Raw genomic sequence first — 144,179 nt, 5'->3', positions numbered from 1 at the left:
GTACATAAGTCGGCATTGTGCCTTTTGTATTAAATTCGGATGCAATTTCTGTTTTCCATCGTCAATAAGAAGGTGCAAGGTATACAGTAAACCTGAAGTGAAGCATCGGAATCTAAAACTGGACTCACAGGAGAGGTTCAAATCATAGAAAGTGAGAGTGTCAGTCCTCTTGTACTTAAGTCGGCATTGTGCCTTTTGTATTAAATTCCGATGCAATTTCTGTGTTTCATCGTCAATAAGCAGGTGCAAGGTATACAGTAAACCTGAAGTGAAGCATCGGAATCTAAAACTGGAATCACAGGAGAGGATCAAATCACAGAAAGTGAAAGTGTCAGTCCTCTTTTACTTAAGTCGGCATTGTGCCTTTTGTGTTAAATTCGGATGCAATTTCTGTGTTTCATCGTCAATAACATGGCCCAAGGGATACAGTAAACCCGAAGTGAAGCATCGGAATCTAAAACTGGAATCACAGGAGAGGTCCAAATCATAGAGAGTTAGAGTGTCAGTCCTCTTGTACTTAAGTCGACATTGTGCCTTTTGATTTTAATTCCGATGCAATTTTTATGTTTCATCGTCAATAATAAGGTGCAAGGTATACAGTAAACCTGAAGTGAAGCATCGGAATCTAAAACTGGACCCACAGGAGAGGTTCAAATCATAGAAAGGGAAAGTGTCAGTCCTCTTGTACTTAAGTCGGCATTGTGCCTTTTGTATTAAATTCGGATGCAATTTCTGTGTTTCATCGCCAATAAGAAGGTGCAAGGTATACAGTAAACCTGAAGTGAAGCATCGGAATCGAAAACTGGACTAACAGGAGAGGTTAAAATCATAGAAAGAGAGAGTGACAGTCCTCTTTTACTTATGTCGGCATTGTGCCTTTTGTATTAAATTCCGTTGAAATTTCTGTGTTTCATCGTCAATAAGAAGGCGCAAGGTATACAATAAACCTGAAGTGAAGCATCGGAATCTAAAACTGGACTCACAGGAGAGGTTCAAATCATAGAAAGGGAAAGTGTCAGTCCTCTTGTTCTTAAGTCGGCATTGTGCATTTTGTATCAAATTCGGATGCAATTTCTGTGTTTCATCGTCAATAAGAAGGTGCAAGGTATACAGTAAACCTAAAGTGAAGCATCGGAATCCAAAACTGGACTCACAGGAGAGGTTAAAATCATAGAAAGAGAGAGTGACAGTCCTCTATTACTTACGTCGGCATTGTGCCTTTTGTATTAAATTCCGATGCAATTTCTGTGTTTCATCGTCAATAAGAAGGTGCAAGGTATACAGTAAACCTGAAATGAAGCATCAGATTCTAAAACTGGACTCACAGGAGAGGTTCAAATCATAGAAGGTGAGAGTGTCAGTCCACTTGTACTTAAGTCGGCATTGTGCCTTTTGTATTAAATTCTGATGTTATTTCTGTGTTTCATCGTCAATAAGAAGGTGCAAGGTATACAGTAAACCTGAAGTGAAGCATCGGAATCTAAAACTGGAATCACAGGAGAGGTACAAATCATAGAAGGAGAGTGTGACAGTCCTCTTTTACTTAAGACTGCATTGTGCCTTTTGTATTAAATTCCGATGAAACTTCAGTGTTTCATCGTCAATAAGAAGGTGCAAGGTATACAGTAAACCTGAAGTGAAGCATCGGAATCTAAAACTGGACTCACAGGAGAGGTTCAAATCATAGAAGGTGAGAGTGTCAGTCCTCTTGTACTTAAGTCGGCATTGTGCCTTTTCTATTAAATTCCGATGCAATTTCTGTGTTTTATCGTCAATAAGCAGGTGCAAGGTATACAGTAAACCTGAAGTGAAGCATCGGAATCTAAAACTGGAATCACAGGAGAGGATCAAATCACAGAAAGTGAAAGTGTCAGTCCTCTTTTACTTAAGTCGGCATTGTGCCTTTTGTGTTAAATTCGGATGCAATTTCTGTGTTTCATCGTCAATAGAAGGTCCAAGGGATACAGTAAACCCGAAGTGAAGCATCGGAATCTGAAACTGGAATCACAGGAGAGGTCAAAATCATAGAAAATTAGAGTGTCAATCCTCTTGTACTTAAGTCGACATTGTGCCTTTTGATTTTAATTCCGATGCAATTTTTGTGTTTCATCGTCAATAAGAAGGTGCAAGGTATACAGTAAACCTGAAGTGTAGCATCGGAATCTAAAACTGGAATCACAGGAGAGTTTGAAATCATAGAAAGTGAGAGTGTCTGTCCTTTTGTATTTAAGTCGTCATTGTGCCGTTTGTATTAAATTCCGATGCTACTTCTGTGTTTCATCGTCAATAAGAAGGTGCAAGGTGTACAGTGAACCTGAAGTGAAGAATCGGAATCGAAAACTGGACTCACAGGAGAGGTTAAAATCATAGAAAGAGAGAGTGACAGTCCTCTTTTATTTAAGTCGGCATTGTGCATATTGTATTAAATTCCGTTGAAATTTCTGTGTTTCATCGTCAATAAGAAGGTGCAAGGTATACAGTAAACCTGAAGTGAAGCGTCGGAATCTAAAACTGGACTCACAGGAGAGGTTCAAATCATAGAAAGGGAAAGTGTCAGTCCTCTTGTACTTAAGTCGGCATTGTGCCTTTTGTATTAAATTCGGATGCAGTTTCTGTGTTTCATCGTCAATAAGAGGGTGCAAGGTATACAGTAAACCTGAAGAGAAGCATCGGCATCGAAAACTGGACACACAGGAGAGGTTAAAATCATAGAAAGAGAGAGTGACAGTCCTCTTTTACTTAAGTCGGCATTGTGCCTTTTGTATTAAATTCCGTTTAAATTTCTGTGTTTCATCGTCAATAAGAAGGCGCAAGGTATACAGTAAACCTGAAGTGAAGCATCGGAATCCAAAACTGGAATCACAGGAGAGGTTCAAATCATAGAAAGTGAGAGTGTCAGTCCTCTTTTACTTAAGTCGGCATTGTGCCGTTTGTATTAAATTCCGATGCAATTTCTGTGTTTCATCGTCAATAAGAAGGTGCAAGGTATACAGTAAACCTGAAGTGAATCATCGGAATCTAAAACTGGAATCACAGGAGAGGTTCAAATCATAGAAAGTGAGAGTGTCAGTCCTCTTGCACATAAGTCGGCATTGTGCCTTTTGTATTAAATTCGGATGCAATTTCTGTTTTCCATCGTCAATAAGAAGGTCCAAAGGATACAGTAAACCTAAAGTGAAGCATCGGAATCTAAAACTGGACTAACAGGAGAGGATCAAATCACAGAAAGTGAAAGTGTCAGTCCTCTTTTACTTAAGTCGGCATTGCGCCTTTTGTGTTAAATTCGGATGCAATTTCAGTGTTTCATCGTCAATAAGAAGGTGCAAGGTATACAGTAAACCTGAAGTGAAGCATCGGAATCCAAAACTGCACTCACAGGAGAGGTTAAAATCATAGAAAGAGAGAGTGACAGTCCTCTATTACTTAAGTCGGCATTGTGCCTTTTGTATTAAATTCCGATGCAATTTCTGTGTTTCATCGTCAATAAGAAGGTGCAAGGTATACAGTAAACCTGAAATGAAGCATCAGATTCTAAAACTGGACTCACAGGAGAGGTTCAAATCATAGAAGGTGAGAGTGTCAGTCCACTTGTACTTAAGTCGGCATTGTGCCTTTTGTATTAAATTCTTATGTTATTTCTGTGTTTCATCGTCAATAAGAAGGTGCAAGGTATACAGTAAACCTGAAGTGAAGCATCGGAATCTAAAACTGGACTCACAGGAGAGGTTCAAATCATAGAAAGTGAGAGTGTCAGTCCTCTTGTACTTAAGTCGGCATTGTGCCTTTTGTATTAAATTCCGATGCAATTTCTGTGTTTCATCGTCAATAAGCAGGTGCAAGGTATACAGTAAACCTGAAGTGAAGCATCGGAATCTAAAACTGGAATCACAGGAGAGGATCAAATCACAGAAAGTGAAAGTGTCAGTCCTCTTTTACTTAAGTCGGCATTGTGCCTTTTGTGTTAAATTCGGATGCAATTTCTGTGTTTCATCGTCAATAACAAGGTCCAAGGGATACAGTAAACCCGAAGTGAAGCATCGGAATCTGAAACTGGAATCACAGGAGAGGTCAAAATCATAGAAAGTTAGAGTGTCAATCCTCTTGTACTTAAGTCGACATTGTGCCTTTTGATTTTAATTCCGATGCAATTTTTGTGTTTCATCGCCAATAAGAAGGTGCAAGGTATACAGTAAACCTGAAGTTTAGCATTGGAATCTAAAACTGGAATCACAGGAGAGTTTGAAATCATAGAAAGTGAGAGTGTCTGTCCTTTTGTATTTAAGTCGTCATTGTGCCGTTTGTATTAAATTCCGGTGCTATTTCTGTGTTTCATCGTCAATAAGAAGGTGCAAGGTATACAGTAAACCAGGAGTGAAGCATCGGAATCTAAAACTGGACTCACAGGAGAGGTTAAAATTATAGAAAGAGAGAGTGACAGTCCTCTTTTACTTAAGTCGGCATTGTGCCTTTTGTATTAAATTCCGTTTAAATTTCTGTGTTTCATCGTCAATAAGAAGGCGCAAGGTGTACAGTAAACCTGAAGTGAAGCATCGGAATCCAAAACTGGATTCAGAGGAGAGGTTCAAATCATAGAAAGGGAAAGTGTCAGTCCTCTTGTTCTTAAGTCGGCATTGTGCATTTTGTATCAAATTCGGATGCAATTTCTGTGTTTCATCGTCATTAAGAAGGTGCAAGGTATACAGTAAACCTGAAGTGAAGCATCGGAATCCAAAACTGGACTCACAGGAGAGGTTAAAATCATAGAAAGAGAGAGTGACAGTCCTCTTTTACTTAAGTCGGCATTGTGCCTTTTGTATTAAATTCCGATGCAATTTCTGTGTTTCATCGTCAATACGACGGTGCAAGGTATACAGTAAACCTGAAGTGAAGCATCAGATTCTAAAACTGGACTCACAGGAGAGGTTCAAATCATAGAAGGTGAGAGTGTCAGTCAACTTGTACCTAAGTCGGCATTGTGCCTTTTGTATTAAATTCTGATGTTATTTCTGTGTTTCATCGTCAATAAGAAGGTGCAAGGTATACAGTAAACCTGAAGTGAAGCATCGGAATCTAAAACTGGAATCACAGGAGAGGTACAAATGATAGGAAGAGAGAGTGACAGTCCTCTTTTACTTAAGACTGCATTGTGCCTTTTGTATTAATTTCCGATGAAATTTCAGTGTTTCATCGTCAATAAGAAGGTGCAAGGTATACAGTAAACCTGAAGTGAAGCATCGGAATCTAAAACTGGACTCACAGGAGAGGTTGAAATCATAGAAAGTGAGAGTGTCAGTCCTCTTGTACTTAAGTCGGCATTGTGCCTTTTGTATTAAATTCCGATGCAATTTCTGTGTTTCATCGTCAATAAGAAGGTGCTAGGTATACAGTAAACCTGAAGTGAAGCATCGGAATCTAAAACTGGAATCACAGGAGAGGATCAAATCACAGAAAGTGAAAGTGTCAGTCCTCTTTTACTTAAGTCGGCATTGTGCCTTTTGTGTTAAATTCGGATGCAATTTCTGTGTTTCATCGTCAATAACAAGGTCCAAGGGATGCAGTAAACCCGAAGTGAAGCATCGGAATCTAAAACTGGAATCACAGGAGAGGTCCAAATCATAGAAAGTTAGAGTGTCAATCCTCTTGTACGTAAGTCAACATTGTGCCTTTTGATTTTAATTCCGATGCAATTTTTGTTTTTCATCGTCAATAAGAAGGTGCAGGTATACAGTAAACCTGAAGTGAAGCATCGGAATCTAAAACTGGACTCACAGGAGAGGATCAAATCACAGAAAGTGAAAGTGTCAGTCCTCTTTTACTTAAGTCGGCATTGTGCCTTTTGTGTTAAATTCGGATGCAATTTCTGTGTTTCATCGTCAATAACAAGGTCCAAGGGATGCAGTAAACCCGAAGTGAAGCATCGGAATCTAAAACTGGAATCACAGGAGAGGTCCAAATCATAGAAAGTTAGAGTGTCAATCCTCTTGTACGTAAGTCAACATTGTGCCTTTTGATTTTAATTCCGATGCAATTTTTGTTTTTCATCGTCAATAAGAAGGTGCAAGGTATACAGTAAACCTGAAGTGAAGCATCGGAATCTAAAACTGGAATCACAGGAGAGTTTGAAATCATAGAAAGTGAGAGTGTCTCTCCTTCTGTATTTAAGTCGTCATTGTGCCGTTTGTATTAAATTCCGATGCTATTTCTGTGTTTCATCGTCAACAAGAATGTGCAAGGTATACAGTAAACCAGGAGTGAAGCATCGGAATCTAAAACTGGACTCACAGGAGAGGATCAAATTATAGAAAGAGAGAGTGACAGTCCTCTTTTACTTAAGTCGGCATTGTGCCTTTTGTATTAAATTCCGATGAAATTTCTGTGTTTCATCGTCAATAAGAAGGCCCTAGGGATACAGTACACCTGAAGTGAAGCATCGGAATCTAACACTGGACTCACAGGAGAGGTTCAAATCATAGAAAGGGAAAGTGTCAGTCCTCTTGTACTTAAGTCGGCATTGTGCCTTTTGTATTAAATTCGGGTGCAATTTCTGTGTTTCATCGTCAATAAGAAGGTGCAAGGTATACAGTAAACCTGAAGTGAAGCATCGGAATCCAAAACTGGACTCACAGGAGACGTTAAAATCATAGAAAGAGAGAGTGACAGTCCTCTTTTACTTAAGTCGGCATGGTGCATATTGTATTAAATTCCGTTGAAATTTCTGTGTTTCATCGTCAATAAGAAGGTGCAAGGTATACAGTAAACCTGAAGTGAAGCATCGGAATTTAAAACTGGACTCACAGGAGAGGTTCAAATCATAGAAAGGGAAAGTGTCAGTCCACTTGTTCTTAAGTCGGCATTGTGCATTTTGTATCAAATTCGGATGCAATTTCTGTGTTTCATCGTCAATAAGAAGGTGCAAGGTATACAGTAAACCTGAAGTGAAGCATCGGAATCCAAAACTGGACTCACAGGAGAGGTTAAAATCATAGAAAGAGATAGGGACAGTCCTCTTTTACTTAAGTCGGCATTGTGCCTTTTGTATTAAATTCCGATGCAATTTCTGTGTTTCATCGTCAATAAGAAGGTGCAAGGTATACAGTAAACCTGAAACGAAGCATCAGATTCTAAAACTGGACTCACAGGAGAGGTTCAAATCATAGAAGGTGAGAGTGTCAGTCCACTTGTACTTAAGTCGCCATTGTGCCTTTTGTATTAAATTCTGATGTTATTTCTGTATTTCATCGTCAATAAGAAGGTGCAAGGTATACAGTAAACCTGAAGTGAAGCATCGGAATCTAAAACTGGTCTCACAGGAGAGGTTCAAATCATAGAAAGGGAAAGTGTCAGTCCTCTTGTACTTAAGTCGGCATTGTGCCTTTTGTATTAAATTCGGATGCAGTTTCTGTGTTTCATCGTCAATAAGAAGGTGCAAGGTATACAGTAAACCTGAAGTGAAGCATCGGCATCGAAAACTGGACTCACAGGAGAGGTTAAAATCATAGAAAGAGAGAGTGACAGTCCTCTTTTACTTAAGTCGGCATTGTGCCTTTTGTATTAAATTCCGTTTAAATTTCTGTGTTTCATCGTCAATAAGAAGGCGCAAGGAATACAGTAAACCTGAAGTGAAGCATCGGAATCCAAAACTGGACTCACAGGAGAGGTTCAAATCATAGAAAGGGAAAGTGTCAGTCCTCTTGTTCTTAAGTCGGCATTGTGCATTTTGTATCAAATTCGGATGCAATTTCTGTGTTTCATCGTCAATAAGAAGGTGCAAGGTATACAGTAAACCTGAAGTGAAGCATCAGATTCTAAAACTGGACTCACAGGAGAGGTTCAAATCATAGAAGGTGAGAGTGTCAGTCAACTTGTACTTAAGTCGGCATTGTGCCTTTTGTATTAAATTCTGATGTTATTTCTGTGTTTCGTCGTCAATAAGAAGGTGCAAGGTATACAGTAAACCTGAAGTGAAGCATCGGAATCTAAAACTGGAATCACAGGAGAGGTACAAATCATAGAAAGAGAGAGTGACAGTCCTCTTTTACTTAAGACTGCATTGTGCCTTTTGTATTAAATTCCGATGAAATTTCAGTGTTTCATCGTCAATAAGAAGGTGCAAGGTATACAGTAAACCTGAAGTGAAGCATCGGAATCTAAAACTGGACTCACAGGAGAGGTGGATATCATAGAAAGTGAGAGTGTCAGTCCTCTTGTACTTAAGTCGGCATTGTGCGTTTTGTATTAAATTCCGATGCAACTTCTGTGTTTCATCGTCAATAAGAAGGTACAAGGTATACAGTAAACCTGAAGTGAAGCATCGGAATCTAAAACTGGAATCACAGGAGTGGATCAAATCACAGAAAGTGAAAGTGTCAGTCCTCTTTTACTTAAGTCGGCATTGTGCCTTTTGTGTTAAATTCGGATGCAATTTCTGTGTTTCATCGTCAATAACAAGGTCCAAGGGATGCAGTAAACCCGAAGTGAAGCATCGGAATCTAAAACTGGAATCACAGGAGAGGTCCAAATCATAGAAAGTTAGAGTGTCAATCCTCTTGTACGTAAGTCAACATTGTGCCTTTTGATTGTAATTCCGATGCAATTTTTGTGTTTCATCGTCAATAAGAAGGTGCAAGGTATACAGTAAACCTGAAGTGAAGCATCGGAATCTAAAACTGGAATCACAGGAGAGTTTGAAATCATAGAAAGTGAGGGTGTCTGTCCTTCTGTATTTAAGTCGTCATTGTGCCGTTTGTATTAAATTCCGATGCTATTTCTGTGTTTCATCGTCAATAAGAAGGTGCAAGGTATACAGTAAACCAGGAGTGAAGCATCGGATCTAAAACTGGACTCACAGAAGAGGTTCAAATTATAGAAAGAGAGAGTGACAGTCCTCTTTTACTTAAGTCGGCATTGTGCCTTTTGTATTAAAATCCGATGAAATTTCTGTGTTTCATCGTCAATAAGAAGGCCCTAGGGATACAGTAAACCTGAAGTGAAGCATCGGTATCTAAAACTGGACTCACAGGAGAGGTTCAAATCATGGAAAGGGAAAGTGTCAGTCCTCTTGTACTTAAGAAGTCGGCATTGTGCCTTTTGTATTAAATTCGGGTGCAATTTCTGTGTTTCATCGTCAATAAGAAGGTGCAAGGTATACAGTAAACCTGAAGCGAAGCATCGGACACGAAAACTGGACTCAAAGGAGAGGTTAAAATCATAGAAAGAGAGAGTGGCAGTCCTCTTTTACTTAAGTCGGCATTGTGCATATTGTATTAAATTCCGTTGAAATTTCTGTGTTTCATCGTCAATAAGAAGGTGCAAGGTATACAGTAAACCTGAAGTGAAGCATCGGAATCTAAAACTGGACTCACAGGAGGGGTTCAAATCATAGAAAGGGAAAGTGTCAGTCCTCTTGTACTTAAGTCGGCATTGTGCCTTTTGTATTAAATTCGGATGCAGTTTTTGTGTTTCATCGTCAATAAGAAGGTGCAAGGTATACAGTAAACCTGAAGTGAAGCATCGGCATCGAAAACTGGACTCACAGGAGAGGTTAAAATCATAGAAAGAGAGAGTGACAGTCCTTTTTTTACTTAAGTCGGCATTGTGCCTTTGTATTAAATTCCGTTGAAATTTCTGTGTTTCATCGTCAATAAGAAGGCGCAAGGTATACAGTAAACCTGAAATGAAGCATCGGAATCCAAAACTGGACTCACAGGAGAGGTTAAAATCATAGAAAGAGAGAGTGACAGTCCTCTTTTACTTAAGTCGGCATTGTGCCTTTTGTATTAAATTCCGATGCAATTTCTGTGTTTCATCGTCAATAAGAAGGTGCAAGGTATACAGTAAACCTGAAATGAAGCATCACATTCTAAAACTGGACCCACAGGAGAGGTTCAAATCATAGAAGGTGAGAGTGTCAGTCCGCTTGTACTCAAGTCGGCATTGTGCCTTTTGTATTAAATTCTGATGTTATTTCTGTATTTCATCGTCAATAAGAAGGTGCAAGGTATACAGTAAACCTGAAGTGAAGCATCGGAATCTAAAACTGGAATCACAGGAGAGGTACAAATCATAGAAAGAGAGAGTGACAGTCCTCTTTTACTTAAGACTGCATTGTGCCTTTTGTATTAAATTCCGATGAAATTTCAGTGTTTCGTCGTCAATAAGAAGGTGCAAGGTATACAGTAAACCTGAAGTGAAGCATCGGAATCTAAAACTGGACTAACAGGAGAGGTTCAAATCATGGAAAGGGAAAGTGTCAGTCCTCTTGTACTGATGTCGGCATTGTGCTTTTTTGCATTAAATTCGGATGCAGTTTCTGTGTATCATAGTCAATAAGAAGGTGCAAGGTATACAGTAAACCTGAAGTGAAGCATCGGCATCGAAAACTGGACTCACAGGAGAGGTTAAAATCATAGAAAGAGAGAGTGACAGTCCTCTTTTACTTAAGTCGGCATTGTGCCTTTTGTATTAAATTCCGTTGAAATTTCTGTGTTTCATCGTCAATAAGAAGGTGCAAGGTATACAGTAAACCTGAAGTGAAGCATCGGAATCTAAAACTGGACTCACAGGAGAGGTTCAAATCATAGAAAGGGAAAGTGTCAGTCCTCTTGTACTTAAGTCGGCATTGTGCCTTTTGTATGAAATTCGGGTGCAATTTCTGTGTTTCATCGTCAATTAGAAGGTGCAAGGTATACAGTAAACCTGAAGTGAAGCATCGGACACGAAAGCTGGACTCACAGGAGAGGTTAAAATCATAGAAAGAGAGAGTGACAGTCCTCTTTTACTTAAGTCGGCATTGTGCATATTGTATTAAATTCCGTTGAAATTTCTGTGTTTCATCGTCAATAAGAAGGTGCAAGGTATACAGTAAGCCTGAAGTGAAGCATCGGAATCTAAAACTGGACTCACAGGAGGGGTTCAAATCATAGAAAGGGAAAGTGTCAGTCCTCTTGTACTTAAGTCGGCATTGTGCCTTTTGTATTAAATTCGGATGCAGTTTCTGTGTTTCATCGTCAATAAGAAGGTGCAAGGTATACAGTAAACCTGAAGTGAAGCATCGGCATCGAAAACTGGACTCACAGGAGAGGTTAAAATCATAGAAAGAGAGAGTGACAGTCCTCTTTTACTTAAGTCGGCATTGTGCCTTTGTATTAAATTCCGTTGAAATTTCTGTGGTTCATCGTCAATAAGAAGGCGCAAGGTATACAGTAAACCTGAAGTGAAGCATCGGAATCTAGAACTGGACTCACAGGAGAGGTTCAAATCATAGAAAGGGAAAGTGTCAGTCCTCTTGTTCTTAAGTCGGCATTGTGCATTTTGTATCAAATTCGGATGCAATTTCTGTGTTTCATCGTCAATAAGAAGGTGCAAGGTATACAGTAAACCTGAAGTGAAGCATCGGAATCAAAAACTGGACTCACAGGAGAGGTTAAAATCATAGAAAGAGATAGTGACAGTCCTCTTTTACTTAAGTCGGCATTGTGCCTTTTGTATTAAATTCCGTTGCAATTTCTGTGTTTCATCGTCAATAAGAAGGTGCAAGGTATACAGTAAACCTGAAACGAAGCATCAGATTCTAAAACTGGACTCACAGGAGAGGTTCAAATCATAGAAGGTGAGAGTGTCAGTCCACTTGTACTTAAGTCGCCATTGTGCCTTTTGTATTAAATTCTGATGTTATTTCTGTATTTCATCGTCAATAAGAAGGTGCAAGGTATACAGTAAACCTGAAGTGAAGCATCGGAATCTAAAACTGGAATCACAGGAGAGGTACAAATCATAGAAAGAGAGAGTGACAGTCCTCTTTTACTTAAGACTGCATTGTGCCTTTTGTATTAAATTCCGATGAAATTTCAGTGTTTCGTCGTCAATAAGAAGGTGCAAGGTATACAGTAAACCTGAAGTGAAGCATCGGAATCTAAAACTGGACTCACAGGAGAGGTTCAAATCATAGAAAGTGAGAGTGTCAGTCCTCTTGTACTTAAGTCGGCATTGTGCCTTTTGTATTAAATTCCGATGCAATATCTGTGTTTCATCGTCAATAAGAAGGTGCAAGGTATACAGTAAACCTGAAGTGAAGCATCGGAATCTAATACTGGAATCACAGGAGAGGATCAAATCACAGAAAGTGAAAGTGTCAGTTCCCTTTTACTTAAGTCGGCATTGTGCCTTTTGTGTTAAATTCGGAATGCAGTTTCTGTGTTTCGTCGTCAATAACAAGGTCCAAGGGATACAGTAAACTCGAAGTGAAGCATCGGAATCTAAAACTGGAATCACAGGAGAGGTCCAAATCATAGAAAGTTAGAGTGTCAATCCTCTTGTACTTAAGTCGACATTGTGCCTTTTGATTTTAATTCCGATGCAATTATTGTGTTTCATCGTCTATAAGAAGGTGCAAGGTATACAGTAAACCTGAAATGAAGCATCGGAATCTAAAACTGGAATCACAGTACAGTTCGAAATCATAGAGAGTGAGAGTGTCTGTCCTATTGTATTTAAGTCGTCATTGTGCCGTTTGTATTAAATTCCGATGCTATTTCTGTCTTTCATCGTCAATAAGAAGGTGCAAGGTATACAGTAAACCTGAAGTGAAGCATCGGAATCTAAAACTGGACTCACAGGAGAGGTTCAAATCATAGAAAGGGAAAGTGTCAGTCCTCTTGTACTGAAGTCGGCATTGTGCCTTTTGCATTAAATTCGGATGCAGTTTCTGTGTATCATCGTCAATAAGAAGGTGCAAGGTATACAGTAAACCTGAAGTGAAGCATCGGCATCGAAAACTGGACTCACAGGAGAGGTTAAAATCATAGAAAGAGAGAGTGACAGTCCTCTTTTACTTAAGTCGGCATTGTGCCTTTTGTATTAAATTCCGTTGAAATTTCTGTGTTTCATCGTCAATAAGAAGGTGCAAGGTATACAGTAAACCTGAAGTGAAGCATCGGAATCTAAAACTGGACTCACAGGAGAGGTTCAAATCATAGAAAGGGAAAGTGTCAGTCCTCTTGTTCTTAAGTCGGCATTGTGCATTTTGTATCAAATTTGGATGCAATTTCTGTGTTTCATCGTCCATAAGAAGGTGCAAGGTATACAGTAAACCTGAAGTGAAGCATCGGAATCAAAAACTGGACTCACAGGAGAGGTTAAAATCATAGAAAGAGAGAGTAACAGTCCTCTTTTACTTAAGTCGGCATTGTGCCTTTTGTATTAAATTCCAATGCAATTTCTGTGTTTCATCGTCAATAAGAAGGTGCAAGGTATACAGTAAACCTGAAGTGAACCATCGGAATCTAAAACTGGGCTAACGGGAGAGGTTCAAATCACAGAAAGTGAGAGTGTCAGTCCTCTTTTACTTAAGTCGGCATTCTGCCTTTTGTGTTAAATTCGGATGCAATTTCTGTGTTTCATCGTCAATATGAAGGTCCAAGGGATACAGTAAACCTGAAGTGAAGCATCGGAATCTAAAACTGGAATCACAGGAGAGGTTCAAATGATAGAAAAGTAGAGTGTCAGTCCTCTTGTACTTAAGTCGACATTGTGCCTTTGGTTTTTTAATACCGATGCAATTTTTGTGTTTCATCGTCAATAAGAAGGTGCAAGGTATACAGTAAACCTGGAGTGAAGCATCGGAATCTAAAGCAGGAATCACAGGAGAGGTTCAAATCATAGGAAGTGAGAGTGTCAGTCCTTTTGTACTTAAGTCGGCATTGTGCCTTTGTGTTAAATTCCGATGCAATTTCTGTGTTTCATCGTCAATAGAAAGGTGCAAGGTATACAGTAAACCTGAAGTGAAGAATCGGAATCTAAAACTCGACTCACAGGAGAGGTTCAAATCATACAAAGAGAGAGTGACAGTCATCTTTTACTTAAGTCGGCATTGTGCCTTTTGTATTAAATTCCAATGACATTTCTGTGTTTCATCGTCAATAAGAAGGTCCAAGAGATACAGTAAACCTGAAGTGAAGCATCGGAATCTAAAACTGGACTCACAGAAGAGGTTCAAATCATAGAAAGGCAGAGGGTCAGTCCTCTTGTACTTAAGCCGGAATTGTGCCTTTTGTATTAAATTCGGATGCAATTTCTGTGTTTCATCGTCAATAAGAAGGTGCAAGGTATACAGTAAACCTGAAGTGAAGCATCGGAAACGAAAACTGGACTCACAGGAGAGGTTAAAATCATAGAAAGAGAGAGTGACAGTCTTCTTTTACTTAAGTCGCCATTGTGCATATTGTATTAAATTCCGTTGAAATTTCTGTGTTTCATCGTCAGTAAGAAGGTGCAAGGTATACAGTGACCCTGAAGTGAAGTATCGGAATCTAAAACTGGACTCACAGGAGAGGTTCAAATCATAGAAAGGGAATGTGTCAGTCCTCTTGTACTTAAGTCGGCATTGTGCCTTTTGTATTAACTCCGGATGCAATTTCTGTGTTTCATCGCCAATAAGAAGCTGCAAGGTATACAGTACACCTGAAGTGAAGCATCGGAATCCAAAACTGGACTCACAGGAGAGGTTAAAATCATAGAAAGAGAGAGTGACAGTCTTCTTTTACTTAAGTCGCCATTGTGCATATTGTATTAAATTCCGTTGAAATTTCTGTGTTTCATCGTCAATCAGAAGGTGCAAGGTATACAGTAAACCTGACGTGAAGCATCGGAATCTAAAACTGGACTCACAGGAGAGGTTCAAATCATAGAAAGAGAAAGTGCCAGTCCTCTTGTACTTAAGTCGGCATTGTGCATTTTGTATCAAATTCGGATGCAATTTCTGTGTTTCATCGTCAATAAGAAGGTGCAAGGTATACAGTAAACCTGAAGTGAAGCATCGGAATCCAAAACTGGACTCACAGCAGAGGTTAATATCATAGAAAGAGAGAGTGACAGTTCTCTTTTACTTAAGTCGGCATTGTGCCTTTTGTATTAAATTCCGATGCAGTTTCTGTGTTTCATCGTCATTAAGAAGGTGCAAGGTATACAGTAAACCTGAAGTGAAGCATCGGAATCTAAAACTGGACTCACAGGAGAGGTTCAAATCATAGAAAGTGAGAGTGTCAGTCCTCTTGTACTTAAGTCGGCATTGTGCCTTTTGTATTAAATTCGGATGCAATTTCTGTTTTCCATCGTCAATAAGAAGGTCCAAAGGATACAGTAAACCTGAAGTGAAGCATCGGAATCTAAAACTGGACTAACGGGAGAGGTTCAAATCACAGAAAATGAGAGTGACAGTCCTCTTTTACTATAGTCAGCATTGTGCCTTTTGTATTAAATTCCAATGAAATTTCTGTGTTTCATCGTCAAGAAGAAGGTGCAAGGTATACAGTAAACCTGAAGTGAAGCATCGGAATCTAAAACTGGACTCACAGGAGAGGTCCAAATCATAGAAAGTTAGAGTGTCAGTCCTCTTGTACTTAAGTCGACAATGTGCCTTTTGATTGTAATTCCGATGCAATTTTTGTGTTCCATCGTCAATAAGATGGTGCAAGGTATACAGTAAACCTGAAGTGAAGCATCGGAATCTAAAACTGGAATCACAGGAGCGTTTGAAATCATAGAAAGTGAGAATGTCTGTCCTTTTGTATTTAAGTCGTCATTGTGCCGTTTGTACTAAATTCCGATGCTATTTCTGTGTTTCATCGTCAATAAGAAGGTGCAAGGTGTACAGTAAACCTGGAGTGAAGCATCGGAATCTAAAACTGGACTCACAGGAGAGGTTCAAATTATAGAAAGAGAGAGTGACAGTCCTCTTTTACTTAAGTCGGCATTGTGCCTTTTGTATTAAATTCCGATGAAATTTCTGTGTTTCATCGTCAATAAGAAGGCCCTAGGGATACAGTAAACCTGAAGTGAAGCATCGGAATCTAAAACTGGACTCACAGGAGAGGTTAAAATCATAGAAAGAGAGAGTGAGAGTCCTCTTTTACTTAAGTCGGCATTGTGCATATTGTATTAAATTCCGTTGAAATTTCTGTTTTTCATCGTCAATAAGATGGTGCAAGGTATACAGTAAACCTGAAGTGAAGTATCGGAATCTAAAACTGGACTCACAGGAGAGGTTCAAATCATAGAAAGGGAAAGTGTCAGTCCTCTTGTACTTGAGTCGGCATTGTGCATTTTGTTCAAATTCGGATGCAATTTCTGTGTTTCATCGTCAATAAGAAGGTGCAACGTATACAGTAAACCTGAAGTGAAGCATCGGAATCCAAAACTGGACTCACAGGAGAGGTTAAATTCATAGGTAGAGAGAGTGACAGTCCTCTTTTACTTAAGTCGGCATTGTGCCTTTTGTATTAAATTCCGATGCAATTTCTGTGTTTCATCGTCAATAAGAAGGTGCATGGTATACAGTAAACCTGAAGTGAAGCATCGGAATCTAAAACTGGACTCACCGGAGAGGTTCAAATCATAGAAAGCCAGAGTGTCAGTCCTCTTGTACTTAAGTCGGCATTGTGCCTTTTGTATTAAATTCCGATGCAATTTATGTGTTTCATCGTCAATAAGACGGTGCAAGGTATACAGTAAACCTGAAGTGAAGCATCGGAATCTAAAACTGGAATCTCAGGAGAGGTTCAAATCATAGAAAGTGAGAGTGTCAGTCCTCTTGTCCTTACGTCGGCATTGTGCCTTTTGTATTAAATTCGGATGCAATTTCTGTGTTTCATCGTCAACAAGACTGTTCTAGGTATACAGTAAACCTGAAATGAAGCATCAGATTCTAAAACTGGACTCACAGGAGAGGTTCAAATCATAGAAGGTGAGAGTGCCAGTCCTCTTGTACTTAAGTCGGCATTGTGCCTTTTGTATTAAATTCTGATGTTATTTCTGTGTTTCATCGTCAATGAGAAGGTGCAAGGTATACAGTAAACCTGAAGTGAAGCATCGGAATCTAAAACTGGAATCACAGGAGAGGTACAAATCATAGACAGAGAGAGTGACAGTCCTCTTTTACTTAAGGCTGCATTGTGCCTTTTGTATCAAATTCCGATGAAATTTCTGTGTTTCATCGTCAATAAGAAGGTGCAAGGTATACATTAAACCTGAAGTGAAGCATCGGAATCTAAAACTGGACTCACAGGAGAGGTTCAAATCATAGAAAGTGAGAGTGTCAGTCCTCTTGTACTTAAGTCGGCATTGTGCCTTTTGTATTAAATTCCGATGCAATTTCTGTGTTTCATCGTCAATAAGAAGGTGCAAGGTATACAGTAAACCTGAAGTGAAGCATCGGAATCTAAAACTGGAATCACAGGAGAGGTTCAAATCATAGAAAGTGAGAGTGTCAGTCCTCTTGTACTTAAATCGACATTGTGCCTTTTGTATTAAATTCGGATGCAATTTCTTTTTTCCATCGTCATTAAGAAGGTCCAAAGGATACAGTAAACCTAAAGTGAAGCATCGGAATCTAAAACTGGACTAACAGGAGAGGATCAAATCACAGAAAGTGAAAGTGTCAGTCCTCTTTTACTTAAGTCGGCATTGTGCCTTTTGTGTTAAATTCGGATGCAAATTCTGTGTTTCATCGTCAATAACAAGGTCCAAGGGATACAGTAAACCCGAAGTGAAGCATCGGAATCTAAAACTGGAATCACAGGAGAGGTCCAAATCATAGAAAGTGAAAGTGTCAGTCCTCTTGTACTTAAGTCGACATTGTACCTTTTGATTTTAATTCCGATGCAATTTTTGTGTTTCATCGTCAATAAGAAGGTGCAAGGTATACAGTAAACCTGAAGTGAAGCATCGGAATCTAAAACTGGAATCACAGGAGTGGTACAAATCATAGACAGAGAGAGTGACAGTCCTCTTTTACTTAAGGCTGCATTGTGCCTTTTGTATCAAATTCCGATGAAATTTCTGTGTTTCATCGTCAATAAGAAGGTGCAAGGTATACATTAAACCTGAAGTGAAGCATCGGAATCTAAAACTGGACTCACAGGAGAGGTTCAAATCATAGAAAGTGAGAGTGTCAGTCCTCTTGTACTTAAGTCGGCATTGTGCCTTTTGTATTAAATTCCGATGCAATTTCTGTGTTTCATCGTCAATAAGAAGGTGCAAGGTATACAGTAAACCTGAAGTGAAGCATCGGAATCTAAAACTGGAATCACAGGAGAGGTTCAAATCATAGAAAGTGAGAGTGTCAGTCCTCTTGTACTTAAGTCGACATTGTGCCTTTTGTATTAAATTCGGATGCAATTTCTTTTTTCCATCGTCATTAAGAAGGTCCAAAGGATACAGTAAACCTAAAGTGAAGCATCGGAATCTAAAACTGGACTAACAGGAGAGGATCAAATCACAGAAAGTGAAAGTGTCAGTCCTCTTGTACTTAAGTCGGCATTGTGCCTTTTGTATTAAATTCGGATGCAATTTCTGTTTTCCATCGTCAATAAGAAGGTCCAAAGGATACAGTAAACCTGAAGTGAAGCATCGGAATCTAAAACTGGACTAACGGGAGAGGTTCAAATCACAGAAAATGAGAGTGTCAGTCCTCTTTTACTATAGTCAGCATTGTGCCTTTTGTATTAAATTCCAATGAAATTTCTGTGTTTCATCGTCAAGAAGAAGGTGCAAGGTATACAGTAAACCTGAAGTGAAGCATCGGAATCTAAAACTGGACTCACAGGAGAGGTCCAAATCATAGAAAGTTAGAGTGTCAGTCCTCTTGTACTTAAGTCGACAATGTGCCTTTTGATTGTAATTCCGATGCAATTTTTGTGTTCCATCGTCAATAAGATGGTGCAAGGTATACAGTAAACCTGAAGTGAAGCATCGGAATCTAAAACTGGAATCACAGGAGCGTTTGAAATCATAGAAAGTGAGAATGTCTGTCCTTTTGTATTTAAGTCGTCATTGTGCCGTTTGTACTAAATTCCGATGCTATTTCTGTGTTTCATCGTCAATAAGAAGGTGCAAGGTGTACAGTAAACCTGGAGTGAAGCATCGGAATCTAAAACTGGACTCACAGGAGAGGTTCAAATTATAGAAAGAGAGAGTGACAGTCCTCTTTTACTTAAGTCGGCATTGTGCCTTTTGTATTAAATTCCGATGAAATTTCTGTGTTTCATCGTCAATAAGAAGGCCCTAGGGATACAGTAAACCTGAAGTGAAGCATCGGAATCTAAAACTGGACTCACAGGAGAGGTTCAAATCATAGGACGGGAAAGTGTCAGTCCTCTTGTACTTAAGTCGGCAATGTGCCTTTTGTATTAAATTCGGATGCAATTTCTGTGTTTCATCGTCAATAAGAAGGTGCAAGGTATACATTAAACCTGAAGTGAAGCATCGGAATCGAAAACTGGACTCACAGGAGAGGTTAAAATCATAGAAAGAGAGAGTGAGAGTCCTCTTTTACTTAAGTCGGCATTGTGCATATTGTATTAAATTCCGTTGAAATTTCTGTTTTTCATCGTCAATAAGATGGTGCAAGGTATACAGTAAACCTGAAGTGAAGTATCGGAATCTAAAACTGGACTCACAGGAGAGGTTCAAATCATAGAAAGGGAAAGTGTCAGTCCTCTTGTACTTTAGTCGGCATTGTGCATTTTGTTCAAATTCGGATGCAATTTCTGTGTTTCATCGTCAATAAGAAGGTGCAACGTATGCAGTAAACCTGAAGTGAAGCATCGGAATCCAAAACTGGACTCACAGGAGAGGTTAAATTCATAGGTAGAGAGAGTGACAGTCCTCTTTTACTTAAGTCGGCATTGTGCCTTTTGTATTAAATTCCGATGCAATTTCTGTGTTTCATCGTCAATAAGAAGGTGCATGGTATACAGTAAACCTGAAGTGAAGCATCGGAATCTAAAACTGGACTCACCGGAGAGGTTCAAATCATAGAAAGCGAGAGTGTCAGTCCTCTTGTACTTAAGTCGGCATTGTGCCTTTTGTATTAAATTCCGATGCAATTTATGTGTTTCATCGTCAATAAGACGGTGCAAGGTATACAGTAAACCTGAAGTGAAGCATCGGAATCTAAAACTGGAATCTCAGGAGAGGTTCAAATCATAGAAAGTGAGAGTGTCAGTCCTCTTGTCCTTACGTCGGCATTGTGCCTTTTGTATTAAATTCGGATGCAATTTCTGTGTTTCATCGTCAACAAGACTGTTCTAGGTATACAGTAAACCTGAAATGAAGCATCAGATTCTAAAACTGGACTCACAGGAGAGGTTCAAATCATAGAAGGTGAGAGTGCCAGTCCTCTTGTACTTAAGTCGGCATTGTGCCTTTTGTATTAAATTCTGATGTTATTTCTGTGTTTCATCGTCAATGAGAAGGTGCAAGGTATACAGTAAACCTGAAGTGAAGCATCGGAATCTAAAACTGGAATCACAGGAGAGGTACAAATCATAGACAGAGAGAGTGACAGTCCTCTTTTACTTAAGGCTGCATTGTGCCTTTTGTATCAAATTCCGATGAAATTTCTGTGTTTCATCGTCAATAAGAAGGTGCAAGGTATACATTAAACCTGAAGTGAAGCATCGGAATCTAAAACTGGACTCACAGAAGAGGTTCAAATCATAGAAAGTGAGAGTGTCAGTCCTCTTGTACTTAAGTCGGCATTGTGCCTTTTGTATTAAATTCCGATGCAATTTCTGTGTTTCATCGTCAATAAGAAGGTGCAAGGTATACAGTAAACCTGAAGTGAAGCATCGGAATCTAAAACTGGAATCACAGGAGAGGTTCAAATCATAGAAAGTGAGAGTGTCAGTCCTCTTGTACTTAAGTCGACATTGTGCCTTTTGTATTAAATTCGGATGCAATTTCTTTTTTCCATCGTCATTAAGAAGGTCCAAAGGATACAGTAAACCTAAAGTGAAGCATCGGAATCTAAAACTGGACTAACAGGAGAGGATCAAATCACAGAAAGTGAAAGTGTCAGTCCTCTTTTACTTAAGTCGGCATTGTGCCTTTTGTGTTAAATTCGGATGCAAATTCTGTGTTTCATCGACAATAACAAGGTCCAAGGGATACAGTAAACCCGAAGTGAAGCATCGGAATCTAAAACTGGAATCACAGGAGAGGTCCAAATCATAGAAAGTGAAAGTGTCAGTCCTCTTGTACTTAAGTCGACATTGTGCCTTTTGATTTTAATTCCGATGCAATTTTTGTGTTTTATCGTCAATAAGAAGGTGCAAGGTATACAGTAAACCTGAAGTGAAGCAACGGAATCTAAAACTGGAATCACAGGAGAGTTAGAAATCATAGAAAGTGAGAGTGTCTGTCCTTTTGTATTTAAGTCGTCATTGTGCCGTTTGTATTAAATTCCGATGCTATTTCTGTGTTTCATCGTCAATAAAAAGGTGCAAGGTATACAGTAAACCTGGAGTGAGGCATCGGAATCTAAAACTGGACTCACAGGTGAGGTTCAAATTATAGAAAGCGAGAGTGACAGTCTTCTTTTACTTAAGTCGGCATTGTGCCTCTTGTATTATATTCCGATGAAATTTCTGTGTTTCATCGTCAATAAGAAGGCCCTAGGGATACAGTAAACCTGAAGTGAAGCATCGGAATCTAAACCTGGACTCACAGGAGAGGTTCAAATCATAGAAAGGGAAAGTGTCAGTCCTCTTGTACTTAAGTCGGCATTGTGCCTTTTGTATTAAATTCGGGTGCAATTTCTGTGCTTCATCGTGAATAAGAAGGTGCAAGGTATACAGTAAACCTGAAGTGAAGCATCGGAATCGAAAACTGGACTCGCAGGAGAGGTTAAAATCAAACAAAGAGAGAGTGACAGTCCTCTTTTACTTAAGTCGGCATTGTGCATATTGTATTAAATTCCGTTGAAATTTCTGTGTTTCATCGTCGATAAGAAGGTGCAAGGTATACAGTAAACCTGAAGTGAAGCATCGGAATCTAAAACTGGACTCACAGGAGAGGTTCAAATCATAGAAAGGGAAAGTGTCAATCCCCTTGTACTTAAGTCGGCATTCTGAATTTTGTATAAAATTCGGATGCAATGTCTGTGTTTCATCGTCAATAAGAAGGTGCAAGGTATACAGTAAACCTGAAGTGAAGCATCGGAATCGAAAACTGGACTCACAGGAGAGGTGAAAATCATAGAAAGAGAGAGTGACAGTCCTCTTTTACTTAAGTCGGCGTTGTGCCTTTTGTATTAAATTCGGATGCAATTTCTGTGTTTCATCGTCAATAAGAAGGTGCAAGGTATACAGTAAACCTGAAGTGAAGCATCGGAAACGAAAACTGGACTCACAGGAGAGGTTAAAATCATAGAAAGAGAGAGTGACAGTCCTCTTTTACCTAAGTCGCCATTGTGCATATTGTATTAAATTCCGTTGAAATTTCTGTGTTTCATCGTCAATAAGAAGGTGCAAGGTATACAGTGAACCTGAAGTGAAGTATCGGTTTCTAAAACTGGACTCACAGGAGAGGTTCAAATCATAGAAAGGGAATGTATCAGTCCTCTTGTACTTAAGTCGGCATTGTGCCTTTTGTATTAAATCCGGATGCAATTTCTCTGTTTCATCGTCAATAAGAAGCTGCAAGGTATACCGTAAACCTGAAGTGAAGCATCGGAATTGAAAACTGGACTCACAGGAGAGGTTAAAATCATAGAAAGAGAGAGTGCCAGTCCGCTTTTACTTAAGTCGGCACTGTGCCTTTTGTATTAAATTCCGTTGAAATATCTGTGTTTCATCGTCAATAAGAAGGTGCAAGGTATACAGTAAACCTGAAGTGAAGCATCGGAATCTAAGACTGGACTCACAGGAGAGGTTCAAATCATAGAAAGGGAAAGTGTCAGTCCTCTTGTACTTAAGTCGGCATTGTGCATTTTGTATTAAATTCCAATGAAATTTCTGTGTTTCATAGTCAATAAGACGGTGCAAGGTATACAGTAAACCTGAAGTGAAGCATCGGAATCTAAAACTGGACTCACAGGAGAGGTAAAAATCATAGAAAGTTAGAGTGTCAGTCCTCTTGTACTTAAGTCGACAATGTGCCTTTTGATTTTAATTCCGATGCAATTTTTGTGTTCCATCGTCAATAAGAAGGTGCAAGGTATACAGTGAACCTGAAGTGAAGCATCGGAATCTAAAACTGAAATCACAGGAGAGTTTGAAATCATAGAAAGTGAGAGTGTCTGTCCTTTTGTATTTAAGTCGTCATTGTGCCGTTTGTATTAAATTCCGATGCTATTTCTGTGTTTCATCGTCAATAAGAAGGTGCAAGGTATACAGTAAACCTGGAGTGAAGCATCGGAATCTAAAACTGGACTCACAGGAAAGGTTCAAATTATAGAAAGAGAGAGTGACAGTCCTCTTTTACTTAAGTCGGCACTGTGCCTTTTGTATTAAATTCCGATGAAATTTCTGTGTTTCATCGTCAATAAGAAGGCCCTAGGGATACAGTAAACCTGAAGTGAAGCATCGGAATCTAAAACCGGACTCACAGGAGAGGTTCAAATCATAGGACTGGAATGTGTCAGTCCTCTTGTACTTAAGTCGGCATTGTGCATTTTGTATTAAATTCGGATGCAATTTCTGTGTTTCATCGTCAATAAGAAGGTGCAAGGTATACAGTAAACCTGAAGTGAAGCATCGGAATCGAAAACTGGACTCACAGGAGAGGTTAAAATCATAGAAAGAGTGAGTGACAGTCCTCTTTTACTTAAGTCGGCATTGTGCATATTGTATTAAATTCCGTTGAAATTTCTGTGTTTCATCGTCAATAAGAAGGTGCAAGGTATACAGTAAACCTGAAGTGAAGTATCGGAATCTAAAACTGGACTCACAGGAGAGGTTCAAATCATAGAAAGGGAAAGTGTCAGTCCTCTTGTACTTGAGTCGGCATTGTGCATTTTGTTCAAATTCGGATGCAATTTCTGTGTTTCATCGTCAATAAGAAGGTGCAAGGTATACAGTAAACCTGAAGTGAAGCATCGGAATCCAAAACTGGACTCACAGGAGAGGTTAAATTCATAGGAAGAGAGAGTGACAGTCCTCTTTTATTTAAGACTGCATTGTGCTTTGTGTATAAAATTCCGATGAAATTTCTGTGTTTCATCGTCAATAAGAAGGTGCAAGGTATACAGTAAACCTGAAGTGAAGCATCGGAATCTAAAACTGGACTCACAGGAGAGGTTCAAATCATAGAAAGTGAGAGTGTCAGTCCTGTTGTACTTAAGTCGGCATTGTGCCTTTTGTATTAAATTCCGATGCAATTTCTGTGTTTCATCGTAAATAAGAAGGTGCAAGGTATACAGTAAACCTGAAGTGAAGCATCGGAATCCAAAACTGGAATCACAGGAGAGGTTCAAATCATTGAAAGTGAGAGTGTCAGTCCTCTTGTACTTAAGTCGGCATTGTGCCTTTTGTTTTAAATTCGGATGCAATTTCTGTTCTCCACCGTCATTAAGAAGGTCCAAACGATACAGTAAACCTAAAGTGAAGCATCGGAATCTAAAACTGGACTAACAGGAGAGGATCAAATCACAGAAAGTGAAAGTGTCAGTCCTCTTTTACTTAAGTCGGCATTGTGCCTTTTGTGTTAAATTCGGATGCAATTTCTGTGTTTCATCGTCAATAACAAGGTCCAAGGGATACAGTAAACCCGAAGTGAAGCATCGGAATCTAAAACTGGAATCACAGGAGAGGTCCAAATCATAGAAAGTTGGAGTGTCAGTCCTCTTTTACTTAAGTCGGCATTGTGCCTTTTGTATTATATTCCGATGAAATTTCTGTGTTTCATCGTCAATAAGAAGGCCCTAGGGATACAGTAAACCTAAAGTGAAGCATCGGAATCTAAAACTGGACTCACAGGAGAGGTTCAAATCATAGAAAGGGAAAGTGTCAGTCCTCTTGTACTTAAGTCGGCATTGTGCCTTATGTATTAAATTCGGGTGCAATTTCTGTGTTTCATCGTCAATAAGAAGGTGCAAGGTATACAGTAAACCTGAAGTGCAGCATCGGAATCGAAAACTGGACTCGCAGGAGAGATTAAAATCAAAGAAAGTGAGAGTGACAGTCCTCTTTTACTTAAGTCAGCATTGTGCATATTGTATTAAATTCCGTTGAAATTTCTGTGTTTCATCGTCGATAAGAAGGTGCACGGTATACAGTAAACCTGAAGTGAAGCATCGGAATCTAAAACTGGACTCACAGGAGAGGTTCAAATCATAGAAAGGGAAAGTGTCAGTCCCCTTGTACTTAAGTCGGCATTGTGAATTTTGTATTAAATTCGGATGCAATTTCTGTGTTTCATCGTCAATAAGAAGGTGCAAGGTATACAGTAAACCTGAAGTGAAGCATCAGAATCTAAAACTGGACTCACAGGAGAGGTTCAAATCATAGAAAGTGAGAGTGTCAGTCCTCTTGTACTTAAGTCGTCATTGTGCCTTTTGTATTAAATTCGGATGCAATTTCTGTTTTCCATCGTCAATAAGAAGGTCCAAAGGATACAGTAAACCTGAAGTGAAGCATCGGAATCTAAAACTGGACTCACAGGAGAGGTTCAAATCACAGAAAGTGAGAGTGTCAGTCCTCTTTTACTTAAGTCGGCATTCTGCCTTTTGTGTTAAATTCGGATGCAATTTCTGTGTTTCATCGTCAATAAGAAGGTCCAAGGGATACAGTAAACCTGAAGTGAAGCATCGGAATCTAAAAGTGGAATCACAGGAGAGGTTCAAATGATAGAAAGGTAGAGTGTCAGTCCTCTTGTACTTAAGTCGACATTGTGCCTTTTGATTTTAATTCCGATGCAATTTTTGTGTTTCAACGTCAATAAGAAGGTGCATGGTATACAGTAAACCTGGAGTGAAGCATCGGAATCTAAAACTGGAATCACAGGAGAGGTTCAAATCATAGGAAGTGAGAGTGTCAGTCCTCTTGTACTTTAGTCGGCATTGTGCCTTTTGTATTAAATTCCGATGCAATTTCTGTGTTTCATCGTCAATAAGGAGGTGCAAGGTATACAGTAAACCAGAAGTGAAGCATCGAAATCTAAAACTCGACTCACAGGAGAGGTTCAAATCACACAAAGAGAGTGACAGTCCTCTTTTACTTAAGTCGGCATTGTGCCTTTTGTATTAAATTCCAATGAAATTTCTGTATTTCATCGTCAATAAGCCGGTGCAAGGTATACAGTAAACCTGAAGTGAAGCATCGGAATCCAAAACTGGACTCACAGGAGAGGTTCAAATCATAGGAAGTGAGAGTGTCAGTCCTCTTGTACTTAAGTCGGCATTGTGCCTTTTGTATTAAATTCCGATGCAATTTCTGTGTTTCATCGTCAATAAGAAGGTATAAGGTATACAGTAAACCTGAAGTGAAGCATCGGAATCTAAAACTGGACTCACAGGAGAGGTTCAAATCATAGAAAGGGAAAGTGTCAGTCCTCTTGTTCTTAAGTCGGCATTGTGCACTTTGTATCAAATTCGGATGCAATTTCTGTGTTTCATCGTCAGTAAGAAGGTACAAGGTATACAGTAAACCTGAAGTGAAACAACGGAATCCAAAACTGGACTCACAGGAGAGGTTAAAATCATAGAAAGAGAGAGTGACAGTCCTCTTTTACTTAAGTCGGCGTTGTGCCTTTTGAATTAAATTCCGATGCAACTTCTGTGTTTCATCGTCAATAAGAAGGTGCAAGGTATACAGTAAACCTGAAGTGAAGCATCGGAATCTAAAACTGGACTCACAGGAGAGGTTCAAATCATAGAAGGTGAGAGTGTCAGTCCTCTTGTACTTAAGTCGTCATTGTGCCTTTTGTATTAAATTCGGACGCAATTTCTGTTTTCCATCGTCAATAAGAAGGTCCTGAGGATACAGTAATCCTGAAGTGAAGCATCGGAATCTAAAACTGGACTAACGGGAGAGGTTCAAATCACAGAAAGTGAGAGTGTCAGTCCTCTTTTACTTAAGTCGGCATTCTGCCTTTTGTGTTAAATTCGGATGCAATTTCTGTGTTTCATCGTCAATAAGATGGTCCAAGGGATACAGTAAACCTGAAGTGAAGCATCGGAATCTAAAACCGGAATCACAGGAGAGGTTAAAATGATAGAAAGGTAGAGTGTCAGTCCTCTTGTACTTAAGTCGACATTGTGCCTTTTGATTTTAATTCCGATGCAATTTTTGTGTTTCAACGTCAATAAGAAGGTGCAAGGTATACAGTAAACCTGAAGTGAAGCATCGGAATCTAAAACTGGACTCACAGGAGAGGTTCAAATCATAGAAAATGAAAGTGTCAGTCCTCTTGTACTTAAGTCGGCATTGTGCATTTTGTATGAAATTCGGATGCAATTTCTGTGTTTCATCGTCAATAAGAAGGTGCAAGGTATACAGTGAGCCTGAAGTGAAGCATCGGAATCCAAAACTGGACTCACAGGAGAGGTTAAAATCATAGAAAGGGAGAGTGACAGTCCTCTTTTACTTAAGTCGGCATTGTGCCTTTTGTATTAAATTCCGATGCAGTTTCTGTGTTTCATCGTCATTAAGAAGGTGCAAGGTATACAGTAAACCTGAAGTGAAGCATCGGAATCTAAAACTGGACTCACAGGAGAGGTTCAAATCATAGAAAGTGAGAGTGTCAGTCCTCTTGTACTTCAGTCGGCATTGTGCCTTTTGTATTAAATTCGGATGCAATTTCTGTTTTCCATCGTCAATAAGAAGGTCCAAAGGATACAGTAAACCTGAAGTGAAGCATCGGAATCTAAAACTGGACTAACGGGAGAGGTTCAAATCACAGAAAGTGAGAGTGTCAGTCCTCTTTTACTTAAGTCAGCATTGTGCCTTTTGTATTAAATTCCAATGAAATTTCTGTGTTTCATCGTCAATAAGAAGGTGCAAGGTATACAGTAAACCTGAAGTGAAGCATCGGAATCTAAAACTGGACTCACAGGAGAGGTAAAAATCATAGAAAGTTAGAGTGTCAGTCCTCTTGTACTTAAGTCGACAATGTGCCTTTTGATTTTAATTCCGATGCAATTTTTGTGTTCCATCGTCAATAAGAATGTGCAAGGTATACAGTAAACCTGAAGTGAAGCATCGGAATCTAAAACTGAAATCACAGGAGAGTTTGAAATCATAGAAAGTGAGAGTGTCTGTCCTTTTGTATTTAAGTCGTCATTGTGCCGTTTGTATTAAATTCCGATGCTATTTCTGTGTTTCATCGTCAGTAAGAAGGTGCAAGGTATACAGTAAACCTGGAGTGAAGCATCGGAATCTAAAACTGGACTCACAGGAGAGGTTCAAATTATAGAAAGAGAGAGTGACAGTCCTCTTTTACTTAAGTCGGCATTGTGCCTTTTGTATTAAATTCCGATGAAATTTCTGTGTTTCATTGTCAATAAGAAGGCCCTAGGGATACAGTAAACCTGAAGTGAAGCATCGTAATCTAAAACCGAACTCACAGGAGAGGTTCAAATCATAGGACTGGAATGTGTCAGTCCTCTTGTACTTAAGTCGGCATTGTGCATTTTGTATTAAATTCGGATGCAATTTCTGTGTTTCATCGTCAATAAGAAGGTGCAAGGTGTACAGTAAACCTGAAGTGAAGCATCGGAATCCAAAACTGGTCTCACAGGAGAGGTTAAAATCATAGAAAGAGAGAGTGACAGTCCTCTTTTACTTAAGTCGGCATTGTGCATATTGTATTAAATTCCGTTGAAATTTCTGTGTTTCATAGTCAATAAGAAGGTGCAAGGTATATAGTAAACCTGAAGTGAAGTATCGGAATCTAAAACTGGACTCACAGGAGAGGTTCAAATCATAGACAGGGAAAGTGTCAGTCCTCTTGTACTTGAGTCGGCATTCTGCATTTTGTTCAAATTCGGATGCAATTTCTGTGTTTCATCGTCAATAAGAAGGTGCAAGGTATACAGTAAACCTTAAGTGAAGCATCGGAATCCAAAACTGGACTTACAGGAGAGGTTAAATTCATAGGAAGAGAGTGTGACAGTCCTCTTTTATTTAAGACTGCATTGTGCTTTGTGTATAAAATTCCGATGAAATTTCTGTGTTTCATCGTCAATAAGAAGGTGCAAGGTATACAGTAAACCTGAAGTGAAGCATCGGAATCTAAAACTGGACTCACAGGAGAGGTTCAAATCATAGAAAGTGAGAGTGTCAGTCCTCTTGTACTTAAGTCGGCATTGTGCCTTTTGTATTAAATTCCGATGCAATTTCTGTCTTTCATCGTAAATAAGAAGGTGTAAGGTATACAGTAAACCTGAAGTGAAGCATCGGAATCCAAAACTGGAATCACAGGAGAGGTTCAAATCATTGAAAGTGAGAGTGTCAGTCCTCTTGTACTTAAGTCGGCATTGTGCCTTTTGTTTTAAATTCGGATGCAATTACTGTTCTCCATCGTCATTAAGAAGGTCCAAACGATACAGTAAACCTAAAGTGAAGCATCGGAATCTAAAACTGGACTATCAGGAGAGGATCAAATCACAGAAAGTGAAAGTGTCAGTCCTCTTTTATTTAAGTCGGCATTGTGCCTTTTGTGTTAAATTCGGATGCAATTTCTGTGTTTCATCGTCAATAACAAGGTTGAAGGGATACAGTAAACCCGAAGTGAAGCATCGGAATCTAAAACTGGAATCACAGGAGAGGTCCAAATCATAGAAAGTTGGAGTGTCAGTCCTCTATTACTTAAGTCGGCATTGTGCCTTTTGTATTATATTCCGATGAAATTTCTGTGTTTCATCGTCAATAAGAAGGCCCTAGGGATACAGTAAACCTAAAGTGAAGCATCGGAATCTAAAACTGGACTCACAGGAGAGGTTCAAATCATAGAAAGGGAAAGTGTCAGTCCTCTTGTACTTAAGTCGGCATTGTGCCTTATGTATTAAATTCGGGTGCAATTTCTGTGTTTCATCGTCAATAAGAAGGTGCAAGGTATACAGTAAACCTGAAGTGAAGCATCGGAATCGAAAACTGGACTCGCAGGAGAGATTAAAATCAAAGAAAGTGAGAGTGACAGTCCTCTTTTACTTAAGTCAGCATTGTGCATATTGTATTAAATTCCGTTGAAATTTCTGTGTTTCATCGTCGATAAGAAGGTGCACGGTATACAGTAAACCTGAAGTGAAGCATCGGAATCTAAAACTGGACTCACAGGAGAGGTTCAAATCATAGAAAGGGAAAGTGTCAGTCCCCTTGTACTTAAGTCGGCATTGTGAATTTTGTATTAAATTCGGATGCAGTTTCTGTGTTTCATCGACAATAAGAAGGTGCAAGGTATACAGTAAACCTGAAGTGAAGCATCGGAATCCAAAACTGGACTCACAGGAGAGGTTAAAATCATAGAAAGAGAGAGTGACAGTCCTCTTTTACTGAAGTCGGCATTGTGCCTTTTGTATTAAATTCCGAAGCAACTTCTGTGTTTCATCGTCAATAAGAAGGTGCAAGGTATACAGTAAACCTGAAGTGAAGCATCGGAATCTAAAACTGGACTCACAGGAGAGGTTCAAATCATAGAAAGTGAGAGTGTCATTCCTCTTGTATTTAAGTCGTCATTGTGCCTTTTGTATTAAATTCGGATGCAATTTCTGTTTTCCATCGTCAATAAGAAGGTCCAAAGGATACAGTAAACCTGAAGTGAAGCATCGGAATCTAAAACTGGACTAACGGGAGAGGTTCAAATCACAGAAAGTGAGAGTGTCAGTCCTCTTTTACTTATGTCGGCATTCTGCCTTTTGTGTTAAATTCGGATGCAATTTCTGTGTTTCATCGTCAATAAGAAGGTCCAAGGGATACAGTAAACCTGAAGTGAAGCATCGGAATCTAAAAGTGGAATCACAGGAGAGGTTCAAATGATAGAAAGGTAGAGTGTCAGTCCTCTTGTATTTAAGTCGACATTGTGCCTTTTGATTTTAATTCCGATGCAATTTTTGTGTTTCAACGTCAATAAGAAGGTGCATGGTATACAGTAAACCTGGAGTGAAGCATCGGAATCTAAAACTGGAATCACAGGAGAGGTTCAAATCATAGGAAGTGAGAGTGTCAGTCCTCTTGTACTTAAGTCGGCATTGTGCCTTTTGTATTAAATTCCGATGCAATTTCTGTGTTTCATCGTCAATAAGAAGGTGCAAGGTATACAGTAAACCTGAAGTGAAGCATCGATATCTAAAACTCGACTCACAGGAGAGGTTCAAATCACACAAAGAGAGAGTGACAGTCCTCTTTTACTTAAGTCGGCATTGTGCCTTTTGTATTAAATTCCAATGAAATTTCTGGATTTCATCGTCAATAAGCCGGTGCAAGGTATACAGTAAACCTGAAGTGAAGCATCGGAATCCAAAACTGGACTCACAGGAGAGGTTCAAATCATAGGAAGTGAGAGTGTCAGTCCTCTTGTACTTAAGTCGGCATTGTGCCTTTTGTATTAAATTCCGATGCAATTTCTGTGTTTCATCGTCAATAAGAAGGTATAAGGTATACAGTAAACCTGAAGTGAAGCATCGGAATCTAAAACTGGACTCACAGGAGAGGTTCAAATCATAGAAAGGGAAAGTGTCAGTCCTCTTGTTCTTAAGTCGGCATTGTGCATTTTGTATCAAATTCGGATGCAATTTCTGTGTTTCATCGTCAATAAGAAGGTACAAGGTATACAGTAAACCTGAAGTGAAACAACGGAATCCAAAACTGGCCTCACAGGAGAGGTTAAAATCATAGAAAGAGAGAGTGACAGTCCTCTTTTACTTAAGTCGGCGTTGTGCCTTTTGTATTAAATTCCGATGCAACTTCTGTGTTTCATCGTCAATAAGAAGGTGCAAGGTATACAGTAAACCTGAAGTGAAGCATCGGAATCTAAAACTGGACTCACAGGAGAGGTTCAAATCATAGATAGTGAGAGTGTCAGTCCTCTTGTACTTAAGTCGTCATTGTGCCTTTTGTATTAAATTCGGATGCAATTTCTGTTTTCCATCGTCAATAAGAAGGTCCAGAGGATACAGTAATCCTGAAGTGAAGCATCGGAATCTAAAACTGGACTAACGGGAGAGGTTCAAATCACAGAAAGTGAGAGTGTCTGTCCTCTTTTACTTAAGTCGGCATTCTGCCTTTTGTGTTAAATTCGGATGCAATTTCTGTGTTTCATCGTCAATAAGAAGGTCCAAGGGATACAGTAAACCTGAAGTGAAGCATCGGAATCCAAAACTGGAATCACAGGAGAGGTTCAAATGATAGAAAGGTAGAGTGTCAGTCCTCTTGTACTTAAGTCGACATTGTGCCTTTTGATTTTAATTCCGATGCAATTTTTGTGTTTCAACGTCAATAAGAAGGTGCAAGGTATACAGTAAACCTGGAGTGAAGCATCGGAATCTAAAACTGGAATCACAGGAGAGGTTCAAATCATAGGAAGTGAGAGTGTCAGTCCTCTTGTACTTAAGTCGGCATTGTGCCTTTTGTATTAAATTCTGATGCAATTTCTGTGTTTCATCGTCAATAAGAAGGTGCAGGGTATACAGTAAACCTGAAGTGAAGCATCGGAATCTAAAACTCGACTTACAGGAGAGGTTCAAATCATACAAAGAGAGAGTGACAGTCCTCTTTTACTTAAGTCGGCATTGTGCCTTTTGTATTAAATTCCAATGAAATTTCTGTGTTTCATCGTCAATAAGAAGGTCCAAGGGATACAGTCACCCTGAAATGAAGCATCGGAATCTAAAACTGGACTCACAGAAGAGATTCAAATCATAGAAAGGGAGAGGGTCAGTCCTCTTGTACTTAAGTCGGAATTGTGCCTTATGTATTAAATTCGGATGCAATTTCTGTGTTTCATCGTCAATAAGAAGGTCCAAGGTATACAGTAAACCTGAAGTGAAGCATCAGAATCGAAAACTGGACTCACAGGAGAGGTTAAAATCATAGAAAGAGAGAGTGACAGTCTTCTTTTACTTAAGTCGGCATTGTGCATATTGTATTAAATTCCGATGCAATTTCTGTGTTTCATCGTCAATAAGAAGGTGCATGGTATACAGTAAACCTGAAGTGAAGCATCGGAATCTAAAACTGGTCTCACTGGAGTGGTTCAAATCATAGAAAGTGAGAGTGTCAGTCCTCTTGTACTTAAGTCGGCATTGTGCCTTTTGTATTAAATTCCGATGCTATTTATGTGTTTCATCGTCAATAAGACGGTGCAAGGTATACAGTAAACCTGAAGTGAAACATCGGAATCTAAAACTGGAATCTCAGGAGAGGTTCAAATCATAGGAAGTGAGAGTGTCAGTCCTCTTGTACTTAAGTCGGCATTGTGCCTTTTGTATTAAATTCAGATGCAATTTCTGTGTTTCATCGTCAACAAGAAGGTTCAAGGTATACAGTAAACCTGAAATGAAGCATCAGATTCTAAAACTGGACTCACAGGAGAGGTTCAAATCATAGATGGTGAGAGTGCCATTCCACTTGTACTTAAGTCGGCATTGTGCCTTTTGTATTAAATTCTGATGTTATTTCTGTGTTTCATTGTCAATAAGAAGGTGCAAGGTACACAGTAAACCTGAAGTGAAGCATCGGAATCTCAAACTGGAATCACAGGAGAGGTACAAATCATAGAAAGGGAGAGCGACAGTCCTCTTTTACTTAAGACTGCATTGTGCCTTTTGTATCAAATTCCGATGAAATTTCTGTGTTTCCTCGTCAATAAGAAGGTGCAAGGTATACAGTAAACCTGAAGTGAAGCATCGGAATCTAAAACTGGACTCACAGGAGAGGTTCAAATCATAGAAAGTGAGAGTGTCAATCCTCTTGTACTTAAGTCGGCATTGTGCCTTTTGTATTAAATTCGGATGCAAGTTCTGTTTTCCATCGTCATTAAGAAGGTCCAAAGGATACAGTAAACCTAAAGTGAAGCATCGGAATCTAAAACTGGACTCACAGGAGAGGTTCAAATCATAGAAAGTGAGAGTGTCAGTCCTCTTTTACTTAAGTCGGCATTGTGCCTTTTGTGTTAAATTCGGATGCAATTTCTGTGTTTCATCGTCAATAACAAGGTCCAAGGGATACAGTAAACCCGAAGTGAAGCATCGGAATCTAAAACTGGAATCACAGGAGAGGTCCAAATCATAGAAAGTTAGAGTGTCAGTCCACTTGTACTTAAGTCTATATTGTGCCTTTTGATTTTAATTCCGATGCAATTTTTGTGTTTCATCGTGAATAAGAAGGTGCAAGGTATACAGTAAACCTGAAGTGAAGCATCGGAATCTAAAACTGGAATCACAGGAGAGTTTGAAATCATAGAAAGTGAGAGTGTCTGTCCTTTTGTATTTAAGTCGTCATTGTGCCGTTTGTATTAAATTCCGATGCAACTTCTGTGTTTCATCGTCAATAAGAAGGTGCAAGGTATACAGTAAACCTGAAGTGAAGCATCGGAATCCAAAACCGGACTCACAGGAGAGGTTCAAATCATAGAAAGTGAGAGTGTCAGTCCTCTTGTACTTAAGTCGGCATTGTGCACTTTGTATTAAATTCGGATGCAATTTCTGTTTTCCATCGTCATTACGAAGGTCCAAAGGATACAGTAAACCTAAAGTGAAGCATCGGAATCTAAAACTGGACTCACAGGAGAGGTTCAAATCATAGAAAGTGAGAGTGTCAGTCCTCTATTACTTAAGTCGGCATTGTGCCTTTTGTGTTAAATTCGGATGCCATTTCTGTGTTTCATCGTCAATAAGAAGGTCCAAGGGATACAGTAAACCTGAAGTGAAGCGTCGGATTCTAAAAGTGGAATCACAGGAGAGGTTCAAATGATAGAAAGGTAGAGTGTCAGTCCTCTTGTACTTAAGTCGACATTGTGCCTTTTGATTTTAATTCCGATGCAATTTTTGTGTTTCAACGTCAATAAGAAGGTGCAGGGTATACAGTAAACCTGGAGTGAAGCATCGGCATCTAAAACTGGAATCACAGGAGAGGTTCAAATCATAGGAAGTGAGAGTGTCAGTCCTCTTGTACTTAAGTCGGCATTGTGCCTTTTGTATTAAATTCCGATGCAATTTCTGTGTTTCATCGTCAATAAGAAGGTATAAGGTATACAGTAAACCTGAAGTGAAGCATCGGAATCTAAAACTGGAATCGCAGGAGAGGTTCAAATCATAGGAAATGAGAGTGTCAGTCCTTTTGTACTTAAGTCGGCATTGTGCCTTTTGTATTAAATTCCGATGCAATTTCTGTGTTTCATCGTCAATAAGAAGGTGCAAGGTATACAGTAAACCTGAAGTGAAGCATCGGAATCTAAAACTCGACTCACAGGAGATGTTCAAATCATACAAAGAGAGAGTGACAGTCCTCTTTTACTTAAGTCGGCATTGTGCCTTTTGTATTAAATTCCGATGCTATTTATGTGTTTCATCGTCAATAAGACGGTGCAAGGTATACAGTAAACCTGAAGTGAAGCATCGGAATCTAAAACTGGAATCTCAGGAGAGGTTCAAATCATAGAAAGTGAGAGTGTCAGTCCTCTTGTACTTAAGTCGGCATTGTGCCTTTTGTATTAAATTCGGATGCAATTTCTGTGTTTCATCGTCAACAAGAAGGTTCAAGGTATACAGTAAACCTGAAATGAAGCATCTGATTCTAAAACTGGACTCACAGGAGAGGTTCAAATCATAGATGGTGAGAGTGCCATTCCACTTGTACTTAAGTCGGCATTGTGCCTCTTGTATTAAATTCTGATGTTATTTCTGTGTTTCATCGACAATAAGAAGGTGCAAGGTATACAGTAAACCTGAAGTGAAGCATCGGAATCTAAAACTGGAATCACAGGAGAGTTTGAAATCATAGAAAGTGAGAGTGTCTGTCCTTTTGTATTTAAGTCGTCATTGTGCCGTTTGTATTAAATTCCGATGCAACTTCTGTGTTTCATCGTCAATAAGAAGGTGCAAGGTATACAGTAAACCTGAAGTGAAGCATCGGAATCTAAAACTGGTCTCACAGGAGAGGTTAAAATCATAGAAAGAGAGAGTTACAGTCCTCTTTTACTTAAGTCGGCATTGTGCCTTTTGTATTAAATTCCGATGCAACTTCTGTGTTTCATCGTCAATAAGAAGGTGCAAGGTATACAGTAAACCTGAAGTGAAGCATCGGAATCTAAAACTGGACTCACAGGAGAGGTTCAAATCATAGAAAGTGAGAGTGTCAGTCCTCTTGTACTTAAGTCGTCATTGTGCCTTTTGTATTAAATTCGGATGCAATTTCTGTTTTCCATCGTCAATAAGAAGGTCCAAAGGATACAGTAAACCTGAAGTGAAGCATCGGAATCTAAAACTGGACTAACGGGAGAGGTTCAAATCACAGAAAGTGAGAGTGTCAGTCCTCTTTTACTTAAGTCGGCATTCTGCCTTTTGTGTTAAATTCGGATGCAATTTCTGTGTTTCATCGTCAATAAGAAGGTCCAAGGGATACAGTAAACCTGTAGTGAAGCATCGGATTCTAAAAGTGGAATCACAGGAGAGGTTCAAATGATAGAAAGGTAGAGTGTCAGTCCTCTTGTACATAAGTCGACATTGTGCCTTTTGATTTTAATTCCGATGCAATTTTTGTGTTTCAACGTCAATAAGAAGGTGCAGGGTATACAGTAAACCTGGAGTGAAGCATCGGCATCTAAAACTGGAATCACAGGAGAGGTTCAAATCATAGGAAGTGAGAGTGTCAGTCCTCTTGTACTTAAGTCGGCATTGTGCCTTTTGTATTAAATTCCGATGCAGTTTCTGTGTTTCATCGTCAATAAGAGGGTGCAAGGTATGCAGTAAACCTGAAGTGAAGCATCGAAATCTAAAACTCGACTCACAGGAGAGGTTCAAATCACACAAAGAGAGAGTGACAGTCCACTTTAACTTAAGTCGGCATTGTGCCTTTTGTATTAAATTCCAATGAAATTTCTGTATTTCATCGTCAATAAGCCGGTGCAAGGTATACAGTAAACCTGAAGTGAAGCATCGGAATCCAAAACTGGACTCACAGAAGAGGTTCAAATCATAGGAAGTGAGAGTGTCAGTCCTCTTGTACTTAAGTCGGCATTGTGCCTTTTGTATTAAATTCCGATGCAATTTCTGTGTTTCATCGTCAATAAGAAGGTATAAGGTATACAGTAAACCTGAAGTGAAGCATCGGAATCTAAAACTGGAATCGCAGGAGAGGTTCAAAACATAGGAAGTGAGAGTTTCAGTCCTCTTGTACTTAAGTCGGCATTGTGCCTTTTGTATTAAATTCCGATGCAATTTCTGTGTTTCATCGTCAATAAGAAGGTGCAAGGTATACAGTAAACCTGGAGTGAAGCATCGGAATCTAAAACTCGACTCACAGGAGAGGTTCAAATCATACAAAGAGAGAGTGACAGTCCTCTTTTACTTAAGTCGGCATTGTGCCTTTTGTATTAAATTCCGATGCTATTTATGTGTTTCATCGTCAATAAGACGGTGCAAGGTATACAGTAAACCTGAAGTGAAGCATCGGAATCTAAAACTGGAATCTCAGGAGAGGTTCAAATCATAGAAAGTGAGAGTGTCAGTCCTCTTGTACTTAAGTCGGCATTGTGCCTTTTGTATTAAATTCGGATGCAATTTCTGTGTTTCATCGTCAACAAGAAGGTTCAAGGTATACCGTAAACCTGAATCGAAGCATCAGATTCTAAAACTGGACTCACAGGAGAGGTTCAAATCATAGATGGTGAGAGTGCCATTCCACTTGTACTTAAGTCGGCATTGTGCGTTTTGGATTAAATTCTGATGTTATTTCTGTGTTTCATCGACAATAAGAAGGTGCAAGGTATACAGTAAACCTGAAGTGAAGCATCGGAATCTAAAACTGGAATCACAGGAGAGGCACAAATCATAGAAAGAGAGAGTGACAGTCCTCTTTTACTTAAGACTGCATTGTGCCTTTTGTATCAAATTCCGATGAAATTTCTGTGTTTCATCGTCAATAAGAAGGTGCAAGGTATACAGTAAACCTGAAGTGAAGCATCGGAATCTAAAACTGGACTCACAGGAGAGGTTCAAATCATAGAAAGTGAGAGTGTCTCTCCTTTTGTATTTAAGTCGTCATTGTGCCGTTTGTATTAAATTCCGATGCTATTTCTGTGTGTCATCGTCAATAAGAAGGTGCAAGGTATACAGTAAACCTGGAGTGAAGCATCGGAATCTAAAACTGGACTCACAGGAGAGGATCAAATTATAGAAAGAGAGAGTGACAGTCCTCTTTTACTTAAGTCGGCATTGTGCATATTGTATTAAATTCCGATGCAACTTCTGTGTTTCATCGTCAATAAGAAGGTGCAAGGTATACAGTAATCCTGAAGTGAAGCATCGGAATCTAAAACTGGACTCACAGGAGAGGTACAAATCATAGAAAGTGAGAGTGTCAGTCCTCTTGTACTTAAGTCGTCATTGTGCCTTTTGTATTAAATTCGGATGCAATTTCTGTTTTCCATCTTCAATAAGAAGGTCCAAAGGATACAGTAAACCTGAAGTGAAGCATCGGAATCTAAAACTGGACTAACGGGAGAGGTTCAAATCACAGAAAGTGAGAGTGTCAGTCCTCTTTTACTTAAGTCGGCATTGTGCCTTTTGTGTTAAATTCGGATGCAATTTCTGTGTTTCATCGTCAATAAGAAGGTCCAAGGGATACAGTAAACCTGAAGTGAAGCATCGGAATCTAAAACTGGAATCACAGGAGAGGTTCAAATGATAGAAAGGTAGAGTGTCAGTCCTCTTGTACTTAAGTCGACATTGTGCCTTTTGATTTTAATTCCGATGCAATTTTTGTGTTTCAACGTCAATAAGAAGGTGCAAGGTTTACAGCAAAACCTGGAGTGAAGCATCGGAATCTAAAACTGGAATCACAGAAGAGGTTCAAATCATAGGAAGTGAGAGTGTCAGTCCTCTTGTACTTAAGTCGGCATTGTGCCTTTTGTATTAAATTCCGATGCAATTTCTGTGTTTCATCGTCAATAAGAAGGTGCAAGGTATACAGTAAACCTGAAGTGAAGCATCGGAATCTAAAACTGGACTCACAGGAGAGGTTCAAATCATAGAAAGTGAGAGTGTCTCTCCTTTTGTATTTAAGTCGTCATTGTGCCGTTTGTATTAAATTCCGATGCTATTTCTGTGTGTCATCGTCAATAAGAAGGTGCAAGGTATACAGTAAACCTGGAGTGAAGCATCGGAATCTAAAACTGGACTCACAGGAGAGGATCAAATTATAGAAAGAGAGAGTGACAGTCCTCTTTTACTTAAGTCGGCATTGTGCCTTTTGTATTATATTCCGATTAAATTTCTGTGTTTCATCGTCAATAAGAAGGCCCTAGGGATACAGTAAACCTGAAGTGAAGCATCGGAATCTAAAACTGGACTCACAGGAGCGGTTCAAATCGTAGAAAGGGAAAGTGTCAGTCCTCTTGTACTTAAGTCGGCATTGTGCCTTTTGTATTAAATTCGGGTGCAATTTGTGTGTTTCATCGTCAATAAGAAGGTGTAAGGTATACAGTAAACCTGAAGTGAAGCATCGGAATCGAAAACTGGACTCGCAGGAGAGGTTAAAATCAAAGAAAGAGAGAGTGACAGTCCTCTTTTACTTAAGTCGGCATTGTGCATATTGTATTAAATTCCGTTGAAATTTCTGTGTTTCATATTCGATAAGAAGGTGCAAGGTATACAGTAAACCTGAAGTGAAGCATCGGAATCTAAAACTGGACTCACAGGAGAGGTTCAAATCATAGAAAGGGAAAGTGTCAGTCCCCTTGTACTTAATTCGGCATTGTGAATTTTGTATTAAATTCGGATGCAATTTGTGTGTTTCATCGTCAATAAGAAGGTGCAAGGTATACAGTAAACCTGAAGTGAAGCATCGGAATCGAAAACTGGACTCACAGGAGAGGTGAAAATCATAGAAAGAGAGAGTGACAGTCCTCTTTTACTTAAGTCGGCGTTGTGCCTTTTGTATTAAATTCGGATGCAATTTCTGTGTTTCATCGTCAATAAGAAGGTGCATGGTATACAGTAAACCTGAAGTGAAGCATCGGAATCTAAAACTGGACTCACAGGAGAGGTTCAAATCATAGAAAGGGAAAGTGTCAGTCCTCTTGTTCTTAAGTGGGCATTGTGCATTTTGTATCAAATTCGGATGCAATTTCTGTGTTTCATCGTCAATAAGAAGGTGCAAGGTATACAGTAAACCTGAAGTGAAGCATCGGAATCCAAAACTGGACTCACAGGAGAGGTTAAAATCATAGAAAGTGAGAGTGACAGTCCTCTTTTACTTAAGTCGGCATTGTGCCTTTTGTATTAAATTCCGATGCAACTTCTGTGTTTCATCGTCAATAAGAAGGTGCAAGGTATACAGTAATCCTGAAGTGAAGCATCGGAATCTAAAACTGGACTCACAGGAGAGGTACAAATCATAGAAAGTGAGAGTGTCAGTCCTCTTGTACTTAAGTCGTCATTGTGCCTTTTGTATTAAATTCGGATGCAATTTCTGTTTTCCATCTTCAATAAGAAGGTCCAAATGATACAGTAAACCTGAAGTGAAGCATCGGAATCTAAAACTGGACTAACGGGAGAGGTTCAAATCACAGAAAGTGAGAGTGTCAGTCCTCTTTTACTTAAGTCGGCATTGTGCCTTTTGTGTTAAATTCGGATGCAATTTCTGTGTTTCATCGTCAATAAGAAGGTCCAAGGGATACAGTAAACCTGAAGTGAAGCATCGGAATCTAAAACTGGAATCACAGGAGAGGTTCAAATGATAGAAAGGTAGAGTGTCAGTCCTCTTGTACTTAAGTCGACATTGTGCCTTTTGATTTTAATTCCGATGCAATTTTTGTGTTTCAACGTCAATAAGAAGGTGCAAGGTTTACAGTAAACCTGGAGTGAAGCATCGGAATCTAAAACTGGAATCACAGAAGAGGTTCAAATCATAGGAAGTGAGAGTGTCAGTCCTCTTGTACTTAAGTCGGCATTGTGCCTTTTGTATTAAATTCCAATGAAATTTCTGTGTTTCATCGTCAATAAGAAGGTCCAAGGGATACAGTAAACCTGAAGTGAAGCATCGGAATCTAAAACTGGACTCACAGAAGAGGTTCAAATCATAGAAAGGGAGAGGGTCAGTCCACTTGTACTTAAGTCGGAATTGTGCATATTGTATTAAATTCCGTTGAAATTTCTGTGTTTCATCGTCAATAAGAAGGTGCAAGGTATACAGTGAACCTGAAGTGAAGTATCGGAATCTAAAACTGGACTCACAGGAGAGGTTCAAATCATAGAAAGGGAAAGTGTCAGTCCTCTTGTAGTTAAGTCGGCATTGTGCTTTTTGTATTAAATCCGGATGCAATTTCTTGTTTCATCGTCAATAAGAAGCTGCAAGGTATACAGTAAACCTGAAGTGAAGCATCGGAATCGAAAACTGGACTCACAGGAGAGGTTAAAATCATAGAAAGGGAAAGTGTCAGTCCTCTTTTACTTTAGTCAGCATTGTGCCTTTTGTATTAAATTCCAATGAAATTTCTGTGTTTCATCGTCAATAAGAAGATCCAAGGGATACAGAAAACCTGAAGTGAAGCATCGGAATCTAAACCTGGACTCACAGAAGAGGTTCAAATCATAGAAAGGGAGAGGGTCAGTCCTCTTGTACTTAAGTCGACATTGTGCCTTTTGTATTAAATTCGGATGCAATCTCTGTGCTTTATCGTCAATAAGAAGGTGCAAGGTATACAGTAAACCTGAAGTTAAGCATCGGAATCTCATACTGGACTCACAGGAGAGGTTCAAATCATAGATAGTGAGATTGTCAGTCCTCTTGTACTTAAGTCGGCATTGTGAATTTTGTATTAAATTCCGATGCAATTTCTGTGTTTCATCGTCAATAAGAAGGTGCAAGGCATTCAGTACACCTGAAGTGAAACATCGGAATCTAAAACTGGAATCACAGGAGAGTTTCAAATCATAGAAAGTGAGAGTGTCGGTCCTTTTGTCTTTAAGTCGGCATTGTGTCTTTTGTATTAAATTCCGATGCTATATCTGTGTCTCATCGTCAATAAGAAGGTGCAAGGTATACAGTAAACCTGGAGTGAAGCATCGGAATCTAAAACTGGACTCACAGGAGAGGTTCAAATCATAGAAAGACAGAGGGACAATCCTGTTTTACTTTAGTCGGCATTGTGCCTTTTGTATTAAATTTCTGTGTTTCATCGTCAATAAGAAGGACCTAGGGATACAGTAAACCTAAAGTGAAGCATCGGAATCTAAAACTGGACTCACAGGAGAGGTTCAATTCATAGAAAGGGAAAGAGTCAGTCCTCTTGTACTTATGTCGGCATTGTGCCTTTTGTATTAAATTCGGATGCAATTTCTGTGTTTCATCGTCAATAAGAAGGTGCAAGGTATACAGTAAACCTGAACTGAAGCATCGGAATCTAAAACTGGAATCACAGGAGAGGTTCAAATCATAGAAAGTGAGAGTGTCAGTCCTCTTGTACTTAAGTCGGCATTGTGCAATTTGAATTAAATTCGGATGCTATTTCTGTGTTTCATCGTCAATACGAAGGTGCAAGGTATACAGTAAACCTGAAGTGAAGCATCGGAATCTAAAACTGGACTCACAGGAGAGGTTCAAATCATAGAAAGAGAGAGTAACAGTCCTCCTTTACTTAAGTCGACATTGTGCCTTTTGTATTAAATTCCGATGAAATTTCTGTGTTTCATCGTCAATAAGAAGATGCAAGGTATACAGTAAACCTGAAGTAAAGCATCGGAATCTAAAACTGGACTCACAGGAGGGGTTCAAATCATAGAAAGTGAGAGTGTCAGTCCTCTTGTACTTAAGTCGGCATTGTGCCTTTGTATTAAATTCGCATGCAATATCTGTGATCCTTCGTCAATAAGAAGGTGCAAGGTATACAGTAAACCTGAAGTAAAGCATCGGAATCTAAAACTGGACTCACAGGAGAGGTTCAAATCATAGAAAGTGAGAGTGTCAGTCCTCTTGTACTTAAGTCGGCATTGTGACTTTTGTATTAAATTCGGATGCAATTTCTGTTTTCCATCGTCAATAAGAAGGTCCAAAGGATACAGTAAACCGGAAGTGAAGCATCGGAATCCAAAACAGGACTAACGGGAGAGGTTCAAATCACAGAAAGTGAGAGTGTCAGTCCTCTTTTACTTAAGTCAGCATTGTGCCTTTTGTATTAAATTCCAATGAAATTTCTGTGTTTCATCGTCAATAAGAAGGTCCAAGGGATACAGTAAACCTGAAGTGAAGCATCGGAATCTGAAACTGGACTCACAGAAGAGGTTCAAACCATAGAAAGGGAGAGGGTCAGTCCTCTTGTACTTAAGTCGACATTGTGCCTTTTGTATTAAATTCGGATGCAATTTCTGTGCTTCATCGTCAATAAGAAGGTGCAAGGTATATAGTAAACCTGAAGTGAAGCATCGGAATCTAATACTGGACTCACAGGAGAGGTTCAAATCATAGATAGTGAGAGTGTCAGTCCTCTTGTACTTAAGTCGGCATTGTGAATTTTGTATTAAATTCCTATGCAATTTCTGTGTTTCATCGTCAATAAGAAGGTGCAAGGTATTCAGTAAACCTGAAGTGAAACATCGGAATCTAAATCTGGAATCAAAGGAGAGTTTCAAATCGTAGAAAGTGAGAGTGTCAGTCCTTTTGTATTTAAGTCGGCATTGTGCCTTTTGTATTAAATTCCGATGCTATATCTGTGTCTCATCGTCAATAAGAAGGTGCAAGGTATACAGTAAACCTGGAGTGAAGCAGCGGAATCTAGAACTGGACTCACAGGAGAGGTTCAAATCATAGAAGGCCGAGGGGACGTCCTCTTTTACTTAAGTCGGCATTGGGCCTTTTGTATTAAATTCCGATGCAATTTCTGTGTTTCATCGACAATAAGAAGGAGCTAGGGATATAGTAAACCTAAAGTGAAGCATCGGAATCTAAAACTGGACTCACAGGAGAGGTTCATTTCATAGAAAGGGAAAGTGTCAGTCCTCTTGTACTTAAGTCGGCATTGTGCCTTTTGTATTAAATTCGGATGCAATTTCTGTGTTTCATCGTCAATAAGAAGGTGCAAGGTATACAGTAAACATGAAGTGAAGCATTGGAATCTAAAACTGGACTCTCATGAGAGGTTCAAATCATAGAAAGTGAGAGTGTCAGTCCTCTTGTACTTAAGTCGGCATTGTGCCTTTTGTATTAAATTCGGATGCTATTTCTGTGTTTCATCGTCAATACGAAGGTGCAAGGTATACAGTAAACCTGAAGTGAAGCATCGGAATCTAAAACTGGACTCACAGGAGAGGTTCAAATCATAGAAAGAGAGGGTGACAGTCCTCTTTTACTTAAGTCGACATTGTGCCTTTTGTATTAAATTCCGATGAAATTTCTGTGTTTCATCGTCAATAAGAAGGTGCAAGGTATACAGTAAACATGAAGTGAAGCATCGGAATCTAAAACTGGACTCACAGGAGGGGTTCAAATCATAGAAAGTCAGAGTGTCAGTCCTCTTGTACTTAAGTCGGCATTGTCCCTTTTGTATTAAATTAGGATGCAATTTCTGTGATCCTTCGTCAATAAGAAGGTGCAAGGTATACAGTAAACCTGAAGTGAAGCATCGGAATCTAAAACTGGACTTACAGGAGAGGTTCAAATCATAGAAAGTGAGAGTGTCAGTCCTCTTGTACTTAAGTCGGCATTGTGCCTCTGTATTAAATTCGGATGCAATTTCTGTATTTCATCGTCAATAGGAAGGTGCAAGGTATACAGTAAACCTGAAGTGAAGCATCGGCATCTAAAACTGGACTCACAGAAGAGGTTCAAATCATAGGAAGTGAGAGTGTCAGTCCTCTTGTACTTAAGTCGGCATTGTGCCTTTTGTATTAAATTCCGATGCAATTTCTGTGTTTCATCATCAATAAGAAGGTGCAAGGTATACAGTAAACCTGAAGTGAAGCATCGGAATCTAATACTGGACTCACAGGAGAGGTTCAAATCATAGATAGTGAGAGTGACAGTCCTCTTTACTTAAGTCGGCATCGTGCCTTTTGTATTAAATTCCAATGAAATTTCTCAGTTTCATCGTCAATAAGAAGGTCCAAGGGATACAGTAAACCTGAAGTGAAGCATCAGAATCTAAAACTGGACTCACAGGAGGGGTTCAAATCATAGAAAGGGAGAGTGTCAGTCCTCTTGTACTTAAGTCTGCATTGTGCCTTTTGTATAAAATTCGGAAGCAATTTCTGTGTTTCATCGTCAATAAGAAGGGGCAAGGTATACAGTAAAACTGAAGTGAAGCATCGGAATCTAAAACTGGACTTACAGGAGAGGTTCGAATCATAGAAAGGGAGAGTTACAGTCCTCTTTTACTTAGGTCGGCATTGTGGCTTTTGTATTAAATTCCGATGCAATTTCTGTGTTTCATCGTGAATAAGAAGGTGCAAGGTATACATTAAATCTGAAGTGAAGCATCGGAATCTAAAACTGGACTCACAGGAGAGGTTCAAATCATAGAAAGTTAGAGTGTCAGTCCTCTTGTACTTAAGTCGACATTGTGCCTTTTGTATTAAATTCGGATGCAATTTCTGTGTTTCATCGTCAATAGGAAGGTGCAAGGTATACAGTAAACCTGAAGTGAAGGATCGGAATCGAAAACTGGACTCACAGGAGAGGTTCAAATCATAGAAAGAGAGAGTGACAGTGCTCTTCTACTTAAATCGGCATTGTGCCTTTTCTATTCAATTCCGATGAAATTTCTGTGTTTCATCGTCAATAACAAGGTGCAAGGTATACAGTAAACCTGAAGTGAAGCATCGGAATCTAAAACCGGACTCACAGGAGAGGTTCAAATCATAGAAAGTGAGAGTGTCAGTCCTCTTGTACTCAAGTCGGCATTGTGCCATTTGTATTAAATTCGGATGCAATTTCTGTGTTTCATCGTCAATAAGAAGGGGCAAGGTATACAGTAAACCTGATGTGAGGCATCGCAATCTAAAACTGGACTCACAGGAGAGGTTCAAATCATAGAAAGTGAGAGTGTCAGTCCTCTTGTACTTAAGTCGGCATTGTGCCTTTCGTATTAAATCCCGATGCAATTTCTGTGTTTCATAGTCAAAAGGAAGGTGCAAGGTATACAGTAAACCTGAAGAGAAGCATCGGAATCTAAAACTGGAATCACAGTAGAGGTTCAAATCATAGAAAGTGAGAGTGTCAGTCCTCTTGTACTTAAGCTGGCATTGTGCCTTTTGTATTAAATTCCGATGCAATTTCTGTGTTTCATCGTCAATAAGAAGGTGCAAGGTATACAGTAAACCTGAAGTGGAGCATCGGAATCCAAAACTGGACTCACAGGAGAGGTTCAAATCATAGAAAAAGAGAGTGACAGTGCTCTTTTACTTAAATCGGCATTGTTCCTTTTCTATTCAATTCCGATGAAGTTTCTGTGTTTCATCGTCAATAACAAGGTGCAAGGTATACAGTAAACCTGAAGTGAAGCATCGGAATTTAAAGCTGGACACACAGGAGAGGTTCAAATCATAGATAGTGAGAGTGTCAGTCCTCTTGTACTTAAGTCGGCATTGTGCCTCTTGTATTAAATTCGGATGCAAATTCTGTGTGTCATCGTCAATAAGAAGGTGCAAGGTATACAGTAAACCTGAAGTGAAGCATCGGAATCTAAATCTGGACTCACAGGAGAGGTTCAAATCATAGAAAGTGAGAGTGTCAGTCCTGTCGTACTTAAGTCGCAATTGTGCCTTTTGAATTTATTTCCGATGCAGTTTCTGTGTGTCATCGTCAATAAGAGCGTCCAAGGGATACAGTAGACCTGAAGTGAAGCATCGGAATCTAAAACTGGACTCACAGGAGAGGTTCAAATCATAGAAATGGAAAGTGTCAGTCCTCTTGTTCTTAAGTCCACATTGTGCCTTTTGTATTGAATTCGGATGCAATTTCTGTGTTTCATCGTCAATAAGAAGGTGCAAGGATTACAGTAAACCTGAAGTGAAGCATCGGAATCTAAAACTGGACTCACCGGAGAGGTTCAAATCATAGAAAGGGAGAGTGTCAGTCCTCTTGTTCTAAGGCGACATTGTGACTTTTGTATTGGATTCGGATGCAATTTCTGTGTTTGATCGTCAATAAGAAGGTGCAAGGAATACAGTAAACGTGAAGTGAAGCATCGGAATCTAAAACTGGAATCACAGGAGAGGTTCAAATCATAGAAAGAGAGAGTGTCAGTCCTGATTTACTTAAGTCGGCATTGTGCCTTTTGTGTTAAATTCGGATGCAATTTCTGTGTTTCATCGTCAATAAGAAGGTAGAAGGGATACAGTAAATCTGAAATGAAGCATCGGAATCTAAAACTGGACTCACAGGGGAGGTTCAAATCATAGGAAGTTAGAGTGTCAGTCCTCTTGTACTTAAGCCGAGATTGTGCCTTTTGATTTTAATTCCGATGCAATTTTTGTGTTTCATCGTCAATAAGACGGTGCAAGGTATACAGTAAACCTGAAGTGAAGCATCGGAATCTGAAACTGTACTAACATGAGAGCTTCAAATCACAGAAAGTGAAAGTGTCAGTCCTCTTTTACTTAAGTCGGTATTGTGCCTGTTGTATTAAATTCGGATGCAATTTCTGTGTTTCATCGTCAATAAGAAGGTGCAAGGTATACAGTAAACCTGAAGTGAAGCATCTGAATCTAAAACTGGACTCACAGTAGAGGTTCAAGTCGCAGATAGTGAGAGTGTCAGTCCGCTTGTACTTAAGTCGACATTGTGCCTTTTGTATTAATTCCGATGCAATTTCTGTGTTTCATCGTCAATAAGAAGGTACTAGGAATACAGTAAACCTGAAGTGAAGCAACGGAATCTAAAACTGGATACACAGGAGAGATTCAAATCATAGAAAGTGAGAGTGTCAGTCATCTTGTATTTAAGTCGGCATTGTGCCTTTTGTATTAAATTCCGATGCAATTTCTGTGTTTCATCGTCAACAAGAAGGTGCAAGGTATACAGTAAACCTGAAGTGAAGCATCGGAATCTAAAACTGGACTTACAGTAGAGGTTCGAATCATAGAAAGGGAGAGCGACAGTCCTCTTTTACTTAGGTCGGCATTGTGGCTTTTGTATTAAATTCCGATGCAATTTCTGTGTTTCATCGCGAATAAGAAGGTGCAAGGTATACATTAAATCTGAAGTGAAGCATCGGAATCTAAAACTGGACTCACAGGAGGGGTTCAAATCATAGAAAGGGAGAGTGTCAGTCCTCTTGTACTTAAGTCGGCATTGTGCCTTTTGTATTAAATTCGGATGCAATTTCTGTGTTTCATCGTCAATAAGAAGGGGCAAGGTATACAGTAAACCTGAAGTGAACCATCGGAATCTGAAACTGGACTCACAGGAGACGTTCAAATCATAGAAAGTGATAGTGTCAGTCCTTATGAACTTAAGTCGGCATTGTGCGTTTTGAATTTAATTCCGATGCAATTTCTGTGTTTCATCGTCAATAAGAACGTCCAAGGGATACAGTAGACCTGAAGTGAAGCATCGGAATCTAAAACTGGACTCACAGGAGAGGTTCAAATCATAGAAATGGAGAGTGTCAGTCCTCTTGCACTTTAGTCGGCATTGTGCCTTTTGTGTTAAGTTCGAATGCAATTTCTGTGTTTCATCGTCAATAAGAAGGTGCAAGGTATACAGTAAACCTGAAGTGAAGCATCGGAATCTAAAACTGGACTCACAGGAGAGGTTCAAATCATAGAAAGTGAGAGTGTCAGTCCTCTTGTACTTAAGTCGGCATTGTGCCTTTTGTATTAAATTCGGATGCTATTTCTGAGTTTCATCGTCAATACGAGGGTGCAAGGTATACAGTAAACCTGAAGTGAAGCATCGGAATCTAAAACTGGACTCACAGGAGAGGTTCAAATCATAGAAAGAGAGGGTGACAGTCCTCTTTTACTTAAGTCGACATTGTGCCTTTTGTATTAAATTCCGATGATATTTCTGTGTTTCATCGTCAATAAGAAGGTGCAAGGTATACAGTAAACCTGAAGTGAAGCATCGGAATCTAAAACTGGACTCACAGGAGGGGTTCAAATCATAGAAAGTGAGAGTGTCAGTCCTCTTGTACTTAAGTCGGCATTGTCCCTTTTGTATTAAATTAGGATGCAATTTCTGTGATCCTTCGTCAATAAGAAGGTGCAAGGTATACAGTAAACCTGAAGTGAAGCATCGGAATCTAAAACTGGACTCACAGGAGAGGTTCAAATCATAGAAAGTGAGAGTGTCAGGCCTCCTGTACTTAAGTCAGCATTGTGCCTCCGTATTAAATTCGGATGCAATTTCTGTATTTCATCGTCAATAGGAAGGTGCAAGGTATTCAGTAAACCTGAAGTGAAGCATCGGAATCTAATACTGGACTCACAGGAGAGGTTCAAATCATAGATAGTGAGAGTGACAGTCCTCTTTACTTAAGTCGGCATTGTGCCTTTTGTATTAAATTCCAATGAAATTTCTGTGTTTCATCGTCAATAAGAAGGTCCAAGGGATACAGTAAACCTGAAGTGAAGCATCAGAATCTAAAACTGGACTCACAGGAGGGGTTCAAATCATTGAAAGGGAGAGTGTCAGTCCTCTTGTACTTAAGTCTGCATTGTGCCTTTTGTATTAAATTCGGAAGCAATTTCTATGTTTCATCGTCAATAAGAAGGGGCAAGGTATACAGTAAACCTGAAGTGAAGCATCGGAATCTAAAACTGGACTTACAGGAGAGGTTCGAATCATAGAAAGGGAGAGCGACAGTCCTCTTTTACTTAGGTCGGCATTGTGGCTTTTGTATTAAATTCCGATGCAATTTCTGTGTTTCATCGCGAATAAGAAGGTGCAAGGTATACATTAAATCTGAAGTGAAGCATCGGAATCTAAAACTGGACTCACAGGAGAGGTTCAAATCATAGAAAGTTAGAGTGTCAGTCCTCTTGTACTTAAGTCGACATTGTGCCTTTTGTATTAAATTCGGATGCAATTTCTGTGTTTCATCGTCAATAAGAAGGTGCAAGGTATACAGTAAACCTGAAGTGAAGGATCGGAATCGAAAACTGGACTCACAGGAGAGGTTAAATCATAGAAAGAGAGAGTGACAGTGCTCTTTTACTTAAATCGGCATTGTGCCTTTTCTATTCAATTCCGATGAAATTTCTGTGTTTCATCGTCAATAACAAGGTGCAAGGTATACAGTAAACCTGAAGTGAAGCATCGGAATCTAAAACTGGACTCACAGGAGAGGTTCAAATCATAGAAACTGAGAGTGTCAGTCCTCTTGTACTTAAGTCGGCATTGTGCCTCTTGTTTAAAATTCGGATGCAATTTCTGTGTGACATCGTCAATAAGAGGGTGCAAGGTATACAGTAAACCTGAAGTGAAGGATCGGAATCGAAAACTGGACTCACAGGAGAGGTTAAATCATAGAAAGAGAGAGTGACAGTGCTCTTTTACTTAAATCGGCATTGTGCCTTTTCTATTCAATTCCGATGAAATTTCTGTGTTTCATCGTCAATAACAAGGTGCAAGGTATACAGTAAACCTGAAGTGAAGCATCAGAATCTAAAACTGGACTCACAGGAGGGGTTCAAATCATTGAAAGGGAGAGTGTCAGTCCTCTTGTACTTAAGTCTGCATTGTGCCTTTTGTATTAAATTCGGAAGCAATTTCTATGTTTCATCGTCAATAAGAAGGGGCAAGGTATACAGTAAACCTGAAGTGAAGCATCGGAATCTAAAACTGGACTTACAGGAGAGGTTCGAATCATAGAAAGGGAGAGCGACAGTCCTCTTTTACTTAGGTCGGCATTGTGGCTTTTGTATTAAATTCCGATGCAATTTCTGTGTTTCATCGCGAATAAGAAGGTGCAAGGTATACATTAAATCTGAAGTGAAGCATCGGAATCTAAAACTGGACTCACAGGAGAGGTTCAAATCATAGAAAGTTAGAGTGTCAGTCCTCTTGTACTTAAGTCGACATTGTGCCTTTTGTATTAAATTCGGATGCAATTTCTGTGTTTCATCGTCAATAAGAAGGTGCAAGGTATACAGTAAACCTGAAGTGAAGGATCGGAATCGAAAACTGGACTCACAGGAGAGGTTAAATCATAGAAAGAGAGAGTGACAGTGCTCTTTTACTTAAATCGGCATTGTGCCTTTTCTATTCAATTCCGATGAAATTTCTGTGTTTCATCGTCAATAACAAGGTGCAAGGTATACAGTAAACCTGAAGTGAAGCATCGGAATCTAAAACTGGACTCACAGGAGAGGTTCAAATCATAGAAACTGAGAGTGTCAGTCCTCTTGTACTTAAGTCGGCATTGTGCCTCTTGTTTAAAATTCGGATGCAATTTCTGTGTGACATCGTCAATAAGAGGGTGCAAGGTATACAGTAAACCTGAAGTGAAGGATCGGAATCGAAAACTGGACTCACAGGAGAGGTTAAATCATAGAAAGAGAGAGTGACAGTGCTCTTTTACTTAAATCGGCATTGTGCCTTTTCTATTCAATTCCGATGAAATTTCTGTGTTTCATCGTCAATAACAAGGTGCAAGGTATACAGTAAACCTGAAGTGAAGCATCAGAATCTAAAACTGGACTCACAGGAGGGGTTCAAATCATTGAAAGGGAGAGTGTCAGTCCTCTTGTACTTAAGTCTGCATTGTGCCTTTTGTATTAAATTCGGAAGCAATTTCTATGTTTCATCGTCAATAAGAAGGGGCAAGGTATACAGTAAACCTGAAGTGAAGCATCGGAATCTAAAACTGGACTTACAGGAGAGGTTCGAATCATAGAAAGGGAGAGCGACAGTCCTCTTTTACTTAGGTCGGCATTGTGGCTTTTGTATTAAATTCCGATGCAATTTCTGTGTTTCATCGTGAATAAGAAGGTGCAAGGTATACATTAAATCTGAAGTGAAGCATCGGAATCTAAAACTGGACTCACAGGAGAGGTTCAAATCATAGAAAGTTAGAGTGTCAGTCCTCTTGTACTTAAGTCGACATTGTGCCTTTTGTATTAAATTCGGATGCAATTTCTGTGTTTCATCGTCAATAAGAAGGTGCAAGGTATACAGTAAACCTGAAGTGAAGGATCGGAATCGAAAACTGGACTCACAGGAGAGGTTAAATCATAGAAAGAGAGAGTGACAGTGCTCTTTTACTTAAATCGGCATTGTGCCTTTTCTATTCAATTCCGATGAAATTTCTGTGTTTCATCGTCAATAACAAGGTGCAAGGTATACAGTAAACCTGAAGTGAAGCATCGGTATCTAAAACTGGACTCACAGGAGAGGTTCAAATCATAGAAAGAGAGGGTGACAGTCCTCTTTTACTTAAGTCGACATTGTGCCTTTTGTATTAAATTCCGATGATATTTCTGTGTTTCATCGTCAATAAGAAGGTGCAAGGTATACAGTAAACCTGAAGTGAAGCATCGGAATCTAAAACTGGACTCACAGGAGGGGTTCAAATCATAGAAAGTGAGAGTGTCAGTCCTCTTGTACTTAAGTCGGCATTGTGCCTTTTGTATTAAATTCCGATGAAATTTCTGTGTTTCATCGTCAATAAGAAGGTCCAAGGGACACAGGAAACCTGAAGTGAAGTATCGGAATCTAAAACTGGACACACAGGAGGGGTTCAAATCATAGAAAGGGAGAGCGTTAGTCCTCTTGTACTTAAGTCGGCATTGTGCCTTTTGTATTAAATTTGGATGCAATTTCTGTGTTTCATCGTCAATAAGTAGGGGCAAGGTATACAGTAAACCTGAAGTGAAGCATCGGAATCTAAAACTGGACTCACAGGAGAGGTTCAAATCATAGAAAGTGAGAGTGTCAGTCCTCTTGTACTTAAGTCGGCAATGTGCCTCTTGTATTAAATTCGGATGCAATTTCTGTGTGTCATCGTCAATTAGAAGGTGCAAGGTATACAGTAAACCTGAAGTGAAGCATCGGCATCTAAAACTGGACTCACAGGAGAGGTTCAAATCATAGGAAGTGAGAGTGTCAGTCCTCTTGTACTTAAGTCGGCATTGTGCCTTTTGTATTAAATTCCGATGCAATTTCTGTGTTTCATCATCAATAAGAAGGTGCAAGGTATACAGTAAACCTGAAGTGAAGCATCGGAATCTAATACTGGACTCACAGGAGAGGTTCAAATCATAGATAGTGAGAGTGACAGTCCTCTTTACTTAAGTCGGCATTGTGCCTTTTGTATTAAATTCCAATGAAATTTCTGTGTTTCATCGTCAATAAGAAGGTCCAAGGGATACAGTAAACCTGAAGTGAAGCATCAGAATCTAAAACTGGACTCACAGGAGGGGTTCAAATCATTGAAAGGGAGAGTGTCAGTCCTCTTGTACTTAAGTCTGCATTGTGCCTTTTGTATTAAATTCGGAAGCAATTTCTATGTTTCATCGTCAATAAGAAGGGGCAAGGTATACAGTAAACCTGAAGTGAAGCATCGGAATCTAAAACTGGACTTACAGGAGAGGTTCGAATCATAGAAAGGGAGAGCGACAGTCCTCTTTTACTTAGGTCGGCATTGTGGCTTTTGTATTAAATTCCGATGCAATTTCTGTGTTTCATCGTGAATAAGAAGGTGCAAGGTATACATTAAATCTGAAGTGAAGCATCGGAATCTAAAACTGGACTCACAGGAGAGGTTCAAATCATAGAAAGTTAGAGTGTCAGTCCTCTTGTACTTAAGTCGACATTGTGCCTTTTGTATTAAATTCGGATGCAATTTCTGTGTTTCATCGTCAATAAGAAGGTGCAAGGTATACAGTAAACCTGAAGTGAAGGATCGGAATCGAAAACTGGACTCACAGGAGAGGTTAAATCATAGAAAGAGAGAGTGACAGTGCTCTTTTACTTAAATCGGCGTTGTGCCTTTTCTATTCAATTCCGATGAAATTTCTGTGTTTCATCGTCAATAACAAGGTGCAAGGTATACAGTAAACCTGAAGTGAAGCATCGGAATCTAAAACTGGACTCACAGGAGAGGTTCAAATCATAGATACTGAGAGTGTCAGTCCTCTTGTACTTAAGTCGGCATTGTGCCTCTTGTTTAAAATTCGGATGCAATTTCTGTGTGACATCGTCAAAAAGAGGGTGCAAGGTATTCAGTAAACCTGAAGTGAAGCATCAGAATCTAAAACTGGACTCACAGGAGAGGTTCAAATCATAGAAAGTGAGAGTGTCAGTCCTCTTGTACTCAAGTCGGCATTGTGCCATTTGTATTAAATTCGGATGCAATTTCTGTGTTTCATCGTCAATAAGAAGGGGCAAGGTATACAGTAAACCTGAAGTGAAGCATCGCAATCTAAAACTGGACTCACAGGAGAGGTTCAAATCATAGAAAGTGAGAGTGTCAGTCCTCTTGTACTTAAGTCGGCATTGTGCCTTTTGTATTAAATCCCGATGCAATTTCTGTGTTTCATAGTCAAAAGGAAGGTGCAAGGTATACAGTAAACCTGAAGAGAAGCATCGGAATCTAAAACTGGAATCACAGGAGAGGTTCAAATCATAGAAAGTGAAATTGACAGTCCTCTTTTACTTAAGTCGGTATTGTGCCTGTTGTATTAATTTCGGATGCAATTTCTGTGTTTCATCGTCAATAAGAAGGTGCAAGGTATACAGTAAACCTGAAGTGAAGCATCTGAATCTAAAACTGGACTCACAGTAGAGGTTCAAGTCACAGATAGTGAGAATGTCAGTCCGCTTATACTTAAGTCGACATTGTGCATTTTGTATTAATTCCGATGCAATTTCTGTGTTTCATCGTCAATAAGAAGGTACAAGGAATACAGTAAAAATGAAGTGAAGCATCAGAATCTAAAACTGGACTCACCGGAGAGGTTCAAATCATAGAAAGGGAGAGTGTCAGTCCTCTTGTTCTAAGGCGACATTGTGACTTTTGTATTGGATTCGGATGCAATTTCTGTGTTTGATCGTCAATAAGAAGGTGCAAGGAATACAGTAAACCTGAAGTGAAGCATCGGAATCTAAAACTGGAATCACAGGAGAGGTTCAAATCATAGAAAGAGAGAGTGTGAGTCCTGATGTACTTAAGTCGGCATTGTGCCTTTTGTGTTAAATTCGGATGCAATTTCTGTGTTTCATCGTCAATAAGAGGGTAGAAGGGATACAGTAAATCTGAAGTGAAGCATCGGAATCTAAAACTGGACTCACAGGGGAGGTTCAAATCATAGGAAGTTAGAGTGTCAGTCCTCTTGTACTTAAGCCGAGATTGTGCCTTTTGATTTTAATTCCGATGCAATTTTTGTGTTTCATCGTCAATAAGACGGTGCAAGGTATACAGTAAACCTGAAGTGAAGCATCGGAATCTAAAACTGGACTAACAGGAGAGCTTCAAATCACAGAAAGTGAAATTGACAGTCCTCTTTTACTTAAGTCGGTATTGTGCCTGTTGTATTAAATTCGGATGCAATTTCTGTGTTTCATCGTCAATAAGAAGGTGCAAGGTATACAGTAAACCTGAAGTGAAGCATCTGAATCTAAAACTGGACTCACAGTAGAGGTTCAAGTCACAGATAGTGAGAATGTCAGTCCGCTTATACTTAAGTCGACATTGTGCATTTTGTATTAATTCCGATGCAATTTCTGTGTTTCATCGTCAATAAGAAGGTACAAGGAATACAGTAAAAATGAAGTGAAGCAACGGAATCTAAAACTGGATACACAGGAGAGATTCAAATCATAGAAAGTGAGAGTGTCTGTCATCTTGTATTTAAGTCGGCATTGTGCCTTTTGTATTAAATTCCGATTCAATTTCTGTGTTTCATCGTCAACAAGAAGGTGCAAGGTATACAGTAAACCTGAAGTGAAGCATCGGAATCTAATACTGGACTCACAGGAGAGGTTCAAATCATACAAAGAAAGTGTGACAGTCCTCTTTTACTTAAGTCGGCATTGCGCTTTTGCATTAAAATCCGATGAAATTTCTGTGTTTCATCGTCAATGAGAAGGTCCAAGGGTTACAGTAAACCTGAAGTGAAGCATCGGAATCTAAAACTGGACTCACAGGAGAGGTTCAAATCATAGTAAGAGAGAGTGTCAGTACTGTTGTACTTAAGTCGGCAGTGTGCCTTTTGTATTAAATTCCGATGAAATTTCTGTGTTTCATCATCAATAAGAAGGTGCAAGGTATACAGTAAACCTGAAGTGAAGCATCGGAATCTAAAACTTAACTCACAGGAGAGGTTCAAATTATAGAAAGTGAGTGTGTCAGTCCTCTTGTACTTTAGTCGGCATTGTGCCTCTTGTATTAAATTCGTATGCAATTTCTGTGTTCCTTCGTCAATACGAAGGTGCAAGGTATACAGTAAACCTGAAGTGAAGCATCAGAATATAAAACTGGACTCACAGGAGAGGTTCAAATCATAGAAAGTGAGAGTGTCAGTCCTCTTGTACTTAAGTCGGCATTGTGCCTTTTGTATTAAGTTCGGATGCAATTTCTGTGTTTCATCGTAAATAAGAAGGTGCAAGGTATACAGTAAACCTGAAGTGAAGCATCGGAATCAAGAACTGGACTCACAGGAGAGGTTCAAATCATAGAAAGTGAAAGTGTCAGTCCTGTTTTACTTAAGTCGGCATTGTGCCTTTTGTATTAAATTCCGATGCAATTTCTGTGTTTCATCGTCAATAAGAAGGTGCATGGTATACAGTAAACCTGAAGTGAAGCATCGGAATCTAAAACTGGACTCACAAGAGAGGTTCAAATCATAGAAAGGGAGAGTGACAGTCCTCTTTTACTTAAGTCGGCATTGTGCCTTTTGTATTAAATTCCGATGAAATTTCTGTGTTTCATCGTCAATAAGAAGGTGCAAGGTATACAGTAAACCTGAAGTGAAGCATCGGAATCTAAAACTGGACTCACAGGAGGGGTTCAAATCATAGAAAGTGAGAGTGTCAGTCCTCTTGTACTTAAGTCGGCATTGTGCCTTTTGCATTAAATTCGGATGCAATTTCTGTGTTTCGTCGTCAATAACAAGGTGCAAGGTATACAGTAAACCTGAAGTGAAGCATCGGAATCTAAAACTGGACTCACAGGAGGGGTTCAAATCATAGAAAATGAGAGTGTCAGTCCTCTTGTACTTAAGTCGGCATTGTGCCTTTTATATTAAATTCCGATGCAATTTCTCTATTTCATCGTCTATAAGAAGGTGCAAGATATACAGTAAACCTGAAGTGAAGCATCGGAATCTAAAACTGGACTCACAGGAGAGGTTCAAATCATAGAAAGTGAGAGTGTCAGTCCTCATATACTTAAGTCGGCATTGTGCCTCTTGTATTAAATTTGGATGCAACATCTGTGTTTCATCGTCAATAAGAAGGTGCAAGGTATACAGTAAACCTGAAGTGAAGCATCGGAATCTAAAACTAGACTCACAGGAGAGGTTCAAATCATAGAAGATGAGAGGGTCAGTCCCCTTGTACTTAAGTCGGCATTGTGCCTTTTGTATTAAATTCCGATGCAATTTCTGTATTTCATCGTCAATAAGGAGGTGCAAGGTATACAGTAAACCTGAAGTGAAGCATCGGAATCTAAAATTGGATTCACAGGAGAGGTTCCAATCATAGAAAGTGAGAGTGTCACTCCTCTTGTACTTAAGTCGGCATTGTGCCTTTTGTATTAAATTCCGATGCAATTTCTGTGTTTCATCGTCAATAAGAAGGTGCAAGGTATAGAGTAAACCTGAAGTGAAGCATCAGAATCTAAAACTTGACTCACAGGAGAGTTTCAAATCATAGAAAGAGAGAGTGACAGTCCTCTTTTACTTAAGTCGGCATTGTGCCTTTTGTATTAATTTCCGATGAAATTTCTGTGTTTCAACATCAATAAGAAGGTGCGAGGTATACAGTAAACCTGAAGTGAAGCATCGGAATCTAAAACTGAACTCACAGGAGAGGTTCAAATTACAGAAAGTGAGAGTGTCAGTCCTCTTGTACTTAAGTCGGCACTGTGCCTTTTGTATTAAATTCGTATGCAATTTCTGTGTTCCTTCGTCAATACGAAGGTGCAAGGTATAGTGTAAACCTGAAGTGAAGCATCAGAATATGAAACTGGACTTACAGGAGAGGTTCAAATCATAGAAAGTGAGAGTGTCAGTCCTCTTGTGCTTAAGTCGGCATTGTGCCTTTTGTATTAAATTCCGATGCAATTTCTGTGTTTCATCGTCAATAACAAGGTGCATGGTATACAGTAAACCTGAAGTGAAGCATCGGAATCTAACACTGGACTCACAAGAGAGGTTCAAATCATAGAAAGGGAGAGTGACAGTCCTCTTTTACTTAAGTCGGCATTGTGCCTTTTGTATTAAATTCCGATGAAATTTCTGTGTTTCATCGTCAATAAGAAGGTGCAAGGAATACAGTAAACCTGAAGTGAAGCATCGGAATCTAGAACTGGACTCACAGGAGAGGTTCAAATCATAGAAGATAAGAGTGTCAGTCCTCTTGTACTTAAGTCGGCATTGTGCCTTTTATATAAATTCCGATGCAATTTCTGTATTTCATCGTCTATAAGAAGGTGCAAGATATACAGTAAACCTGAAGTGAAGCATCGGAATCTAAAACTGGACTCACAGGAGTGTTTCAAATCATAGAAAGTGAGAGTGTCAGTCCTCTTGTACTTAAGTCGGCATTGTGCCTTTTGAATTAAATTCGGATGCAATTTCTGTGTTTCATTGTCAATAAGAAGGTGCAAGGTATACAGTAAACCTGAAGTGAAGCATCGGAATCTAAAACTGGACTCACAGGACAGGTTCAAATCATAGAAGATGAGAGTGTCAGTCCTCTTGTACTTAAGTCGGCATTGTGCCTTTTATATTAAATTCCGATGCAATTTCTCTATTTCATCGTCTATAAGAAGGTGCAAGATATACAGTAAACCTGAAGTGAAGCATCGGAATCTAAAACTGGACTCACAGGAGAGGTTCAAATCATAGAAAGTGAGAGTGTCAGTCCTCATGTACTTAAGTCGGCATTGTGCCTCTTGTATTAAATTTGGATGCAACATCTGTGTTTCATCGTCAATAAGAAGGTGCAAGGTATACAGTAAACCTGAAGTGAAGCATCGGAATCTAAAACTAGACTCACAGGAGAGGTTCAAATCATAGAAGATGAGAGTGTCAGTCCCCTTGTACTTAAGTCGGCATTGTGCCTTTTGTATTAAATTCCGATGCAATTTCTGTGTTTCATCATCAATAAGAAGGTGCATGGTATACAGTAAACCTGAAGTGAAGCATCTGAATCTAAAACTGGACTCACAAGAGAGGTTCAAATCATAGAAAGGGAGAGTGACAGTCCTCTTTTACTTAAGTCGGCATTGTGCCTTTTGTATTAAATTCCGATGAAATTTCTGTGTTTCATCGTCAATAAGAAGGTGCAAGGAATACAGTAAACCTGAAGTGAAGCATCGGAATCTAGAACTGGACTCACAGGAGAGGTTCAAATCATAGAAGATGAGAGTGTCAGTCCTCTTGTACTTAAGTCGGCATTGTGCCTTTTATATAAATTCCGATGCAATTTCTGTATTTCATCGTCTATAAGAAGGTGCAAGATATACAGTAAACCTGAAGTGAAGCATCGGAATCTAAAACTGGACTCACAGGAGAGTTTCAAATCATAGAAAGTGAGAGTGTCAGTCATCTTGTACTTAAGTCGGCATTGTGCCTCTTGTATTAAATTAGGATGCAATTTCTGTGTTTCATCGTCAATTAGAAGGTGCAAGGTATACAGTAAACCTGAAGTGAAGCATCGGAATCTAAAACTGGACTCACAAGAGAGGTTCAAATCATAGAAAGGGAGAGTGACAGTCCTCTTTTACTTAAGTCGCCATTGTGCCTTTTGTATTAAATTCCGATGCAATTTCAGTATTTCATCGTCAATAAGAAGGTGCAAGGTATACAGTAAACCTGAAGTGAAGCATCGGAATCTAAAACTGGACTCACAGGAGAGGTTCAAATCATAGAAAGAGAGAGTGTCAGTCCTGTTGTACTTAAGTCGGCATTGTTCCTTTTGTATTAAATTCGGATGCAATTTCTGTGTTTCATCGTCAATAAGAAGGTGCAAGGTATACAGTAAACCTGAAGTGAAGCATTGGAATCTAAAACTGGACTCACAGGAGAGGTTCAAATCAAAGAAAGAGAGAGTGACAGTCCTCTTTTACTTAAGTCGGCATTGTGCCTTTTGTATTAAATTCCGATGAAATTTCTGTGTTTCATCATCAATAAGAAGGTGCATGGTATACAGTAAACCTGAAGTGAAGCATCTGAATCTAAAACTGGACTCACAAGAGAGGTTCAAATCATAGAAAGGGAGAGTGACAGTCCTCTTTTACTTAAGTCGGCATTGTGCCTTTTGTATTAAATTCCGATGAAATTTCTGTGTTTCATCGTCAATAAGAAGGTGCAAGGAATACAGTAAACCTGAAGTGAAGCATCGGAATCTAGAACTGGACTCACAGGAGAGGTTCAAATCATAGAAGATGAGAGTGTCAGTCCTCTTGTACTTAAGTCGGCATTGTGCCTTTTATATAAATTCCGATGCAATTTCTGTATTTCATCGTCTATAAGAAGGTGCAAGATATACAGTAAACCTGAAGTGAAGCATCGGAATCTAAAACTGGACTCACAGGAGAGTTTCAAATCATAGAAAGTGAGAGTGTCAGTCATCTTGTACTTAAGTCGGCATTGTGCCTCTTGTATTAAATTAGGATGCAATTTCTGTGTTTCATCGTCAATTAGAAGGTGCAAGGTATACAGTAAACCTGAAGTGAAGCATCGGAATCTAAAACTGGACTCACAAGAGAGGTTCAAATCATAGAAAGGGAGAGTGACAGTCCTCTTTTACTTAAGTCGGCATTGTGCCTTTTGTATTAAATTCCGATGCAATTTCAGTATTTCATCGTCAATAAGAAGGTGCAAGGTATACAGTAAACCTGAAGTGAAGCAACCGGAATCTAAAACTGGATTCACAGGAGAGGTTCCAATCATAGAAAGTGAGAGTGTCACTCCTCTTGTACTTAAGTCGGCATTGTGCCTTTTGTATTAAATTCCGATGCAATTTCTGTGTTTCATCGTCAATAAGAAGGTGCAAGGTATAGAGTAAACCTGTAGTGAAGCATCAGAATCTAAAACTGCACTCACAGGAGAGGTTCAAATCATAGAAAGAGAGTGTGACATTCCTCTTTTACTTAAGTCGGCATTGTGCCTTTTGTATAAAATTCCGATGAAATTTCTGTGTTTCATCGTCAATAAGAAGGTCCAAGGGATACAGTAAACCTGAAGTGAAGCATCGGAATCTAAAACTGGACTCATAGGAGATGTTCAAATCATAGAAAGAGAGACTGTCAGTCCTGTTGTACTTAAGTCGGCATTGTGCCTTTTGAATTAAATTCGGATGCAATTTCTGTGTTTCATCGTCAACAAGAAGGTGCAAGGTATACAGTAAACCTGAAGTGAAGCATTGGAATCTAAAACTGGACTCACAGGAGAGGATCAAATCAAAGAAAGAGAGAGTGACAGTCCTCTTTTACTTAAGTCGGCATTGTGCCTTTTGTATTAAGTTCAGATGAAATTTCTGTGTTTCATCATCAATAAGAAGGTGGAAGGTATACAGTAAACCTGAAGTGAAGCATCGGAATCTAAAACTGGACTCACAGGAGAGGTTCAAATCATAGAAAGTGAGAGTGTCAGTCCTCTTGTACTTAAGTCGGCATTGTGCCTTTTGTATTAAATTCGGATGCAATTTCTGTGTTTCATCGTCAATAAGAAGGTTCACGGTATACAGTAAACCTGAAGTGAAGCATCGGAATCTAAAACAGGACTCATAGGAGAGGTTCAAATCATAGAAGATGAGAGTGTCAGTCCTCTTGTACTTAAGTCGGCATTGTGCCTTTTATATTAAATTCCGATGCAATTTCTGTATTTCATCGTCAATAAGAAGGTGCAAGGCATACAGTAAACCTGAAGAGAAGCATCGGAATCTAAAACTGGAATCACTGGAGAGGTTCCAATCATAGAAAAAGAGAGTGTCACTCCTCTTGTACTTAAGTCGGCATTGTCCTTTTTGTATTAAATTCCGATGAAATTTCTGTGTTTCATTGTCAATAAGAAGGTGCAAGATATACAGTAAACCTAAAGTGAAGCATCGGACTATAAAACTGGACTCACAGGAGAGGTTCAAGTCATAGAATGTGAGAGTGTCAGTCCTCTTGTACTTAAGTCGGCATTGTGCCTTTTGTATTAAATTCGGATGCAGTTTCTGTGTTTCATCGTCAATAAGAATGTCCGAGGTATACAGTAAACCTGAAGTGAAGCATCGGAATATAAAACTGGACTCACAGGAGATGTTCAAATCATTGAAAGAGAGAGTGACAGTCCTCTTTTACTTAAATCGGCATTGTGCTTTTTGTATTAAATTCCGATGAAATTTCTGTGTTTCATCGTCAATTAGATGGTGCAAGGTATACAGTAAACCTGAAGTGAAGCATCGGAATCTAAAACTGGACTCACAGGAGAGGTTCAAATCATAGAAAGTGAGAGTGTCAGTCCTCCTGTACTTAAGTCGGCATTGTGCCTCTTGTATGAAATTTGGATGCAATTTCTGTGTTTCATCGTCAATAAGAAGGTGCAAGGTACACAGTAAACCTGAAGTGAAGCATCGGAATCTAGTACTGGAATCACAGGAGACGTTCAAATCATAGAAAGTGAGAGTGTCAGTCCTCTTGTACTTAAGTCGGCATTGTGCCTTTTGAATGTAATTCCGCTGCAATTTCTGTGTTTCATCGTCAATAAGAAGGTCCAAGGGATACAGTAAACCCGAAGTGAAGCATCGGAATCAAAAACTTTACTCACAGGAGAGGTTCAAATCATAGAAAGTTAGAGTGTCAGTCCTCTTGTACTTAAGTCAGCATTGTGCCTTTTATATTAAATTCGGATGAAATTTCTGTGTTTCATCGTCAATAAGAAGGTCCAAGGGATACAGTTAACCTGAGGTGAAGCATCGGAATCTAAAACTAGGCTCACAGGAGAGGTTCAAATCATAGAAAGGGAGAGTGTCTGTTCTCTTGTACTTAAGTCGACATTGTGCCTTTTGTATTAAATTCGGATGCAATTTCTGTGTTTCATCGTCAATAAGAAGGGATTGGGGAGAAGAGAAGTTTGTGGCTCAACTTGACCAGAAGAAGGGATCGGTTGGCAGGACATGTTATGAGGCATCAAGGGATCACCAATTTAGTATTGGAGGTCAGCGTGGAGGGTAAAAATTGTAGGGGGAGACCAAGAGATGAATACACTAACCAGATTCAGAAGGATGTAGGTTGCAGTAAGTACTGGGAGATGAAAAAGCTTGCACAGGATAGAGTAGCATGGAGAGCTGCATCAAACCAGTCTCAGGACTGAAGACCACAACAACAACAAAACGAAGGTCCAAGGGATACAGAAAACCTGAAGTGAAGCATCGGAATCTAAAACTGGACTCACAGGAGAGGTTCAAATCATAGAAAGGGAGGGTGTCAGTCCTCTTGTACTTCAGTCGGCATTGTGCCTTTTGTATTAAATTCGGATGGAATTTCTGTGTTTTATGGTCAATAAGCAGGTGCAAGGTATACAGTAAACCTGAAGTGAAGCATCGGAATCTAAATCTGGACTCACAGGAGAGGTCCAAATCATAGAAAGAGAGAGTGACAGTCCTCTTGTACTTAAGTCGGCATTGTGCCTTTTGTATTAAATTCAGATGCAATTTCTGTGTTTAATCGTCAATAAGAAGGTGCAAGGTATACAGTAAACCTGAAGTGAACTTCGGAATCTAAAACTGGACTCACAGGGGAGGTTCAAAGCATAGAAAAGGAGAGTGTCAGTCCTCTTGTACTTAAGTCGGCATTGTGCCTTTTGTATTAAATTCAGATGCAATTTCTGTGTTTCATCGTCAATAAGAAGGTGCAAAGTATAGAATAAACCTGAAGTGAAGCATTAGAATCTAAAACTGGATTCACAGGAGAGGTTCAAATCATAGAAAGAGAGAGTGACAGTCCTCTTTTACTTAAGTCGGCATTGTGCCTTTTGTATTAAATTCCGATGAAATTTCTGTGTTTCATCGTCAATAAGAAGGTGCAAGGTATACAGAAAACCTAAAGTGAAGCATCGGACTCAAAAACTGGACTCACAGGAGAGGTTCAAGTCATAGAATGTGAGAGTGTCAGTCCTCTATTACTTAAGTCGGCATTGTGCCTTTTGTATTAAATTCGGATGCAGTTTCTGTGTTTCATCGTCAATAAGAATGTCCAAGGTATACAGTAAACCTGAAGTGAAGCATCGGAATCTAAAACTGGACTCACAGGAGATGTTCAAATCATAGAAAGAGAGAGTGACAGTCCTCTTTTACTTAAATCGCCATTGTCCTTTTTGTATTAAATTCCGATGAAATTTCTGTGTTTCATCGTCAATAAGAAGGTGCAAGGTATACAGTAAACCTGAAGTGAAGCATCGGAATCTAAAACTGGACTGACAGGAGAGGTTCAAATCATAGAAAGTGAGAGTGTCAGTCCTCTTGTACTTAAGTCGGCATTCTGCCTCTTGTATTAAATTTTGATGCAATTTCTGTGTTTCATCGTCAATAAGAAGGTGCAAGGTATACAGTAAACCTGAAGTGAAGCAACGGAATCTAAAACTGGACTCACAGGAGAGGTTCAAATCATAGAAAGTGAGAGTGTCATTCCTCTTGTACTTAAGTCGGCATTGTGCCAATTTGTATTAATTTCGGATGCAATTTCTGTGTTTCATCGTCAATAAGAACGTGCAAGGTATACAGTAAACCTGAAGTGAAGCATCGGAATCTAGTACTGGAATCACAGGAGACGTTCAAATCATAGAAAGTGAGAGTGTCAGTCCTCTTGTACTTAAGTCGGCATTGTGCCTTTTGAATTTAATTCCGCTGCAATTTCTGTGTTTCATCGTCAATAAGAAGGTCCAAGGGATACAGTAAACCCGAAGTGAAGCATCGGAATCAAAAACTGGACTCACAGGAGAGGTTCAAATCATAGAAAGTTAGAGTGTCAGTCCTCTTGTACTTAAGTCGGCATTGTGCCTTTTGTATTAAATTCGGATGAAATTTCTGTGTTTCATCGTCAATAAGAAGGGATTGGGGAGAAGAGAAGTTTGTGGCACAACTTGACCAGAAGAAGGGATCGGTTGGTAGGACATGTTATGAGGCATCAAGGGATCACCAATTTAGTATTGGAGGTCAGCGTGGAGGATAAAAATCGTAGGGGGAGACCAAGAGATGAATACACTAAGCAGATTCAGAAGGATGTAGGTTGCAGTAAGTACTGGGAGATGAAAAAGCTTGCACAGGATAGAGTAGCATGGAGAGCTGCATCAAACCAGTCTCAGGACTGAAGACCACAACAACAACAACAAGAAGGTCCAAGGGATACAGAAAACCTGCAGTGAAGCATCGGAATCTAAAACTGGACTCACAGGAGAGGTTCAAATCATAGAATGGGAGAGTGTCAGTCCTCTTGTACTTCAGTCGGCATTGTGCCTTTTGTATTAAATTCGGATGGAATTTCTGTGTTTTATGGTCAATAAGAAGGTGCAAGGTATATAGTAAACCTGAAGTGAAGCATCGGAATCTAAATCTGGAATCACAGGAGAGGTCCAAATCATAGAAAGAGAGAGTGACAGTCCTCTTGTACTTAAGTCGGCATTGTGCCTTTTGTATTAAATTCAGATGCAATTTCTGTGTTTAATCGTCAATAAGAAGGTGCAAGGTATACAGTAAACCTGAAGTGAACTTCGGAATCTAAAACTGGACTCACAGGGGAGGTTCAAAGCATAGAAAAGGAGAGTGTCAGTCCTCTTGTACTTAAGTCGGCATTGTGCCTTTTGTATTAAATTCCGATGAAATTTCTGTGTTTCATCGTCAATAAGAAGGTGCAAGGTATACAGTAATAATGAAGTGAAGCATCGGAATCTAAAAGTGGACTCACAGGAGAGTTTCATATCATAGAAAGTGAGAGTGTCAGTCCTCTTGTACTTAAGTCGGCATTGTGTCTCTTGTATTAAATTCGGATTCAATTTCCGTGTTCCTTCGTCAATAAGAAGGTGCAAGGTATACAGTAAACCTGAAGTGAAGGATCGGAATCTAAAACTGGACTCACAGGAGGGGTTCAAATCATAGAAAGTGAGAGTGTCAGTCCTCTTGTACTTAAGTCGGCATTGTGCCTTTTGCATTAAATTCGGATGCAATTTCTGTGTATCATCGTCAATAACAAGGTGCAAGGTATACAGTAAACCTGAAGTGAAGCATCGGAATATAAAACTGGACTCACAGGAGATGTTCAAATCATTGAAAGAGAGAGTGACAGTCCTCTTTTACTTAAATCGGCATTGTGCTTTTTGTATTAAATTCCGATGAAATTTCTGTGTTTCATCGTCAATTAGATGGTGCAAGGTATACAGTAAACCTGAAGTGAAGCATCGGAATCTAAAACTGGACTCACAGGAGAGGTTCAAATCATAGAAAGTGAGAGTGTCAGTCCTCCTGTACTTAAGTCGGCATTGTGCCTCTTGTATGAAATTTGGATGCAATTTCTGTGTTTCATCGTCAATAAGAAGGTGCAAGGTACACAGTAAACCTGAAGTGAAGCATCGGAATCTAGTACTGGAATCACAGGAGACGTTCAAATCATAGAAAGTGAGAGTGTCAGTCCTCTTGTACTTAAGTCGGCATTGTGCCTTTTGAATGTAATTCCGCTGCAATTTCTGTGTTTCATCGTCAATAAGAAGGTCCAAGGGATACAGTAAACCCGAAGTGAAGCATCGGAATCAAAAACTTTACTCACAGGAGAGGTTCAAATCATAGAAAGTTAGAGTGTCAGTCCTCTTGTACTTAAGTCGGCATTGTGCCTTTTATATTAAATTCGGATGAAATTTCTGTGTTTCATCGTCAATAAGAAGGTCCAAGGGATACAGTTAACCTGAGGTGAAGCATCGGAATCTAAAACTAGGCTCACAGGAGAGGTTCAAATCATAGAAAGGGAGAGTGTCTGTTCTCTTGTACTTAAGTCGACATTGTGCCTTTTGTATTAAATTCGGATGCAATTTCTGTGTTTCATCGTCAATAAGAAGGGATTGGGGAGAAGAGAAGTTTGTGGCTCAACTTGACCAGAAGAAGGGATCGGTTGGCAGGACATGTTATGAGGCATCAAGGGATCACCAATTTAGTATTGGAGGTCAGCGTGGAGGGTAAAAATTGTAGGGGGAGACCAAGAGATGAATACACTAACCAGATTCAGAAGGATGTAGGTTGCAGTAAGTACTGGGAGATGAAAAAGCTTGCACAGGATAGAGTAGCATGGAGAGCTGCATCAAACCAGTCTCAGGACTGAAGACCACAACAACAACAAAACGAAGGTCCAAGGGATACAGAAAACCTGAAGTGAAGCATCGGAATCTAAAACTGGACTCACAGGAGAGGTTCAAATCATAGAAAGGGAGGGTGTCAGTCCTCTTGTACTTCAGTCGGCATTGTGCCTTTTGTATTAAATTCGGATGGAATTTCTGTGTTTTATGGTCAATAAGCAGGTGCAAGGTATACAGTAAACCTGAAGTGAAGCATCGGAATCTAAATCTGGACTCACAGGAGAGGTCCAAATCATAGAAAGAGAGAGTGACAGTCCTCTTGTACTTAAGTCGGCATTGTGCCTTTTGTATTAAATTCAGATGCAATTTCTGTGTTTAATCGTCAATAAGAAGGTGCAAGGTATACAGTAAACCTGAAGTGAACTTCGGAATCTAAAACTGGACTCACAGGGGAGGTTCAAAGCATAGAAAAGGAGAGTGTCAGTCCTCTTGTACTTAAGTCGGCATTGTGCCTTTTGTATTAAATTCAGATGCAATTTCTGTGTTTCATCGTCAATAAGAAGGTGCAAAGTATAGAGTAAACCTGAAGTGAAGCATTAGAATCTAAAACTGGATTCACAGGAGAGGTTCAAATCATAGAAAGAGAGAGTGACAGTCCTCTTTTACTTAAGTCGGCATTGTGCCTTTTGTATTAAATTCCGATGAAATTTCTGTGTTTCATCGTCAATAAGAAGGTGCAAGGTATACAGAAAACCTAAAGTGAAGCATCGGACTCAAAAACTGGACTCACAGGAGAGGTTCAAGTCATAGAATGTGAGAGTGTCAGTCCTCTATTACTTAAGTCGGCATTGTGCCTTTTGTATTAAATTCGGATGCAGTTTCTGTGTTTCATCGTCAATAAGAATGTCCAAGGTATACAGTAAACCTGAAGTGAAGCATCGGAATCTAAAACTGGACTCACAGGAGATGTTCAAATCATAGAAAGAGAGAGTGACAGTCCTCTTTTACTTAAATCGCCATTGTCCTTTTTGTATTAAATTCCGATGAAATTTCTGTGTTTCATCGTCAATAAGAAGGTGCAAGGTATACAGTAAACCTGAAGTGAAGCATCGGAATCTAAAACTGGACTGACAGGAGAGGTTCAAATCATAGAAAGTGAGAGTGTCAGTCCTCTTGTACTTAAGTCGGCATTCTGCCTCTTGTATTAAATTTTGATGCAATTTCTGTGTTTCATCGTCAATAAGAAGGTGCAAGGTATACAGTAAACCTGAAGTGAAGCAACGGAATCTAAAACTGGACTCACAGGAGAGGTTCAAATCATAGAAAGTGAGAGTGTCATTCCTCTTGTACTTAAGTCGGCATTGTGCCAATTTGTATTAATTTCGGATGCAATTTCTGTGTTTCATCGTCAATAAGAACGTGCAAGGTATACAGTAAACCTGAAGTGAAGCATCGGAATCTAGTACTGGAATCACAGGAGACGTTCAAATCATAGAAAGTGAGAGTGTCAGTCCTCTTGTACTTAAGTCGGCATTGTGCCTTTTGAATTTAATTCCGCTGCAATTTCTGTGTTTCATCGTCAATAAGAAGGTCCAAGGGATACAGTAAACCCGAAGTGAAGCATCGGAATCAAAAACTGGACTCACAGGAGAGGTTCAAATCATAGAAAGTTAGAGTGTCAGTCCTCTTGTACTTAAGTCGGCATTGTGCCTTTTGTATTAAATTCGGATGAAATTTCTGTGTTTCATCGTCAATAAGAAGGGATTGGGGAGAAGAGAAGTTTGTGGCACAACTTGACCAGAAGAAGGGATCGGTTGGTAGGACATGTTATGAGGCATCAAGGGATCACCAATTTAGTATTGGAGGTCAGCGTGGAGGATAAAAATCGTAGGGGGAGACCAAGAGATGAATACACTAAGCAGATTCAGAAGGATGTAGGTTGCAGTAAGTACTGGGAGATGAAAAAGCTTGCACGGGATAGAGTAGCATGGAGAGCTGCATCAAACCAGTCTCAGGACTGAAGACCACAACAACAACAACAAGAAGGTCCAAGGGACACAGAAAACCTGCAGTGAAGCATCGGAATCTAAAACTGGACTCACAGGAGAGGTTCAAATCATAGAATGGGAGAGTGTCAGTCCTCTTGTACTTCAGTCGGCATTGTGCCTTTTGTATTAAATTCGGATGGAATTTCTGTGTTTTATGGTCAATAAGAAGGTGCAAGGTATATAGTAAACCTGAAGTGAAGCATCGGAATCTAAATCTGGAATCACAGGAGAGGTCCAAATCATAGAAAGAGAGAGTGACAGTCCTCTTGTACTTAAGTCGGCATTGTGCCTTTTGTATTAAATTCAGATGCAATTTCTGTGTTTAATCGTCAATAAGAAGGTGCAAGGTATACAGTAAACCTGAAGTGAACTTCGGAATCTAAAACTGGACTCACAGGGGAGGTTCAAAGCATAGAAAAGGAGAGTGTCAGTCCTCTTGTACTTAAGTCGGCATTGTGCCTTTTGTATTAAATTCCGATGAAATTTCTGTGTTTCATCGTCAATAAGAAGGTGCAAGGTATACAGTAATAATGAAGTGAAGCATCGGAATCTAAAAGTGGACTCACAGGAGAGTTTCATATCATAGAAAGTGAGAGTGTCAGTCCTCTTGTACTTAAGTCGGCATTGTGTCTCTTGTATTAAATTCGGATTCAATTTCCGTGTTCCTTCGTCAATAAGAAGGTGCAAGGTATACAGTAAACCTGAAGTGAAGGATCGGAATCTAAAACTGGACTCACAGGAGGGGTTCAAATCATAGAAAGTGAGAGTGTCAGTCCTCTTGTACTTAAGTCGGCATTGTGCCTTTTGCATTAAATTCGGATGCAATTTCTGTGTATCATCGTCAATAACAAGGTGCAAGGTATACAGTAAACCTGAAGTGAAGCATCGGAATCTAAAACTGGACTCACAGGAGAGGTTCAAATCATAGAAAGTGAGAGTGTCAGTCCTCTTGTACTTAAGTCAGCATTGTGCCTTTTGTATTAAATTCGGATGCAATTTCTGTGTTTCATCGTTAATAAGAAGGTGCAAGGTATACAGTAAACCTGAAGTGAAGCATCGGAATCTAAAACTGGACTCACAGGAGAGGTTCAAATCATAGAAGATGAGAGTGTCAGTCCTCTTGTACTTAAGTCGGCATTGTGCCTTTTATATTAAATTCCGATGCAATTTCTGTATTTCATCGTCAATAAGAAGGTGCAAGATATACAGTAAACCTGAAGTGAAGCATCGGAATCTAAAACTGGAATCACAGGAGAGGTTCCAGTCATAGAAAGTGAGAGTGTCACTCCTCTTGTACTTATGTCGGCATTGTGCCTTTTGTATTAAATTCAGATGCAATTTCTGTGTTTCATCGTCAATAAGAAGGTGCAAAGTATAGAGTAAACCTGAAGTGAAGCATTAGAATCTAAAACTGGATTCACAGGAGAGGTTCAAATCATAGAAAGAGAGAGTGACAGTCCTCTTTTACTTAAGTCGGCATTGTGCCTTTTGTATTAAATTCCGATGAAATTTCTGTGTTTCATCGTCAATAAGAAGGTGCAAGGTATACAGAAAACCTAAAGTGAAGCATCGGACTCAAAAACTGGACTCACAGGAGAGGTTCAAGTCATAGAATGTGAGAGTGTCAGTCCTCTTGTACTTAAGTCGGCATTGTGCCGTTTGTATTAAATTCGGATGCAGTTTCTGTGTTTCATCGTCAATAAGAATGTCCAAGGTATACAGTAAACCTGAATTGAAGCATCGGAATCTAAAACTGGACTCACAGGAGATGTTCAAATCATAGAAAGAGAGAGTGACAGTCCTCTTTTACTTAAATCGCCATTGTCCATTTTGTATTAAATTCCGATGAAATTTCTGTGTTTCATCGTCAATAAGAAGGTGCAAGGTATACAGTAAACCTGAAGTGAAGCATCGGAATCTAAAACTGGACTCACAGGAGAGGTTCAAATCATAGAAAGTGAGAGTGTCAGTCCTCTTGTACTTAAGTCGGCATTCTGCCTCTTGTATTAAATTTGGATGCAATTTCTGTGTTTCATCGTCAATAAGAAGGTGCAAGGTATACAGCAAACCTGAAGTGAAGCATCGGAATCTAAAACTGGACTCACAGGAGAGGTTCAAATCATAGAAAGTGAGAGTGTCATTCCTCTTGTACTTAAGTCGGCATTGTGCCAATTTGTATTAATTTCGGATGCAATTTCTGTGTTTCATCGTCAATAAGAAGGTGCAAGGTATACAGTAAACCTGAAGTGAAGCATCGGAATCTAGTACTGGAATCACAGGAGACGTTCAAATCATAGAAAGTGAGAGTGTCAGTCCTCTTGTACTTAAGTCGGCATTGTGCCTTTTGAATTTAATTCCGCTGCAATTTCTGTGTTTCATCGTCAATAAGAAGGTCCAAGGGATACAGTAAACCCGAAGTGAAGCATCGGAACAAAAACAGGACTCACAGGAGAGGTTCAAATCATAGAAAGTTAGAGTGTCAGTCCTCTTGTACTTAAGTCGGCATTGTGCCTTTTGTATTAAATTCGGATGAAATTTCTGTGTTTCATCGTCAATAAGAAGGTCCAAGGGATACAGTTAACCTGAAGTGAAGCATCGGAATCTAAAACTAGGCTCACAGGAGAGGTTCAAATCATAGAAAGGGAGAGTGTCAGTTCTCTTGTACTTACGTCGACATTGTGCCTTTTGTATTAAATTCGGATGCAATTTCTGTGTTTCATCGTCAATTAGAAGGGATTGGGGAGAAGAGAAGTTTGTGGCACAACTTGACCAGAAGAAGGGATCGGTTGGTAGGACATGTTATGAGGCATCAAGGGATCACCAATTTAGTATTGGAGGTCAGCGTGGAGGGTAAAAATCGTAGGGGGAGACCAAGAGATGAATACACTAAGCAGATTCAGAAGGATGTAGGTTGCAGTAAGTACTGGGAGATGAAAAAGCTTGCACAGGATAGAGTAGCATGGAGAGCTGCATCAAACCAGTCTCAGGACTGAAGACCACAACAACAACAACAAGAAGGTCCAAGGGATACAGAAAACCTGAAGTGAAGCATCGGAATCTAAAACTGGACTAACAGGAGAGGTTCAAATCATAGAAAGGGAGAGTGTCAGTCCTCTTGTACTTCAGTCGGCATTGTGCCTTTTGTATTAAATTCGGATGGAATTTCTGTGTTTTATGGTCAATAAGAAGGTGCAAGGTATACAGTAAACCTGAAGTGAAGCATCGGAATCTAAATCTGGACTCACAGCAGAGGTCCAAATCATAGAAATAGAGAGTGACTGTCCTCTTGTACTTAAGTCGGCATTGTGCCTTTTGTATTAAATTCAGATGCAATTTCTGTGTTTGATCGTCAATAAGAAGGTGCAAGGTATACAGTAAACCTGAAGTGAACTTCGGAATCTAAAACTGGACTCACAGGGGAGGTTCAAAGCATAGAAAAGGAGAGTGTCAGTCCTCTTGTACTTAAGTCGGCATTGTGCCTTTTGTATTAAATTCCGATGAAATTTCTGTGTTTCATCGTCAACAAGAAAGTGCAAGGTATACAGTAAACATGAAGTGAAGCATCGGAATCTAAAACTGGACTCACAGGAGAGTTTCATATCATAGAAAGTGAGAGTGTCAGTCCTCTTGTACTTAAGTCGGCATTGTCTCTCTTGTATTAAATTCGGATGCAATTTCTGTGTTCCTTCGTCAATAAGAAGGTGCAAGGTACACGGTAAACCTGAAGTGAAGCATCGAAATCTAAAACTGGACTCACAGGAGAGGTTCAAATCATAGAAAGTGAGAGTGTCAGTCCTCTTGTACTTAAGTCGGCATTGTGCCAATTTGTATTAATTTCGGATGCAATTTCTGTGTTTCATCGTCAATAAGAAGGTCCAAGGGATACAGTAAACCTGAAGTGAAGCATCGGAATCTAAACCTGGACTCACCGGAAAGGTTCAAATCATAGAAAGGGAGAGTGTCAGTCGTCTTGTACTTAAGTCGGCATTGTGCCTTTTGTATTAAATTCAGATGCAATTTCTGTGTTTCATCGTCAATAAGAAGGTGCAAGGTACACAGTAAACCTGAAGTGAAGCATCGGAATCTAGTACTGGAATCACAGGAGACGTTCAAATCATAGAAAGTGAGAGTGTCAGTCCTCTTGTACCTAAGTCGGCATTGTGCCTTTTGAATTTAATTCCGATGCAATTTCTGTGTTTCATCGTCAATAAGAAGGTCCAAGGGATACAGTAAACCTGAAGTGAAGCATCGGAATCTAAAACTGGACTTACAATAGCGGTTCAAAGCATAAAAAGGGAGAGTGTCAGTCCTCCTGTACTTAAGTCGGCATTGTGCCTTTTGTATTAAATTCGGATGCAATTTCTGTGTTTCATCGTCAATAAGAAGGTGCAAGGTATACAGTAAACCTGAAATGAAACATCGGAATCTAAAACTGGTCTCACAGGAGAGGTTCAAATCATATAAAGTGAGATTGTCAGTCCTCTTGTACTTAAGTCGGCATTGTGCCTTTTGTATTAAGTTTGGATGCACTTTCTGTGTTTCATCGTCAATAAGAAGGTGCAAGGAATACAGTAAACCTGAAGTGAAGCATCGGAATCTAAAACTGGACTCACAGGAGAGGTTCAAATCATAGAAAGTGAGAGTGACAGTCCTCTTTTACTTAAGTCAGCATTGTGCCTTTTGTATTAAATTCAGATGCAATTTCTGTGTTTCATCGTCAATAAGAAGGTGCAAGGTATACAGTAAACCTGAAGTGAAGCATGGGAATCTAAAACTTGACTCACAGGGGAGGTTCAAAACATAGAAAGGGAGAGTGTCAGTCCTCTTGTACTTAAGTCGGCATTGTGCCTTTTGTATTAAATTCGGATGCAATTTCTGTGTTTCATCGTCAATAAGAAGGGATTGGTGAGAAGAGAAGTTTGTGGCACAACTTGACCAGAAGAAGGGATCGGTTGGTAGGACATGTTATGAGGCATCAAGGGATCACCAATTTAGTATTGGAGGGCAGCGTGGAGGGTAAAAATCGTAGGGGGAGACCAAGAGATGAATACACTAAGCAGATTCAGAAGGATGTAGGTTGCAGTAAGTACTGGGAGATGAAAAAGCTTGCACAGGATAGAGTAGCATGGAGAGCTGCATCAAACCATTCTAAGGACTGAAGACCACAACAACAACAACATGAAGGTCCAAGGGATACAGAAAACCTGAAGTGAACTTTGGAATCTAAAACTGGACTCACAGGGGAGGTTCAAAGCATAGAAAGGGAGAGTGTCAGTCCTCTTGTACTTAAGTCGGCATTGTGCCTTTTGTATTAAATTCGGATGCAATTTCTGTGTTTCATCGTCAATAAGAAGGTGCAAGGTATACAGTAAACCTGAAGTGAAGCATCGGAATTTAAAACTGGACTCAAAGGAGAGGTTCATATCATAGAAAGGGAGAGTGTCAGTACTCTTGTACTTAAGTCGGCATTGTGCCTTTTGTATTAAATTTGGATGCAATGTCTGTGTTTCATCGTCAATAAGAAGGTGCAAGGTATACAGTAAACCTGAAGTGAAGCATCGGAATCTAAAACTGGACTCACAGGAGAAATTCAAATCATAGAAAGAGAGAGTGACAATCCTTTTTTACTTAAGTCGGCATTGTGCCTTTTGTATTAAATTCCGATGAAATTTCTGTGTTTCATCGTCAATAAGAAGGTCCAAGGGATACAGTAAACCTGAAGTGAAGCATCGGAATCTAAAACTGGACTCACAGGAGAGGTTCAAATCATAGAAAAGGAGAGTGTCAGTCCTCTTGTACTTAAGTCGGCATTGTGCCTTTTGTATTAAATTCGGATGCAATTTCTGTGTTTCATCGTCAATAAGAAGGTGCAAGGTATGCAGTAAACCTAAAGTGAAGCATCGGAATCTAAAACTGGAATCACAGTAGAGGTTCAAATCATAGAAAGTGAGAGTGTCAAACCTCTTGTACTTAAGTCGGCATTGTGCCTTTTTAATTTATTTCCGATGCAATTTCTGTGTTTCATCGTCAATAAGAAGGTCCAAGGGATACAGTAAACCTGAAGTGAAGCATCAGAATCTAAAACTGGACTCACAGGAGAGGTTCAAATCATAGAAAGGGAGAGTGTCAGTTCTCTTGTACTTAAGTCGACATTGTGCCATTTGTATTAAATTTCGATGGAATTTCTGTGTTTCGTCGTCAATAAGGAGGTCCAAGGTATACAGTAAACCTGAAGTGAAGCATCGGAATCTAAAACTGGAATCGCAGGAGAGGTTTAAATCATAGAAAATGAGAGTGTCCGTCCTCTTGTACTTAAGTCGGCATTGTGCCTTTTGTATTAAATTCGGATGCAATTTCTGTGTTTGATCGTCAATACGAAGGTCCAAGGTATACAGTAAACCTGAAGTGAATCATCAGAATCTAAAACTGGACTCACAGGAGAGGTTCAAATCATAGAAAGAGAGAGTGACAGTCCTCTTTTACTTAAGTCGGCAGTGTGCCTTTTGTATTAAATTCGGATGCAATTTCTGTGTTTCATCGTCAATAAGAAGGTCCAAGGTATTTAGTAAACCTGAAGTGAAGCATTGGAATCTAAAACTGGAATCACAGGGGAAGTTCAAATTATAGAAAGGGAGAGTGTCAGTTCTCTTGTAGTTAAGTCGGCATTGTGCCTTTTGTATTAAATTCGGATTCAATTTCTGTGTTTCATCGTCAATAAGAAGGTCCAAGGTATACAGTAAACATGAAGTGAAGCATCGGAATCTAAAACTGGAATCACAGGAGAGGTTCAAATCATAGATAATGAGAGTGTCAGTCCTCTTGTACTTAAGTAGGCATTGTGACTTTTGTATTAAATTCGGATGCAATTTCTGTGTTTCATCGTCAATAAGAAGGTCCAAGGTATACAGTAAACATGAAGTGAAGCATCGGAATCTAAAACTGGAATCACAGGAGAGGTTCAAATCATAGATAATGAGAGTGTCAGTCCTCTTGTACTTAAGTAGGCATTGTGACTTTTGTATTAAATTCGGATGCAATTTCTGTGTTTCATCGTCAATAAGAAGGTCCAAGGGATACAGTATACCTGAAGTGGAGCATTGGAATCTAAAACTGGACTCACAGGAGAGGTTCAAATCATAGAAAAGGAGAGTGTCAGTCCTCTTGTACTTAAGTAAGCATTGTGCTCTTTGTATTAAATTCGGATGCAATTTCTGTGTTCCACCATCAATACGAAGGTACAAGGTATACAGCAAACCTGATGTGAAGCATCGGAATCTAAAACTGGACTCACAGGAGCGGTTCAAAGCATAGAAAGGGAGAGTGTCAGTCCTCCTGTACTTAAGTCGGCATTGTGCCTATTGTATTAAATTCGGATGCAATTTCTGTGTTTCATCGTCAATAAGAAGGTGCAAGGTATACAGTAAACCTAAAGTGAAGCTTCGGACTCTAAAACTGGAGTCACAGGAGAGGTTCAAATCATAGAAAGTGAGAGTGTCAGTCCTCTTGTACTTAAGTCGGCATTGTGCCTTTTGTATTAAATTCAGATGCAATTTCTGTGTTTCATCGTCAATAAGAAGGTGCAAGGGATACAGGAAACCTGAAGTGAAGCATCGGAATCTAAAACTTGACTCACAGGGGAGGTTCAAAACATAGAAAGGGAGAGTGTCAGTCCTCCTGTACTTAAGTCAGCATTGTGCCTTTTGTATTAAATTCGGATGCAATTTCTGTGTTTCATCGTCAATAAGAAGGTGCAAGGTATACAGTAATCCTGAAGTGAAGCATCGGAATCTAAAACTGGAATCACAGGAGAGGTTCAAATCATAGAAAGTGAGAGTGTCAGTCCTCTTGTACTTAAGTCGGCATTGTGCCTTTTGAATTTAATTCCGATGCAATTTCTGTGTTTCATCGTCAATGAGAAGGTCCAAGGGATACAGTAAACCTGAAGTGAAGCATCAGAATCTAAAACTGGACTCACAGGAGAGGTTCAAATCATAGAAAGGGAGAGTGTCAGTCCTCTTGTACTTAAGTCGGCATTGTGCCTTTTGAATTCAATTCCGATGCAATTTCTGTGTTTCATCGACAATGAGAAGGTCCAAGGGATACAGTAAACCTGAAGTGAAGCATCAGAATCTAAAACTGGACTCACAGGAGAGGTTCAAATCATAGAAAGGGAGAGTGTCAGTGCTCTTGTACTTAAGTCGACATTGTGCCTTTTGTATGAAATTTCGATGAAAAATCTGTGTTTCGTCGTCAATAAGAAGGTGCAAGGTATACAGTACACCTGAAGTGAAGCATCGGAATCTAAAACTGGAATAGCAGGAGAGGTTCAAATCATAGAAACTGAGAGTGTCAGTCCTCTTGTACTTAAGTCGGCATTGTGCCTTTTGTATTAAATTCGGATGCAATTTCTGTGTTTGATCTTCAATACGAAGGCCCAAGGTATACAGTAAACCTGAAGTGAAGCATCGGAATCTAAAACTGGATTCACAGGAGAGGTTCAAATCATAGAAAGTGAGAGAGTCAGTCCTCTTGTACTTAAGTCGGCATTGTGCCTTTTGTATTAAATTCGGATGCAATTTCTGTGTTTCATCGTCAATAAGAATGTGCAAGGTATACAGTAAACCTGAAGTGAAGCATCGGAATCTAAAACTGGACTCACAGGAGAGGTTCAAATCACAGAAGATGAGAGTGTCAGTCCTCTTGTACTTAAGTCGGCATTGAGCCTTTTATATTAAATTCCGATGCAATTTCTGTATTTCATCGTCAATAAGAAGGTGCAAGACATACAGTAAACCTCAAGTGAAGCATCGGAATCTAAAACTGGACTCACAGGAGAGGTTCAAGTCATAGAATGTGAGAGTGTCAGTTTTCTTGTACTTAAGTCGGCATTGTGCCTTTTGTATTAAATTCGGATGCAGTTTCTGTGTTTCATCGTCAATAAGAATGTCCAAGGTATACAGTAAACCTGAAGTGAAGCATCGGAATCTAAAACTGGACTCACAGGAGATGTTCAAATCATAGAAAGAGAGAGTGACAGTCCTCTTTTACTTAAATCGGCATTGTGGTTTTTGTATTAAATTCCGATGCAATTTCTGTGTTTCATCGTCAATAAGAAGGTGCAAGGTATACAGTAAACCTGAAGTGAAGCATCGGGATCTAAAACTTGACTCACAGGGGAGGTTCAAAACATAGAAAGGGAGAGTGTCAGTCCTCTTGTACTTAAGTCGGCATTGTGCCTTTTGTATTAAATTCGGATGCAATTTCTGTGTTTCATCGTCAATAAGAAGGTGCAACGTATACAGTAAACCTGACGTGAAGCATCGGAATCTAAAACTGGACTCACAGGAGAGGTTCACATCATAGAAAGTGAGAGAGTCAGTAGTCTTGTACTTAAGTCGGCATTGTGCCTTTTGTATTAAATTTGGATGCAATGTCTGTGTTTCATCGTCAATAAGAAGGTGCAAGGTATACAGTAAACCTGAAGTGAAGCATCGGAATCTAAAACTGGACTCACAGGAGAGGTACAAATCATAGAAAGCGAGAGTGACAATCCTCTTTTACTTAAGTCGGTATTGTGCCTTTTGTATTAAATTCCGATGAAATTTGTGTGTTTCATCGTCAATAAGAAGGTCCAAGGGATACAGTAAACCTGAAGTGAAGCATCGGAATCTAAAACTGGACTCACAGGAGAGGTTCAAATCATAGAAAGAGAGAGTGTCAGTCCTCTTGTACTTAAGTCGGCATTGTGCCTTTTGTATTAAATTCGGATGCCATTTCTGTGTTTCATCGTCAATAAGAAAGTGCAAGGTATACAGTAAACCTGAAGTGAAGCATCGGAATCTAAAACTGGAATCACAGGAGAGGTTCAAATCATAGAAAGTGAGAGTGTCAGTCCTCTTGTACTTAAGTCGGCATTGTGCCTTTTGAATTTAATTCCGATGCAATTTCTGTGTTTCATCGTCAATGAGAAGGTCCAAGGGATACAGTAAACCTGAAGTGAAGCATCAGAATCTAAAACTGGACTCACAGGAGAGGTTCAAATCATAGAAAGGGAGAGTGTCAGTCCTCTTGTACTTAAGTCGACATTGTGCCTTTTGTATTAAATTTCGATGAAATTTCTGTGTTTCGTCGTCAATAAGGAGGTGCAAGGTATACAGTAAGCCTGAAGTGAAGCATCGGAATCTAAATCTGGAATCGCAGGAGAGGTTCAAATCATAGAAAATGAGAGTGTCAGTCCTCTTGTACTGAAGTCGGCATTGTGCCTTTTGTATTAAATTCGGATGCAATTTCTGTGTTTGATCGTCAATACGAAGGTCCAAGGTATACAGTAAACCTGAAGTGAATCATCAGAACCTAAAACTGGACTCAAAGGAGAGGTTGAAATCATAGAAAGAGAAAGTGACAATCCTCTTTTACTTAAGTCGGCATTGTGTGTTGTGTATTAAATTCGGATGCAATTTCTGTGTTTCATCGTCAATAAGAAGGTGCAAGGTATACAGTAAACCTGAAGTGAAGCATCGGAATCAAAAACTGGACTCACAAGAGAGGTTCAAATCATAGAAAGGGAGAGTGACAGTCCTCTTTTACTTAAGTCGGCATTGTGCCTTTTGTATTAAATTCCGATGAAATTTCTGTGTTTCATCGTCAATAAGAAGGTGCAAGGTATACAGTAAACCTGAAGTGAAGCATCGGAATCTAAAACTAGACTCACAGGAGAGGTTCATATCATAGAAAGTGAGAGTGTCAGTCCTCTTGGACCTAAGTCGGCATTGTGTCTCTTGTATTTAATTCGGATGCAATTTCTGTGTTCCTTCGTCAATAAGAAGGTGCAAGGTATAAAGTAAACCTGAAGTGAAGCATCGGAATCTAAAACTGGACTCACAGGAGGGGTTCAAATCATAGAAAGTGAGAGTGTCAGTCCTCTTGTACTTAAGACGGCATTGTGCCTTTTGCATTAAATTCGGTACAGTTTCTGTGTTTCATCGTCAATAAGAAGGTGCAAGGTATACAGTAAACCTGAAGTGAAGCATCGGAATCTAAAACTGGACTCACAGGAGAGGTTCAAATCATAGAAGGTGAGAGTGTCAGTCCTCTTGTACTTAAGTCGGCATTGTGCCTTTTGTATTAAATTCGGATGCAATTTCTGTGTTTCATCGTCAATAAGAAGGTGCAAGGTATATAGTAAACCTGAAGTGAAGCATCGGAATCTAAAACTGAACTCACAGGAGAGGTTCAAATCATAGAAGATGAGAGTGTCAGTCCTCTTGTACTTAAGTCGGCATTGTGCCTTTTATATTAAATTCCGATGCAATTTCTGTATTTCATCGTCAATAAGAAGGTGCAAGATATACAGTAAACCTTAAGTGAAGCATCGGAATCTAAAACAGGAATCACAGGAGAGGTTCCAATCATAGAAAGTGAGAGTGTCACTCCTCTTGTACTTAAGTCGGCATTGTGCCTTTTGTATTGAATTCCGATGCAATTTCTGTGTTTCATCGTCAATAAGAAGGTGCAGGGTATAGAGTAAACCTGAATTGAAGCATCAGAATCTAAAACTGGATTCACAGGAGAGGTTCAAATCATAGAAAGAGAGAGTGACAGTCCTCTTTTACTTAAGTCGGCCTTGTGCCTTTTGTATTAAATTCCGATGAAATTTCTGTGTTTCATCGTCAACAAGAAGGTGCAAGGTATACAGTAAACCTAAAGTGAAGCATCGGACTCTAAAACTGGACTGACAGGAGAGGTTCAAGTCATAGAATGTGAGAGTGTCAGTCCGCTTGTACTTAAGTCGGCATTGTGGCTTTTGTATTAAATTCGGATGCAGTTTCTGTGTTTCATCGTCAATAAGAGTGTCCAAGGCATACAGTAAACCTGAAGTGAAGCATCGGAATTTAAAACTGGACTCACAGGAGATGTTCAAGTCATAGAAAGAGAGAGTGACAGTCCTCTTTTACTTCAATCGGCATTGTGCTTTTAGTATTAAATTCCGATGAAATTTCTGTGTTTCATCGTCAATAAGAAGGTGCAAGGTGTACAGTAAACCTGAAGTGAAGCATCGGAATCTAAAACTGGACTCACAGGAGAGGTTCAAATCATTGAAAGTGAGAGTGTCAGTCCTCTTGTACTTAAGTCGGCATTGTGCCTCTTGTATTTAATTTGGATGCAATTTCTGTGTTTCATCGTCAATAAAAAGGTGCAAGGTATACAGTAAACCTGAAGTGAAGCATCGGAACCTAAAACTGGACTCACAGGAGAGGTTCAAATCATAGAAAGTGAGAGTGTCAGTCCTCTGGTACTTAAGTCGGCATTGTGCCTTTTGTATTAAATTCGGATGCAATTTCTGTGTTTCATCGTCAATAAGAAGGTGCAAGGTATACAGTAATCCTGAAGTGATGCATCGGAATCTAAAACTGGACTCACCGGAGAGGTTCAAATCATAGAAAGTGAGAGTGTCAGTCGTCTTGTACTTAAGTCGGCATTGTGCCTTTTGTATTAAATTCAGATGCAATTTCTGTGTTTCATCGTGAATAAGAAGGTGCAAGGTACACAGTAAACCTGAAATGAGCATCGGAATCTAGTACTGGAATCACAGGAGACGTTCAAATCATAGAAAGTGAGAGTGTCAGTCCTCTTGTACTTAAGTCGTCATTGTGCTCTTTGAATTTAATTCCGAAGCAATTTCTGTGTTTCATCGTCAATAAGAAGGTCCAAGGGATACAGTAAACCTGAAGTGAAGCATCGGAATCTAAAACTGGACTCACAGGAGAGGTTCAAATCATAGAAAGTTAGAGTGTCGGTCCTCTTGTACTTAAGTCGGCATTGTGCCTTTTGTATTAAATTCGGATGAAATTTCTGTGTTTCATCGTGAATAAGAAGGGATTGGGGAGAAGAGAAGTTTGTGGCACAACTTGACCAGAAGAAGGGATCGGTTGGTAGGACATGTTATGAGGCATCAAGGGATCACCAATTTAGTATTGGAGGGCAGCGTGGAGGGTAAAAATCGTAGGGGGAGACCAAGAGATGAATACACTAAGCAGATTCAGAAGGATGTAAGTTGCAGTAAGTACTGGGAGATGAAAAAGATTGCACAGGATTGAGTAGCATGGAGATCTGAATCAAACCAGTCTCAGGAGTGAAGACCACAACAACAGCAACAAGAAGGTCCAAGGGATACAGAAAACCTGAAGTGAAGCATCGGAATCTAAAACTGGACTCACAGGAGAGGTTCATATCATAGAAAGGGAGAGTGTCAGTCCTCTTGTACTTAAGTCGGCATTGTGCCTTTTGTATTAAATTCGGATGCAATTTCTGTGTTTTATCGTTAATAAGAAGGTGCAAGGTATACAGTAAACCTGAAGTGAAGCATCGGAATCTAAATCTGGACTCACAGGAGAGGTCCAAATCATAGAAAGAGAGAGTGACAGTCCTCTTTTACTTAAGTCGGCATTGTACCTTTTGTATTAAATAGTGATGAAATTTCTGTGTTTCATCGTCAATAATAAGGTGCAAGGTATACAGTAAACCTGAAGTGAAGCTTCAGACTCTAAAACTTGACTCACAGGAGCGGTTCAAGTCATAGAAAGTGAGAGGGTCAGTCCTCTTGTACTTAAGTCGGCATTGTGCCTTTTGTATTAAATTCAGATGCAATTTCTGTGTTTCATTGTCAATAAGAAGGTGCAAGGTATACAGTTAACCTGAAGTGAAATTCGGAATCTAAAACTGGACTCACAGGGGAGGTCCAAAGCATAGAAAGGGGGAGTGTCAGTCCTCTTGTACTTAAGTCGGCATTGTGCCTTTTGTATTAAATTCGGATGCAATTTCTGTGTTTCATCGTCAACAAGAAGGTGCAAGGTATACAGTAAACCTGAAGTGAAGCATCGGAATTTAAAACTGGACTCAAAGGAGAGGTTCATATCATAGAAAGGGAGAGTGTCAGTACTCTTGTACTTAAGTCGGCATTGTGCCTTTTGTATTAAATTTGGATGCAATTTCTGTGTTTCATCGTCAATAAGAAGGTGCAAGGTATACAGTAAACCTGAAGTGAAGCATCGGAATCTAAAACTGGACTCACAGGAGAGGTTCAAATCATAGAAAGAGAGAGTGACAATCCTCTTTTACTTAAGTCGGCATTGTGCCTTTTGTATTAAATTCCGATGAAATTTCTGTGTTTCATCGTCAATAAGAAGGTCCCAGGGATACAGTAAGCCTGAAGTGAAGCATCGGAATCTAAAACTGGACTCACAGGAGAGGTTCAAATCATAGAAAGGGAGAGTGTCAGTCATCTTGTACTTAAGTCGGCATTGTGCTTTTTGTATTAAATTCGGATGCAATTTCTGTGTTTCATCGTCAATAAGAAGGTGCAAGGTATACAGTATACCTGAAGTGAAGCATCGGAATCTAAAACTGGAATCACAGGAGAGGTTCAAATCATAGAAAGTGAGAGTGTCAGTCCTCTTGTACTTAAGTCGGCATTGTGCCTTTTTAATTTATTTCCGATGGAATTTCTGTGTTTCATCGTCAATAAGAAGGTCCAAGGGATACAGTAAACGTGAAGTGAAGCATCGGAATCTAAAACTGGACTCACAGGAGAGGTTCAAATCATAGAAAGGGAGAGTGTCAGTCTTCTTCTACTTAAGTCGACATTGTGCCTTTTGTATTAAATTTCGATGAAATTTCTGTGTTTCGTCGTCAATAAGGAGGTGCAAGGTATACAGTAAACCTGAAGTGAGGCATCGGAACTAAAACTGGAATCGCAGGAGAGGTTCAAATCATAGAAAATGAGAGAGTCAGTCCTCTTGTACTTAAGTCGGCATTGTGCCTTATGTATTAAATTCGGATGCAATTTCTGTGTTTGATCGTCAATACGAAGGTCCAAGGTATACAGTAAACCTGAAGTGAATCATCAGAATCTAAAACTTGACTCAGAGGAGAGGTTCAAATCATAGAAAGAGAGAGTGACAGTCCTCTTTTACTTAAGTCAGCAGTGTGCCTTTTGTATTAAATTCGGATGCAATTTCTGTGTTTCATCGTCAATAAGAAGGTCCAAGTTATTCAGTAAACCTGAAGTGAAGCATGGGAATCTAAAACTGGAATCACAGGGGAGGTTCAAATTATAGAAATGGAGAGTGTCAGTTCTCTTGTAGTTAAGTCGGCATTGTGCCTTTTGTATTAAATTCGGATGAATTTCTGTGTTTCATCGTCAATAAGAAGGTCCAAGGGATACAGTATACCTGAAGTGGAGCATCGGAATCTAAAACTGGACTCACAGGAGAGGTTCAAATCATAGAAAAGGAGAGAGTCAGTCCTCTTGTCCTTAAGTAAGCATTGTGCTTTTTGTATTAAATTCGGATGCAATTTCTGTGTTCCACCATCAATACGAAGGTACAAGGTATACAGTAAACCTGAAGTGAAGCATCGGAATCTAAAACTGGACTCACAGGAGCGGTTCAAAGCATAGAAAGGGAGAGTGTCAGTCCTCCTGTACTTAAGTCGGCATTGTGCCTTTTGTATTAAATTCGGATGCAATTTCTGTGGTTCATCGTCAATAAGAAGGTGCAAGGTATACAGTAAACCTGAAATGAAACATCGGAACTTAAAACTGGTCTCACAGGAGAGGTTCAAATCATAGAAAGTGAGATTGTCACTCCTCTCGTACTTAAGTCGGCATTGTGCCTTTTGTATTAAATTTGGATGCAATCTCTGTGTTTCATCGTCAATAAGAAGGTCCAAGGGAGACAGTAAACCTGAAGTGAAGCATCGGAATCTAAAACTGGACTCACAGGAGAGGTTCAAATCATAGAAAGGGAGAGTGTCAGTCCTCTTTTACTTAAGTCTGAATTGTGCTTTTTGTATTAAATTCGGATGCAATTTCTGTGTTTTATCGTCAATAAGAAGGTGCAAGGAATACAGTAAACCTGAAGTGAAGCATCGGAATCTAAAACTGGACTCACAGGAGAGGTTCAAATCATAGAAAGTGAGAGTGACAGTCCTCTTTTACATAAGTCGGCATTGTGCCTTTTGTATTACATTCCGATGAAATTTCTGTGTTTCATCGTCAATAAGAAGGTGCAAGGTATACAGTTAACCTGAAGTGGAGCTTCGGACTCTAAAACTGGAGTCACAGGAGAGGTTCAAATCATAGAAAGTGAGAGTGTCAGTCCTCTTGTACTTAAGTCGGCATTGTGCCTTTTGTATTAAATTCAGATGCAATTTCTGTGTTTCATCGTCAATAAGAAGGTGCAAGGTATACAGTAAACCTGAAGTGAAGCATCGGAATCTAAAACTTGACTCACAGGGGAGGTTCAAAACATAGAAAGGGAGAGTGTCAGTCCTCTTGTACTTAAGTCGGCATTGTGCATTTTGTATTAAATTCGGATGCAATTTCTGTGTTTCTTCGTCAATAAGAAGGTGCAACGTATACAGTAAACCTGACGTGAAGCATCGGAATCTAAAACTGGACTCACAGGAGAGGTTCACATCAAAGAAAGTGAGAGAGTCAGTCCTCTTGTACTTAAGCCGGCATTGTGCCCTTTCTATTAAATTTGGATGCAATGTCTGTGTTTCATCGTCAATAAGAAGGTGCAAGGTATACAGTAAACCTGAAGTGAAGCATCGGAATCTAAAACTGGACTCACAGGAGAGGTACAAATCATAGAAAGAGAGAGTGACAATCCTCTTTTACTTAAGTCGCCATTGTGCCTTTTGTATTAAATTCCGATGAAATTTGTGTGTTTCATCGTCAATAAGAAGGTCCAAGGGATACAGTAAACCTGAAGTGAAGCATCGGAATCTAAAACTGGACTCACAGGAGAGGCTCAAATCATAGAAAGGGAGAGTGTCAGTCCTCTTGTACTTAAGTCGGCATTGTGCCTTTTGTATTAAATTCGGATGCCTTTTCTGTGTTTCATCGTCAATAAGAAGGTGCAAGGTATACAGTAAACCTGAAGTGAAGCATCGGAATCTAAAACTGGAATCGCAGGAGAGGTTCAAATCTTAGAAAATGTGAGTGTCAGTCCTCTTGTACTTAAGTCGGCATTGTGCTTTTTGAATTTAATTCCGATGCAATTTCTGTGTTTCATCGTCAATGAGAAGGTCCAGGGGATACAGTAAACCTGAAGTGAAGCATCAGAATCTAAAACTGGACTCACAGGAGAGATTCAAATCATAGAAAGGGAGAGTGTCAGTCCTCTTGTACTTAAGTCGACATTGTGCCTTTTGTATTAAATTTCGATGAAATTTCTGTGTTTCGTCGTCAATATGAAGGTGCAAGGTATACAGTAAACCTAGAAGTGAAGCATCGGAATCTAAAACTGGAATCGCAGGAGAGGTTCAAATCATAGAAAATGTGAGTGTCAGTACCTCTTGTACTTAAGTCGACATTGTGCTTTTTGTATTAAATTCGGATGCAATTTCTGTGTTTGATCGTCAATACGAAGGTCCAAGGTATACATTAAACCTGAAGTGAATCATCAGATTCTAAAACTGGACTCACAGGAGAGGTTGAAATCATAGAAAGAGAGTGACAGTCCTCTTTTACTTAAGTCGGCATTGTGTGTTTTGTATTTAATTCGGATGCAATTTCTGTGTTTCATCGTCAATAAGAAGGTGCAAGGTATACAGTAAACCTGAAGTGAAGCATCGGAATCCAAAACTGGACTCACAGGAGAGGTTCAAATCATAGAAAGAGAGAGTGACAGTCCTCTTTTACTTAAGTCGGCACTGAGCCTTTTGTATTAAATTCGGATGCAATTTCTGTGTTTCATCGTCAATAAGAAGGTCCCAGGTATACAGTACACCTGAAGTGAAGCATCGGAATCTAAAACTGGAATCACAGGAGAGATTCAAATCATAGAAAGGGAGAGTGTCAGTTCTCTTGTACTTAAGTCGGCATTGTGCCTTTTGTATTAAATTCGGATGCAATTTCTGTGTTTCTACGTAAATAAGAAAGTCCAAGGTGTACAGTAAACCTGAAGTGAAGCATCGGAATCTAAAACTGGAATCACAGGAGAGGTTCAAATCATACAAAATGAGAGTGTCAGTGCTCTTGTACTTAAGTAGGCATTGTGCCTTTTGTATTACATTCGGATGCAATTTCTGTGTTTCATCGTCAATAAGAAGGTCCAAGGGAGACAGTAAACCTGAAGTGAAGCATCGGAATCTAAAACTAGACTCACAGGAGAGGTTCAAATCATAGAAAGTGAGATTGTCACTCCTCTTGTACTTAAGTCGGCATTGTGCCTTATGTATTAAATTTCGATGCAATTTCTGTGTTTCATCGTCAATAAGAAGGTCCAAGGGAGACAGTAAACCTGAAGTGAAGCATCGGAATCTAAAACTGGACTCACAGGAGAGGTTCAAATCATAGAAAGGGAGAGTGTCAGTCCTCTTTTACTTAAGTCGGAATTGTGCCTTTTGTATTAAAGTCGGATGCAATTTCTGTGTTTTATCGTCAATAAGAAGGTGCAAGGAATACAGTAAACCTGAAGTGAAGCATCGGAATCTAAAACTGGACTCACAGGAGAGGTTCAAATCATAGAAAGTGAGAGTGACAGTCCTCTTTTACATAAGTCGGCATTGTGCCTTTTGTATTAAATTCCGATGAAATTTCTGTGTTTCATCGTCAATAAGAAGGTGCAAGGTATACAGTTAACCTGAAGTGGAGCTTCGGACCCTAAAACTGGAGTCACAGGAGAGGTTCAAATCATAGAAAGTGAGAGTGTCAGTCCTCTTGTACTTAAGTCGGCATTGTGCCATTTGTATTAAATTCAGATGCAATTTCTGTGTTTCATCGTCAATAAGAAGGTGCAAGGTATACAGTAAACCTGAAGTGAAGCATCGGAATCTAAAACTTGACTCACAGGGGAGGTTCAAAACATAGAAAGGGAGAGTGTCAGTCCTCTTGTACTTAAGTCGGCATTGTGCCTTTTGTATTAAATTCGGATGCAATTTCTGTGTTTCATCGTCAATAAGAAGGTGCAACGTATACAGTAAACCTGACGTGAAGCATCGGAATCTAAAACTGGACTCACAGGAGAGGTTCACATCATAGAAAGTGAGAGAGTCAGTCCTCTTGTACTTAAGCCGGCATTGTGCCCTTTGTATTAAATTTGGATGCAATGTCTGTGTTTCATCGTCAATAAGAAGGTGCAAGGTATACAGTAAGCCTGAAGTGAAGCATCGGAATCTAAAACTGGACTCACAGGAGAGGTACAAATCATAGAAAGAGTGAGTAACAATCCTCTTTTACTTAAGTCGGCATTGTGCCTTTTGTATTAAATTCCGATGAAATTTGTGTGTTTCATCGTCAATAAGAAGGTCCAAGGGATACAGTAAACCTGAAGTGAAGCATCGGAATCTAAAACTGGACTCACAGGAGAGGTTCAAATCATAGAAAGGGAGAGTGTCAGTCCTCTTGTACTTAAGTCGGCATTGTGCCTTTTGTATTAAATTCGGATGCCATTTCTGTGTTTCATCGTCAATAAGAAATTGCAAGGTATGCAGTAAACCTGAAGTGAAGCATCGGAATCGAAAACTGGAATCACAGGAGAGGTTCAAATCATAGAAAGTGAGAGAGTCAGTCCTCTTGTACTTAAGTCGGCATTGTGCCTTTTGAATTTAATTCCGATGCAATTTCTGTGTTTCATCGTCAATGAGAAAGTCGAGGGGATACAGTAAACCTGAAGTGAAGCATGAGAATCTAAAACTGGACTCACAGGAGAGGTTCAAATCATAGAAAGGGAGAGTGTCAGTCCTCTTGTACTTAAGTCGACATTGTGCCTTTTGTATTAAATTTCGATGAAATTTCTGTGTTTCGTCGTCAATATGAAGGTGCAAGGTCTATACAGTAAACCTTGAAGTGAAGCATCGGAGTCTAAAACTGGAATCGCAGGAGAGGTTCAAATCATAGAAAATGAGAGTGTCAGTCCTCTTGTACTTAAGTCGGCATTGTGCCTTTTGTATTAAATTCGGATGCAATTTCTGTGTTTGATCGTCAGTACGAAGGTCCAAGGTATACATTAAACCTGAAGTGAATCATCAGAATCTAAAACTGGACTCACAGGAGAGGTTGAAATCATAGAAAGGGAGAGTGACAGTCCTCTTTTACTTAAGTCGGCATTGTGTGTTTTGTATTAAATTCGGATGCAATTTCTGTGTTTCATCGTCAATAAGAAGGTGCAAGGTATACAGTAAACCTGAAGTGAAGCATCGGAATCTAAAACTGGACTCACAGGAGAGGTTCAAATCATAGAAAGAGAGAGTGACAGTCCTCTTTTACTTAAGTCGGCACTGTGCCTTTTGTATTAAATTTGGATGCAATTTCTGTGTTTCATCGTCAATAAGAAGGTCCAAGGTATACAGTAAACCTGAAGTGAAGCATCGGAATCTAAAACTGGAATCACAGGAGAGATTCAAATCATAGAAAGGGAGAGTGTCAGTTCTCTTGTAGTTAAGTCGGCATTGTGCCTTTTGTATTAAATTCGGATGCAATTTCTGTGTTTCATCGTCAATAAGAAGGTCCAAGGGATACAGTAAACCTGAAGTCAAGCATCGGAATCCAAAACTGGACTCACAGGAGAGGTTCAAATCATAGAATGTGAGAGTGTCAGTCCTCATGTATTGAAGTTGTCATTGTGCCTTTTGTATTAAATTCGGATGCAATTTCTGAATGTCATCGGCAATAAGAAGGTCCAAGGGATACAGTAAACCTGAAATGAAGCATCGGAATCTAAAACTGGACTCACAGGAGAGGTTCAAATCATAGAAAGTTAGAGTGTCAGTCCTTGCGTACTTAAGTCAGCATTGTGCCTTTTGAATTTAATTCCGTTGCAATTTCTGTGTTTCATCGTCAATAAGAAGGTGCAAGGTATACAGTAAACCTGAAGTGAAGAATTGGAAACTCAAACTGGACTCACAGGAGAGGTTCAAATCACAGAAAGTGAGAGTGGCAGTCCTCTTTTACTTAAATCGGCATTGTGCATTTCTTATTAAATTCGGATGCAATTTCTGTGTTTCATCGTCAATAAGAAGGTCCAAGGGATACGGTAAACCAGAAGTGAAGCATCGGAATCTACAACTGGACTCAGAGGAGAGGTTCCAATCATAGAAAGTTAGAGTGTCTGTCCTCTGGTACTTAAGTCGGCATTGTGCCTTTTGTATTAAATTCCCATGCAAACTCTGTGTTTTATTGTCAATAAGAAGGTCCTAGGGATACAGTAAACCTGAAGTGAAGCATCAGAATCTAAAACTGGACTCACAGGAGAGGTTCAAATCATAGAATGTGAGAGTGTCAGTCCACTTTTTACTTAAGTCGGCATTGTGCCTTTTGTATTAAATTCCGAAGCAATTTCTGTGTTTCATCGTCAACAAGAAGGTGCAAGGTATACAGTAAACCGGAAGTGAAGCATCGGAATCTAAACTGGACTCACAGGAGAGGATCAAATCATAGAAAGAGAGAGTGTCAGTCCCCTTTTACTTAAGTCGGCATTGTGCCTTTTGTATTAAATTCCGATTCAAATTCTGTGTTTCATCGTCAATAAGAAGGTCCAAGGGATACAGTAAACCTGAAGTGAAGCATCGGAATTCAAAACTGGCCTCACAGGAGCGGTTCAAACCATAGATAGTTAGAGTGTCAGTCCGCTTGTACTGCCTTTAGAATTTAATTCCGATGCAATTTATGTGTTTCATCGTCAACAAGAAGGTCCAAGGTATACAGTAAACCTGAAGTGAAGCATCGGAATCTAAAACTGGACTCACAGGAGAGGTTCAAATCATAGAAAGTGGGAGTGTTTGTCCTCTTGTCCTTAAGTCGGCATTGGGCCTTTTGTATTAAATTCGGATGCAATTTCTGTATTTCATCGTCAATAAGAAGGTCCAAGGAAAACAGTAATCCTGAAGTGAAGCATCGAAATCTGAAACTGGACTCACAGGAGAGGTTCAAATCATAGAAAGTTAGAGTGTCAGTCCTCTTGTACTTAAGTCGGCATTGTGCCTTTTGTATTAAATTCGGATGCAATTTCTGTATTTCATCGTCAATAAGAAGGTCCAAGGGAAACAGTAAACCTGAAGTGAAGCATCAGAATCTAAAACTGGACTCACAGGCGAGGTTCAAATCATAGAAAGTTAGAGTGTCAGTCCTCTTGTACTTAAGTCTTCATTGTACCTTTTGAATTTATTACCGATGCAACTTTTGTGTTTCATCGTCAATAAGACGGTGCACGGTATACAGTAAACCTGAAGTGAAGCATCGGAATCTAAAACTGGAATCACAGGAGAGGTTCAAATCATAGAAAGAGAGAGTGACAGTCCTCTTTTACTTAAGTCGGCATTGTGCCTTTTGTATTAAATTCGGATGCAATTTCTGTGTTTGATCGTCAGTACGAAGGTCCAAGGTATACATTAAACCTGAAGTGAATCATCAGAATCTAAAACTGGACTCACAGGAGAGGTTGAAATCATAGAAAGGGAGAGTGACAGTCCTCTTTTACTTAAGTCGGCATTGTGTGTTTTGTATTAAATTCGGATGCAATTTCTGTGTTTCATCGTCAATAAGAAGGTGCAAGGTATACAGTAAACCTGAAGTGAAGCATCGGAATCTAAAACTGGACTCACAGGAGAGGTTCAAATCATAGAAAGAGAGAGTGACAGTCCTCTTTTACTTAAGTCGGCACTGTGCCTTTTGTATTAAATTTGGATGCAATTTCTGTGTTTCATCGTCAATAAGAAGGTCCAAGGTATACAGTAAACCTGAAGTGAAGCATCGGAATCTAAAACTGGAATCACAGGAGAGATTCAAATCATAGAAAGGGAGATTGTCAGTTCTCTTGTAGTTAAGTCGGCATTGTGCCTTTTGTATTAAATTCGGATGCAATTTCTGTGTTTCATCGTCAATAAGAAGGTCCAAGGGATACAGTAAACCTGAAGTCAAGCATCGGAATCTAAAACTGGACTCACAGGAGAGGTTCAAATCATAGAATGTGAGAGTGTCAGTCCTCATGTATTGAAGTTGTCATTGTGCCTTTTGTATTAAATTCGGATGCAATTTCTGAATGTCATCGGCAATAAGAAGGTCCAAGGGATACAGTAAACCTGAAATGAAGCATCGGAATCTAAAACTGGACTCACAGGAGAGGTTCAAATCATAGAAAGTTAGAGTGTCAGTCCTTGCGTACTTAAGTCAGCATTGTGCCTTTTGAATTTAATTCCGTTGCAATTTCTGTGTTTCATCGTCAATAAAAAGCTGCAAGGTATACAGTAAACCTGAAGTGAAGCATTGGAATCTCAAACTGGACTCACAGGAGGGGTTCAAATCACAGAAAGTGAGAGTGGCAGTCCTCTTTTACTTAAATCGGCATTGTGCATTTCTTATTAAATTCGGATGCAATTTCTGTGTTTCATCGTCAATAAGAAGGTCCAAGGGATACGGTAAACCAGAAGTGAAGCATCGGAATCTACAACTGGACTCACAGGAGAGGTTCCAATCATAGAAAGTTAGAGTGTCTGTCCTCTTGTACTTAAGTCGGCATTGTGCCTTTTGTATTAAATTCCCATGCAAACTCTGTGTTTTATCGTCAATAAGAAGGTCCTAGGGATACAGTAAACCTGAAGTGAAGCATCAGAATCTAAAACTGGACTCACAGGAGAGGTTCAAATCATAGAATGTGAGAGTGTCAGTCCACTTTTTACTTAAGTCGGCATTGTGCCTTTTGTATTAAATTCCGAAGCAATTTCTGTGTTTCATCGTCAACAAGAAGGTGCAAGGTATACAGTAAACCGGAAGTGAAGCATCGGAATCCAAACTGGACTCACAGGAGAGGTCAAATCATAGAAAGAGAGAGTGTCAGTCCCCTTTTACTTAAGTCGGCATTGTGCCTTTTGTATTAAATTCCGATTCAAATTCTGTGTTTCATCGTCAATAAGAAGGTCCAAGGGATACAGTAAACCTGAAGTGAAGCATCGGAATCTAAAACTGGCCTCACAGGAGCGGTTCAAACCATAGATAGTTAGAGTGTCAGTCCGCTTGTACTGCCTTTAGAATTTAATTCCGATGCAAATTATGTGTTTCATCGTCAACAAGAAGGTCCAAGGTATACAGTAAACCTGAAGTGAAGCATCGGAATCTAAAACTGGACTCACAGGAGAGGTTCAAATCATAGAAAGTGGGAGTGTTTGTCCTCTTGTCCTTAAGTCGGCATTGGGCCTTTTGTATTAAATTCGGATGCAATTTCTGTATTTCATCGTCAATAAGAAGGTCCAAGGAAAACAGTAATCCTGAAGTGAAGCATCGAAATCTGAAACTGGACTCACAGGAGAGGTTCAAATCATAGAAAGTTAGGGTGTCAGTCCTCTTGTATTTAAGTCGGCATTGTGCCTTTTGTATTAAATTCGGATGCAATTTCTGTATTTCATCGTCAATAAGAAGGTCCAAGGGAAACAGTAAACCTGAAGTGAAGCATCGGAATCTAAAACTGGACTCACAGGCGAGGTTCAAATCATAGAAAGTTAGAGTGTCAGTCCACTTGTACTTAAGTCTTCATTGTACCTTTTGAATTTATTACCGATGCAACTTTTGTGTTTCATCGTCAATAAGACGGTGCACGGTATACAGTAAACCTGAAGTGAAGCATCGGAATCTAAAACTGGAATCACAGGAGAGGTTCAAATCATAGAAAGTGAGAGATTCAGTCCTCTTGTACTTAAGTCGGCATTGTGCCTTTTGTATTAAATTCCGATGCAATTTCTGTGTTTCATCGTAAATAAGAAGGTGCAAGGTATATAGTAAACCTGAAGTTAAGCATCGGAATCTAAAACTGGACTCACAGGAGAGGTTCAAATCATAGAAAGAGAGAGTGACAGTCCTCTTTTACTTAAGTTGGCATTGTGCCTTTTGTATTAAATTCGGATGGAATTTCTGTGTTTCATCGACAATAAGAAGGTGCAAGGTATACAGTAAACCTGAAGTTAAGCATCGGAATCTAAAACTGGACTCACAGGAGAGGTTCAAATCATAGAAAGTTAGAGTGTCAGTCCCCTTGTACTTAAGTCAGCATTGTGCCTTTTGAATTTAATTCCGATGCAATTTCTGTGTTTCATCGTCAATAAGAAGGTGCAAGGTATACAGTAAACCTGAAGTGAAGCATCGGAATCTAAAACTGGACTCACAGGAGAGGTTCAAATCACAGAAAGGGAGAGTGGCAGTCCTCTTTTACTTATGTCGGCATTGTGCATTTTTTATTAAATTCGGATGCAATTTCTGTGTTTCGTCGTCAATAAGAAGGTCCAAGGGATACAGTAAACCAGAAGTGAAGCATCGGAATCTAAAACTGGACCCACAGAAGAAGTTCTAATAATAGGAAGTTAGAGTGTCAGTCCTCTTGTACTTAAGTCGGCTTTGTGCCTTTTGTATTAAATTCCCATGCATACTCTGTGTTTCATCGTCAATAAGAAGGTCCAAGGGATACAGTAAACCTGAAGTGAAGCATCGGAATCTAAAACCGGACTCCCAGGAGAGGTTCAAATCATAGAAAGTGAGAGTGTCAGTCCTCTTTTTACTTAAGTCGGTATTGTGCCTTTTGTATTAAATTCCGAAGCAATTTCTCTGTTTCATCGTCAATAAGAAGGTGCAAGGTATACAGTAAATAGGAAGTGAAGCATCGGAATCTAAAACTGGACTCACAGGAGAGGTTCAAATCATAGAAAGACAGAGTACCAGTCCTCTTTTACTTAAGTCGGCATTGTGCCTTTTGTATTAAATTCCGATGCAATTTCTGTGTTTCATCATCAATAAGAAGGTCCAAGGGATACAGTAAACCGGAAGTGAAGCATCGGAATCTAAAACTGGACTCACAGAAGAGGTTCAAATCATAGAAAGAGAGAGTGTCAGTCCTCTTTTGCTTAAGTCGGCATTGTGCCTTTTGTATTAAATTCGGATGCAATTTCGGTGTTTAATCGTCAATAAGAAGGTCCAAGGGATACAGTAAACCTGAAGTGAAGCATCGGAATCTAAAACTGGACTCACAGGCGAGGTTCAAATCATAGAAAGTTAGAGTGTCAGTCCACTTGTACTTAAGTCTTCATTGTACCTTTTGAATTTATTACCGATGCAACTTTTGTGTTTCATCGTCAATAAGACGGTGCACGGTATACAGTAAACCTGAAGTGAAGCATCGGAATCTAAAACTGGAATCACAGGAGAGGTTCAAATCATAGAAAGTGAGAGATTCAGTCCTCTTGTACTTAAGTCGGCATTGTGCCTTTTGTATTAAATTCCGATGCAATTTCTGTGTTTCATCGTAAATAAGAAGGTGCAAGGTATATAGTAAACCTGAACTTAAGCATCGGAATCTAAAACTGGACTCACAGGAGAGGTTCAAATCATAGAAAGAGAGAGTGACAGTCCTCTTTTACTTAAGTCGGCATTGTGCCTTTTGTATTAAATTCGGATGGAATTTCTGTGTTTCATCGACAATAAGAAGGTGCAAGGTATACAGTAAACCTGAAGTTAAGCATCGGAATCTAAAACTGGACTCACAGGAGAGGTTCAAATCATAGAAAGTTAGAGTGTCTGTCCTCTTGTACTTAAGTCGGCATTGTGCCTTTTGTATTAAATTCCCATGCAAACTCTGTGTTTTATCGTCAATAAGAAGGTCCTAGGGATACAGTAAACCTGAAGTGAAGCATCAGAATCTAAAACTGGACTCACAGGAGAGGTTCAAATCATAGAATGTGAGAGTGTCAGTCCACTTTTTACTTAAGTCGGCATTGTGCCTTTTGTATTAAATTCCGAAGCAATTTCTGTGTTTCATCGTCAACAAGAAGGTGCAAGGTATACAGTAAACCGGAAGTGAAGCATCGGAATCCAAACTGGACTCACAGGAGAGGTCAAATCATAGAAAGAGAGAGTGTCAGTCCCCTTTTACTTAAGTCGGCATTGTGCCTTTTGTATTAAATTCCGATTCAAATTCTGTGTTTCATCGTCAATAAGAAGGTCCAAGGGATACAGTAAACCTGAAGTGAAGCATCGGAATCTAAAACTGGCCTCACAGGAGCGGTTCAAACCATAGATAGTTAGAGTGTCAGTCCGCTTGTACTGCCTTTAGAATTTAATTCCGATGCAAATTATGTGTTTCATCGTCAACAAGAAGGTCCAAGGTATACAGTAAACCTGAAGTGAAGCATCGGAATCTAAAACTGGACTCACAGGAGAGGTTCAAATCATAGAAAGTGGGAGTGTTTGTCCTCTTGTCCTTAAGTCGGCATTGGGCCTTTTGTATTAAATTCGGATGCAATTTCTGTATTTCATCGTCAATAAGAAGGTCCAAGGAAAACAGTAATCCTGAAGTGAAGCATCGAAATCTGAAACTGGACTCACAGGAGAGGTTCAAATCATAGAAAGTTAGGGTGTCAGTCCTCTTGTATTTAAGTCGGCATTGTGCCTTTTGTATTAAATTCGGATGCAATTTCTGTATTTCATCGTCAATAAGAAGGTCCAAGGGAAACAGTAAACCTGAAGTGAAGCATCGGAATCTAAAACTGGACTCACAGGCGAGGTTCAAATCATAGAAAGTTAGAGTGTCAGTCCACTTGTACTTAAGTCTTCATTGTACCTTTTGAATTTATTACCGATGCAACTTTTGTGTTTCATCGTCAATAAGACGGTGCACGGTATACAGTAAACCTGAAGTGAAGCATCGGAATCTAAAACTGGAATCACAGGAGAGGTTCAAATCATAGAAAGTGAGAGATTCAGTCCTCTTGTACTTAAGTCGGCATTGTGCCTTTTGTATTAAATTCCGATGCAATTTCTGTGTTTCATCGTAAATAAGAAGGTGCAAGGTATATAGTAAACCTGAAGTTAAGCATCGGAATCTAAAACTGGACTCACAGGAGAGGTTCAAATCATAGAAAGAGAGAGTGACAGTCCTCTTTTACTTAAGTTGGCATTGTGCCTTTTGTATTAAATTCGGATGGAATTTCTGTGTTTCATCGACAATAAGAAGGTGCAAGGTATACAGTAAACCTGAAGTTAAGCATCGGAATCTAAAACTGGACTCACAGGAGAGGTTCAAATCATAGAAAGTTAGAGTGTCAGTCCCCTTGTACTTAAGTCAGCATTGTGCCTTTTGAATTTAATTCCGATGCAATTTCTGTGTTTCATCGTCAATAAGAAGGTGCAAGGTATACAGTAAACCTGAAGTGAAGCATCGGAATCTAAAACTGGACTCACAGGAGAGGTTCAAATCACAGAAAGGGAGAGTGGCAGTCCTCTTTTACTTATGTCGGCATTGTGCATTTTTTATTAAATTCGGATGCAATTTCTGTGTTTCGTCGTCAATAAGAAGGTCCAAGGGATACAGTAAACCAGAAGTGAAGCATCGGAATCTAAAACTGGACCCACAGAAGAAGTTCTAATAATAGGAAGTTAGAGTGTCAGTCCTCTTGTACTTAAGTCGGCTTTGTGCCTTTTGTATTAAATTCCCATGCATACTCTGTGTTTCATCGTCAATAAGAAGGTCCAAGGGATACAGTAAACCTGAAGTGAAGCATCGGAATCTAAAACCGGACTCCCAGGAGAGGTTCAAATCATAGAAAGTGAGAGTGTCAGTCCTCTTTTTACTTAAGTCGGTATTGTGCCTTTTGTATTAAATTCCGAAGCAATTTCTCTGTTTCATCGTCAATAAGAAGGTGCAAGGTATACAGTAAATAGGAAGTGAAGCATCGGAATCTAAAACTGGACTCACAGGAGAGGTTCAAATCATAGAAAGACAGAGTACCAGTCCTCTTTTACTTAAGTCGGCATTGTGCCTTTTGTATTAAATTCCGATGCAATTTCTGTGTTTCATCATCAATAAGAAGGTCCAAGGGATACAGTAAACCGGAAGTGAAGCATCGGAATCTAAAACTGGACTCACAGAAGAGGTTCAAATCATAGAAAGAGAGAGTGTCAGTCCTCTTTTGCTTAAGTCGGCATTGTGCCTTTTGTATTAAATTCGGATGCAATTTCGGTGTTTAATCGTCAATAAGAAGGTCCAAGGGATACAGTAAACCTGAAGTGAAGCATCGGAATCTAAAACTGGACTCACAGGCGAGGTTCAAATCATAGAAAGTTAGAGTGTCAGTCCACTTGTACTTAAGTCTTCATTGTACCTTTTGAATTTATTACCGATGCAACTTTTGTGTTTCATCGTCAATAAGACGGTGCACGGTATACAGTAAACCTGAAGTGAAGCATCGGAATCTAAAACTGGAATCACAGGAGAGGTTCAAATCATAGAAAGTGAGAGATTCAGTCCTCTTGTACTTAAGTCGGCATTGTGCCTTTTGTATTAAATTCCGATGCAATTTCTGTGTTTCATCGTAAATAAGAAGGTGCAAGGTATATAGTAAACCTGAACTTAAGCATCGGAATCTAAAACTGGACTCACAGGAGAGGTTCAAATCATAGAAAGAGAGAGTGACAGTCCTCTTTTACTTAAGTCGGCATTGTGCCTTTTGTATTAAATTCGGATGGAATTTCTGTGTTTCATCGACAATAAGAAGGTGCAAGGTATACAGTAAACCTGAAGTTAAGCATCGGAATCTAAAACTGGACTCACAGGAGAGGTTCAAATCATAGAAAGTTAGAGTGTCAGTCCCCTTGTACTTAAGTCAGCATTGTGCCTTTTGAATTTAATTCCGATGCAATTTCTGTGTTTCATCGTCAATAAGAAGGTGCAGGGTATACAGTAAACCTGAAGTGAAGCATCGGAATCTAAAACTGGACTCACAGGGGAGGTTCAAATCACAGAAAGGGAGAGTGGCAGTCCTCTTTTACTTATGTCGGCATTGTGCATTTTTTATTAAATTCGGATGCAATTTCTGTGTTTCGTCGTCAATAAGAAGGTCCAAGGGATACAGTAAACCAGAAGTGAAGCATCGGAATCTAAAACTGGACCCACAGAAGAAGTTCTAATAATAGGAAGTTAGAGTGTCAGTCCTCTTGTACTTAAGTCGGCTTTGTGCCTTTTGTATTAAATTCCCATGCATACTCTGTGTTTCATCGTCAATAAGAAGGTCCAAGGGATACAGTAAACCTGAAGTGAAGCATCGGAATCTAAAACCGGACTCCCAGGAGAGGTTCAAATCATAGAAAGTGAGAGTGTCAGTCCTCTTTTTACTTAAGTCGGTATTGTGCCTTTTGTATTAAATTCCGAAGCAATTTCTCTGTTTCATCGTCAATAAGAAGGTGCAAGGTATACAGTAAATAGGAAGTGAAGCATCGGAATCTAAAACTGGACTCACAGGAGAGGTTCAAATCATAGAAAGACAGAGTACCAGTCCTCTTTTACTTAAGTCGGCATTGTGCCTTTTGTATTAAATTCCGATGCAATTTCTGTGTTTCATCATCAATAAGAAGGTCCAAGGGATACAGTAAACCGGAAGTGAAGCATCGGAATCTAAAACTGGACTCACAGAAGAGGTTCAAATCATAGAAAGAGAGAGTGTCAGTCCTCTTTTGCTTAAGTCGGCATTGTGCCTTTTGTATTAAATTCGGATGCAATTTCGGTGTTTAATCGTCAATAAGAAGGTCCAAGGGATACAGTAAACCTGAAGTGAAGCATCGGAATCTAAAACTGGACCCACAGGAGAGGTTCAAACAATAGATACTTAGAGTGTCAGTCCGCTTGTACTTAAATCGGCATTGTGCCTTTGGAATTGAATTCCGATGCAATTTCTGTGTTTCATCGTCAATAAGAAGGTGCAAGGTATACAGTAAACCTGATGTGAAGCATCGGAATCTGAAACTGGACTCACAGGAGAGGTTCAAATCATAGAAAGTGGGAGTGTCAGTCCTCTTGTACTTAAGTCGGCATTGTGCCTTTTGTATTAAATTCGGATGCAATTTCTGTATTTCATCGTCAATAAGAAGGTCCAAGGAATACAGTAAACCTGAAGTGAAGCATCGAAATCTAAAACTGGACTCACGGGAGAGGTTCAAATCATAGAAAGTTAGAGTGTCAGTCTTCTTGTACTTAAGTCGGCATTGTGCTTTTGAATTTAATTCCGATGCAATTTCTGAGTTTCATCGTCAATAAGAAGGTGCAAGGTATACAGTAAACCTGAAGTGAAGCATCGGAATCCAAAACTGGACTCACAGGAGAGGTTCAAATCATAGAGAGTTAGAGTGTCAGTCCTCTTGTACTTAAGTAAGCATTGTTCCTTTTGAATTTAATTCCGATGCAATTTTTGTGTTTCATCGTCAATAAGAATGTGCAAGGTATACAGTAAACCTGAAGTGAAGCATCGGAATCTAAAACTGGACTCACAGGAGAGATTCAAATCATAGAGAGTTAGAGTGTCAGTCCTCTTGTATCATAGTCGGCATTGTGCCTTTTGTATTAAATTCGGATGGAATTTCGGTGTTTCATCGTTAATAAGAAGGTGCAAGGTATACAGTAAACCTGAAGTGAAGCATCGGAATCTAAAACTGGACTCACAGGAGAGGTTCAAATCATAGAAACTTAGAGTGTCAGTCCTCTTGTACTTAAGTCTTCATTGTACTTTTTGAATTTAATTCCGATGCAAGTTTTGTGTCTCATCGTCAATAAGACGGTGCACGTTGTACAGTAAACCAGAAGTGAAGCATCGGAATCTAAAACTGGAATCACAGGAGAGGTTCAAAACATAGAAAGTGAGAGTGTCAGTCCTCATGTACGTAAGTCGGCATTGTGCCATTTGTATTAAATTCCGATGCAATTTCTGTGTTTCATCGTCAATAAGAAGGTGCAAGGTATACAGTAAACCTGAAGTTAAGCATCAGAATCTAAAACTGGACTCACAGGAGAGGTTCAAATCATAGAACGAGAGAGTGACAGTCCTATTTTACTTAAGTCGGCATTGTGCCTTTGTTATTAAATTCGGATGGAATTTCTGTGTTTCATCGTCAATAAGAAGGTGCAAGGTATACAGTAAACCTGAAGTGAAGCATCGGAATCTAAAACTGGACTGACAGGAGAGGTTCAAATCATAGAGAGTTAGAGTGTCAGTCCTCTTGTACTAAAGTCGGCATTGTGCCTTTTGTATTAAATTCGGATGGAATTTCTGTGTTTCATCGTCAATAAGAAGCTGCAAGGTATACAGTAAACCTGAAGTGAAGCATCGGAATCTAAAACTGGACTCACAGGAGAGGTTCAAATCATAGAAAGGGAGAGTGTCAGTCCTCCTTTACTTAAGTCGGCATTGTGCCTTTTGTATTAAATTCGGATGCAATTTCTGTGTTTCATCGTCAATAAGAAGGTCCAAGGGATACAGTATACCTGAAGTGGAGCATCGGAATCTAAAACTGGACTCACAGTAGAGGTTCAAATCATAGAAAGGGGGAGTGTCAGTCCTCTTGTACTTAAGTCAGCATTGTGCCTATTGTATTAAATTCGGATGCAGTTTCTGTGTTCCACCGTCAATAAGAAGGTGCAAGGTATACAGTAAACCTGAAGAGAAGCATCGGAATCTAAAACTGGACTCACAGGAGAGGTTCAAATCATAGAGAGTGAGAGTGTCAGTCCTCTTGTTCTTAAGTCGGCATTGTGCCTTTTGTATTAAATTCGGATGCAATTTCTGAGTTTCATCGCCAATAAGAAGGTCCAAATGATGCAGTAAACTTGAAGTAAAGCATCGGAATCTAAAACTGGACTCACAGGAGAGGTTCAAATCATAGAAAGTGAGAGTGTTAGTCCTCTTGTACTTAAGTCGGCATTGTGCCTTTTGTATTAAATTCTGCTGCAATTTCTGAGTTTCATCGCCAATAAGAAGTTGCAAGGTATACAGTAAACCTGAGGTGAAGCATCGGAATCTAAAACTGGACTCACAGGAGAGGTTCAAATCATAGAAAGTGAGAGTGGCAGTCCTCTTTTACTTAAGTCGGCATTGTGCCTTTTGTATTAAATTCGGATGCAATTTATGTGTTTCATCGTCAATTGGAAGGTCCAAGGGATACAGTAAACCTGAAGTGAAGCATCGGAATCTAAAACTGGACTCACAGGAGAGGTTCAAATCATAGAATGTGAGAGTGTCAGTCCTCATGTATTTAAGTCGTCATTTTGCCTTTTGTATTAAATTCGGATGCAATTTCGGTGTGTCATCGTCAATAAGAAGGTCCAAGGGATACAGTAAACCTGAAATGAAGCATCGGAATCTAAAACTGGACTCACAGGGAAGGTTCAAATCATAGAAAGTTAGAGTGTCAGTCCTCTCGTACTTAAGTCAGCATTGTGCCTTTTGAATTTAATTCCGATGCAATTTCTGTGTTTCATCGTCAATAAGAAGGTGCAAGGTATACAGTAAACCTGAAGTGAAGCATCGGAACCTAAAACTGGACTCACAGGAGACGTTCAAAACATAGAAAGTGAGAGTGTCAGTCCTCTTTTTACTTAAGTCGGCATTGTGCCTTTTGTATTAAATTCCGAAGCAATTTCTGTGTTTCATCGTCAATAAGAAGGTGCAAGGTATACAGTAAACTGGAAGTGAAGCATCGGAATCTAAAACTGGACTCACAGTAGAGGATCAAATCATAGAAAGAGAGAGTGTCAGTCCTCTTTTACTTAAGTCGGCATTGTGCCTTTTGTATTAAATTCGGATGCAATTTCTGTGTTTCATCGTCAATAAGAAGGTCCAAGGGATACAGTAAACCTGAAGTGAAGCATCGGAATATAAAACTGGACTCACAGGAGAGGTACAAAGCCATAGATAGTGAGAGTGTCAGTCCTCTTGTACTTAAATCGGCATTGTGCCTTTAGAATTTAATTCCGATGCAATTTCTGTGTTTCATCGTCAATAAGAAGGTGCAAGGTATACAGTAAACCTGAAATGAAGCATCGGAATCTAAAACTGGACTCACAGGGAAGGTTCAAATCATAGAAAGTTAGAGCGTCAGTCCTCTTGTACTTAAGTCAGCATTGTGCCTCTTGAATTTAATTCCGATGCAATTTCTGTGTTTCATTGTCAATAAGAAGGTGCAAGGTATACAGTAAACCTGAAGTGAAGCATCGGAATCTAAAACTGGACTCACAGGAGACGTTCAAAACATAGAATGTGAGAGTGTCAGTCCTCTTTTTACTTAAGTCGGCATTGTGCCTTTTGTATTAAATTCCGAAGCAATTTCTGTGTTTCATCGTCAATAAGAAGGTGCAAGGTATACAGTAAACTAAAAGTGAAGCATCGGAATCTAAAACTGGACTCACAGTAGAGGATCAAATCATAGAAAGAGAGAGTGTCAGTCCTCTTTTACTTAAGTCGGCATTGTGCCTTTTGTATTAAATTCAGATGCAATTTCTGTGTTTAATCGTCAATAAGAAGGTCCAAGGGATACAGTAAACCTGAAGTGAAGCATCGGAATCTAAAACTGGACCCACAGGAGAGGTTCAAACCATAGATACTTAGAGTGTCAGTCCGCTTGTACTTAAATCGGCATTGTGCCTTTGGAATTGAATTCCGATGCAATTTCTGTGTTTCATCGTCAATAAGAAGGTGCAAGGTATACAGTAAACCTGATGTGAAGCATCGGAATCTGAAAGTGGACTCACAGGAGAGGTTCAAATCATAGAAAGTGGGAGTGTCAGTCCTCTTGTACTTAAGTCGGCATTGTGCCTTTTGTATTAAATTCGGATGCAATTTCTGTATTTCATCGTCAATAAGAAGGTCCAAGGAATACAGTAAACCTGAAGTGAAGCATCGAAATCTAAAACTGGACTCACGGGAGAGGTTCAAATCATAGAAAGTTAAAGTGTCAGTCTTCTTGTACTTAAGTCGGCATTGTGCTTTTGAATTTAATTCCGATGCAATTTCTGAGTTTCATCGTCAATAAGAAGGTGCAAGGTATACAGTAAACCTGAAGTGAAGCATCGGAATCCAAAACTGGACTCACAGGAGAGGTTCAAATCATAGAGAGTTAGAGTGTCAGTCCTCTTGTACTTAAGTCAGCATTGTTCCTTTTGAATTTAATTCCGATGCAATTTTTGTGTTTCATCGTCAATAAGAATGTGCAAGGTGTACAGTAAACCTGAAGTGATGCATCGGAATCTAAAACTGGACTCACAGGAGAGATTCAAATCATAGAGAGTTAGAGTGTCAGACCTCTTGTATCATAGTCGGCATTGTGCCTTTTGTATTAAATTCGGATGGAATTTCGGTGTTTCATCGTTAATAAGAAGGTGCAAGGTATACAGTAAACCGGAAGTGAAGCATCTGAATCTAAAAGTGGACTCACAGGAGAGGTTCAAATCATAGAAAGAGAGAGTGACAGTCCTCTTTTACTTAAGTCGGCATTGTGCCTTTTGTATTAAATTCGGATGCAATTTCTGTGTTTCATCGTCAATAAGAATGTCCAAGGTATACAGTAAACCTGAAGTGAAGCATCGGAATCTAAAACTGGTCTCACAGGAGAGGTTCAAAACATAGAAAGTGAGAGTGTCAGTCCTCTTTTTACTTAAGTCGGCATTGTGCCTTTTGTATTAAATTCCGAAGCAATTTCTGTGTTTCATCGTCAATAAGAAGTTGCAAGGTATACAGTAAACCGGAAGTGAAGCATCGTAATCTAAAACTGGACTCACAGGTGAGGTTCAAATCATAGGAAGAGAGAGTGTCAGTCCTCTTTTACTTAAGTCGGCATTGTGCCTTTTGTATTAAATTCCGATGCAATTTCTGTGTTTCATCGTCAATAAGAAGGTCCAAGGAATACAGTAAACCGGAACTGAAGCATCGGAATCTAAAACTGGACTCACAGGAGAGGTTCAAATCATAGAAAGAGAGAGTGTCAGTCCTCTTGTACTTAAATCGGCATTGTGCTTTTAGAATTTAATTCCGATGCAATTTCTGAGTTTCATCGTCAATAAGAAGGTGCAAGGTATACAGTAAACCAGAAGTGAAGCATCGGAATCTACAACTGGACTCACAGGAGAGGTTCAAATCATAGATAGTGGGAGTGTCAGTCATCTTGTACTTAGGTCGGCATTGTGCCTTTTGTATTAAATTCGGATGTAATTTCTGTATTTCATCGTCAATAAGAAGGTGCAAGGTATAGAGTAAACCTGAAGTGAAGCATCGGAATCTAAAACTGGACTCACAGGAGAGGTTCAAATCATAGAAAGTGGGGGTGTCAGTCCTCTTGGACTTAAGTCGGCATTGTGCCTTTTGTATTAAATTCGGATGTAATTTCTGTATTTCATCGTCAATAAGAAGGTCCAAGGAATACAGTAAACCTGAAGTGAAGCATCGGAATCTAAAACTGGACTCACAGGAGAGGTTCAAATCATAGAAACTTAGAGTGTCAGTCCTCTTGTACTTAAGTCTTCATTGTACTTTCTGAATTTAATTCCGATGCACGTTTTGTGTCTCATCGTCAATAAGACGGTGCACGTTGTACAGTAAACCTGAAGTGAAGCATCGGAATCTAAAACTGGAATCACAGGAGAGGTTCAAAACATAGAAAGTGAGAGTGTCAGTCCTCATGTACTTAAGTCGGCATTGTGCCATTTGTATTAAATTCCGATGCAATTTCTGTGTTTCATCGTCAATAAGAAGGTGCAAGGTATACAGTAAACCTGAAGTTAAGCATCAGAATCTAAAACTGGACTCACAGGAGAGGTTCAAATCATAGAAAGAGAGAGTGACAGTCCTACTTTACTTAAGTCGGCATTGTGCCTTTGTTATTAAATTCGGATGGAATTTCTGTGTTTCATCGTCAATAAGAAGGTGCAAGGTATACAGTAAACCTGAAGTGAAGCATCGGAATCTAAAACTGGACTGACAGGAGAGGTTCAAATCATAGAGAGTTAGAGTGTCAGTCCTCTTGTACTAAAGTCGGCATTGTGCCATTTGTATTAAATTCGGATGCAATTTCTGTGTTTCATCGTCAATAAGTAGGTGCAAGGTATACAGCAAACCAGAAGTGAAGCATCGGAATCTACAACTGGACTCACAGGAGAGGTTCAAATCATAGAAAGTGGGAGTGTCAGTCATCTTGTACTTAGGTCGGCATTGTGCCTTTTGTATTAAATTCGGATGTAATTTCTGTATTTCATCGTCAATCAGAAGGTGCAAGGTATAGAGTAAACCTGAAGTGAAGCATCGGAATCTAAAACTGGACTCACAGGAGAGGTTCAAATCATAGAAACGGAGAGTGACAGTCCTCCTTTACTTAAGTCGGCATTGTGCCTTTTGTATTAAATTCGGATGCAATTTCTGTGTTTCATCGTCTATAAGAAGGTCCAAGGGATACAGTATACCTGAAGTGGAGCATCGGAATCTAAAACTGGACTCACAGTAGAGGTTCAAATCATAGAAAGGGAGAGTGTCAGTCCTCTTGTACTTAAGTCAGCATTATGCCTATTGTATTAAATTCGGATTCAGTTTCTGTGTTCCACCGTCAATAAGAAGGTGCAAGGTATACAGTAAACCTGAAGACAAGCATCGGAATCTGATACTGGACTCACAGGGGAGGTTCAAATCATAGAGAGTGAGAGTGTCAGTCCTCTTGTTCTTAAGTCGGCATTGTGCCTTTTGTATTAAATTCGGATGCAATTTCTGAGTTTCATCGTCAATAAGAAGGTCCAAATGATGCAGTAAACTTGAGGTAAAGCATCGGAATCTAAAACTGGACTCACAGGAGAGGTTCAAATCATAGAAAGTGAGAGTGTTAGTCCTCTTGTACTTAAGTCGGCATTGTGCCTTTTGTATTAAATTCTGATGGAATTTCTGAGTTTCATCGGCAATAAGAAGTTGCAAGGTATACAGTAAACCTGAGGTCAAGCATCGGAATCTTCAACTGGACTCACAGGAGAGGTTCAAATCATAGAAAGTGAGAGTGGCAGTCCTCTTTTACTTAAGTCGGCATTGTGCCTTTTGTATTAAATTCGGATGCAATTTATGTGTTTCATCGTCAATTGGAAGGTCCAAGGGATACAGTAAGCCTGAAGTGAAGCATCGGAATCTAAAACTGGACTCACAGGAGAGGTTCAAATCATAGAATGTGAGAGTGTCAGTCCTCATGTATTTAAGTCGTCATTGTGCCTTTTGTATTAAATTCGGATGCAATTTCGGTGTGTCATCGTCAATAAGAAGGTCCAAGGGATACAGTAAACCTGAAATGAAGCATCGGAATCTAAAACTGGACTCACAGGGAAGGTTCAAATCATAGAAAGTTAGAGTGTCAGTCCTCTTGTACTTAAGTCAGCATTGTGCCTTTTGAATTTAATTCCGATGCAATTTCTGTGTTTCATCGTCAATAAGAAGGTGCAAGGTATACAGTAAACCAGAAGTGAAGCATCGGAATCTAAAACTGGACTCACAGGAGACGTTCAAAACATAGAAAGTGAGAGTGTCAGTCCTCTTTTTACTTAAGTCGGCATTGTGCCTTTTGTATTAAATTCCAAAGCAATTTCTGTGTTTCATCGTCAATAAGAAGGTGCACGGTATACAGTAAACTGAAAGTGAAGCATCGGAATCTAAAACTGGACTCACAGTAGAGGATCAAATCATAGAAAGAGAGAGTGTAAGTCCTCTTTTACTTAAGTCGGCATTGTGCCTTTTGTATTAAATTCGGATGCAATTTCTGTGTTTCATCGTCAATAAGAAGGTCCAAGGGATACAGTAAACCTGTAGTGAAGCATCGGAATATAAAACTGGACTCACAGGAGAGGTACAAAGCCATAGATAGTTAGAGTGTCAGTCCTCTTGTACTTAAATCGGCATTGTGCCTTTAGAATTTAATTCCGATGCAATTTCTGTGTTTCATCGTCAATAAGAAGGTGCAAGGTATACAGTAAACCTGAAGTGAAGCATCGGAATCTAAAACTGGACTCACAGGAGAGGTTCAAATCATAGAAAGTGGGAGTGTCAGTCCTCTTGTACTTAAGTCGGCATCGTGCCTTTTGTATTAAATTCGGATGTAATTTCTGTATTTCATCGTCAATAAGAAGTTCCAAGGAATACAGTAAACCTGAAGTCAAGCATCGAAATCTAAAACTGGACTCACAGGAGAGGTTCAAATAATAGAAAGAGAGAATGACAGTCCTATTTTACTTAAGTCGGCATTGTGCCTTTGTTATTAAATTCGGACGGAATTTGTGTGTTTCATCGTCAATAAGAAGGTGCTAGGTATACAGTAAACCTGAACTGAAGCATCTGAATCTAAAACTGGACTCACAGGAGAGGTTCAAATAATAGAGAGTTAGAGTGTCAGTCCTCTTGTACTAAAGTCGGCATTGTGCCTTTTGTATTAAATTTGGATGGAATTTCTGTGTTTCATCGTCAATAAGAAGGTGCAAGGTATACAGTAAACCTGAAGTGAAGCATCGGAATCTAAAACTGGACTCACAGGAGAGGTTCAAATCATAGAAAGAGAGAGTGAAAGTCCTCTTTTACTTAAGTCGGCATTGTGCATTTTGTATTAAATTCGGATGCAATTTCTGTGTTTCATCGTCAATAAGAAGGTGCAAGGTATACAGTAAACCTGAAGTGAAGCATCGGAATCTAAAACTGGACTCACAGGAGAGGCTTAAAACATAGAAAGTGAGAGTGTCAGTCGTCTTTTTACTTAAGTCGGCATTGTGCCTTTTGTATTAAATTCCGAAGCAATTTCTGTGTTTCATCGTCAATAAGAAAGTGCAAGGTATACAGTAAACTGGAAGTGAAGCATCGGAATCTAAAACTGGACTCACAGTAGAGGATCAAATCATAGAAAGAGAGAGTGGCAATCCTCTTTTACTTAAGTCGGCATTGTGCCTTTTGTATTAAATTCCGATGCAATTTCTGTGTTTCATCGTCAATAAGAAGGTCCAAGGGATACAGTAAACCGGACCTGAAGCATCGGAATCTAAATCTGGACTCACAGGAGAGGTTCAAATCATAGAAAGTGAGAGTGGCAGTCCTCTTTTACTTAAGTCGGCATTGTGCCTTTTGTATTAAATTTGGATGCAATTTCTATGTTTCATCGTCAATAGGAAGGTCCAAGGGATACAGTATACCTGAAGTGAAGCATCGGTATATAAAACTGGACTCACAGGAGAGGTACAAAACCATAGATAGTTAGAGTGACAGTCCTCTTGTACTTAAGTCGGCATTGTGCCTTTTGTATTAAATTCGGATGTAATTTCTGTATTTCGTCGTCAATAAGAAGGTCCAAGGAATACAGTAAACCTGAAGTGAAGCATCGGAATCTAAAACTGGACTCACAGGAGAGGTTCAAATCATAGAAACTTAGAGTGTCAGTCCTCTTGTACTTAAGTCTTCATTGTACTTTTTGAATTTAATTCCGATGCACGTTTTGTGTCTCATCGTCAATAAGACGGTGCACGTTGTACAGTAAACCTGAAGTGAAGCATCGGAATCTAAAACTGGAATCACAGGAGAGGTTCAAAACATAGAAAGTGAGAGTGTCAGTCCTCATGTACTTAAGTCGGCATTGTGCCATTTGTATTAAATTCCGATGCAATTTCTGTGTTTCATCGTCAATAAGAAGGTGCAAGGTATACAGTAAACCTGAAGTTAAGCATCAGAATCTAAAACTGGACTCACAGGAGGGGTTCAAATCATAGAAAGAGAGAGTGACAGTCCTACTTTACTTAAGTCGGCATTGTGCCTTTGTTATTAAATTCGGATGGAATTTCTGTGTTTCATCGTCAATAAGATGGTGCAAGGTATACAGTAAACCTGAAGTGAAGCATCGGAATCTAAAACTGGACTGACAGGAGAGGTTCAAATCATAGAGAGTTAGAGTGTCAGTCCTCTTGTACTAAAGGCGGCATTGTGCCTTTTGTATTAAATTCGGATGGAATTTCTGTGTTTCATCGTCAATAAGAAGCTGCAAGGTATACAGTAAACCTGAAGTGAAGCATCGGAATCTAAAACTGGACTCACAGGAGAGGTTCAAATCATAGAAAGTGAGAGTGACAGTCCTCCTTTACTTAAGTCGGCATTGTGCCTTTTGTATTAAATTCGGATGGAATTTCTGTTTTTCATCGTCAATAAGAAGGTCCAAGGGATACAGTATACCTGAAGTGGAGCATCGGAATCTAAAACTGGACTCACAGTAGAGGTTCAAATCATAGAAAGGGAGAGTGTCAGTCCTCTTGTACTTAAGTCAGCATTGTGCCTATTGTATTAAATTCGGATGCAGTTTCTGTGTTCCACCGTCAATAAGAAGGTGCAAGGTATACAGTAAACCTGAAGAGAAGCATCGGAATCTGAAACTGGACTCACAGGGGAGGTTCAAATCATAGAGAGTGAGAGTGTCAGTCCTCTTGTTCTTAAGTCGGCATTGTGCCTTTTGTATTAAATTCGGATGCAATTTCTGAGTTTCATCGTCAATAAGAAGGTCCAAATGATGCAGTAAACTTGAAGTAAAGCATCGGAATCTAAAACTGGACTCACAGGAGAGGTTCAAACCATAGAAAGTGAGAGTGTTAGTCCTCTTGTACTTAAGTCGGCATTGTGCCTTTTGTATTAAATTCTGATGCAATTTCTGAGTTTCATCGCCAATAAGAAGTTGCAAGGTATACAGTAAACCTGAGGTCAAGCATCGGAATCTACAACTGGGCTCACAGGAGAGGTTCAAATCATAGAAAGTGAGAGTGGCAGTCCTCTTTTACTTAAGTCGGCATTGTGCCTTTTGTATTAAATTCGGATGCAATTTATGTGTTTCATCGTCAATTGGAAGGTCCAAGGGATACAGTAAGCCTGAAGTGAAGCATCGGAATCTAAAACTGGACTCACAGGAGAGGTTCAAATCATAGAATGTGAGAGTGTCAGTCCTCATGTATTTAAGTCGTCATTGTGCCTTTTGTATTAAATTCGAATGCAATTTCGGTGTGTCATCGTCAATAAGAAGGTCCAAGGGATACAGTAAACCTGAAATGAAGCATCGGAATCTAAAACTGGACTCACAGGGAAGGTTCAAATCATAGAAAGTTAGAGTGTCAGTCCTCTTGTACTTAAGTCAGCATTGTGCCTTTTGAATTTAATTCCGATGCAATTTCTGTGTTTCATCGTCAATAAGAAGGTGCAAGGTATACAGTAAACCTGAAGTGAAGCATCGGAATCTAAAACTGGACTCACAGGAGACGTTCAAAACATAGAAAGTGAGAGTTTCAGTCCTCTTTTTACTTAAGTCGGCATTGTGCCTTTTGTATTAAATTCCGAAGCAATTTCTGTGTTTCATCGTCAATAAGAAGGTGCAAGGTATACAGTAAACTGGAAGTGAAGCATCGGAATCTAAAACTGGACTCACAGTAGAGGATCAAATCATAGAAAGAGAGAGTGTCAGTCCTCTTTTACTTAAGTCGGCATTGTGCCTTTTGTATTAAATTCGGATGCAATTTCTGTGTTTCATCGTCAATAAGAAGGTCCAAGGGATACAGTAATCCTGAAGTGAAGCATCGGAATATAAAACTGGACTCACAGGAGAGGTACAAAGCCATAGATAGTTAGAGTGTCAGTCCTCTTGTACTTAAATCGGCATTGTGCCTTTAGAATTTAATTCCGATGCAATTTCTGTGTTTCATCGTCAATAATAAGGTGCAAGGTATACAGTAAACCTGAAGTGAAGCATCGGAATCTAAAACTGGACCCACAGGAGAGGTTCAAGTCATAGAAAGTGGGAGTGTCAGTCCTCTTGTACTTAAGTCGGCATTGTGCCTTTTGTATTAAATTCGGATGTAATTTCTGTATTTCATCGTCAATAAGAAGTTCCAAGGAATACAGTAAACCTGAAGTCAAGCATCGAAATCTAAAACTGGACTCACAGGAGAGGTTCAAATCATAGAAAGAGAGAGTGACAGTCCTACTTTACTTAAGTCGGCATTGTGCCTTTGTTATTAAATTCGGATGGAATTTCTGTGTTTCATCATCAATAAGAAGGTGCAAGGTATACAGTAAACCTGAAGTGAAGCATCGGAATCTAAAACTGGACTGACAGGAGAGGTTCAAATCATAGAGAGTTAGAGTGTCAGTCCTCTTGTACTAAAGTCGGCATTGTGCCTTTTGTATTAAATTCGGATGCAATTTCTGTGTTTCATCGTCAATAAGAAGGTGCAAGGTATACAGTAAACCAGAAGTGAAGCATCGGAATCTACAACTGGACTCACAGGAGAGGTTCAAATCATAGAAAGTGGGAGTGTCAGTCATCTTGTACTTAGGTCGGCATTGTGCCTTTTGTATTAAATTCGGATGTAATTTCTGTATTTCATCGTCAATAAGAAGGTGCAAGGTATAGAGTAAACCTGAAGTGAAGCATCGGAATCTAAAACTGGACTCACAGGAGAGGTTCAAATCATAGAAAGTAGGAGTGTCAGTCCTCCTGTACTTAAGTCGGCATTGTGCCTTTTGTATTAAATTCGGATGTAATTTCTGTATTTCATCGTCAATAAGAAGGTCCAAGGAATACAGTAAACCTGAAGTGAAGCATCGGAATCTAAAACTGGACTCACAGGAGAGGTTCAAATCATAGAAACTTAGAGTGTCAGTCCTCTTGTACTTAAGTCTTCATTGTACTTTTTGAATTTAATTCCGATGCACGTTTTGTGTCTCATCGTCAATAAGACGGTGCACGTTGTACAGTAAACCTGAAGTGAAGCATCGGAATCTAAAACTGGAATCACAGGAGAGGTTCAAAACATAGAAAGTGAGAGTGTCAGTCCTCATGTACTTAAGTCGGCATTGTGCCATTTGTATTAAATTCCGATGCAATTTCTGTGTTTCATCGTCAATAAGAAGGTGCAAGGAATACAGTAAACCTGAAGTTAAGCATCAGAATCTAAAACTGGACACACAGGAGAGGTTCAAATCATAGAAAGAGAGAGTGACAGTCCTACTTTACTTAAGTCGGCATTGTGCCTTTGTTATTAAATTCGGATGGAATTTCTGTGTTTCATCGTCAATAAGAAGGTGCAAGGTATACAGTAAACCTGAAGTGAAGCATCGGAATCTAAAACTGGACTGACAGGAGAGGTTCAAACCATACAGAGTTAGAGTGTCAGTCCTCTTGTCCTAAAGTCGGCATTGTGCCTTTTGTATTAAATTCGGATGGATTTTCTGTGTTTCATCGTCAATAAGAAGCTGCAAGGTATACAGTAAACCTGAAGTGAAGCATCGGAATCTAAAACTGGACTCACAGGAGAGGTTCAAATCATAGAAAGGGAGAGTGACAGTCCTCCTTTACTTAAGTCGGCATTGTGCCTTTTGTATTAAATTCCGATGCAATTTCTGTGTTTCATCGTCAATAAGAAGGTCCAAGGGATACAGTATACCTGAAGTGGAGCATCGGAATCTAAAACTGGACTCACAGTAGAGGTTCAAATCATAGAAAGGGAGAGTGTCAGTCCTCTTGTACTTAAGTCAGCATTATGCCTATTGTATTAAATTCGGATGCAGTTTCTGTGTTCCACCGTCAATAAGAAGGTGCAAGGTATACAGTAAACCTGAAGACAAGCATCGGAATCTGAAACTGGACTCACAGGGGAGGTTCAAATCATAGAGAGTGAGAGTGTCAGTCCTCTTGTTCTTAAGTCGGCATTGTGCCTTTTGTATTAAATTCGGATGCAATTTCTGAGTTTCATCGTCAATAAGAAGGTCCAAATGATGCAGTAAACGTGAAGTAAAGCATCGGAATCTAAAACTGGACTCACAGGAGAGGTTCAAATCATAGAAAGTGAGAGTGTTAGTCCTCTTGTACTTAAGTCGGCATTGTGCCTTTTGTATTAAATTCTGATGGAATTTCTGAGTTTCATCGCCAATAAGAAGTTGCAAGGTATACAGTAAACCTGAGGTCAAGCATCGGAATCTACAACTGGACTCACAGGAGAGGTTCAAATCATAGAAAGTAAGAGTGGCAGTCCTCTTTTACTTAAGTCGGCATTGTGCCTTTTGTATTAAATTCGGATGCAATTTATGTGTTTCATCGTCAATTGGAAGGTCCAAGGGATACAGTAAGCCTGAAGTGAAGCATCGGAATCTAAAACTGGACTCACAGGAGAGGTTCAAATCATAGAATGTGAGAGTGTCAGTCCTCATGTATTTAAGTTGTCATTGTGCCTTTTGTATTAAATTCAGATGCAATTTCGGTGTGTCATCGTCAATAAGAAGGTCCAAGGGATACAGTAAACCTGAAATGAAGCATCGGAATCTAAAACTGGACTCACAGGGAAGGTTCAAATCATAGAAAGTTAGAGTGTCAGTCCTCTTGTACTTAAGTCAGCATTGTGCCTTTTGAATTTAATTCCGATGCAATTTCTGTGTTTCATCGTCAATAAGAAGGTGCAAGGTATACAGTAAACCTGAAGTGAAGCATCGGAATCTAAAACTGGACTCACAGGAGACGTTCAAAACATAGAAAGTGAGAGTGTCAGTCCTCTTTTTACTTAAGTCGGCATTGTGCCTTTTGTATTAAATTCCGAAGCAATTTCTGTGTTTCATCGTCAATAAGAAGGTGCAAGGTATACAGTAAACTGGAAGTGAAGCATCGGAATCTAAAACTGGACTCACAGTAGAGGATCAAATCCTAGAAAGAGAGAGTGTCAGTCCTCTTTTACTTAAGTCGGCATTGTGCCTTTTGTATTAAATTCGGATGCAATTTCTGTGTTTCATCGTCAATAAGAAGGTCCAAGGGATACAGTAAACCTGTAGTGAAGCATCGGAATATAAAACTGGACTCACAGGAGAGGTACAAAACCATAGATAGTTAGAGTGACAGTCCTCTTGTACTTAAGTCGGCATTGTGCCTTTTGTATTAAATTTGGATGCAAACCGTGTGTTTCATCGTCAATAAGAAGGTCCAGGGAATACAGTAAACCTGAAGTTAAGCATCGATATCTAAAACCGGACTCACAGGATTGGTTCAAATCATAGATAGCTAGAGTGTCAGTACGCTTGTACTGAAGTCGGCATTGTTTCTTTTGAATTTAATTCCGAAGCAATTTCTGTGTTTCATCGTCAATAAGAAGGTGCAAGGTATACAGTAAACCTGAAGTGAAGCATCGGAATCTAAAACTGGACTCACAGGAGACGTTCAAAACATAGAAAGTGAGAGTGTCAGTCCTCTTTTTACTTAAGTCGGCATTGTGCCTTTTGTATTAAATTCCGAAGCAATTTCTGTGTTTCATCGTCAATAAGAAGGTGCAAGGTATACAGTAAACTGGAAGTGAAGCATCGGAATCTAAAACTGGACTCACAGTAGAGGATCAAATCATAGAAAGAGAGAGTGTCAGTCCTCTTTTACTTAAGTCGGCATTGTGCCTTTTGTATTAAATTCAGATGCAATTTCTGTGTGTCATTGCCAATTAGAAGGTCCAAGGGATACAGTAAACCTGAAATGAAGCATCGGAATTTAAAACTGGACTCACAGGAGAGGTTCAAATCATAGAAAGTTAGAGTGTCAGTCCTCTTGTACTTAAGTCGGCATTGTGCCTTTTGAATTTAATTCCGATGCATTTTCTGTGTTTCATCGTCAATAAGAGGGTGCAAGGTATACAGTAAACCTGAAGTGAAGCATCGTAATCAAAAAACTGGACTCACAGGAGAGGTTCAAATCACAGAAAGTGAGTGTGTCAGTCCTCTTTTACTTAAGTCGGCATTGTGCCTTTTTTTATTAACTCGGATACAATTTCTGTGTTTCATCGTCAATAAGAAGGTCCAAGGGATACAGTAAACCTGAAGTGAAGCATCGGAATCTAAAACTAGACTCACAGGTGAGGTTCTAATCATAGAAAATTTGAGTGTCAGTCCTCTTGTACTTAAGTCGGCATTGTGCCTTTTGTATTAAATTCGGATGCCAACCGTGTGTTTCATCGTCAATAAGAAGGTCCAGGGAATACAGTAAACCTGAAGTTAAGCATCGATATCTAAAACCGGACTCACAGGATTGGTTCAAATCATAGATAGCTAGAGTGTCAGTACGCTTGTACTGAAGTCGGCATTGTTTCTTTTGAATTTAATTCCGAAGCAATTTCTGTGTTTCATCGTCAATAAGAAGCTGCAAGGTATACAGTAAACCAGAAGTGAAGCAACGGAATCTAAAACTGGACTCACAGGAGAGGTTCAATTCATAGAGTGTTGGAGTGTCAGTCCTCTTTACTTAAGTCTGCATTGTGCCTTTTGTATTAAATTCGGATGTAATTTCTGTATTTCATCGTCAATAAGAAGTTCCAAGGAATACGGTCAACCTGAAGTGAAGCATCAAAATCTAAAACTGGACTCACAGGAGAGGTTCAAATCTTAAAAAGTGGGAGTGTCAGTCCTCTTGTACTTAAGTCGGAATTTTGCCTTTAGAATTTAATTCCGATGCAATTTCTGTGTTTCGTCGTCAATAAGACGGTGCAAGGCATACAGTAAACCTGAAGTGAAGCATCGGAAACTAAAACTGGAATAACAGCAGAGGTTCAAATCATAGGAAGTGAGAGTGTCAGTCCTCTTGTACTTAAGTCGGCAATGTGCCTTTTGTATTAAATTCCGATGCAATTTCTGTGTTTCATCGTCAATAAGAAGGTGCAAGGTTTACAGTAAACCTGAAGTTATGCATCGGAATCTAATACTGGACTCACAGGAAAGGTTCAAATCATAGAAAGTGAGTGTTTCAGTCCTCTTTTACTTATGTCGGTATTGTGCCTTTTGTATTAAATTCGGATGCTATTTCTGTGTTTCATCGTCAATAAGAAGGTCCAAGGGATACAGTAAACCTGAAGTGAAGCATCGGAATCTAAAACTGGACTCACAGGAGAGGTTCAAATCATAGAAAGTGAGAGTGTCAGTCCTCATGTATTTAGGTCGTCATTGTGCCTTTTGTATTAAATTCGGATGCAATATCTGTGTGTCATCGCCAATTAGAAGGTCCAAGGGATACAGTAAACCTGAAATGAAGCATCGGAATTAAAAACTGGACTCACAGGAGAGGTTCAAATCATAGAAAGTTAGAGTGTCAGTCCTCTTGTACTTAAGTCGGCATTGTGCCTCTTGAATTTAATTCCGATGCAATTTCTGTGTTTCATCGTCAATAAGAAAGTGCAAGGTATACAGTAAACCTGAAGTGAAGCGTCGTAATCTAAAACTGGACTCACAGGAGAGGTTCAAATCACAGAAAGTGAGTGTGTCAGTCCTCTTTTACTTAAGTCGGCATTGTGCCTTTTTTTATTATCTCGGATGCAATTTCTGTGTTTCATCGTCAATAAGAAGGTCCAAGGGATACAGTAAACCTGATGTGAAGCATCGGAATCTAAAACTAGACTCACAGGTGAGGTTCTAATCATAGAAAATTAGAGTGTCAGTCCTCTTGTACTTAAGTCGGCATTGTGCCTTTTGTATTAAATTCGGATGCCAACTCTGTGTTTCATCGTCAATAAGAAGGTCCAGGGAATACAGTAAACCTGAAGTTAAGCATCGATATCTAAAACCGGACTCACAGGAGTGGTTCAAATCATAGATAGCTAGAGTGTCAGTACTCTTGTACTGAGGTCGGCATTGTTTCTTTTGAATTTAATTCCGAAGCAATTTCTGTGTTTCATCGTCAATAAGAAGCTGCAAGGTATACAGTAAACCAGAAGTGAAGCAACGGAATCTAAAACTGGACTCACAGGAGAAGTTCAATTCATAGAGTGTTGGAGTGTCAGTCCTCTTTACTTAAGTTGGCATTGTGCCTTTTGAATTTAATTCCGATGCAATTTCTGTGTTTCATCGTCAATAAGAAGGTGCAAGGTATATAGTAAACCTGAAGTGAAGCATCGGAATCGAAAACTGGACACACAGGAGAGGTTCAAATCATAGAAAGAGAGAGTGTCAGACCTCTTTTACTTAAGTCGGCATTGTGCTTTTTGTATTAAATTCGGATGGAATTTCTGTGTTTCATCGTCAATAAGAAGCTGCAAGGTATACAGTAAACCTGAAGTGAAGCATCGGAATCTAAAACTGGACTCACAGGAGAGGTTCAAATCATTGAAAGAGAGAGTGGCAGTCCTCTTTTACTTAAGTCGGCATTGTGCCTTTTGTATTAAATTCGGATGCAATTTCTGTGTTCCATCGTCAATAAGAAGGTCCAAGGGATACAGTATACCTGAAGTGGAGCATCGGAATCTAAAACTGGACTCACAGTAGGGGTTCAAATCATAGAAAGGGAGAGGTACAGTCCTCTTGTACTTAAGTCAGCATTGTGCCTATTGTATTAAATTCGGATGCAGTTTCTGTGTTCCACCGTCAATAAGAAGGTGCAAGGTAAACAGTAAACCTGAAGAGAAGCATCGGAATCTAAAACTGGACTCACAGGAGAGGTTAAAATCATAGAAAGTGAGAGTGGCAGTCCTCTTTTACTTCAGTCGGCATTGTGCCTTTTGTATTAAATTGGGATGCAATTTATGTGTTTCATCGTCAATTGGAAGGTCCAAGGGATACAGTAAACCTGAAGTGAAGCATCGGAATCTAAAACTGGACTCACAGGTAAGGTTCAAATCATAGAAAGTTAGAGTGTCAGTCCTCTTGTACTTCAGTCAGCATTGTGCCTTTTGAATTTAATTCCGATGCAATTTCTGTGTTTCATCGTCAATAAGAAGGTGCAAGGTATACAGTAAACCTGAAGTGAAGCATCGGAATCTAAAACTGGACTCACAGGAGAGGTTCAAATCATAGAAAGAGAGAGTGAAAGTCCTCTTTTACTTAAGTCGGCATTGTGCATTTGGTATTAAATTCGGATGCAATTTCTGTGTTTCATCGTCAATAAGAAGGTGCAAGGTATACAGTAAACCTGAAGTGAAGCATCGGAATCTAAAACTGGACTCACAGGAGAGGCTTAAAACATAGAAAGTGAGAGTGTCAGTCGTCTTTTTCCTTAAGTCGGCATTGTGCCTTTTGTATTAAATTCCGAAGCAATTTCTGTGTTTCATCGTCAATAAGAAAGTGCAAGGTATACAGTAAACTGGAAGTGAAGCATCGGAATCTAAAACTGGACTCACAGTAGAGGATCAAATCATAGAAAGAGAGAGTGGCAATCCTCTTTTACTTAAGTCGGCATTGTGCCTTTTGTATTAAATTCCGATGCAATTTCTGTGTTTCATCGTCAATAAGAAGGTCCAAGGGATACAGTAAACCGGACCTGAAGCATCGGAATCTAAATCTGGACTCACAGGAGAGGTTCAAATCATAGAAAGTGAGAGTGGCAGTCCTCTTTTACTTAAGTCGGCATTGTGCCTTTTGTATTAAATTTGGATGCAATTTCTATGTTTCATCGTCAATAGGAAGGTCCAAGGGATACAGTATACCTGAAGTGAAGCATCGGTATATAAAACTGGACTCACAGGAGAGGTACAAAACCATAGATAGTTAGAGTGACAGTCCTCTTGTACTTAAGTCGGCATTGTGCCTTTTGTATTAAATTCTGATGTAATTTCTGTATTTCATCGTCAATAAGAAGGTGCTAGGTATACAGTAAACCTGAAGTGAAGCATCGGAATCTAAAACTGGACTCACAGGAGAGGCTTAAAACATAGAAAGTGAGAGTGTCAGTCCTCTTTTTACTTAAGTCGGCATTGTGCCTTTTGTATTAAATTCCGAAGCAATTTCTGTGTTTCATCGTCAATAAGAAAGTGCAAGGTATACAGTAAACTGGAAGTGAAGCATCGGAATCTAAAACTGGACTCACAGTAGAGGATCAAATCATAGAAAGAGAGAGTGGCAATCCTCTTTTACTTAAGTCGGCATTGTGCCTTTTGTATTAAATTCCGATGCAATTTCTGTGTTTCATCGTCAATAAGAAGGTCCAAGGGATACAGTAAACCGGAACTGAAGCATCGGAATCTAGATCTGGACTCACAGGAGAGGTTCAAATCATAGAAAGTGAGAGTGGCAGTCCTCTTTTACTTAAGTCGGCATTGTGCCTTTTGTATTAAATTTGGATGCAATTTCTATGTTTCATCGTCAATAGGAAGGTCCAAGGGATACAGTATACCTGAAGTGAAGCATCGGTATATAAAACTGGACTCACAGGAGAGGTACAAAACCATAGATAGTTAGAGTGACAGTCCTCTTGTACTTAAGTCGGCATTGTGCCTTTTGTATTAAATTCGGATGCAATTTCTGCATTTCATCGTCAATAAGAAGGACCAAGGTATAGAGTAAACCTGAAGTGAAGCATCGGAATCTAAAACTGCACTCACAGGAGAGGTTCAAAACATAGAAAGTTAGAGTGTCAGTCCTCTTGTACTTAAGTCTTCATTGTACCTTTTGTATTTAATTCCGATGCATTTTTTGTGTTTCATCGTCAATAAGACGGTGCAAGGCATACAGTAAACCTGAAGTGAAGCATCGGAAACTAAAACTGGAATCACAGGAGAGGTTCAAATCATAGAAAGTGAGAGTGTCAGTCCTCTTGTACTTAACTCGGCAATGTGACTTTTGTATTAAATTCCGATGCAATTTCTGTGTTTCATCGTCAATAAGAAGGTGCAAGGTTTACAGTAAACCTGAAGTTAAGCATCGGAATCTAATACTGGACTCACAGGAAAGGTTCAAATCATAGAAAGTGAGTGTTTCAGTCCTCTTTTACTTATGTCGGTATTGTGCCTTTTGTATTAAATTCGGATGCTATTTCTGTGTTTCACCGTCAATAAGAAGGTCCAAGGGATACAGTAAACCTGAAGTGAAGCATCGGAATCTAAAACTGGACTCACAGGAGAGGTTCAAATCATAGAAAGTGAGAGTGTCAGTCCTCATGTATTTAGGTCGTCATTGTGCCTTTTGTATTAAATTCGGATGCAATATCTGTGTGTCATCGCCAATTAGAAGGTCCAAGGGATACAGTAAACCTGAAATGAAGCATCGGAATTAAAAACTGGACTCACAGGAGAGGTTCAAATCATAGAAAGTTAGAGTGTCAGTCCTCTTGTACTTAAGTCGGCATTGTGCCTTTTGAATTTAATTCCGATGCAATTTCTGTGTTTCATCGTCAATAAGAAAGTGCAAGGTATACAGTAAACCGGAAGTGAAGCATCGTAATCTAAAACTGGACTCACAGGAGAGGTTCAAATCACAGAAAGTGAGTGTGTCAGTCCTCTTTTACTTAAGTCGGCATTGTGCCTTTTTTTATTATCTCGGATGCAATTTCTGTGTGTCATCGCCAATTAGAAGGTCCAAGGGATACAGTAAACCTGAAATGAAGCATCGGAATTAAAAACTGGACTCACAGGAGAGGTTCAAATCATAGAAAGTTAGAGTGTCAGTCCTCTTGTACTTAAGTCGGCATTGTGCCTCTTGAATTTAATTCCGATGCAATTTCTGTGTTTCATCGTCAATAAGAAAGTGCAAGGTATACAGTAAACCTGAAGTGAAGCATCGTAATCTAAAACTGGACTCACAGGAGAGGTTCAAATCACAGAAAGTGAGTGTGTCAGTCCTCTTTTACTTAAGTCGGCATTGTGCCTTTTTTTATTATCTCGGATGCAATTTCTGTGTTTCATCGTCAATAAGAAGGTCCAAGGGATACAGTAAACCTGATGTGAAGCATCGGAATCTAAAACTAGACTTACAGGTGAGGTTCTAATCATAGAAAATTAGAGTGTCAGTCCTCTTGTACTTAAGTCGGCATTGTGCCTTTTGTATTAAATTCGGATGCCAACTCTGTGTTTCATCGTCAATAAGAAGGTCCAGGGAATACAGTAAACCTGAAGTTAAGCATCGATATCTAAAACCGGACTCACAGGAGAGGTTCAAATCATAAATAGCTAGAGTGTCAGTACTCTTGTACTGAAGTCGGCATTGTTTCTTTTGAATTTAATTCCGAAGCAATTTCTGTGTTTTATCGTCAATAAGAAGCTGCAAGGTATACAGTAAACCAGAAGTGAAGCAACGGAATCTAAAACTGGACTCACAGGAGAAGTTCAATTCATAGAGTGTTGGAGTGTCAGTCCTCTTTACTTAAGTTGGCATTGTGCCTTTTGAATTTAATTCCGATGCAATTTCTGTGTTTCATCGTCAATAAGAAGGTGCAAGGTATATAGTAAACCTGAAGTTAAGCATCGGAATCGAAAACTGGACACACAGGAGAGGTTCAAATCATAGAAAGAGAGAGTGTCAGACCTCTTTTACTTAAGTCGGCATTGTGCTTTTTGTATTAAATTCGGATGGAATTTCTGTGTTTCATCGTCAATAAGAAGCTGCAAGGTATACAGTAAACCTGAAGTGAAGCATCGGAATCTAAAACTGGACTCACAGGAGAGGTTCAAATCATTGAAAGAGAGAGTGGCAGTCCTCTTTTACTTAAGTCGGCATTGTGCCTTTTGTATTAAATTCGGATGCAATTTCTGTGTTCCATCGTCAATAAGAAGGTCCAAGGGATACAGTATACCTGAAGTGGAGCATCGTAATCTAAAACTGGACTCACAGTAGGGGTTCAAATCATAGAAAGGGAGAGGTACAGTCCTCTTGTACTTACGTCAGCATTGTGCCTATTGTATTAAATTCGGATGCAGTTTCTGTGTTCCACCGTCAATAAGAAGGTGCAAGGTATACAGTAAACCTGAAGAGAAGCATCGGAATCTAAAACTGGACTCACAGGAGAGGTTCAAATCATAGAGAGTGAGAGTGTCAGTCCTCTTGTTATTAAGTCGGCATTGTGCCTTTTGTATTAAATTCGGATGCAATTTCTGTGTTTCATCGTCAATAAGAAGGTCCAAATGATGCAGTAAACTTGAAGTAAAGCATCGGAATCTAGAACTGGACTCACAGGAGAGGTTGAAATCATAGAAAGTGAGAGTGTTAGTCCTCTTGTACTTAAGTCGGCATTGTGCCTTTTGTATTAAATTCTGATGCAATTTCTGAGTTTCATCGTCAATAAGAAGTTGCAAGGTATACAGTAAACCTGAGGTGAAGCATCGGAATCTAAAACTGGACTCACAGGAGAGGTTCAAATCATAGAAAGTGAGAGTGGCAGTCCTCTTTTACTTCAGTCGGCATTGTGCCTTTTGTATTAAATTGGGATGCAATTTATGTGTCTCATCGTCAATTGGAAGGTCCAAGGGATACAGTAAACCTGAAGTGAAGCATCGGAATCTAAAACTGGACTCACAGGAGATGATCAAATCATAGAATGTGAGAGTGTCAGACCTCATGTATTTAAGTTGTCATTGTGCCTTTTGTATTAAATTCGGATCCAATTTCGGTGTGTCATCGTCAATAAGAAGGTCCAAGGGATACAGTAAACCTGAAATGAAGCATCGGAATCTAAAACTGGACTCACAGGTAAGGTTGAAATCATAGAAAGTGAGAGTGTTAGTCCTCTTGTACTTAAGTCGGCATTGTGCCTTTTGAATTTAATTCCGATGCAATTTCTGTGTTTCATTGTCAATAAGAAGGTGCAAGGTATACAGTAAACCTGAAGTTAAGCATCGGAATCTAAAACTGGACTCACAGGAGAGGTTCAAATCATAGAAAGAGAGAGTGAAAGTCCTCTTTTACTTAAGTCGGCATTGTGCATTTTGTATTAAATTCGGATGCAATTTCTGTGTTTCATCGTCAATAAGAAGGTGCAAGGTATACAGTAAACCTGAAGTGAAGCATCGGAATCTAAAACTGGACTCACAGGAGAGGTTCAAATCATAGAAAGAGAGAGTGAAAGTCCTCTTTTACTTAAGTCGGCATTGTGCATTTTGTATTAAATTCGGATGCAATTTCTGTGTTTCATCGTCAATAAGAAGGTGCAAGGTATACAGTAAACCTGAAGTGAAGCATCGGAATCTAAAACTGGACTCACAGGAGAGGCTTAAAACATAGAAAGTGAGAGTGTCAGTCGTCTTTTTACTTAAGTCGGCATTGTGCCTTTTGTATTAAATTCCGAAGCAATTTCTGTGTTTCATCGTCAATAAGAAAGTGCAAGGTATACAGTAAACTGGAAGTGAAGCATCGGAATCTAAAACTGGACTCACAGTAGAGGATCAAATCATAGAAAGAGAGAGTGGCAATCCTCTTTTACTTAAGTCAGCATTGTGCCTTTTGTATTAAATTCCGATGCAATTTCTGTATTTCATCGTCAATAAGAAGTTCCAAGGAATACAGTAAACCTGAAGTGAAGCATCGAAATCTAAAACTGGACTCACAGGAGAGGTTCAAATCATAGAAAGAGAGAGTGACAGTCCTCTTTTACTTAAGTCGGCATTGTGCCTTTGTTATTAAATTCGGACGGAATTTCTGTGTTTCATCGTCAATAAGAAGGTCCAGGGGATACAGTATACCTGAAGTGGAGCATCGGAATCTAAAACTGGACTCACAGTAGAGGTTCAAATCATAGAAAGGGAGAGTGTCAGTCCTCTTGTACTTAAGTCAGCATTGTGACTATTGCATTAAATTCGGATGCAATTTCTGTGTTCCACCGTCAATAAGAAGGTGCAAGGTATACAGTAAACCTGAAGAGAAGCATCGGAATCTAAAACTGGACTCACAGGAGAGGTTCAAATCATAGAAAGTGAGAGTGTCAGTCCTCTTGTTCTTAAGTCGGCATTGTGCCTTTTGTATTAAATTCAGATGCAATTTCTATGTTTCATCGTCAATAAGAAGGTCCAAGGGATGCAGTAAATTTGAAGTAAAGCATCAGAATCTAAAACTGGATTCACAGGAGAGGTTCAAATCATAGAAAGTGAGAGTGTTAGTCCTCTTGTACTTAAGTCGGCATTGTGCCTTTTGTATTAAATTGCGATGCAATTTCTGAGTTTCATCTTCAACAAGAAGTTGCAAGGTATACAGTAAACCTGAAGTGAAGCATCGGAATCTAAAACTGGACTCACAGGAGAGGTTCAAATCATAGAAAGTGAGAGTGGCAGTCCCCTTTTACTTAAGTCGGCATTGTGCCTTTTGTATTAAATTCGGATGCAATTTCGGTGTGTCATCGTCAATAAGAAGGTCCAAGGGATACAGTAAACCTGAAATGAAGGATCAGAATCTAAAACTGGACTCACAGGGAAGGTTCAAATCATAGAAAGTTAGAGTGTCAGTCCTCTTGAACTTAAGTCAGCATTGTGATTTTTGAATTATTTCCGAGGCAATTTCTGTGTTTCATCGTCAATAAGAAGGTGCAAGGTATACAGTAAACCTGAAGTGAAGCATCGGAATCTAAAACTGGACTCACAGGAGAGGTTCAAAACATAGAATGTGAGAGTGTCAGTCCTCTTTTTACTGAAGTCGGTATTGTGCCTTTTGTATTAAATTCCAAAGCAATTTCTGTGTTTCATCGTCAATAAGAAGGTGCAAGGTATACAGTAAACTGGAAGTGAAGCATCGGAATCTAAAACTGGACTCACAGTAGAGGATGAAATCATAGAAAGAGAGAGTGTCAGTCCACTTTTACTTAAGTCGGCATTGTGTCTTTTGTATTAAATTACGATGCAATTTCTGTGTTTCATCGTCAATAAGAAGGTCCAAGGGATACAGTAAAACGGAACTGAAGCATCGGAATCTAAATCTGGACTCACAGGAGAGGTTCAAATCATAGAAAGAGAGAGTGGCAGTCCTCTTATACTTAGGTCGGCATTGTGCCTTTTGTATTAAATACGGATGCAATTTCTGTGTTTCATCGTCAATACGAAGGTCCAAGGGATACAGTATACCTGAAGTGAAGCATCGGTATATAAAACTGGACTCACAGGAGAGGTACAAAACCATAGATAGTTGGAGTGTCAGTCCTCTTGTACTTAAGTCGGCATTGTGCCTTTTTTATTAAATTCCGATGCAATTTCTGTGTTTCATCGTCAATAAGCAGTTGCAAGGTTTACAGTAAACCTGAAGTTAAGCATCGGAATCTAATACTGGACTCACAGGAAAGGTTCAAATCATAGAAAGTTAGTGTTTCAGTCCTCTTTTACTTATGTCGGTATTGTGCCTTTTGTATTAAATTCGGATGCTATTTCTGTGTTTCATCGTCAATAAGAAGGTCCAAGGGATACAGTAAACCTGAAGTGAAGCATCGGAATCTAAAACTGGACTCACAGGAGAGGTTCAAATCATAGAAAGTGAGAGTGTCAGTCCTCATGTATTTAGGTCGTCATTGTGCCTTTTGTATTAAATTCGGATGCAATTTCTGTGTGTCATTGCCAATTAGAAGGTCCAAGGGATACAGTAAACCTGAAATGAAGCATCGGAATTTAAAACTGGACTCACAGGAGAGGTTCAAATCATAGAAAGTTAGAGTGTCAGTCCTCTTGTACTTAAGTCGGCATTGTGCCTTTTGAATTTAATTCCGATGCATTTTCTGTGTTTCATCGTCAATAAGAGGGTGCAAGGTATACAGTAAACCTAAAGTGAAGCATCGTAATCTAAAACTGGACTCACAGGAGAGGTTCAAATCACAGAAAGTGAGTGTGTCAGTCCTCTTTTACTTAAGTCGGCATTGTGCCTTTTTTTATTAACTCGGATACAATTTCTGTGTTTCATCGTCAATAAGAAGGTCCAAGGGATACAGTAAACCTGAAGTGAAGCATCGGAATCTAAAACTAGACTCACAGGTGACGTTCTAATCATAGAAAATTAGAGTGTCAGTCCTCTTGTACTTAAGTCGGCATTGTGCCTTTTGTATTAAATTCGGATGCAAACTCTGTGTTTCATCGTCAATAAGAAGGTCCAGGGAATACAGTAAACCTTAAGTGAAGCATCGGAATCTAAAACTGGGATCACAGGAGAGGTTCAAATCATAGAAAGTGAGAGTGTCAGTCCTCTTGTACTTAAGTGGGCATTGTGCCTTTTGTATTAAATTCGGATGCAATTTCTGTGTTTCATCGTCAATAAGAAGATCCAAGGGTTACAGTAAACCTTTAGTGAAGCATCGGAATCTAAAACCGGACTCACAGGAGTGGTTCAAATCATAGATAGCTAGAGTGTCAGTACTCTTGTACTGAGGTCGGCATTGTTTCTTTCGAATTTAATTCCGATGCAATTTCTGTGTTTCATCGTCAAAAAGAAGCTGCAAGGTATACAGTAAACCAGAAGTGAAGCATCGGAATCTATAACTAAACTCACAGGAGAGGTTCAAATTATATAGTGTTGGAGTGTCACTCCTCTTTACTTAAGTCGGCATTGTGCCTTTTGAATTTAATTCCGATGTAATTTCTGTGTTTCATCGTCAATAAGAAGGTGCAAGGTATACAGTAAACCTGAAGTGAAGCATCGGAATCGAAAACTGGAAACACAGGAGAGGTTCAAATCATAGAAAGAGAGAGTGTCAGACCTCTTTTACTTAAGTCGGCATTGTGCCTTTTGTATTACATTCGGATGCAATTTCTGTATGTCATCGTCAATAAGAAGGTCCAAGTGGTACAGTAAACCTGAAGTGAAGCATCGGAATCTAAAACTGGACTCACAGGAGAGATTCAAATCATAGAAAGAGAGAGTGTCAGGTCTCTTTTACTTAAGTCGGCATTGTGCCTTTTATATTAAATTCCGATGCAATTTCTGTGTTTCATCGTCAATAACATGATCCAAGGGATACAGTAAACCGGAAGTGAAGCATCGGAATCTAAAACTGGACTCACTGGAGAGGTTCAAATCATAGAAAGAGAGAGTGTCAGTCCTCTTTTACTTAAGTCGGCATTGAGCCTTTTGTATTAAATTCGGATGCAATTTCTGTGTTTCATCGTCAATAAGAAGGTCCAAGGGATACAGTAAACCTGAAGTGAAGCATCGGAATCTAAAACTGGACTCACAGGAGAGGGTCAAACCATAGATAGTTAGAGTGTCAGTCCTCTTGTACTTAAATCGGCATTGTGCCTTTTGAATTTAATTCCGATGCAATTTCTGTGTTTCATCGTCATTAAGAAGGTGCAAGGTATACAGTAAACCTGACGTGAAGCATCGGAATCTAAAACTGGAATCACAGGAGAGGTTCAAATCATAGAAAGTGAGAGTGTCAGTCCTCTTGTACTTAAGTCGGCATTGTGCGTTTTGTATTACATTCGGATGCAATTTCTGTGTTTCATCGTCAATAAGAAGGTCCAAGGGATACAGTAAACGTTTAGTGAAGCATCGGAATCTAAAACCGGACTCACAGGAGTGGTTCAAATCATAGATAGCTAGAGTGTCAGTACTCTTGTACTGAAGTCGGCATTGTTTCTTTTGAATTTAATTCCGATGCAATTTCTGTGTTTCATCGTCAATAAGAAGCTGCAAGGTATACAGTAAACCAGAAGTGAAGCATCGGAATCTAAAACTGGACTCACAGGAGAGGTTCAAATCATAGAGTGTTGGAGTGTCAGTCCTCTTTACTTAAGTCGGCATTGTGCCTTTTGAATTTTATTCCGATGCAATTTCTGTGTTTCATCGTCAATAAGAAGGTGCAAGGTATACAGTAAACCTTTAGTGAAGCATCGGAATCTAAAACTGGACCCACAGGAGAGGTTCAAATCATAGAGTGTTGGAGTGTCAGTCCTCTTTACTTAAGTCGGCATTGTGCCTTTTGTATTAAATTGCGATGCAATTTCTGAGTTTCATCGTCAATAAGAAGTTGCAAGGTATACAGTAAACCTGAAGTGAAGCATCGGAATCTAAAACTGGACTCACAGGAGAGGTTCAAATCATAGAAAGTGAGAGTGGCAGTCTCTTTTACTTATGTCGGCATTGTGCCTTTTGTAATAAATTCGGATGCAATTTATGTGTTTCATCGTCAATTGGAAGGTCCAAGGGATACAGTAAACCTGAAGTGAAGCATCGGAATCTAAAACTGGACTCACAGGAGAGGTTCAAATCATAGAAAGTGGGAGTGTCAGTCCTCTTGTACTTAAGTCGGAATTGTGCCTTTTGAATTTAATTGCGATGCAATTTCTGTGTTTCATCGTCAATAAGAAGGTGCAAGGTATACAGTAAACCTGAAGTTAAGCATCGGAATCTAAAACTGGACTCACAGGAGAGATTCAAATCATAGAAAGTGGGAGTCTCAGTCCTCTTATACTTAAGTCGGCATTGTGCCTTTTGTATTAAATTCGGATGTAATTTCTGTATTTCATCGTCAATAAGAAGTTCCAAGGAATACAGTAAACCTGAAGTGAAGCATAGAAATCTAAAAGTGGACTCACAGGAGAGGTTCAAATCATAGAAAGAGAGAGTGACAGTCGTATTTTACTTAAGTCGGCATTGTGCCTTTGTTATTAAATTCGGACGGAATTTCTGTGTTTCATCGTCAATAAGAAGGTGCAAGGTATACAGTAAACCTGAAGTTAAGCATCTGAATCTAAAACTGGACTCACAGGAGAGGTTCAAATCATAGAGAGTTAGAGTGTCAGTCCTCTTGTACTAAAGTCGGCATTGTGCCTTTTGTATTAAATTCGGATGGAATTTCTGTGTTTCATCGTCAATAAGAAGGTGCAAGGTATACAGTAAACCTGAAGTTAAGCATCGGAATCTAAAACTGGACTCACAGGAGAGGTTCAAATCATAGAAAGAGAGTGTGACAGTCCTCTTTTACTTAAGTCGGCATTGTGCATTTTGTATTAAATTCGGATGCAATTTCTGTGTTTCATCGTTAATAAGAAGGTCCAAGGGATACAGTATACCTGAAGTGGAGCATCGGAATCTAAAACTGGGCTCACAGAAGAGGTTCAAATCTTAGAAAGTGAGAGTGTCAGTCCTCTTGTACTTAAGTCAGCATTGTGCCTATTGTATTAAATTCGGATGCAATTTCTGTGTTCCACCGTCAATAAGAAGGTGCAAGGTATACAGTAAACCTGAAGAGAAGCATCGGAAACTAAAACTGGACTCACAGGAGAGGTTCAAATCATAGAAAGTGAGAGTGGCAGTCTCTTTTGCTTAAGTCGGCATTGTGCCTTTTGTAATAAATTCGGATGCAATTTATGTGTTTCATCGTCAATTGGAAGGTCCAAGGGATACAGTAAACCTGAAGTGAAGCATCGGAATCTAAAACTGGACTCACAGGAGAGGTTCAAATCATAGAAAGTGGGAGTGTCAGTCCTCTTGTACTTAAGTCGGAATTGTGCCTTTTGAATTTAATTGCGATGCAATTTCTGTGTTTCATCGTCAATAAGAAGGTCCAGGGGATACAGTATACCTGAAGTGGAGCATCGGAATCTAAAACTGGACTCACAGTAGAGGTTCAAATCATAGAAAGGGAGAGTGTCAGTCCTCTTGTACTTAAGTCAGCATTGTGACTATTGCATTAAATTCGGATGCAATTTCTGTGTTCCACCGTCAATAAGAAGGTGCAAGGTATACAGTAAACCTGAAGAGAAGCATCGGAATCTAAAACTGGACTCACAGGAGAGGTTCAAATCATAGAAAGTGAGAGTGTCAGTCCTCTTGTTCTTAAGTCGGCATTGTGCCTTTTGTATTAAATTCAGATGCAATTTCTATGTTTCATCGTCAATAAGAAGGTCCAAGGGATGCAGTAAATTTGAAGTAAAGCATCGGAATCTAAAACTGGATTCACAGGAGAGGTTCAAATCATAGAAAGTGAGAGTGTTAGTCCTCTTGTACTTAAGTCGGCATTGTGCCTTTTGTATTAAATTGCGATGCAATTTCTGAGTTTCATCTTCAACAAGAAGTTGCAAGGTATACAGTAAACCTGAAGTGAAGCATCGGAATCTAAAACTGGACTCACAGGAGAGGTTCAAATCATAGAAAGTGAGAGTGGCAGTCCCCTTTTACTTAAGTCGGCATTGTGCCTTTTGTATTAAATTCGGATGCAATTTCGGTGTGTCATCGTCAATAAGAAGGTCCAAGGGATACAGTAAACCTGAAATGAAGGATCAGAATCTAAAACTGGACTCACAGGGAAGGTTCAAATCATAGAAAGTTAGAGTGTCAGTCCTCTTGAACTTAAGTCAGCATTGTGATTTTTGAATTATTTCCGAGGCAATTTCTGTGTTTCATCGTCAATAAGAAGGTGCAAGGTATACAGTAAACCTGAAGTGAAGCATCGGAATCTAAAACTGGACTCACAGGAGAGGTTCAAAACATAGAATGTGAGAGTGTCAGTCCTCTTTTTACTGAAGTCGGTATTGTGCCTTTTGTATTAAATTCCAAAGCAATTTCTGTGTTTCATCGTCAATAAGAAGGTGCAAGGTATACAGTAAACTGGAAGTGAAGCATCGGAATCTAAAACTGGACTCACAGTAGAGGATGAAATCATAGAAAGAGAGAGTGTCAGTCCACTTTTACTTAAGTCGGCATTGTGTCTTTTGTATTAAATTACGATGCAATTTCTGTGTTTCATCGTCAATAAGAAGGTCCAAGGGATACAGTAAAACGGAACTGAAGCATCGGAATCTAAATCTGGACTCACAGGAGAGGTTCAAATCATAGAAAGAGAGAGTGGCAGTCCTCTTATACTTAGGTCGGCATTGTGCCTTTTGTATTAAATACGGATGCAATTTCTGTGTTTCATCGTCAATACGAAGGTCCAAGGGATACAGTATACCTGAAGTGAAGCATCGGTATATAAAACTGGACTCACAGGAGAGGTACAAAACCATAGATAGTTGGAGTGTCAGTCCTCTTGTACTTAAGTCGGCATTGTGCCTTTTTTATTAAATTCCGATGCAATTTCTGTGTTTCATCGTCAATAAGCAGTTGCAAGGTTTACAGTAAACCTGAAGTTAAGCATCGGAATCTAATACTGGACTCACAGGAAAGGTTCAAATCATAAAAAGTTAGTGTTTCAGTCCTCTTTTACTTATGTCGGTATTGTGCCTTTTGTATTAAATTCGGATGCTATTTCTGTGTTTCATCGTCAATAAGAAGGTCCAAGGGATACAGTAAACCTGAAGTGAAGCATCGGAATCTAAAACTGGACTCACAGGAGAGGTTCAAATCATAGAAAGTGAGAGTGTCAGTCCTCATGTATTTAGGTCGTCATTGTGCCTTTTGTATTAAATTCGGATGCAATTTCTGTGTGTCATTGCCAATTAGAAGGTCCAAGGGATACAGTAAACCTGAAATGAAGCATCGGAATTTAAAACTGGACTCACAGGAGAGGTTCAAATCATAGAAAGTTAGAGTGTCAGTCCTCTTGTACTTAAGTCGGCATTGTGCCTTTTGAATTTAATTCCGATGCATTTTCTGTGTTTCATCGTCAATAAGAGGGTGCAAGGTATACAGTAAACCTGAAGTGAAGCATCGTAATCTAAAACTGGACTCACAGGAGAGGTTCAAATCACAGAAAGTGAGTGTGTCAGTCCTCTTTTACTTAAGTCGGCATTGTGCCTTTTTTTATTAACTCGGATACAATTTCTGTGTTTCATCGTCAATAAGAAGGTCCAAGGGATACAGTAAACCTGAAGTGAAGCATCGGAATCTAAAACTAGACTCACAGGTGACGTTCTAATCATAGAAAATTAGAGTGTCAGTCCTCTTGTACTTAAGTCGGCATTGTGCCTTTTGTATTAAATTCGGATGCAAACTCTGTGTTTCATCGTCAATAAGAAGGTCCAGGGAATACAGTAAACCTTAAGTGAAGCATCGGAATCTAAAACTGGGATCACAGGAGAGGTTCAAATCATAGAAAGTGAGAGTGTCAGTCCTCTTGTACTTAAGTGGGCATTGTGCCTTTTGTATTAAATTCGGATGCAATTTCTGTGTTTCATCGTCAATAAGAAGATCCAAGGGTTACAGTAAACCTTTAGTGAAGCATCGGAATCTAAAACCGGACTCACAGGAGTGGTTCAAATCATAGATAGCTAGAGTGTCAGTACTCTTGTACTGAGGTCGGCATTGTTTCTTTCGAATTTAATTCCGATGCAATTTCTGTGTTTCATCGTCAAAAAGAAGCTGCAAGGTATACAGTAAACCAGAAGTGAAGCATCGGAATCTATAACTAAACTCACAGGAGAGGTTCAAATTATATAGTGTTGGAGTGTCACTCCTCTTTACTTAAGTCGGCATTGTGCCTTTTGAATTTAATTCCGATGTAATTTCTGTGTTTCATCGTCAATAAGAAGGTGCAAGGTATACAGTAAACCTGAAGTGAAGCATCGGAATCGAAAACTGGAAACACAGGAGAGGTTCAAATCATAGAAAGAGAGAGTGTCAGACCTCTTTTACTTAAGTCGGCATTGTGCCTTTTGTATTACATTCGGATGCAATTTCTGTATGTCATCGTCAATAAGAAGGTCCAAGTGGTACAGTAAACCTGAAGTGAAGCATCGGAATCTAAAACTGGACTCACAGGAGAGATTCAAATCATAGAAAGAGAGAGTGTCAGGTCTCTTTTACTTAAGTCGGCATTGTGCCTTTTATATTAAATTCCGATGCAATTTCTGTGTTTCATCGTCAATAACATGATCCAAGGGATACAGTAAACCGGAAGTGAAGCATCGGAATCTAAAACTGGACTCACTGGAGAGGTTCAAATCATAGAAAGAGAGAGTGTCAGTCCTCTTTTACTTAAGTCGGCATTGAGCCTTTTGTATTAAATTCGGATGCAATTTCTGTGTTTCATCGTCAATAAGAAGGTCCAAGGGATACAGTAAACCTGAAGTGAAGCATCGGAATCTAAAACTGGACTCACAGGAGAGGGTCAAACCATAGATAGTTAGAGTGTCAGTCCTCTTGTACTTAAATCGGCATTGTGCCTTTTGAATTTAATTCCGATGCAATTTCTGTGTTTCATCGTCATTAAGAAGGTGCAAGGTATACAGTAAACCTGACGTGAAGCATCGGAATCTAAAACTGGAATCACAGGAGAGGTTCAAATCATAGAAAGTGAGAGTGTCAGTCCTCTTGTACTTAAGTCGGCATTGTGCGTTTTGTATTACATTCGGATGCAATTTCTGTGTTTCATCGTCAATAAGAAGGTCCAAGGGATACAGTAAACGTTTAGTGAAGCATCGGAATCTAAAACCGGACTCACAGGAGTGGTTCAAATCATAGATAGCTAGAGTGTCAGTACTCTTGTACTGAAGTCGGCATTGTTTCTTTTGAATTTAATTCCGATGCAATTTCTGTGTTTCATCGTCAATAAGAAGCTGCAAGGTATACAGTAAACCAGAAGTGAAGCATCGGAATCTAAAACTGGACTCACAGGAGAGGTTCAAATCATAGAGTGTTGGAGTGTCAGTCCTCTTTACTTAAGTCGGCATTGTGCCTTTTGAATTTTATTCCGATGCAATTTCTGTGTTTCATCGTCAATAAGAAGGTGCAAGGTATACAGTAAACCTTTAGTGAAGCATCGGAATCTAAAACTGGACCCACAGGAGAGGTTCAAATCATAGAGTGTTGGAGTGTCAGTCCTCTTTACTTAAGTCGGCATTGTGCCTTTTGTATTAAATTGCGATGCAATTTCTGAGTTTCATCGTCAATAAGAAGTTGCAAGGTATACAGTAAACCTGAAGTGAAGCATCGGAATCTAAAACTGGACTCACAGGAGAGGTTCAAATCATAGAAAGTGAGAGTGGCAGTCTCTTTTACTTATGTCGGCATTGTGCCTTTTGTAATAAATTCGGATGCAATTTATGTGTTTCATCGTCAATTGGAAGGTCCAAGGGATACAGTAAACCTGAAGTGAAGCATCGGAATCTAAAACTGGACTCACAGGAGAGGTTCAAATCATAGAAAGTGGGAGTGTCAGTCCTCTTGTACTTAAGTCGGAATTGTGCCTTTTGAATTTAATTGCGATGCAATTTCTGTGTTTCATCGTCAATAAGAAGGTGCAAGGTATACAGTAAACCTGAAGTTAAGCATCGGAATCTAAAACTGGACTCACAGGAGAGATTCAAATCATAGAAAGTGGGAGTCTCAGTCCTCTTATACTTAAGTCGGCATTGTGCCTTTTGTATTAAATTCGGATGTAATTTCTGTATTTCATCGTCAATAAGAAGTTCCAAGGAATACAGTAAACCTGAAGTGAAGCATAGAAATCTAAAAGTGGACTCACAGGAGAGGTTCAAATCATAGAAAGAGAGAGTGACAGTCGTATTTTACTTAAGTCGGCATTGTGCCTTTGTTATTAAATTCGGACGGAATTTCTGTGTTTCATCGTCAATAAGAAGGTGCAAGGTATACAGTAAACCTGAAGTTAAGCATCTGAATCTAAAACTGGACTCACAGGAGAGGTTCAAATCATAGAGAGTTAGAGTGTCAGTCCTCTTGTACTAAAGTCGGCATTGTGCCTTTTGTATTAAATTCGGATGGAATTTCTGTGTTTCATCGTCAATAAGAAGGTGCAAGGTATACAGTAAACCTGAAGTTAAGCATCGGAATCTAAAACTGGACTCACAGGAGAGGTTCAAATCATAGAAAGAGAGTGTGACAGTCCTCTTTTACTTAAGTCGGCATTGTGCATTTTGTATTAAATTCGGATGCAATTTCTGTGTTTCATCGTTAATAAGAAGGTCCAAGGGATACAGTATACCTGAAGTGGAGCATCGGAATCTAAAACTGGGCTCACAGAAGAGGTTCAAATCTTAGAAAGTGAGAGTGTCAGTCCTCTTGTACTTAAGTCAGCATTGTGCCTATTGTATTAAATTCGGATGCAATTTCTGTGTTCCACCGTCAATAAGAAGGTGCAAGGTATACAGTAAACCTGAAGAGAAGCATCGGAAACTAAAACTGGACTCACAGGAGAGGTTCAAATCATAGAAAGTGAGAGTGGCAGTCTCTTTTGCTTAAGTCGGCATTGTGCCTTTTGTAATAAATTCGGATGCAATTTATGTGTTTCATCGTCAATTGGAAGGTCCAAGGGATACAGTAAACCTGAAGTGAAGCATCGGAATCTAAAACTGGACTCACAGGAGAGGTTCAAATCATAGAAAGTGGGAGTGTCAGTCCTCTTGTACTTAAGTCGGAATTGTGCCTTTTGAATTTAATTGCGATGCAATTTCTGTGTTTCATCGTCAATAAGAAGGTGCAAGGTATACAGTAAACCTGAAGTGAAGCATCGGAATCTAAAACTGGACTCACAGGAGAGATTCAAATCATAGAAAGTGGGAGTCTCAGTCCTCTTGTACTTAAGTCGGCATTGTGCCTTTTGTATTAAATTCGGATGCAATTTCTGTATTTCATCGTCAATAAGAAGTTCCAAGGAATACAGTAAACCTGAAGTGAAGCATAGAAAACTAAAAGTGGACTCACAGGAGAGGTTCAAATCATAGAAAGAGAGAGTGACAGTCCTATTTTACTTAAGTCGGCATTGTGCCTTTGTTAACAAATTCGGACGGAATTTCTGTGTTTCATCGTCAATAAGAAGGTGCAAGGTATACAGTAAACCTGAAGTTAAGCATCTGAATCTAAAACTGGACTCACAGGAGAGGTTCAAATCATAGAGAGTTAGAGTGTCAGTCCCCTTGTACTAAAGTCGGCATTGTGCCTTTTGTATTAAATTCGGATGGAATTTCTGTGTTTCATCGTCAATAAGAAGGTGCAAGGTATACAGTAAACCTGAAGTTAAGCATCGGAATCTAAAACTGGACTCACAGGAGAGGTTCAAATCATAGAAAGAGAGCGTGACAGTCCTCTTTTACTTAAGTCGGCATTGTGCATTTTGTATTAAATTCGGATGCAATTTCTGTGTTTCATCGTTAATAAGAAGGTCCAAGGGATACAGTATACCTGAAGTGCAGCATCGGAATCTAAAACTGGGCTCACAGAAGAGGTTCAAATCATAGAAAGTGAGAGTGTCAGTCCTCTTGTACTTAAGTCAGCATTGTGCCTATTGTATTAAATTCGGATGCAATTTCTGTGTTCCACCGTCAATAAGAAGGTGCAAGGTATACAGTAAACCTGAAGAGAAGCATCGGAATCTAAAACTGGACTCACAGGAGAGGTTCAAATCATAGAAAGTGAGAGTGTCAGTCCTCTTGTTCTTAAGTCGGCATTGTGAGTTTTGTATTAAATTCAGATGCAATTTCTGTGTTTCATCGTCAATAAGAAGGTCCAAGGGATGCAGTAAATTTGAAGTAAAGCATCGGAATCTAAAACTGGACTCACAGGAGAGGTGCAAATCATAGAAAGTGAGAGTGTTAGTCCTCTTGTACTTAAGTCGGCATTGTGCCTTTTGTATTAAATTGCGATGCAATTTCTGAGTTTCATCGTCAATTGGAAGGTCCAAGGGATACAGTAAACCTGAAGTAAAGCATCGGAATCTAAAACTGGACTCACAGGAGAGGTTTAAATCATAGAAAGTGAGAGTGTCAGTCCTCATGTATTTAAGTCGTCATTGTGCCTTTTGTATTAAATTCGGATGCAATTTCGGTGTGTCATCGTCAATAAGAAGGTCCAAGGGATACAGTAAACCTGAAATGAAGCATCGGAATCTAAAACTGGACTCACAGGGAAGGTTCAAATCATAGAAAGTTAGAGTGTCAGTCCTCTTGTACTTAAGACAGCATTGTGCCTTTTGAATTTAATTCCGATGCAATTTCTGTGTTTCATCGTCAATAAGAAGGTGCAAGGTATACAGTAAACCTGAAGTGAAGCATCGGAATCTAAAACTGGACTCACAGGAGAGGTTCAAAACATAGAAAGAGAGAGTGGCAGTCCTGTTTTACTTAAGTCGGCATTGTGCCTTTAGTATTAATATCGGATGCAATTTCTGTGTTTCATCGTCAATAAGAAGGTCCAAGGGATACAGTATACCTGAAGTGAAGCATCGGTATATAAAACTGGACTCACAGGAGAGGTACAAAACCATAGATAGTTAGAGTGTCAGTCCTCTTGTACTTAAGTCGGCATTTTGCCTTTTGTATTAAATTCGGATGTAATTTCTGTATTTCATCGTCAATAAGAAGTTCCAAGATATACAGTAAACCTTAAGTGAAGCATCGAAATCTAAAACTGGACTCACAGGAGAGGTTCAAATCATAGAAAGTGGGAGTGTCAGTCCTCTTGTACTTAAGTCGGAATTGTGCCTTTTGAATTTAATTCCGATGCAATTTCTGTGTTTCATCGTCAATAAGAAGGTGCAAGGTATACAGTAAACCTGAAGTGAAGCATCGGAATCTAAAACTGGACTCACAGGAGAGGTTCAAAACATAGAAAGAGAGAGTGGCAGTCCTGTTTTACTTAAGTCGGCATTGTGCCTTTAGTATTAATATCGGATGCAATTTCTGTGTTTCATCGTCAATAAGAAGGTGCAAGGTATACAGTAAACCTGAAGTTAAGCATCTGAATCTAAAACTGGACTCACAGGAGAGGTTCAAATCATAGAGAGTTAGAGTGTCAGTCCTCTTATACTTAAGTCGGCATTGTGCCTTTTGTATTAAATTGGGATGCAATTTATGTGTTTCATCGTCAATTGGAAGGTCCAAGGGATACAGTAAACCTGAAGTGAAGCATCGGTATATAAAACTGGACTCACAGGAGAGGTACAAAACCATAGATAGTTAGAGTGTCAGTCCTCTTGTACTTAAGTCGGCATTTTGCCTTTTGTATTAAATTCGGATGTAATTTCTGTATTTCATCGTCAATAAGAAGTTCCAAGGAATACAGTAAACCTGAAGTGAAGCATCGAAATCTAAAACTGGACTCACAGGAGAGGTTTAAATCATAGAAAGTGAGAGTGTCAGTCCTCATGTATTTAAGTCGTCATTGTGCCTTTTGTATTAAATTCGGATGCAATTTCGGTGTGTCATCGTCAATATGAAGGTCCAAGGGATACAGTAAACCTGAAGTGAAGCATCGGAATCTAAAACTGGACTCACAGGAGAGGTTCAAAACATAGAAAGAGAGAGTGGCAGTCCTGTTTTACTTAAGTCGGCATTGTGCCTTTAGTATTAATATCGGATGCAATTTCTGTGTTTCATCGTCAATAAGAAGGTCCAAGGGATACAGTATACCTGAAGTGAAGCATCGGTATATAAAACTGGACTCACAGGAGAGGTACAAAACCATAGATAGTTAGAGTGTCAGTCCTCTTGTACTTAAGTTGGCATTTTGCCTTTTGTATTAAATTCGGATGTAATTTCTGTATTTCATCGTCAATAAGAAGTTCCAAGGAATACAGTAAACCTGAAGTGAAGCATCGAAATCTAAAACTGGACTCACAGGAGAGGTTCAAATCATAGAAAGTGGGAGTGTCAGTCCTCTTGTACTTAAGTCGGAATTGTGCCTTTTGAATTTAATTCCGATGCAATTTCTGTGTTTCATCGTCAATAAGAAGGTGCAAGGTATACAGTAAACCTGAAGTGAAGCATCGGAATCCAAAACTGGACTCACAGGGGAGGTTCAAATCATAAAGAGTTAGAGTGTCAGCCCTCTTGTACTTAAGACGGCAATTTGCCTTTGGAATTTAATTCCGATGCAATTTTTGTGTTTCATCGTCAATAAGAATGTGCAAGGTATACAATAAACCTGAAGTGAAGCATCGGAATCTAAAACTGGACTCACAGGAGAGGTTCAAAGCATAGAAAGTTATGTGTCAGTCCTCTTGTACTTAAGTCGGCATTGTGCCTTTTGTATTAAATTCGGATGCAATTTCTGTATTTCATCGTCAATAAGAAAGACCAAGGGATACAGTAAACCTGAAGTGAAGCATCGGAATCTAAAACTGCACTCACAGGAGAGGTTCAAAACATAGAAAGTTAGAGTGTCAGTCCTCTTGTACTTAAGTCTTCATTGTACCTTTTGAATTTAATTCCGATGCAATTTTTGTGTTTCATCGTCAATAAGACGGTGCAAGGCATACAGTAAACCTGAAGTGAAGCATCGGAAACTAAAAATGGAATCACAGGAGAGGTTCAAATCATAGAAAGTGAGAGTGTCAGTCCTCTTGTACTTAAGTCGGCAATGTGCCTTTTGTATTAAATTCCGATGCAATTTCTGTGTTTCATCGTCAATAAGAAGGAGCAAGGTTTACAGTAAACCTGAAGTTAAGCATCGGAATCTAAAACTGGACTCACAGGAGAGGTTCAAATCACAGAAAGTGAGTGTGTCAGTCCTCTTTTACTTAAGTCGGCATTGTGCCTTTTTTTATTAACTCGGATGCAATTTCTGTGTTTCATCGTCAATAAGAAGGTCCAAAGAATACAGTAAACCTGAAGTTAAGCATCGGAATCTAAAACTGGACTCATAGGAGAGGTTCTAATCATAGAAAGTTAGAGTGTCAGTCCTCTTTTACTTAAGTCGGCATTGTGCCTTTTGTATTAAATTCAGATGGAATTTCTGTGTTTCATCGTCAATAAGAAGGTGCAAGGTATACAGTAAACCTGATGTGAAGCATCGGAATCTAAAACTGGACTCACAGGAGAGGTTCAAATAGTAGAAAGTTAGAGTGTCAGTCCTCTTGTACTTAAGTCGGCATTGTGCCTTTGTATTAAAATCGGATGCAATTTCTGTATTTCATCGTCAATAAGAAGGTAAAGGTGATTCATTAAACCTGAAGTGAAGCATCAGAATCAAAAACTGGACTCACAGGAGAGGTTCAAATCATAGAAAATTAGAGTGTCAGTCCACTTGTACTTAAGTCTGCATTGTACCTTTTGAATTTAATTCCGATGCAATTTCTGTGTTTCATCGTCAATAAGAAGGTGCAAGGTATACAGTAAACCTGAAGTGAAGCATCGGAATCGAAAACTGGACACACAGGAGAGGTTCATATCATAGAAAGAGAGAGTGTCAGACCTCTTTTACTTAAGTCGGCATTTTGCCTTTTGTATTAAATTCGGATGCAATTTCTGTATGTCATCGTCAATAAGAAGGTCCAAGTGATACAGTTAACCTGAAGTGAAGCATCGGAATCTAAAACTGGACTCACAGGAGAGATTCAAATCATAGAAAGAGAGAGTGTCAGTTCTCTTTTACTTAAGTCGGCATTGTGCCTTTTATATTAAATTCCGATGCAATTTCTGTGTTTCATCGTCAATAATATGATCCAAGGGATACAGTAAACCGGAAGTGAAGCATCGGAATCTAAAACTGGACTCACAGGTGAGGTTTAAATCATAGAAAGTGTGAGTGTTAGTCCTCTTGTACTTAAGTCGGCATTGTGCCTTTTGTATTAAATTGCGATGCAATTTCTGAGTTTCATCGTCAATAAGAAGTTGCAAGGTATACAGTAAACCTGAAGTGAAGCATCGGAATCTAAAACTGGACACACAGGAGAGGTTCAAATCATAGAAAGTGAGAGTGGCAGTCTCTTTTACTAAAGTCGGCATTGTGCCTTTTGTATTAAATTGCGATGCAATTTCTGAGTTTCATCGTCAATAAGAAGGTCCAAGGGATACAGTAAACCTGAAGTGAAGCATCGGAATCTAAAACTGGACTCACACGAGAGGTTCAAACCCTAGATAGTTAGAGTGTCAGTCCTCTTGTACTTAAATCGGCATTGTGCCTTTTGAATTTAATTCCGATGCAATTTCTGTGTTTCATCGTCATTAAGAAGGTGCAAGGTATACAGTAAACCTGACGTGAAGCATCGGAATCTAAAACTGAAATCACAGGAGAGGTTCAAATCATAGAAAGTGAGAGTGTCAGTCCTCTTGTACTTAAGTCGGCATTGTGCCTTTTGTATTACATTCGGATGCAATTTCTGTGTTTCATCGTCAAAAAGAAGGTCCAAGGGATACAGTAAACCTTTAGTGAAGCATCGGAATCTAAAACCGGACTCACAGGAGTGGTTCAAATCATAGATAAATAGAGTGTCAGTACTCTTGTACTGAAGTCGGCATTGTTTCTTTTGAATTTAATTCCGATGCAATTTCTGTGTTTCATCGTCAATAAGAAGCTGCAAGGTATACAGTAAACCAGAAGTGAAGCATCGGAATCTAAAACTGGACTCACAGGAGAGGTTCAAATCATAGAGTGTTGGAGTGTCAGTCCTCTTTACTTAAGTCGGCATTGTGCCTTTTGAATTTAATTCCGATGCAATTTCTGTGTTTCATCGTCAATAAGAAGGTGCAAGGTATACAGTAAACCTGAAGTGAAGCATCGGAATCGAAAACTGGACACACAGGAGAGGTTCAAATCATAGAAAGAGAGAGTGTCAGACCTCTTTTACTTAAGTCGGCATTTTGCCTTTTGTATTAAATTCGGATGCAATTTCTGTATGTCATCGTCAATAAGAAGGTCCAAGTGATACAGTAAACCTGAAGTGAAGCATCGGAATCTAAAACTGGGATCACAGGAGAGGTTCAAATCATAGAAAGTGAGAGTGTCAGTCCTCTTGTACTTAAGTGGGCATTGTGCCTTTTGTATTTAATTCGGATGCAATTTCTGTGTTTCATCGTCAATAAGAAGGTCCAAGGGTTACAGTAAACCTTTAGTGAAGCATCGGAATCTAAAACCGGACTCACAGGAGTGGTTCAAATCATAGATAGCTAGAGTGTCAGTACCCTTGTACTGAGGTCGGCATTGTTTCTTTTGAATTTAATTCCGATGCAATTTCTGTGTTTCATCGTCAATAAGAAGCTGCAAGGTATACAGTAAGCCAGAAGTGAAGCATCGGAATCTATAACTAAACTCACAGGAGAGGTTCAAATCATATAGTGTTGGAGTGTCAGTCCTCTTTACTTAAGTCGGCATTGTGCCTTTTGAATTTAATTCCGATGCAATTTCTGTGTTTCATCGTCAATAAGAAGGTGCAAGGTATACAGTAAACCTTTAGTGAAGCATCGGAATCTAAAACTGGACTCACAGGAGAGGTTCAAATCATAGAGTGTTGGAGTGTCAGTCCTCTTTACTTAAGTCGGCATTGTGCCTTTTGTATTAAATTGCGATGCAATTTCTGAGTTTCATCGTCAATAAGATGGTCCAAGGGATACAGTAAACCTGAAGTGAAGCATCGGAATCTAAAACTGGACTCACAGGAGAGGTTCAAACCATAGATAGTTAGAGTGTCAGTCCTCTTGTACTTAAATCGGCATTGTGCCTTTTGAATTTAATTCCGATGCCATTTCTGTGTTTCATCGTCATTAAGAAGGTGCAAGGTATACAGTAAACCTGACGTGAAGCATCGGAATCTAAAACTGGAATCACAGGAGAGGTTCAAATCATAGAAAGTGAGAGTGTCAGTCCTCTTGTACTTAAGTCGGCATTGTGCCTTTTGTATTACATTCGGATGCAATTTCTGTATTTCATCGTCAATAAGAAGGTCCAAGGGATACAGTAAACCTTTAGTGAAGCATCGGAATCTAAAACCGGACTCACAGGAGTGGTTCAAATCATAGATAGCTAGAGTGTCAGTACTCTTGTACTGAAGTCGGCATTGTTTCTTTTGAATTTAATTCCGATGCAATTTCTGTGTTTCATCGTCAATAAGAAGCTGCAAGGTATACAGTAAACCAGAAGTGAAGCATCGGAATCTAAAACTGGACTCACAGGAGAGGTTCAAATCATAGAGTGTTGGAGTGTCAGTTCTCTTTACTTAAATCGGCATTGTGCCTTTTGAATTTAATTCCGATGCAATTTCTGTGTTTCATCGTCAATAAGAACGTGCAAGGTATACAGAAAACCTGAAGTGAAGCATCGGAATCGTAAACTGGACACACAGGAGAGGTTCAAATCATAGAAAGAGAGAGTGTCAGACCTCTTTTACTTAAGTCGGCATTTTGCCTTTTGTATTAAATTCGGATGCAATTTCTGTATGTCATCGTCAATAAGAAGGTCCAAGTGATACAGTAAACCTGAAGTGAAGCATCGGAATCTAAAACTGGGATCACAGGAGAGGTTCAAATCATAGAAAGTGAGAGTGTCAGTCCTCTTGTACTTAAGTGGGCATTGTGCCTTTTGTATTAAATTCGGATGCAATTTCTGTGTTTCATCGTCAATAAGAAGGTCCAAGGGTTACAGTAAACCTTTAGTGAAGCATCGGAATCTAAAACCGGACTCATAGGAGTGGTTCAAATCATAGATAGCTAGAGTGTCAG

The sequence above is a fragment of the Schistocerca americana genome, chromosome 10 (assembly GCF_021461395.2).
Source record: "Schistocerca americana isolate TAMUIC-IGC-003095 chromosome 10, iqSchAmer2.1, whole genome shotgun sequence".
NCBI lineage: Eukaryota > Metazoa > Arthropoda > Insecta > Orthoptera > Acrididae > Schistocerca > Schistocerca americana.
This window is presented reverse-complemented; position numbering follows the sequence as displayed.